This window comes from Muntiacus reevesi, chromosome 1 (assembly GCF_963930625.1).
Source record: "Muntiacus reevesi chromosome 1, mMunRee1.1, whole genome shotgun sequence".
In the NCBI taxonomy this organism is placed as follows: domain Eukaryota; kingdom Metazoa; phylum Chordata; class Mammalia; order Artiodactyla; family Cervidae; genus Muntiacus; species Muntiacus reevesi.
In genome coordinates, this window is record NC_089249.1 from 10495533 (window position 1) to 10639711 (window position 144179).

At 39.6% G+C, this 144179-nt stretch overlaps 2 protein-coding genes across 5 annotated transcripts; both read left to right on the forward strand.

The window, feature by feature from the left end:
- The first annotated feature begins 23416 nt into the window (after positions 1-23416).
- Positions 23417-71791, forward strand: NR1H4 (nuclear receptor subfamily 1 group H member 4). 2 transcript variants are annotated; one of them, XM_065937545.1, is made up of 9 exons: positions 23417-23538; positions 28623-28988; positions 50883-51035; positions 53177-53310; positions 55317-55415; positions 55740-55839; positions 60767-60913; positions 68829-68942; positions 70616-71791. In XM_065937545.1, exons 1-9 carry the CDS (start codon positions 23430-23432, stop codon positions 70852-70854), a joined length of 1461 nt encoding a protein of 486 aa, XP_065793617.1. In that variant the 5' UTR covers positions 23417-23429; the 3' UTR covers positions 70855-71791. The 2 variants fall into 2 exon arrangements, with proteins under 2 accessions (XP_065793617.1, XP_065793627.1); XM_065937555.1 differs by having other exon boundaries at positions 50883-51023.
- Positions 71792-77837: 6046 nt separating this feature from the next.
- On the forward strand, positions 77838-112458 carry GAS2L3 (growth arrest specific 2 like 3). 3 transcript variants are annotated; one of them, XM_065937583.1, is made up of 10 exons: positions 77910-77930; positions 90319-90366; positions 90521-90587; positions 96570-96738; positions 98103-98218; positions 102521-102662; positions 103571-103634; positions 106555-106693; positions 109111-109218; positions 110762-112458. In XM_065937583.1, exons 4-10 carry the CDS (start codon positions 96699-96701, stop codon positions 112076-112078), a joined length of 1926 nt encoding a protein of 641 aa, XP_065793655.1. In that variant the 5' UTR covers positions 77910-77930; positions 90319-90366; positions 90521-90587; positions 96570-96698; the 3' UTR covers positions 112079-112458. The 3 variants fall into 3 exon arrangements, with proteins under 3 accessions (XP_065793646.1, XP_065793639.1, XP_065793655.1); XM_065937574.1 differs by lacking the exon at positions 90521-90587 and having other exon boundaries at positions 77838-77930; positions 90324-90366; XM_065937567.1 differs by lacking the exon at positions 90521-90587 and having other exon boundaries at positions 77839-77930.
- Positions 112459-144179: the final 31721 nt, after the last annotated feature.

Here is a 144179-nt window from a genome sequence, read left to right on the forward strand (position 1 = left end):
TTCCTTCCTAATTCATCTCTATCTTCACATACCTATCATTCACAGCTAAAAACACCGCTTGACACATTCACCTTACTATTTGGAGTTCTCCTTAATCCCAAAGGGAGCCACAGAGGTACTTGGAGGTCAGTGGGGAAAAGGCTCTGCCACTCCTGAAACCAAACTAGACAGAAGCAAACAAAAACCCACAGATTCATTAGGAAACTGTGTATCTTCCAAGTTGAACAGTTTTGCCCCTCTGTGTATGTGTTGGGGAGGTGGGGCGGGGGGTGGCGGGAGAGAGTGCAAAATATGACCTACTCATTTTTCAGCTTCCTATAGTAAGTTCCTCCCCACCCTTCCAGTTTCTACATGTCCTCACTGCCCTTCCAGGTTCTGTCCACCTCCCAATCCCAAAGCCAAAGCCATTTGTTTTAGCCTCTTTTTTTTTTTAAATCATCCCCCTTCTAAGTACAGGTTTCTGTAGCAGTTATTTATTTCTTTGTAACAACTACCCCAAAGTTTAGTGACTTAATTCCCATATTTCTGTGAGTCAGAGGAGCAATTCCTCTGGTAGTTTTGCCTGGGCTCACTCAAGTGATTCTTTCTGATGGACAATCAAATGAAACAGAAAGTCCAAGATGGCCTCACACAGGTCTGGGGTCCTGGTGTGACTGTCAAATGTGACAGTTTGGATAGCTGAGTGCTCTCTCCGTTAGGTTTTGTATCTGGGGCATCTACAAATAATGTGACAGTTTCCCGGCAGCATTCTTAGACTGAGGGGACAGAAGCTGCAGTGCCTTTTAAGGGCAAGCTCAGAAGTCTCACAACATCACTTCCGCCATTCTGCTGATCAAGGAAGTTACCAGACCAGTTCAGGTTCAAGGGCTGCGGAAATAGCCTTCACCTATTGATAGGTAGTGGCAAACCCTCATTGCAAAAGGGCATATGGAATGGGAGAGGCCGTGGTGGCCCCTTTTACAAATAACAAATGATTTATATAAATAATAGGTGAGATGAGGTGGGAAGTGGGAGGAAGGTTCAAGAGAGAGGGGCCATACGTATACCTATGGCTGATTCACATTGAAATATGGCAGACAGAAACCAATATAGTATTGTAAAGCAATTATCCTCTAATTACACATAAATTGACTTAAAAAGTAATAGTCATAAAATTTCAGAAGATCTAATGAATTATTTGAAAAGAAGATAACAAGTCAGTCTTGACCATTTTGACTATAGCAGATAATGGGGAGAAACTTCCCTGACTATTAAGAATGAATGTTAAGTAGAACAAAAACTATTCCTGGTAGCTCTCGAGGAAGAGAAATTAACAAAGGGAGCTTTGGGAGGATTATTAAAACTATTTCCTGGGGTGGTCAGTCCATGTATAAAATGTAGGGGATCACTGCTTAAGAGATTTCCAACAAGAATGGATTTTCGCTTCACTAATTAGGACTCCATTGTGGGGAAGCAGCCTTAGTTGTCAGGTTTTTTTGTGTGACTAAAAAAAAGTGCTTCTTCAGCTCTTGCATGCGTTTTTATCCTACACCTGTATTTGCTCTTGATTCTGTGGCTGAAATAAGACTGATTCTAAAAATGGTTATCTGGTGAGATATATTATTTATTTATTGTTTATGTGTTTAGTTCACTTATTTGTTCATCAGTCAACAAATAATTAATTGTGTATCTAATGTGTACTTGGCCACAGGCTGTGACTGGAGATCCAGGGTGAGCACTCCTGGAGCTGATGGTCTAGTAGGAATGTGTGCGTGCATGTGTGTTAAGTTGCGTAAGTCGTGTCTGACTCTTTGCAACGCTATGGACAGTAGCCTGCCAAGCTCCTCTGTCCGTGGGATTCCCCAGGCAAGAATACTGGAGTGGGTTGCCATGCCCTCCTCCAGGAAGAGGATCTTCCCTACCCAGGGATCAAACCCAAATCTCTTCCGGCTCCTGCATTGGTAGGCAGGTTCTTTACTGCTAGTACCACCTGGGAAGCCCCCAGTGGGGTGACCGACAGCCAAATCACCACAAAAACAAAGGGAGAGTTACAACTGGACACATACTCCAAGAGGTGCCCAGTGCTATGATAGTTTGCTGGAGATCAGCCCTGATCAAGGTTGAAAAGGAGGCCTAGAACTAGAATAAAACAAATGAGATACCTAGGGTGCAAAATGTAAAGAGTCCTGACTCTCGAGTTCGTGGCCCTGGGGGCCTATATTCCAAGTGCTTCTTTTGCAGTTAGTTGAAAATAAAGGTCAGCCACTCTTTGAGCCCTATTGTATAACCCCCAAAGCACAGAAGCTCAAAAGTAGAGGTCTGGTTGACTCAAAAATATTTTTATTGTATAACACCTGAAGGAAGTGTACCTTTACATGGTGACTTTATTTTATATTATTTTAAAAAGTGTTTATTCTTTGTTTGTTTATCTATTTGACTGTGCTGAGTCTTAGTTGTGGCATGCAGGATCTTTAGTTGTGAGGTGCAAATCTTTGTTGCAGCGTGTGGGATCTAGTTTCCTGATCAGGGATTGAACCCAGGCCCTCTTAGCCACTGGATCACCAGGAAATCACTAAATGAAGACCTTAGAAACAGCAAAGAAGTTTGAAAGGAAGCAAAATAATATGACAGGCAAACTTTGTAAAGGCTTACTTAATTGTGCGTATAAACAGCTAGTGTTGAAATGCTCTAGGCAGAACTGACCTTGCAGAAATGCCAGCTCACCCTCACTAAGCACTGGTGAGTAGTTAATGACAGTCTCAGTGGGAGAGTTGCATGAGAAAACATGAATTTAGAGTTAGGTGGTGGGTTTACAGCCCACTCTGGTTCTTACTAGCGGTGTGACCTTGGAATGTTTGCTTAATCTCTCTGACCCTCGGTTTTCTCATTTGTAAATTGTATATATTACCTACTTGGTTTATTACAGATCAAATGAGATAACATAGCATGAAAGCTGCCGCATAGTAAGTACTCATAAAATAGTAGATATTATTTTAATCTATTTTCACAGAAGATGTAAAGGTTACTGTGATAGCAATAAAGGTCATCCAGTTCTTACAGGGCACTACTCTCAGAATAATGTGATCACAATGGCCACACATTGTACTTTAAATCTCAATTTCGGAAAGGATCTATTCTCTTTTCCCTTTTTCCCCCATGAGAACTGTTTTTTTTTTTTGTTTGTTTGTTTTCTTTAAAACTTTTTATTTTGTATTGGAGCATAGTTGATTAACAATGTTGTGATTATTTCAGTTGAACAGTAAAGGGACTCAAACCATACGTCTACAAGTATCCATTCTGCCCTAAATGGAAAGGATCTGCTTTTCTAAATCTATATTTTGGCCCTGGAAAGAATTACTTTGGTTTGATTACTTCTGGGAAAACCAAATCCCCTGTGAGATAAAACCTTTTCTTCTAGAACTCCTTTCTCTTTTCTCTTAGGAACAATTCTTTCAGTCTTGGGCTGAATCCAGGACTTCTGCTGAGCATGAAATGATGATGGTTAGAAAAAGTTTGTTTTTTATTGCCCTTTGTGAATGAAGTACATAGATGTCCCACAAAGTGTATGCTTTACCACCAGCAACTGGGTTTATCTGAGAAAAATGTCACTGAGAAGGGTGACTTTGGGTGTGGAGAGTTCATGGGGAACCAGCACAAGAAACTGTTTTTTTATCTTCATTTTCTGGGAGCTGAGATTCTTCCAAATCAGAGTCAAGGCCGTTTAATTGCAGCAGGGTCTTTCCAAGGTCTCTTCCAAATGGGTTGTGCTAAGTCAGAGAAGCGCCATCCACCGTGAACTCCCTGTGACACACACTATCTAAACAAGTACAGACTGATAGCAGAAAGTAGGAGTCCAAGCTACCAGGCACTCTGTGTCTTATCGCTTTAAAACAAATAGTGCTTACCACTTCTGAAATGATTCCTGGGCCCTTAGGTTAAGGCTTACATTACATCATAGTACAAATAAACATCAAGTAGGATAAACACTTTGTCCCTGCTTTCACCAGTACCCAAGTCTTAAACTTTGTATCATCAGCCTGCTTTCTCTTCTTCCCCCTCCTCTCTGTAAACTGTACTCAAGTCACTTCCTTCCCATCTTTACAGAAACCACCTTGCTTTGCACCTAATCATCTCACTTCCGGAATGAGAATTTCCTGAATTTTCCTTCTCCTTTCACTGCTTACCCTCCTGTCCCGGTTTCTCATTAGAGTAATCTTCTTGAACATAGATTTTATTGTGCCATTAAAATTTCCAGCAGCACCTCGTTGACCACAGTCAAAAGTCCCCAACATTTTATAGCTAGGAATTACTTCCTCCTCAAAGCCTCAAGAATGTGTGTGTGTGTGTGTGTGTGTGTGTGTGTGTGTGTGTGTGTATGTTTAAGAGTGTGTAAGAGAGAATCTCTGTTTGAGTTTACATATCTTTATAAATGAGGAAATTCTTCAGATACATAATTTCATTCATTCTTTTAAATTATGAAATATTTCCAACATGAACAACATTGATTAATATCATCAGCTTTCTTGTATTTAACCCCTAGCTTAAGGGGAGCATTAAAGATGCTTTGAAGTTCCCTATGTATCCACCCAGTCATTCTGACCACGTCCTAAATGTGGATTCAACACTTCCAGGCTTGTCTCTACAGGTTAGTCAGGGATCATGAGCTTTTTCTATAAAGACCAGAGAGTGAATATTTTAGGCTTTGCAGACCACATGCAATTGTGTTGCAACTACTTAACTCTGCCACTGTGGTGTGAAAACAGCCATACAATATGTAAACAGAAAGGCATGTTTGGTTCTGGGCAAGCTAGAATTGGCCTGGGGTTTCTATTTGCTGACCCTCACATTAGGATATCAGGATTAATATGTATCATTGTTTTGCTTATCTTTAAACTTACATACACTATATCAAACCGCATGTATTACTCTGCAGCCTGATTCTTTTCCTCAATATGAAGTTACTCAGTTTATCCAAGTGAATACTTAGTCCAGTTATTTAAATGCTGTGTAGAACTTACAAATATACTTACAGCACTATGCATATGCTATTTCTTTATTGTACTCTTTCATTAATGGACATTTATTAATGTTTCCAGTGGTATTTATTTATTTATTTACCGTTGGAAACAATGCAGTCAAATTTTCGTGCCTGTCACTTTCTCTATGGATATTTATGAAAGATTACCTTATAATTTTGTATCAGTTCTATTATTTAGATTTTTAAACATTCAGCTGAGGGTGTATAACGGGGCAGAATGTTAAGTGCGTAGTTGCAGGTTATGGATGAAGCTGTGAAAGGTCAGCACTGGTTCTCCATTCTAGTCTTCTTCTTTTTCTTTTTTTCAATCGCTGGATCAGGAAGATCCCCTGGTGGAGGAAATGGCAACCCACTCCAGCATTCTTGCCTGAAGAATCCCATGGACAGAGGAGCCTGGTGGGCTACAGGCCACAGGGTCACAAGGAGTCAGACATGACTGAGTGAGCACACACGCACTAGTTGATTTACAGTGTTGTGTTAGTTTCTTCTGTAGAGCAAAGGGACTCAGTTATACACGCATACATATACACATGTTCAATATATTCTTTTTCATATTCTTTTCCATTATGGTTTGTCACAGGATATTGAATACAGTTCCCTGTATTATACAATGAAGTTAAAGTCACTTCAGTCATGTCCAACTCTTTGCAACCCCATGAACTATACAGTCCATGGAGTTCTCCAGGCCAGAATACTGGAGTGGGTAGCCTTTCCCTTCTCCAGAGGATCTTCCCAACCCAGGGATTGAACCCAGGTCTCCTGCATTGCAGGTGGATTCTTTACCAGCTGAGCCACAAGGAAAGCCTGTGTTATACAGTAGGATCTGTTGTTTTTCCCTCCTGTCTATAATAGTTTCTCTCTGCTAATTCCAAATTCCCATTCCTTCCCTCCTCATTCTGATCTTCTCATGTTTCATCCCTCTTGACATCTGTCTTGGGGCACAGATATTATTTCTGTGTATGCATAACTCTGCTAGCTGTGAGAGGGGATACAAAAGGAGCATAGCTATGGTTCCTGCCTGCTGGGAGTTTACAATATAGTGGAGAAGACGACAGATGAACTTAAATCATTAGTGACCGCGTGAGGAGCAGGGAAGATAAATGATAGGGGATGCATTCCTGGAGAAGTTGGGACATACATAAAAGAAAATGTACAAAATTGAGAGTTATAAAAGCATGTTTGAATAAATGAAGCCACAACTTGCCCCTAAAATACTAAACTGAATATTATAAAGATATAAATCTTCCTACCTAAATATATAGGTTTGGTACCATATCAAACTCCCAAAGAAACTTTTCTTAAAGAATGTGATACGAGATGTGATAATTTATCATAGAGAATAAGAAAGTAAGAATATCTTAGAAAAGGTTGAAAACAAATGAACAATAATAGGAAAGATTGATCTTGATGCAGATGTGACTATATGATCAATGGGAAACTAAATTCAGTCTCAATAAAAGAAAAACTATAAATCAATGGAAAAGGAAAAAAGTATTCAGCAAGCAATCTCAGAAAAATCACCCTGTACCAAAAGCTAAAACTAAAAAGCTTTTAAAAATCTAATATATTTAACTATATACAGTGCAAATCTTTTCAAGTAAAGATAATTAAAAGGCAAATGAAAATGTTTGTAATAAGTATACCGGAATGCTAGTACACTCAATATACAAAGAACTCCTCTAAGTGAATAAAAAAAGCAAACTTCCATAGAAAGGTGCAAAGGACATAAAAAATATCTATCACATACAGACAATAAAGATGTAAAATACATTTCTTTTCAACTTCTTCATATTCAAGGAAATATAATTAAATAGAGTGAGATAGAATTTGTCACTGGCACATTAGAAAAGAATGTTTGAAGTGGGAGCAAGTAATGCCAATGAAGGTGTGATGAGTCAGGCACCCAGATCCACTGCTGGGACGGGTGTAAATTGGAGCAAAATTATAGACTGCCACTTGGCATTTTGTAAATAGTTTTCTCTGTTGTTTGAAACTTCAGCAATGACCTCTTTATTTTTAAAATGCTTTCATTTGAAAAATAAATTGCAACAGCTTTTCAGGAAAATAGTGCATGAAGGTAGAGAAGGTATTTTTCTTTATCTGCTGCGATTCCTAAGTTAATGCTTTGTGTGTTGATACATACATGAATTTACCTGAATAAAAAGGATGGCTCTGTTAGCAGGGATTTTATCACTAACTTCAGAGATGCTTAGGTGCTGTCTCTGCAGTTGTTCAAAGTTTGTTATTAGCCAGAACCTTTACCTGTGTTTCTAAGAAGGTGTTCCCCTGGTGTGTGTGCTCGGCCAGTGCTGGCGCTGGCTGTCACCCAACAGTGGCGTCTTCATTCCTCATCTGCACGCTCTTTCCTCCACACCAGGTGGTTGCCTCCATTTGTGCTCTGGAACACAGAGGGTGAGCCACCCTATTTGTAGAGAAAGTCTACTAAGCACCAATATGAATAGCTAGTAATAAACTTACTCCAGAAAAAATTTGTCTAAACATTTAAAATACTGAATTCATTAGAAATTTTTTTAATCCAAATTTGTATACAAAACTTAGTTATAGAAAATATGATAGAATATTCAGTAATAGACATTCAACCATACGTTAGGATAAAATTCTGCAGTGTAGTGGAATGCAATGGGAACTCAAAAAAGGACAGGGATGATTAAATTTTTGTCCCAATATTTAAAGAACATTTCCTTGTATTTCTTAGAATGATGAAGAAGATTATTAAGTTGCTGTGGTATTTAGATTTAATTGAAGAGATTTGAGTGATGTAATAACATGTAAAAATATCAGTTTTTGCAATATATCAGCAATTACAGTTTTTGAACTAGTTTATTTTTTAGTAAAAAACTTTATATGCCAACCCAAAAATGTGTTGAGGGAGCATATCATTTTTTTAAAACTTCATTTTTGGGGGTAGGCAAGCAAAATTCAAAGGTCACTAAGGTAGAGAATATTCATTTTCTTATTCTCAACCTATAAAATGCCTCCTTGTAGGGAAGAGAGAAATCAAGGAGGAAAAAAGACTCCAGAGCTACAATCTTTCTTAGATCTTCCAGGGAGATATTCTCCTATTGTGAAGCAATTCCCCCAAAGAAAGGGAAGAGTATTGGAGAAAGGAAGACACAGATGTGTGGAAACATTTGCTAAAGGCTTCAGACATAGTTTTTGTTGTTCAGTTTCTCAGTTGTGTCCAGCTGTTTGTGACCCCATGGACAGCAGCACACCAGGCTTCCCTGTCCTTCACTATCTCCCAGAGTTTGCTCAAACTCATGTCCATTTAGTTGATGATTCATTCGAAACATCTTATCCTCTGTCACCCCCTTCTCCTCCTGCCCTCAATCTTTCCCAGTATCAGGGTCTTTTCAAATGAGTCAACTCTTTGCATGAGTGGCTGAAGTATTGGAGCTTCAACTGCAGGATCAGTTCTTCCAATAAATATTCAGGGTTAATTTTCTTTAGGATTGGCTCGTTTGATCTTGCTGTGCAAGATCTCAAGAGTCTTCTCCAGCACCACAGTTTGAAAGTATCATTTCTTTGGCACTCAGTCTTCTTTATGGTCCAGCTCTCACATCCATACATGACTACTGGAAAAACCATAGCTTTGACAATATGGACCTTTGTCGTACATGGAAGGTGCTCATTAAATCACAGGATAATTAAGACTAAAGTTGCCAAACCCAGGAAGGATCTGTCAAGAGGCAAAGAAAAGTCTACTATCATGATATGTATAAAATTAAGTGGGGTCAAATCCCTAAGGTACTCATTATAGTTATTCATAGTTTACTATGATATTACTTTGATTTTTAAATTTTTCTTCTATTCTTTATATAAAGCAGGAGGAAACAATCTTTTCCCACAAAGGGGCTAGATAGTAAATTTTGGTTTTGTGGATCATACATACAGTGTGTGTTGCAACTATTCAACTCTGCCATTGCAGGGAAAAAGAAACCATAGATTGTCCAGAAACAAATGAATGTGTCTGTGAGCCAATAAAACTTTGTTGATGAACATTTAAATGTGAATTTTATATAATTTTCATGTCATGAAATTTCTTTCTTCTGATATTTTCCCAACTATATGAAAATGTAAAAACCATTCTTAGTTCACAGGCTTTACAAAAACAGGTGGTAGGCCAGCTCTGGCCTACAGGCAGTAGTTTGCCATACTCCAGTTTAAGGTATGGGGCCCTTTATGCTAAGAGTGGGTACAGTATGAGAAGGATACCCAAGAAACCAGCTCTGGTGGTAAGGGAAAATGGTGACAGAACTCAAGGAAGACTTATTTTTCAGTGTAGTGTTTGAATTGCTTGCCATGTGCTTATGTTACCATTTCAAAAATTAAAGAGTTTCCTTTGTACTAACCCCCTTCAGAAATCATAACCAACAGACCTAATTTGAGCAGACTTAGTCAACTGTCTGGATTCTGGGAGATTTTTGTTGTTAGCTAACCAGGGGCTTCCCAGGTGGCTCAGTGATAATCAACCTACCAAGGATGAGATGCAAGTTCAATCCCTGGATTGGGAAGATCCCCTGGAGAAGGGAAAGGCTACGCACTCCAGTATTCTTGCCTGAGAAATCCTATGGACAGAGGAGACTGGCGGGCTATAGTCCACGGGGTCACAAAGAGTCAGACACAACTGAGCACGCACACACATGGTTAGCATATGAGTATGAATGTGGTCCCATCAGTAGTGACAACTGAACTTTTACTGATTTACTCCTCAGGACTTCTAGTCCCTTATCAAAGCCCTCCTCTCCCTGCAGATGTTTTAGGAATGCCCTGGGATCTCTTTATGTTCGTTCATCATCAAGTCTACTCTGGCCACTGCTTCTGTTACTTTTTGTGTTCATGGGGGAAAGCAGTGCCCAACAAATGGTCACAATTCCTCTGCTGGGCATGTTTCCATGGGTTATGGTGATACCTAGATGGTACCACTGTTTCACAGATGCCCCAGAAAGGCCCAGAGTCCCCTTGGAGTCAAAACTTCTCTGATTATGATATGTTGCAGTTGTTTGAAGGTGGGGATGGAAGTGAGATGAGCTCTCTTCTCCCTGTTTCATCCTTTTGGAAGTTCTATCTTACAATTCAATATTTCCAGACTCATCTTTATTTATACCCCTCTCCCTTCTTACCTCAGAGTGTCAAGAAGACCTCTTGAATCTAATACAGGTTAGTCAAACACTGTGCCACATTGAGGATTACACATTCCTCTAAGGACTGAGGCTTTACTTTGAGGTGAAGATCATGGTTCCTGGTTCCCTCTGACTTTAGGATGAGTTTTCTCCTAACAAGCCCCTTGGCTTATTGGACAGTAGACTTTGGTAGGGCCAGGCCAGTGGTTCACCAGATGGACTCAGCTATGACTGAAGTCCTGCAGTCCCACAGTGGACACAACTTGTATCATTTCTCAAGAGCCACTCTATCCTGTTTCTTCAATCTCTCTGGTGTATTCTAGATGTGACCTGAAATTGCTTGTCTTTATTTTTTTGTTTTTTTAAATTTTTAAAATTAATTATTTATTTTACTTTACAATATTGTATTAGTCTTGCCATACATTGACTTGAATTTGCCATGGGTGTACATGTGTTCCCCATCCTGAACCCCCCTCCCATCTCCCTCCCCATCCCATCCCACTGGTCATCCCAGTGCACCAGCCCCGAGCACCCTGTATCATGCATTGAACCTGAAATGACTGGTGATTCATTTCACATATGATAATATACATGTTTCAATGCCATTCTCCCATATCATCCTGCCCTCGCCCTCTCCCACAGAGTCCAAAAGACTGTTCTATACATCTGTGTCTCTTTTGCCATCTTGCATACAGGGTTATTGTTACCATCTTTCTAAATTCCATATATATGCGTTAGTATACTGTATTGGTGTTTTTCTTTCCGGCTTACTTCTATACTTACTCTGTATAATAGGCTCCAGTTTCATCCACCTCATTAGAACTGATTCAAATGTATTCTTTTTAATGGCTGAGTAATACTCCATTGTGTATATGTACCACAGCTTTCTTAGCCATTCATCTGCTGATGGACATCTAGATTGCTTCCATGTCCTGACTACTATAAACAGTGCTGTGATGAACATTTGGGGTACACTTGTCTCTTCCAATTCTGGTTTCTTCAGTGTGTATGCCCAGCAGTGGGGTTGCTGGGTCATATGGCAGTTCTATTTCATTTTTTAAGGAATCTCCACACTGTTCTCCATAGTGGTTGTACTAGTTTGCATTCCCACCAACAGTGTAAGAGGGTTCCCTTTTCTCCACACCCTCTCCAGCATTTATTGCTTGTAGACTTTTGGATAGCAGCCATTCTGACTGGAGTGAAATGGTACTTCATTGTGATTTTGATTTGCATTTCTCTGATAATGATATTTCTCTGATAATGAGTGATGTTGAGCATCTTTTCATGTGCATGTCTTCTTTGGAGAAATGTCTGCTTAGTTCTTTGGCCCACTTTTTGATTGGGTCGTTTATTTTTCTGGAATTGAGTTGCAGGAGTTGCTTGTATATTTTTGAGATTAATTCTTTGTCCATTGTCCATTGTTTCATTTGCTATTATTTTCTCCCATTCTGAAGGCTATCTTTTCACCTTGCTTATAGTTTCCTTTGTTGGGCAGAAGCTTTTAATTTTAATTAGGTCCCATTTGTTTATTTTTGCTTTTATTTCCAATATTCTGGGAGGTGGGTCATAGAGGATCCTGCTATGGTTTATGTCGGAGAGTGTTTTGCCTATATTTCCTCTAAAAGTTTAATATTTTCTGGTCTTATGTTTAGATCTTTAATCCATTTTGAGTTTATTTTTGTGTATGGTGTTTTGTGTATGGTATTAGAAAATGTTCTAGTTTCATTCTTTTACAAGTGGTTGACAAGTTTTCCCAGCACCACTTGTTAAAGAGATTGTCTTTTCTCCATTGTATATTCTTGCCTCCTTTGTCAAAGATAAGGGGTCCATAGGTGAGTGAATTTATCTCTGGGCTTTCTATTTTGTTCTACTGATCTATATTTCTGTCTTTGTGCCAGTACCATGCTGTCTTGATGACTGTGGTTTTGTAGTAGAGACTGAAGTCTCTACTGGAGGTTGATCCCTCCAGTTCCATTCTTCTTTCTCAAGAATGCTTTGGCTATTCTAGGTTTTCTGTATTTCCATACAAATTGTGAAATTATTTGTTCTAATTCTCTGAAAAATACCGTTGGTAGCTTGATAGGGGTTGCATTGAATCTATAGATTGCTTTGGTTAGTATACTCATTTTCCCTATATTGATTCTTCTGATCCATGAACACGGTATATTTCTCCATCTATTTGTGTCCTCTCTGATTTTTTTTCACCAGTGTTTTATAGTTTTCTATAAATAGGTCTTTTGTTTCTTTAGGTAGATATATTCCTAAGTATTTTATTCTTTTCATTGCAATAGTGAATGGAATTGTTTCCTTAATTTCTCTTTCTGTTTTCTCATTATTGCTTGTCTTTAAAAATTGACCTCAAAATCACACATTTTCCTCCAGCTACTTCCCTATCTTGACTCCTTTTGACACCCCTTTCCCTCCTGACTTCAGGGTGGTGAGAAGGCCTCTTGAATCTAATACAGGCTGGTCCCCACTATAACATCCTCATCTATGCCTTCAGCAGCAGCTTTCAAGACAACATGTAATCTGTGTATTCCTGTGATTGCTTTTTAATGTCTCTATTCCTCATTAAGCTTGATATCAAAGATCTTGGATGATATTTTTACTGTTATTTTATTTTCAAAGATCCAGCACAGAGCTTATTCCAGAATAACTCCTCAATAAATATTTGTTGAAAACATGAATAAATGACTGCATACAACAAATGTAGTCTGGTGGACTACCTTACCAGCAACCAAATATCTGGTTGAACTGTCACTTCTGCTTGATCTGGAACATCTTGCTGAGTGAGGAGGAAACAGAGAGCTGTGAATAGTAAGGAAGTTCTAATGAAATAAATATTTGCCCAACAAACTCCCTGTATTCTCTTTCTGAGTTGTAAATATAAGTGGTTATCTGTAAATGAAATGATTTCTTGGTAAAGACAGGATTAAGAGTTTAAAAACTATCCTCAGAAGATGGCCTTGGAAAAAGTGTTCTGAGAACATGCCTATTCATTATTCAACTTTTTTCATTACTTTTTCAGGGGGTAGAAGACATATTGGAAGGAGGGAAGGAAGAACTAGAAATATAGGTAAAAGTGAACACTGCATCTCTTGGGTTTTTGTATATACTCTGGACATCTTCTCAGGATGAAACTTCAGACATTTGGGTGAGATTTACCACTATTTTTCTTCTTGCCATAGCTTCTTTTACCCTAGATTAAATACATGACAAAGTAGACCATGAGAATGAAAATGTAAGCCCCTTAAATTTCCTCTAAAAGGCAAAAATAAAGATCTTGGGTGAACATCTGAATTTTTTATCTGTTAATACGATGCCTACTCAACCTAAGAAAATTCCAAGGAATTTCCTGGTGGTCCAGTTGATAAGACTATGTGCTTTCACTATTGGGGGTGTGGGTTCAGTCCCTGGTTGATGAACTAAGATCCTATAAGCTGCACAGTACAGCCAAAAAAAGAAAATGAAAAATTCTGGTAGGAAGTGATCTGAAATCATTTTTATGTCTTGCAAAGACCTGTTCATCTTCAGTGTAAAATTTAAGATAAATTATTGATTCACCCCACTTTTAATCAAGGCTTTTATATTTGTTTTTGTTTTTTCTATATATAAAATAGACATATCCAAAATATCATCATATCTTGCCCAAATCTCCAAGTACTGAAACAAATGAAAACATATGGTGTTTTCCCAGATAAATTAGAGAGCATCTATTCTGAAGGCATATATCTTAGACATTTGTAAGTCCAAATGAGTGTAAAAATAATTATCGAGGAAAGACATGTAAAGAAAAGCTACGATAAAATGTCTACAAATGGAGTCTTTTGTGCTTGTTAAAATTAGCTTGCTCTGTCTCTCCCTCTCTTTCTTAATCATCTCCCCACCGTCCCCAACACTCTATGTATTTATTTACATTTCAGGGGATTTTTTTGAAGACCACCATAACGAAGGTAATACATTCTCAAGTAGAAAAGTTTGGATGGGATCAAAAATGAATCTCATTGAACACTCCCACTTACCTGCCACAGATGAATTTTCTCTTTCTGACAATTTATTTGGTAAGTTGTCAAGTTCCTTCAAATATTAGTAAAAAAAAAAAAAAAAAAAAAAACATAACTAACTGCAATTTGGACATACAAAAGGTAGAAAACTTAACTGATAAGTCCAGAGAGAGTCCAGAAAATTTTTTTGTTCTGAGTACTCCATAGACATTAGCTACTCTGCAAGGTTAGAGATAGATCAGACCTTGGATTCACCGAACGTAATAGTCTTTTTTATAGATGAGAACTGCAAGAGTCAGAGAGTTTTGTGACTTGTCCAAGGCCACGAGGCTAGATAATTAACAGAGCTGGGAGTAGAAATACATTCCTGTCTAGGGCTAATTCTAATATTATTATAGGATGTACTAAAGTATGAAATCATGATTCTTACGGTTTAATATTATACCTATTAAAGGCTGAGGTTACTTAGATTATAGCTCTGTGCTACATTTCCTTTCCACCCTTCTTCCGGTACTGGGGGAGATATGGCACACTGTCAGGATTAGTCATTTAAACTGGATTGAGCACAAATTGTACTAAGTTGTTTTCAGTAGATCTGTAACTAGATGATACCATAAAATGATCTATTGCTCCACGTTATGCATTTATTAAAAAAAACGCCTCATTATAAAGAGTTTGAATTGAGAACATCAGCAAAATGTTGGCAGGGGCAGTATTTTGGGTGGGGTAGAGCAGCTTTCTGCCACTCTTAAAATAGGTTCCCTTCTGCTTTGTAACTCTGCTGGGAGGCTTGGATACTCGCAGTTTTTTACACTATATTGAAATATGAACCATGATCGATAATGATAGTGAGAATGCAAACACTTCAAGTTACACAAAATTCAATGTGTTAAGGCACCATCCCCTATTTTGTTGCAGAAATCCCTGGAAGATATTAATCAATAGCTTATACTATTACCTACTAGTCATTAGCGTTAGTGTGAAGTGGTTTATCAGGTCATTTCCAAGAAGGGATCATTATTATCCCTTTACATGACTACCTGCCCCCATTCAGTTTAAGAGCATCTAACGTCAGTGACTATATTTTATTAATCCTAGTATCTACTTAATAAGTAAGACTCATACATTAAATAATAGTAGGGAAGGAGAAAAGAGGTTTAAGGGGAAAAGATGTTTATCAGTAACTTGCAGAGAACTAAAGGCAGCAGTAATTATTTATGAAATGCCAGTTCTCAGACATACTTGCTACATCTTATTCCTTCCAGTTGGCTTTTCTTCATCCTGTGGATACAGTCACGGGCAGTGGGACATAGACCTCCATGTCTGGACTCTTGACCATTTGCTTCCAGCCTACCCTTCTATGGGTCCTTAAAAATATAATGCATAGATATCTTTATAGTATTTTATCTGCTCATCAGAACTCATAGGATGATTAGGACTGTAGGTACAGATCATAGACTAAGGAAAGTTGCACTTGAGATGATTTTTTTCACATATAGACTCCATTTCCTGCTCTGAAATTTTATGACTGCATGTTAAGATCTCCAAATCTAAACTCTGATGTCATCATTGTTAAACAAATCCATCCAGCTTTAATTTGTATATACATCAAGAGGAAACTGTTAAGATTTTTCTTACAAACTAGTCCACTTTAAGCAAGCTCATCAGATTGAAAGCTGACCTCAGTGGTGGTGAGGTGAGAAAGAGGTAAGTAGATAGAGAAAAAGTTGTGAAGGACCTGTCAAGTTAGAAACATCTGAAAATGATTTCTACAGAAGTGTTGTGATTCATGCTTTCTTTCAGTGGTGCTCTTTCCTCATCTCTCCTTTGCAGGACCACATCCTTATCCAGTTTCCTAACACTTTCTGTAATGTTTCTTAGAATACATAGCACAAAATGCATAAGCTGCAATGCATGGCTCTTACTCTTCAATCTTCAGTTCTAGAGCTGGGTCTAAGGTTTTTTTCTCCCACATACTTTTCCCTCAGGGCCTCTGTCTCACTCTGTTCAACATACCTAAGCAAAGTTTGCTGAAGAGGGGGATGAAGAGCATTCTGTTATCTTTCCTGCCCATCTTCTTTCATGTCTTGATGACACTGATGCATTCTCTGGACCTCCCACTCTAAACCTAGGGTACAGTGCACCAGGGAAAAGACTGTGGCTCATGGATGAGTAGCCCACAATACCTAAGTCATCACTTGCAGATCTTGAGATGTGTCCAAAATTCAGAAGTTTAACTTACAGGCTCAACTAACTGGAGAGCTGGACTGTTTTCCTATGGTATAACTGTGTACTGAAAACCAGCCATCGTGTTGTTATAACAAGAGCAACTAAAGTTTATGGTATTGCATATGGATGGCTATAATTTCTTCCATCTAGACATTGAACACTGACCCTATGCTGGATGTTGGAATTAAGCAGGAAATAAGACAGGCAAGATCCTAGTGGAGAATAAACTCTCAAGAAACCGGCAAAGGAATAAATAAATTAAATAATATCAGGTAGTGGTGAGTGCTATGGAAACAACAAAAGAGGGTGATGTCATAGCAACTGGAAGAAGAAGGCTGCTCTAGCTTGTGTGGTCAGGGGAGGCCTCTGAGGAGTTGACAACTGAGCTAAAAAAACAGTCTTAATCTGAAGAAGTATTCTGGGTAAAGGAAATGTAGATGCAAAGGTCCAAAGTCTAGAATGACTTGGAAGGGCTTTGTCTTCTCATTTTTGCTAAGGAAAGTTGAAGAGTCTAGAGAACTGGCTCTGGACCCCATATTTCCATTAACCAACATTGGTAAAAGGAGATTATTAGGCTGGGAATTCTAGGACCCCTAGAATTCAAGTCCACAAACCTCTATAGTCATCGTGTGAGGAAGTGGCAACTTGGACTCGGTGGTACTCACCTGACATATGATGTGACTTTTAAGGTGGTCCTGGGTGTGGTCCCCCTTCCTGCAGGTCACCCAAAAGGCCATAATTAAATCCCAAGACATTGACATTTAATTTAAGACATTGAGAAAGTAACATAAATGTTACTCAACAAATACTGATGAACACTGACTAATGGACTGTGGATACACGAATGACCTCGTGAATGAGGCCTTTCAGCTGCTTCCAGAGAGGACTGTGGGCTCCTCCAGAAGGCTATGCTTAAGGAGAAGGGGAAGCCTTTCCATCTATATAAATGGTTACCCCAAAAAGCAGAGCCTGAAGCAAGGATTCTGTGCAGACTTCATGTGAGAGATGATCCTAGGGAGTAGAAGCCAAGCACTGGGGTGATAAGACAGGGAAGGAGGAAAAACCAAGATGAGGTGAATTATAGAGATCACTGCTGTGGGCAAGGAGAGCTTGATTGCACTGGGAGAAGCAGAGAGAATTGTCCACCGAGGCACCAGGCACTGGAGAAGTTATTAACTGACCTCTGCCTCCCCTTGGTTGAGGGTCACTCTGGGGGCATTAATGTCCCCACACTTCTGAGCTGTGCTTTTGCTACTCCCAGTGCAATCAGGCCGTGTGGTCTCCTGTGGCCTTGGAGAAGCTCTGGGCAAAAGGCAGAGATGTGCAGCCTGCTCTTGAAAGGACAGGTGCCAGTGTGAAGTGAGTCCGAGCTTGTGCATGACCCCCTGCTACAGCTACAGCTGAGATGAGAGGTGGGCCAAGGGTGTGCACCGTCACCAGAGGGGCTGCCACACAGTGCTGATGGGATCCCCCCGCTACCAGATCAGTCGGAATACTCAAAGGAAAGCTAAGATGGGGTGGGGGAATGGTGTGCATTTGTTCTATAGTTCTCTTTTCTTAGGTTGGACCTTGTAGAAAAGAAGGAAAGAAACAGAGTTACAGAGAAGGGTCTGGAATCACCTTGTAAGATCCTTTAACTCATTCTGTGGCCAGGCCTGCCTCACAAATCCACACTGGGATCCAACTCATTGGTAACTCAATCCATACACAGGACTCAGGATGGAAGGGCATGGTGACCTAAAAAAGACAAGTTTCCTTTCCTTTGGGAGATTCCAAAAGCCAGGAAACTTGGTCAAAGATTAATTTGAGTGGGTTAAGAGAGGCTTCTCTGATGAATGAAGAAGGCAGAGTCTTATGCAATTAGTACATAATAAAAGGTAATAATGACAAAGTCCACAGCTTCCCATGGTCTGACATAATGAATAGGGTAGAATGTGACATGTCAATTAAAATCTGTCTTCTTTTAGCAAATTGTGGTTTAAGAACTAAAGAAAAAAATCACAGAGTTTGAAAGACTCAGAAAATAGAAAACCATTCTTATAGCACAGAATAAGCAAGAAAAGGTACAATCTTTTTTATTGGAGTGTAACTGCTTTACAATGTTGTGTTTATTTCTGCAGTACAACAAAGTGAGTCAGCTATATGCATACATATATCCCCTCCCTCTTGGACCTCCTTCTAACCCACTCCCCACCCCAGCCCCTCTAGATCATCACAGACCCCTGAGCTGAGCTCTCTGTGTTATATATACAGCAGATTCCAAAGCAGCTATCTGTTTGCACATGGTAGTATATATATGTCAGTTCTGCTCTCGCAATTCATCCTACCCTGTCCTTCCCCAACCTGTGTCCACGTGTCCATTTTGTATATCTGCCTCTCTATTCCTGCCCTGCAAATAGGTTACTCAGTACAGTTATCCTAGAATTCCATGTATATGTGCTAATATACAAGATTTGTTTTTCTCTTTCTGACTTACTTCACTCTGTATGGCAGAGTCTAGGCTCATCCACATCACTGGAGATCTTATGTTCCCATACCAACTATTTCAAGTATGATGAATCCAGTTTCTTTAGCCCGGTGTTACTGGGAAAAGTTCAATGAGTGTGAGTGGAAATAAGTGATGAAATTGAAAGAAATAAAGTCTCAGAGGCAGTTGAGACTCTGAACTTCAGTTTTCTTCCCTGTAAATTGGGGTTAATAATAACACTTCACTGCTTGTTGGAGGATTGAATGACTGTGTGGGAAAGTGTCCTGTAAATCTGAAGGCATCATAAAGCAGTATAGCTCCTCCAGGGTTTGAAATGTAGTTGTTATTATTTAAACTGTTGGAATGATAAGCACCACTCTACTTATTAAATGGAGGAAATTCTGTTGATCTTAACATTATTGAGTGCTAAGAATTTTCAAGGAGCCAACAGAAACCAACAGTATCAAGCTAAATTTCTGGGTGTTCTAAGGAAAAAAAAAAACATGTTCTATCTCAGGTTGGCATTACAGCATTGTTAACAACAGCTATGGAATCTACATTTTTGTGTTACTTTTATTATTGTTTCTAACAGTGTTTCCAAAGCCCCATTATGAATGAGGTCCAGCAAGTCACAGAAGGTCAGATCCTAAATAATCCTATCCACTTACACTTCATTTCCTTTAGCTACTTCTCATTACGTTATGCTTTTCTCAGCTGTTGATGTTCATATTCTCTGTATAGCTTTATTTTTATTGAAATCTAGTTCTTGCCTATGTCTTTTGCTTAAATTAAAAGAAACTTTCAGATGTTGCAGAACCAGCCAGATGGTTTTAAAGTACAATTAAAGGTCTTGAGATGCAATGTTGTATAATATTTCTGACATTTGATTTCAAGTCTTTTTCCATCTCACTGAGTTTAACACAAGTCAATACAGTTCTGACCTGGTGGCTGAATCAAAGCTGAAAGTTTCCAGAAGATGGAAAGATACCATTGTCTCAGACAAAATGGAGCTTTGCTTTAGCCTTATTTAAATATTTTGTTACTATCTTTTATTACCTGTATCTCTTCCACAGATTGAAGCAGTCTCTAGGATTTTTATTAATTCACTGTGCCTTTGGTTTTTGCTCTCCCAGGATTCTCTGATCTGGTACTGTTGTTATAAGGTTAAGAAATGGGAGAAGGAAAATGAATATCAGTAGAACCTTTCCCTATTACAAAATAAATGACTGCTTCTTTTTTTTTTTTTTTTTTTTAAATAAATGACTGCTTCTTTTAGATAGGGCATGTATCGTTTGGAAGAGGCATGCAGTGAGGTACTGGTTGACCAGCTAGTTGGTGAATCCACTACCATCCAAGGCCTGGCTCTCAATCTTGCAGGCTAAGAAATAGGTCTCAAGGACTCTCAGGATAACCAAACTGAGAAAGGTTGACTATGAGATCAGGCTGCAAATTTATACATTTACAGCAGTTAAAAAAGAAAAATGTGATCATAACCACTGCCGTTTCTTGAGCCATTTCTACATGTCAGGCATCATGTGAAGCACATTTTAGATTGGTTAGTGGATTCTGCATTCAGTCCCATCTATGCCAGTCCCATATCACTGGTATGAGGTCATAGGCAGATTACTTAACTTTGTGCGAGTTACTTATCTCATTTAAAGAATTCTCAGAGGAATGCCTGGCACATTGTAAATACTCTATTTGCTATTAATGTTAATTCTCATAACACTTTTATAGGGTAGATACCATTACTATTCCCCTTTTGATGATGAGAATATAGAGATCTAAGGATGTTAAATAATCTGCTAAGATTCCATAGATAGTGAGTAGACAACCAAAGTATAGTCCAGACCAGGAAATCAGATTTGGATGAATAAGGATTCAGGCTAAGAGAACAGTCCTATTCACCTTCTCAGTGGAGAAGGTCTTTCCAGTGAGACTGTTGGTCAAGTCTTTTCTCAAGAATAGTTCTCAGAAAATCATTGCTAGAGTTTGCTTTGGGGCTTCCCTTTTTATGGCATCATAGCTAATGCCCCCATTTGGCACAACTGGCATATCATTCTCATTGTTCCCAAGTACCATCTGCAACAGTGCTGTCCAGTAGAACTTTCTGTGGTGATAAAAAATGTTGTAGGTTTACTTTGTCTAATGCAGTAACCACTACTGATCACTTAAAATGGGACTAGTTTAACTGAGGGATTCATTATAATTTAATTTGAATTAAATTAATTTAAACTCCAGGACTTGGTGATAGACAGGGAGGCCTAGCGGGGTGCAGTCCATGGGGTCCCAAAGAGTGGGACACGACTAAGCGACTGAACTGAATTTAAATTTAAGTAGCCATATATGGGGAAAAGGCAATGGCACCCCACTCCAGTACTCTTGCCTGGGAAATCCCATGGATGCAGGGGCCTGGTAGGCTGCAGTCCATGGGACCACTAAGAGTCAGACACGACTGAGCGACTTCACTTTCACTTTTCACTTTCATGCATTGGAGAAGGAAATGGCAACCCACTCCAGTGTTCTTGCTTGGAGAATCCCAGGGGCCGGGAAGCCTGGTGGGCTGCTGTCTATGGGGTCGCACAGAGTCGGACATGACGGAAGCGACTTAGCAGCAGCAGCAGCAGCCATATATGGGCAGTGGCTACTGTTTCAAACAGCACAGACCTTCAGGGGGAAAATGTATTTTGAGGATTGAAAACAGCTTTGCAAATGGTGATTCTTGGTTGAGCAATCCAAACTGAAATACACCCAGGAACCATCACTCTTTCCTGGCAGTGAGGGCAGGTGTGCTTTAGCTTTTCCACCGCAAGGCTCTGAGTGAGAAGACCTGCATTAGAGCCTTAGCTTCATCCCTTAATAGCTGGGTAACTTAAGACAAATCACATAAGTTCACTGAATTGATTTTCCAAGTCTGCAAAACAAGGTAAAAGATAGTGGGCGTCAGAAATAATACGTTCCTCAAGGTGTGCAGGTAAGAATCAGGTGAGATAATGGGTGTGTGTGTGTGTGTGTGTGTGCGTGTTTAGTCGCTCAGTCTTTGAGACCCTGTGGACTGTAGCCTGCCACTCACCTGTCTATGGGGATTCTCCAGGCAAGAATGCTGGAGTGGGTTGCCATGCCCTCCTCCAGGGGATCTTCCCAACCCAGAGAGCGAACCCAGGTCTCCCACATTGCAGGCAGATACTTTACCATCTGAGCCACCAGGGAAGCCCAATGCATAGAGAGCCATTTTGTAAACCTGTAAAGGTTGTAGAAATGGCTTAGCAGTGATTATTATGTTTATATAGATCATGTTTGCCTTTTAAAACTGCTTTCATATGTATTATGTCCTTTTATCTTCACAGCAGGTCCACGAGGGAAGCAGGGCAGGAATTATTATCTATGTTTTACCATCTGTTGATCTGTCTGGTTGCATTATCCCTGAGCTGAACCCCAGAACTACTGAGTCCTGTTCTAAAGCCCTCCCTTCCAAAAAATAACCCACAGTCACAAGCTTGGTATCCACAGGTTATGCCACAGAAATTATTCTTACTCAGGAAGCAAACCACCCTACAATGTGAGTCCAAGGCTGAATAATGAAAATATCAATATAATGATGATGGGTAGCCACCCAGTGTGCTAAGCATTTAATAAATATTATTTGATTTAATCCTTATAGTAACTCTCTGATGTTGTGTGGTTATCAGTCCCATTTTGCAGATGAGAAACTTGAGGCAGTAGTTTGTCTATGATCCATAGAGCTAGTGAGTGCCAAGGGAACCTGCATGTATTAGTTGGCTGAGGCCACTGTAATAAAATACCACATATTGGGTGGGTTAGATGACAGATGTATTGTTGTACCAGTTTGGAGGTTAAAAGTTCAAAATCAAGGCTGAGTTGGCTCTTTCCAAAGGCTGAAACGGACAGATCTGTTCTGGCCTCTCTTCTTGGCTTGTAGATGACGTTTCCCTGTGTCTTTTGCATCACCTTTTCTTTGAGCTTCTGTGTCTGAAATACAGATTTCTTGTTTGCATAAAGACACCAGTCATATGGGATTAGGAACCAATCTCATGACCTCATTTTAACTTGGTTAGCTCTGTAAAGACCCGGTTTCCAAACAGTGTTGCATACTGAGGAGCTGGGAGTTAGAGCTTCCACTTGCTAACTATGGGAAGGGGACACAGTTCTACCCATAACACTGGGTATAAACCCAGATTAATTGGCCTCACACCGTTCAATATTATGCTTTCATGTTTCCTGACATTACAAAATTATACCATTCTGTACCCTTTTGAGGGGAACAAATGCCAAAACCTAGAACATGGCACTAGACCCTCAAATCCACTTTTAGAGCCACTGAGCCAAAATCTATCCTCTGAAAATTCCTAAATTGGAATGTGCTCCCCCAAAATGTTTGTCTAAGAGGCTGCTTTCCAGCTTACTAGGCAATTTGGCATCGAGGACTTTTCCCATAAACATTTACAAATATTCTGCTCAGTAATGAAGTTAATCAGTAAACCGCACAACCTCTGGCCCCTGTCACTCCTCACCTAGTCTCATTTTCAGTTGCTGTGAGTAAGCTAAGAATGGTAATGCAGTTTCAGGAGTTAGAAAATCCAGTCCAAATCAGTCCTTGTCACAGCCACATGTCTTCAGGATTCGCCATGGAAGTGATGAGCGTGAAGCCCGCCAAAGGTAAGAGAGTGTTCACAGCTGCTCATGATGGAGCTTCTGCCAATGGACTGAGGAAGTGTGGGGGACTTTTGCTTGAGATTTCAGCAACAGAGCTCCCTCGAAGATGGCTCAGTCAGAACCAGAGACGGGTGAAAAGCTGGCTGGGGTGGTAGGGTTCGAGGTAGGTGAATATCTCATAGAGATTAAATCTAAGTGTGTTTTCCCTACAATTCTTCACTGGATATCGTGTCAAAGTGGCACAGTTCTTCCAAGTTAAACACTAGGCAGCTAAAATATTAATGCCCTCGGACACTTGAAAAGACATTTTAAAGTCCATTGCTGAATGCAATGTTTTTAAAATGGCAAGTCTTAGATCCTAGTGGGTCATGACGTCTATTTTGTGACTTGTGACCAGCATTAAAAATTTAGATTGAATAAGTACAGTAGAAATATCAGAGTGCAGTCAGGGGTAAGGATAAGTGTTATTTCATGGAATTTTGTTTCAGATTATTTATATATATGTATAAGTGTGTATAGGGATCATGATATAAGATTTATTTCAAACTATGGGTTGTTGTGAGAAAAATAAAAAGAGATCCAAAAAGTTTATTGAAATAGTTTTACAACAGGTTTCCCCCAATAGTCATTGGAAAATCAGATGAGTAAAGAGTTCAGCATTAAACCCGGTATGTTTGTTTTCTCTGAACTGTAATACAGATTATAATTAAAATATAGGTAGTATAAATAATATTGTCTGTTTTCATATTTTTTCAAAATAGAATCTTACCTTTTGAATTTCCAGCTAGAGAAACTCATCATTTTTATAATAATTATAATTTTGAACATATTTCTGATTGTAGACTTCACAGCATGTTATTTTGGTTAAATGCATTATTTAAAAATGACTGAGACTGTATTTAGAAATGGAAAGTAGATAGAAAGCCAGAGAAGCAAATTTCCCATCATTTCAATTTAATAAACATTTATTAAAGATTTAAACTGTGTCAGGCACTGTGTAAGGTGCTACAAATGAAGGAAAAAAGGGAATATAATATATAGTAATCTAATGTATTCCCCAAAAGTCCACAGACTAACCACAACAATAGCAAAAAAGTATTGAATGTTTATGCTTAGTCAGGCACTGGGCAGTTCACATTCTTTTTCTTAGGTTATCTTTAACCTTTCACCTAGGTACTGTATTTTGTTTCAATTACTATATTGTCCTAGCCTTTTTAAAATTAATTTTTATTGGCATATAGTTGTTTTACAATGTTGTATTTGTTTCTGCTATATAGCAAAGTGAATCAGCTATATGTATACATTTTTCTCTTCTTTTTTTGGATTTCATTCCCTTTTAGGTCACCACAGAGCGTTGAGTAGAGTTCCCTGTGCTATACAGTAGGTTCTCACTAGTTAATCTATTTTATACATAGTAGTGTATTAGATTATCCCAGCTTTATTAGAAAGGAACAGAAGCTTAAAGAAGTTCAGTGTTTCCCAAGTTCATACATCTAGCATGTTGCAGGTAAACTGAATCCAGATTTGTCTGCATGTCAGGGTGCTTGTAATGTCTATGTCCTACCACCTTAAATGATATAGCATGAAACATGAGCCTGTAAACCAACAGAAGCAACGGTACATGCTTCTGAGTGTGCAGTACCAGTGTGTGCAGAGGGGAGGAGAGATTAATTATACCTAGGGAAACTGGGTCAGGCTTTACAGAGCAGGCGATGGGTTGACAAACTTGGTGGGAAGAGGTACCAACATTACAAAGGCCGGCACCAGGAACGGTGCAAACAATTTCACAAACGAAGTCATATCGTCTACTTGAGGAACCATGGGTTAGGAAACAAAGAAAGGACAAGAAGGCAGTTTTTCTATTCATGAAACATTTACCAGAGTCAGCATTGTGCCAGGGAGAAAAACTGCATATAATATGAACCCTTTATTGGGCTCATCAGCAGTTAACTACAGGTTCAAGAAAAAGCGCCATCCTTCTCACATGAACCTGATTCTTCCATCTGGGTACCCAGTGGTTCTGGCACAAAGTCCTTAGAGCTGTGCTGTTGGATATGGCCATCATTAGCTACACGTGACTATTTTAAGTTTTAATTATTTAAAGTTATAGAAAATGAAAAATTCACTTCCTCATTAGCACTAGCCGTGTTTCAAATGTTCACTATTCCACATGGTTAGCAGCTAACATGTTGAAAGCTGTAGAGGGCTTCCGTCTCAGAAATTTCCCTTTCGTCTACTCCTTTAGAGAAACTGTTAAATGCTACTAAATGACTCTCTACCCAGAAAAATTTTCTTCCTTTTGCAGCGGATCTCAGGCTCTCCTGGAGTCCATTCAAGTGTTCCCATTTAAGAACTCTTCCCTAAACACCCACAGAAAATTTCGTATTATAAAGAAATCCAAATTCTCCTATTTCTTGATAAACTGATTCTTAAGAAATCATTCATAAATTGTACTAAAGCAGAAATAAATTTGCCTTTTCAGAAAATAAACTCTAAAGTTGACCTACCTTGCCGTCTCAACATCTCACGCTGTGTCAGAAAATTCTGTATTCGTTTACTTGGTTTTATCCCAGCCCTTGACATACCTTCAACCCCAAGCACACGAACAAGAGAAAGTCTGGGGCCTCTCCTATCTCTTCTCTGTCTTGTTCACTGTTTTATTCTCAGAACCCAGTTCTGTGTTTAGCAAATTGTAAGATATATATATATACACATGCATACATATATGTACATACACGTATGTGTATATATATGTATATACACACATATATATCTTATTTAAAAGATAGCTAACATATCAAAACAAATTAATGTGTATTAATATTTACTAGTTAACTATCAATTAACTGTCATTAGAATCAAGATTTTGCAGGATTCTTTAGGAAACGAACATGCCTTTTTATGGTGTTTAACTTACCAAAACTTTTTCTCAGAAACTGTATCTTATACTCAAAACTACCTTATGAGATAGGAAGGCTGGTTGTTAGCCTCATTTTACAGGAGAAAACAGAAAAATGCTAGGCAGTTGTTTAAGATCTTATAGTCAGTTCATGGAAGCTCTTCTTGTTCCACTATTTTGGAGCATGGTGTTCATGCTGGATTTTTTTTTTTTTAATTGTAAGTTGCCCGCATATTTATTGTCTCTACTCTGTGGGGATTTGGTGGAAACACTATGAAATACTAGAAGTGGATGTGCTTTGGGAATAAAGGTGTTATTTAATAATACTGTGTGTGCTGCTATCATAATCTCACCCTGTTTATTAATTTCATATAGTAGAATTGATATCTTTATGAAAGCTTTCCATTTTAATTTGAAATGATTCCAGAGATTGATATGATACTGATAACATGATTAGACTTGAGTTGGAACTCCATGGTGTCTCTTGATTTGTAAAAGATTTATTGAAAGAATGCTCAGAGATCTTGGAATTTTGAAGAGAAAACAACTATACATTTCTTTATATTCTAGAGAACCAACATTCTGTCTTTAATTGATTATGTGACTTCAGGCAAGTTGCTTAACCTTACTGGACCTGTAGATGGAGAGAATCTGGGGCTGGGGGTGGGAATGGGGAGTTGAGTAGGGGTAAGATGGGTTGGAGGATAAATCTAGGTGAAACTAATGATTTTAATGCTTTTAACTATTTTCAGTTGTATTCACTCCAGGAATTTTAATCATATTTAACTACTAAATAGATCAAAATGTTGCTTATGTCTTATCTTTTTTCTGTAATTTTTAAAATATTTTTATATTCTTCCATTTTGTGGTCGTAAGACAAAGCACCATTGCCAAAACTGTTTGACTGTCACATATACTGACTCAGCACTAGTTTTATATAGATAAGTTGGGCATGAAAGAAACAAAATTGATTTCACACAGATAATGTATACTTTGTGTTCCATTAATCATTTCCTGGATCAATGCAGAAAGCTTTTTTTTCCTCAACTAATATTTAACATACATATTTTCCACGTTGTCATTGTAGAATGGCTGTTAATTGTAATGCCCGTAAACTGTTGGTCATAAACTTATAGAGGTTTTTGATATAAAGAAGAACTATAATATTATGAAGCATGGAGTCTTCTGTTTACAGATAAGGGAGGCTTAGGCAGGGTAGGTAGGTACATATAACTAGGTTCAGAACCCAGGGTCAAGGAATATGTCCCAAGAGAAGCTATATTTAATGGGAAATTTAAAGATAAGTGGAGAATAGTGAGATGATGCTCTTGGGGGGGTAGCTGTGTGGAGGACAGTTCCAGGCTCAGGAAGCAGCATGTGGGAGAGGTTTTGAGTCTGGAAGTGCAAGGCACATTCATGGAATACAAAGTCAGAACATGGAAAGTGGCTGGGAAAGAAAGAAATAGTAGGATCATTCATAGTCTTGCAGGCCTGGTTATAGGTTACCTGCAAATGGAGGCACTGCAGGGACTAGTAAACTCAAGTATAAAAGAAGGAAGAGAAAATCTTTACCATCATTCTTTAAAGCATCACACATTTGAAATCATCCCAGAGAGGAGCAATTCAGCACTTGGGCTTTGAAGTCAGATTCAAAGTTCAAATCTCAGCTACTTAGGTGTGTAGGAGTAAACTTGCTGAACTCTTCTCGACCTTGGAATACTCAATTGTAAGTGAGGATAATACTATTACCCACTTCATAGGATTTCATGAGACAGAAATGAGAAAAGACAGCATTTGTATGTCTACCTGTTACCTTTTTTACTGTGAATTGTTGAATGTTTTCCAACTTTGCTTTTTGTTTTTCTTTTAAGCATCCTTGTATGTTTTCCTTCTTTCCATGTTGAATATTTTCTTATTGATTTGCAAAAGCTCTTTATATATTAATGACATGAGTGTTTTGTCTGTCCTCTATGTTGCAAATATCTTTCTGAGCTTTTAATTTTGTCATTTAATCTTTTAATAGTTTTTTTTTTACTGTAAAAAAGTTAATTTTTATGTTAAAATTTTAATGTAAATATTTAAATATTTCAGTCTTTCCTTAGAGCCTGTACTCCTCACCATATGCTAAACTGTCTCTTGTTTATAGAATGATGATATCAATTCCAGTTTTGTTGTTACTTTTTTTCAGGTGTACTGACAGAACAAGTGGCAGGTCCTCTGGGACAGAATCTAGAAGTGGAGCCGTACTCACAATACAACAACGTTCAGTTTCCCCAAGTTCAACCACAGATTTCCTCTTCTTCCTATTATTCCAATGTGGGTTTCTATCCCCAGCAGCCTGAAGAGTGGTACTCTCCTGGAATATATGAACTCAGGCGAATGCCTGCTGAGACTCTCTATCAGGGAGAGACTGAGGTGGTGGAGATTCCTGTAACAAAGAAGGCCCGACTGGGAGCCTCAGCAGGGAGAATCAAAGGGGATGAGCTCTGTGTCGTTTGCGGAGACAGGGCTTCTGGATATCACTATAACGCCCTGACCTGTGAGGGATGCAAAGGTAAACATCTTTTGGTTGGCAGTTTTCTCCTTACTAAGGTTTTTTTATATTTGTTGTTGAAATCCCTCAAACTGGATTCTTTCCTTTTCCCAAATAACTTCCCATTTCTCTTCTTCTGCTTCTCCCTCTTCTTATCTCCTCACCTTCGTTGGGATGTCATAGGTTTCTCCTTACTAGAGTATTTAGCTTGGATATAAGTAACCTTTTCCCTATTCCCAACCTCACATATAGTTAGAAGGAATTTATGATTGTGGGTTTTGTTTGTTTTTATTGTCTTTTTAAGAAAGAGACATTGCTGAACTCCTCTGTCTTAAAATTAAGGTCAAGGAGAATAAGACTTTATTCAGTAAATATTTAAAAATACATTTTCATGTACTCTAGTTAATTGAGAAAGAGACAGAGGAAGGCAAACAGAAGGAAACAAAAAGGAATAGCTGATATTCAACAAATATTTCACTTAACAGGGACATAGCAGTGCTATAGGGGAACCAATAAAATTGCAATCCATATAGGATAGATAAAATACAACATATGAAACATGAAAATGACTCAGTATGAGTCCCTATGTGATCATTCTCCTAATGAGGGCACAAATGATAAGTTTGTATAATTTGAGAGGAAGAATGTAGTGGACTAGTAGGTTCACCTATGTATTTTTTAATTTGTTCATTCAGTAAGTATTTATGGGATGTTACCATGTTAGCTTCTAGGTCATTGAAAGCTGATAAAGAACTATCCCTTGAGTAGAATCTGTTGAATGCTATGCCAATTTAGTGTTTCCAGATGCCAGTGATTGCCACAAAAATAAACAGAGGACCCAGCTACAGAAGAATGGTCGAGGACATTTCAAACTTTTGAAAGTTCAGATGATCAGTTTGTCTAAAACTTGGTGTGACTTCATGAGATTTTTTTTCCCCAAAAACAGTATTTATACCCCAAATTAAAAAATTAAGACAGATCTATAAAGAAAATTTTAAAGATTCTTTTATGACCTTCAAAATACTTTTATCCTTTTTGTGGAGAGTCGAGTCCATGTGGATAAAAAGAACATACAAATTCTTTGAGGACATAGATTATGTCTTTTTCAGCTTTGCCACACCTCATAGCATCTAACACAGTGTCTGCTATGTAGTAAATGTGGAGAAAGTGGTTTTTTGAAATGACATAATGAAAATCTGTGCTCATCACTTCCTAGATAGGAAGGGACATAGCCTCAGATCTCCTGCTTCTAAAGCTGACTCCAGAGCCTTTATTACTGCTCTTTGAGCTATTTGTTCAAGCCAACATTGACTAACATGGTGGTCAAAGGAAGAGAATCAAGTGCTCCATTTAGGCATTGAGATATTGGTATTATCCAAGCCAAGGGAATAAAACCCTGAGGTCAGTAACCTGGGCCAGACCGCCCCCTTACAGGTGAACGCTGGCGTGAAATCTGGTTCTCCTCAGAAGAATTCTCAGCTGTGGTGGAGTGAGTAGAGGATCACCAGGGTGCTGTGGACAACCATAAGAAACAGCGACTCCAAAAGCAGACGGCTTGAGAAGCCCACAAAGGATATAGAAGAAAAGTCAGAGCTGGAAGGCTGGTAGGCAAGTGCAGGGTTAGACAAGGGTACAGAAGTCTGGTTTAAGGAGGACTGATTCTCAGGGCAGTTCAGGGAGGACAAGCTGGATCTGAACCTGGATACGTTTTTAAGAGCAGAGAAAGGCAGAGCTTTTCCATTGATTTTGATATGAGACTTTGCCCCCATGATGACAGCAAAAGGACAAGAGTGCAAGACAGGAAATGGGACAGAGCCAGGCAGGGCCCTTGTTCTATATCAGGGGTTGGCAATTTTTTTTCTGTAAAGAGATGAATAGCAAATACGGTAGGCTTTGCACTGTAGCGGTCTTTGTTGCGATTACACAACTCGGCAACTCAGCTACGGAAGAGTGGCTTTACTTGGCCTACAAAAATAGGCAGGAAAATAAAAAACAGGTAGTGGGCTGAATCTGGCTCCTGGGCCTAGCTGTAATTTGCTGACCCCTGTTCTAGAGCAGTAACTCTCCTTGACCTTAATTTTAAAAGATTTGAGTCCAGCATCAGAATTAATTGGGAGTTGTGCAGTGAGAGAGCCCAGTACTCAGGGTATGCATGCAAGAAAAATATTTCTTCTTTTATGTAACTGGGTTTAATCCAATTTTGAGCCCTGGTGGAAATCTCATTTCATTAACTCAGGATGATTCTACTGAATTTTCCTGACGTTTCCTCTGAATTCCAGAATTACATAGCATTGTGGAGGGATTGGGCTTCCCAGGTGGTGCTAGCGGTAAAGAACCTGCCTACCAACGCAGGAGGTGTAAGAGCCACAGGTTCAATTCCTGGATCTGGCAACCCACTCCAGTGTTCTTTCCTGGAGAATCCATGGACAGAGGAACCTGGTAGGCTGCAGTCCACAGGGTCACACAGAGTCAGACACAACTGAAGCCACTCAGCACACGCGCGTGCACATGGAGGGAATGGGCCCAGAGGTGGGACTCAGTCCAGCATTCGTGGGAGAATGTTCTTTCTGGCCTTCAGTCACTAGTGGGAAAGGCCTCTGAGCCCCTGTCCTGGTGTCCTGACCACACCCCTCCTTCCTGGCCAGCCCCACAGGGTCACCTGGAAGGGCTGGTTCTCCAGGGAGACCCCGTAGCTATATCATTTGCTTCTGAGCCTCACTGGGTGCAGGGAACCCCCAGGGCCTCCCCATACTCTCCCCGGGAAAAAGCACAAGAATCCCTCCATTCCAGGATTCCCCAATGATGTGGAGCTCCTATAAGCAAGCTTTCAGTACAGCATCCAGGGCTCGGTCTGAGAATTAGGGGTTGGCAGGGACAGAGGGCAGGACCTTCTCAGATATTCAATGTGTAATTACTCTTTGCTTGTCTGCCTCTTCCAATCTGGGGAAACTTTATTAGTGTCTGGGATCTTAGGCTTAGACTTTAGTGGCTGAAAAGTCAATAATTGACTCCTTCATGCTTTCTTGATGAAAAATCTGTCTGCAATTCTATTTCTGGGTCAGGAAGTTCCCCTGAAGAAGGGAATGGCTACCCACTCCAGTATTCCTGCCTAGAGGATCCCATAGACAGAGGAGTCTGGTGGGTTATATAGTCCATAGGGTTGCAAAGAGTCGGAAACAAGTGAAAATTGTTCTAGCTTAGTGAACGGGGAGGAGGTGCACAGAATAGGGTAGAGTACAAGCCAAAGAACCAGTACCTGCGGGCCTAACAGCTTAGCCAACTTGGTGTCCCCCCCACCCCACCCCCCCCCGCCACACCCCTTGGGTATCTGCATTTACTGCACACAAAAGGAATCTCACTCCATAAAACTCCATCAAAGGGAGTGTGAGCTCTGGGATTTGACAGGCATGCACTGAATCTGTACTTCTCGGCTGACTAAGCAAGTTACTTAACATATTAATTAGCCAATGTTCAACAAAGTAAAGCAGAAACAGAATTTCAAGCAGAGAAGAATCCATACAGGAAAAGTTGGAAGGGCAGAGGAACAGCGTCTGTGCTGTGTTCCAGGAGGATAGTCTAAGTCACATGCAGAACTGGAATGCCAGGGCAGCTGTTGTCCAAGAAGATGGGGGCGGCAGGAAGCTGAAGAACTGTTGACTTCAGGAACACAGCACCATATCTGCCCTTTAGGGATGGGGAGCTGCCTTACTGCAATTACTGGCTCCAGAGCCATGGCGTGCCTGCTAAATCTGTACATATAAAAGATAAAGGCCCTGTGACAACTTTCTTAGTGCCCTGGAAGCTAGCAACTGGAAACCAAGATGCTGCCATAGCAGAACTTTGCAATCCTGCTTGCCAGCACAAACAGCAGAAGCATAGCTTTTGTTTCACTTCCGCTTTTCAAATATCTTACAAGAGGATCTGTTTGGCAGAGGTTAAATCATATCCACATTTAGCAGCAAGGGAGTCTGGGAAAGACTGTGTTCAACTATCCTGCCTTTACAGTAGAGAGTGCATGCATCCAGTTAGCCAGTCCTTAGCTGACAGAATATGTAACTTCTTTGAACCTCCAGTCTGCAAACTAGGGTTAATATCTATTTCACAGAGTTTGTGAGGATTAAGTTAGATTTTTAGATGCAAAGATCCTGGTAACTCTCTTGCCTTAGGACGTCACTCAGATCAGTCACGTGTGTAATACTTTAAACACACAAACACACACTCATACATACCTATGAGAAAATTTTTTAAAACTTAAAAACAAAGGAAAGATTTTAAACTTTGCTAAACTTCCTGATTTCACTGGTCTCTATATCTATTTCTGTTAGAAATATTTTTTCTTAAAGGTTTGATTTGATATAAGCACTTATGGCATCAATAAGATAAATTCTGATTCTTTTTTTAATATGTAATAAGTACAGAGCACAAGCATAAGGCCGCATGACAGTGGCTGTCGTTTGCTCTGCGCGAGATTAAATCAAGACCTGTCCCTCCCTTCAGTTATCAGTGGGGCATATGGAAATATGCTAAGGTCTGGATGAATTTTGATTCAAACCTCAAGCCTCAGCTAACGAAACTGATCTACATCTGACTGGATATTTCAAATGGCTGCATTCAAATAGGTCAATGTCACTGACAACCCATCTTCATGCCAGGAAAGTCTAGCCTATCAGTTACAAAATAGTAGAACTTTTAAAAGGCATTTTATGAGTAAATGAGAGGCTTTTCATCCATTTGAACATATTTTTATATAATGTAGTGAACCCACATTAGACTTAGTTCTGTAGTTTAAGAAAAGATTCCAGAATTATTGAAACAATTGTGGTATATTGGGCAAATATAGTGTTTCCAATAGATCTTTTGTTTATGGTTCAGAGTTGAGATACCCTGACTTACTTATCAGTTCAGTTCAGTCGCTTAATCGTGTCCGACTCTTTGCGACCCCATGAATTGCGCCAGGCCTCCCTGTCCATCACCAACTCCCGGAGCTTACTCAGACTCATGCCCATCGAGTCGGTGATGCCATCCAGCCATCTCATCCTCTGTCATCCCTTTCTCCTCCTGCCCCAATCCCTCCCAGCATCAGGGTCTTTTCCCATGAGTCAACTCTTCACATGAGGTAGCCAAATTATTGGAGTTTCAGCTTCAACATCAGTCCTTCCAATGAACACCCAGGACTGATCTCCTTTAGGATGGACTGGTTGGATCTCCTTGCAGTCCAAGGGACTCTCAAGAGTCTTCTCCAACACCACAGTTCAAAAGCATCAATTCTTCGCCACTCAGCTTTCTTCACAGTCCAGACTTACTGAAATCCTATTTGATTTTGGGGTCTGATTTTATAAAATGCAGTAAGGGTCTCAAAGAACTCTATAGGTCAAATTATTTTAGAGTGTGATTCAAGGGGTAGGGTTTAAAGAATTTCACTGCATGGGATGCCTTTTGTAATAAGTGTTACAAAATCTTGGGAAGAGTAGGACTCAGAAGGCAGATAACCTGGATTCCAGCCAGCTGATTCTCTTCCAAGTTACTTAATGTCTTTGGGCTTCAGAGTCCTTACCTGTAAAATGAGGGATAATAATAAAGATGAGGAGGAGGAGGGTGAGATGATGATGATGGTAATGTGAGGATGAGAGACAGATAAATAACATATATTGAGTGATGATTTTGTGCAGGCTTTATCTGGAGACTTTACATGTACTAACACCTCTCATTTTCAAGAAAGTCCTTTGACATAGATTTAAATAAGGTAATATGTATAAAGCAGTTAACATAGTATAAATGTCCTTCCACTGTTATTATTGTTATCACTGGATTGCCATGAAGAATAAAATGAGACATTGATTTTAAAACATCTAGCTTTGTACCTGGCACATTTGGGTGTTCAAAAATCAAATGCTATTGTTTTGCTGATGAATTCCTGCTATTTTATCATTGTTATTCTTATCTTCATCCAGCCTCCCTAATTTGGATCATTTGTTGTTGTTGTTCAGTCGCTAAGTTGTGTCTGACTCTTTGCGAGCCCATGGACTGCAGCACGCCAGGCTTCCCTGGCTTCCACTGTCTCCCAAAGTTTGCTCAGATTCATCTCCATTGAGCTGGTGGTGCTATCTAACTATCTCATCCTCTGTTGCCCTCTTCTCCTTTTGCCTTCAGTCTTTCCTAGCATCAGGGTCTTTTTTAGTGAGTTGGTTCTTCACGCCATGTGGCCAAAGTATTGGAGCTTCTGCTTCAGCTCAGTCCTTCCAGTGAACACTGAGGGTTAATTTCCTTTAGGATGGACTGGCTTAATCTCCCTGCCGTCCAAGGGACTCTCAAGAGTCTTCTCCAGCATTGCTGGTCCTTTATTGGACCAAAACATGGTGGTCTGGAGTTGATGATGAGAGAGTGAAAGAAGGAAAGAGGCTAATATGCCCTGGGTTATGCAGCCGGCTGTTGCACTCCAGGCAATCAGCCAGAAATAGAGAGAGAGAGAGAGAGAGAGAAAGAAGAAAAGAAAGAAAGACACGGGACCCAAGCTCTGATGGAGCAAAGGTGCTTTATTGAATTCTGTAAGAGTATATATACCAGTAGCTTCTTTAGATAAAGATCAAGAGCCCAGACTTTACAAGTTTACCAAGGAAGCAAGGAGCAATAGAGGCCATAAGGCCAAGAGGTGATCCATAACAAAAGAGGGTCGTAAATAACCCCTTTCACCAAATGGAAAAGATAATGAAGGAAATCCTAGGCAAGCATCCCATCTCTTTGATCTGCATCCTGGGAGAGGCTTGCGTGTTCCTCTTGCCCCTGACAGGGACTGATAAGGAACAGGGGGCTCAAGAGAGACAGGAAACAGCACAGAGGAATCTTACTGTTAAATGCTTCCTGACACAGCATCATAATTCGAAGGTATCATTTCTTCAGTACTCAGCCTTCTTTATGGTCCAACTCTCATATCTGTATATGACTACTAGAAAAACCACAGCTTTGACTAGATGGACCTTTATCAGCAAAATGATGTCTTTGCTTTGATTTTTAATATGCTGTCTAGATTTGTCATAGCTTCCTTCCAAGAAGCAAGCATCTTTTAATTTCAAAGCTGCAGTCACTGCCTGCAGTGATTTTGGAGCCCAAGAAAATAAATCTGTCACTGCTTCCACTTTTTCCCCATCAATTTGCCATGAAGTGATGGGACCAGATGCCATGATCTTAGTTCTCTCTTCGTATTAGTTAACTAATTAAGCCTCTAGCTGCTGGGAGTTTGAATTAATTCAGTTTTTTTTCAGTAAATATTGTTAAATGCCGGCTATACTCCAGGCATTATTCTAAGCATAAGTAAAGTACGTAAAGTCACTCAGTTGTGTCCAACTCTTTGCGACCACATGGACTATAGCCTCCCAGGTTTCTCCGTCCGTGGGATTTTCCAGGCAAGAGTCCTGGAGCGGGTGCCATCTCCTTCTCCGTATTCTAAGCCTAGGAAATGCAATGGTGACAAAACAAACTTCTTCCACTCAGTGTCACCATTTGAAGCAAAGTAGGAAAACAGTTCACACAGCTGAGCTAAAATAAATAAAAGGGAGAAATCAGTAAAACAAACAAAAAAGGTTAAAATTACAGAAGTGATAAAACAGTGTCTAAAAGAATATGCAGAAAAATGAAATGATAGAAGGGTGATTTCCAATGGATAAAAAGTGATATTTTTAATAAGTATAGAGCAGTGATATAAGAGAAACTGAAGACAATAAAAATTAGATTTAAACATGAAAAAACATTTAAATATATAAGCAGTATGTAAATATGAAAGTAGTGACTAAAGGGAGCAGTACAAGCCTCCAACGCCTGGAAATTTGCCTACCTGAGAGTTTAAATGTCTGTTAAAGACCTGCTAGGCAAACTCCTGCAGAGTGACATTATATTTACTCTCATTCTCCCAAAGATACCCAGTAGGGGTGAGTGTCAGTGGTTTTTGCTTTCAATCCCTTTAGGCACTGAGACATTTTATCAAAGCAATGAGCACACGTTTTTCAAAAGTCAAATGGTAGAAAAGCTCCTGCCCAACCATTTCCACCTCAACTCCTGCTTTCCAGAGGCAAACACTGATAACCACTTGTGGTTTCGTTTTTTCTGTGTGTGTTTTGCATTTTGTTTTTTGGTCATTTGGATAGTCTCTATTTTCACAGAACTATCTTCCCTCCTTACAAACACAGGATTAGAGATATAGAGAAGGTGCATGTAATTTTTAAGGTAATATTTCTTTATTATGTTCTTAATATCCATGGGATTAGCAGTAATAGCCCTCTTTTTTTTCCCCTGATAGTAGTAATTTATGTCTTCTCTCTATCTTGATTTACTCAAGAGAGAGGAAGCACATATTTGTATCAAACACTGAAGGTGGTTGAGTCAGGATGAGCAGTGAGAACTGAATCAAGTGGAGGATCCTTTTCAGTTGTGGTGGGGTAAAGTCTAATTGACATGGGTTTAAGAGAAAACGGAGGAGATCAAGTGGAGACAGCCAATGTGGACTACTTGTTAAAGAAGTTTTGTCACAAAGAGGAGCAGAGAAGCAGGGCAATGAATAGAAGGATGGGGGCTAAGGGAGGGTTTTGTTTTAGGGTGGGTTTGGTTTAGAAGAGGACCAGTCCATCTTTAGTAAAAGGAAGGAAGGCAGATTATGTAGTACAAATACAGACAGATTGATGGATTTCGTGGTGGTACACATGGAAATTCTCTTCTGAAAAGTTTAATTTTGTCAGTTAAATAAGAAGCTCAGTCATTAGCTGAGAGTCAGCAGTATGGACTGGTGTTGAGAGATTGAAAAGGAAAGTTTGTAACAAAGTCTAGGAGAGGAGAGGATGCTGGCTAGGGACATGACAGGATTGCCTGCAGGATGGAGGACCCCACTCCAGATGTGTCTTCAGGAATAAATAAAACTATTAAGATGGTTGTGTGCTTCTTCCTGGCACATTGAGGCTACATAAAACTATTAGGATGGCCCTCTCTTTTTCTGATAATAATAATTTATGTCTTCTGTCTCTCTTGATTGACTCAAGAGAGATGAAGCACTTAATTATGCAAAGACAATTCCCAAATGACTAGAAACAAGAGTAATCTCACTGAGTAGACAAGGAGATTCCTTGTCCACTTCTCTAAGGATGCTCTTTGTGTTTCTGTAGCCTGCTTTTCCCTGTCAGGAAGGAGGACAAGATTTGCTGTTAGATGGAATGTTCTGGTCCTTGTCGTCTGAGCATAAGGATTCCCTGTTCCTCCTTGCCTCCCTCACTGACCCGGATGCGTTGCTTGAGACTGCATGCGAGTACTGCTGCTATCCCTGGCTAAGCATGGGGGCTGGCAAACATTTTCTGTATGTAAGGAGGCAGAAAGGTAGTGTTTTAGGCTTTACAGGCATCAAGGTCTCTGTAACAGCTCTTTGAGTCTGCCATTGTAGTGCAGAAGTAGATATGTAAACGAATGATTATGGCTTTGTTCCAATAAAACTTTATTTATGGATGCTGACATTTAAATGTCATGTAATTTTTACATACTACAAATACTCCTCTTTTGATTTCTTTCAACCATTAAAATGTGTAAAAGTCATTCTCAGGTTTGTGGGCCATACAGAAATAGTCAGGAAGCTAAACTGATCCTTTAAGCTGTAGTTAGCCAACCCCTGGCTTAACCCAGTGCTCCTCATCAATGCTTCAGGGCCCTCTCTGCATCTACTTGTATCTGAACTTGGAACTTCTCCATTGCTACTACTCCTGAACTCTTCTGCACCAGTCTTGGGCCATGTTTCTTCATAAATTTACTCTGATTTCTGTCTTTCTGAGGTTCGTAAACATTTTTGATACACTGATGAAGTTGTATTCAAACATTTTTATAGACTATGATATTTTATTGAATTTTTCTCTTATTTCATGGTATTTTTTTTCCCCAGAGGGAGTATAGAAGTATGATGAATGCCCTGTGACTACTTAGTTGTCTGCAGATTTGTCTACTTTAGAGTAACATTAGACAACTTCCAAAGATAATTCAAAGTCAGATCTTTTTAAATTTATTTAAGGTAAAAAGATTATTACAAATTGTAGTGGACTTCCCTGGTGGTTAAGAATCTGCCTGCCAGTGCTGGGGACACGAGTTTGATCCATGGTCAAGGAAGATTCCACATACAGCTGGGCAACTAAGCCCATGTGCCACAACTACTGAGCTTATGTAGGGCGGTTACTGAAAGCCCACATGCTCTGCAGCCCATACTCTGCAACAGGAGAAGCCATGGCAAGGAGAAGTCTGTGCACCACAACTATAGCCCCTGCTTGCAGCAATGAAGACCCAGTGAGCCAATAAGTAGGTTTATTAATTAATTAAAAAGAGAAATGGTAGTGATAAAAGTAAGTGTTGAAAAACCAGGTCAACATATTTTTGTGTCTCCCTAAGAGATAAAGGGGGTGGGGGGCTTAAAATAACATTGTTGTTATTTAGTCACTAAGTCGTGTCTGACTCTCTTGCCACTCCATGGACTGTAGCCCACCAAGCTCCTCTGTCCATGGGATTTCCCATGCAAGAATACTGGAGTGGGTTGCCATTTCCTTCTCCAGGGGATCTTCCCAGCCCAGGTGGCAGGCGGATTCTTTACCATGGAAGCCATTAGCGAGGACTAAATAGTTAAGATTAGTTTTCATCAACTGTAATTCAAGAGTTTGAGAGTTTGCTTTTTCAAAAACAGTGATCTAAAACAGTCACCTGCCAGGTGATTGGGAGTCTGTTGTTGAGTTCTAAAATTTTCAGCAAGCAACTCAAAGAGAAGAATTGAGATCCTGAAGTCTAAGAAAGTATGTGATGGAGATCAAGTTTACCTAGACTAGTATTGGCAGCAATTCTCTCTAGTTTCTGCTCTGTTGCAGCTTTCTACCAGTGAGCAGATGTGGAAGAGACAGCTGAGGTGGGAGAGGGAGAATAGGATATTTCTGAAGAAGTTCTGTTTTTGTTTTTTTTTTGCTTTAAATATCTATCTTTTTATTTATTTAGCTCTGCTGGGTCTTAGTTGCAGCATGCAGGATCTTTAGCTGTGGCGTGCAAACTCTTAGTTGCAGCATGTGGGAGCTAGCTCCCTGACCAGGGATCAAATCCAGGTCCCCTGCATTAGGAGTGGGGAGTGTTAGCCACTGCACCACCAGGGGAATGTCCGTGAAAAAGTTTTGGGGATGGGATGAAACTGTGGAGCATTTCACAGGAATTAAGGATTTCAGGAGATTAATGTCAAAAGATAATTTTTAGGAATGCAATCTTACCAGAAGGAAAGCATGATATAGTGGTTACGTGCGTAGAGTTTGGAACTGAGCCTATCAGGGTTCAAATCTGAGCTCTACTATTCACTATCTATGGGACCTTGAGCAAATTACTTAATTTCTGTATAACTCAGTCCCCTTATCTGTAATACGGAGATAAGAATAAGTCTACTTCATAGGGTTGTTATGAATGTTAAGTGAAACACCATATACAAAGTGTTTTAAAGTGTCTGATACAAAATAAGTCATATATAAGTGAGTGTTAGTCACTCAGTCATGTCTGACTCTTTGCAACCCCATGGTCTGTCCACAGAATTCTCCAGGCAAGAATACTTGAGTGGGTTGCCATTCCCTTATCCAAGGGATCTTCCCAACTAGGGATGGAGCCCAGATCTCCTGCATTGCAGACAGATGCTCAGGGAAGCCCCAAACAAAAAAGCAGGATGTCCAGTGTTCTGCATAATTGAGGGATCCGTTTTGCCATAGCTATTCACCTGCCCCCCCAGGAACCCTCCTAGTGCAACATACTCCTCAGATGGCAATGCCAGCCCTGCCTACTTATCTTTGATTACCAGAGAGCCTCTGTTCCTCAGAGAATTTTCTTTCTATTCATTTTCAAATGACTTTTTTGATATGGGCATTCTTGAATATGCACTAGATAGAGGTATGTGCATGGATGGATTTGCATAAGTATAAATACTGTATATGTAGCCTTATTTAAGTGATATAATGATAGTATTGTGTTACCACCTCAGAGTGAAAGCTAGTTAACTCAGTTATTGAGATGATAATGATTTCCTTCTCAGTACTAATGCAGTATTAACAGAATAAAAACAAACAAACAAGAAAAACGCTGCAGAATTGTCCTAGCACTGTTCCTTTGACTCATCTTGGAATAAGGAATTTTATTTCTGTTAATTATTGAACTATCAGTGTTGATCATGATTTTAGAGGGAATCATCCTTGGGAAGGGCTGAAAATTAGTGGAAATATTACCTCAGGTAGGCTTAAGTGGTCATTGAGTTCAGTCATTTAGTACCAGGAAAAAAAAAATCTTTTTTTTTTTTTTTTTGTCTATAGTTTCTTTTGAAATGCATGATCTGGTATTTGCACTCCCAATATCAACATTGATCTGAAGCACAGTCTTTTTTTAGACTTCATGTGGTTAGACTTGACATTTAGGAAAATGGTAGTATCTTTCCTACTGAGAGTTACATGAGCTGAGAAATTTACAAGCACATTTATGACTTGCTTGACCTTGACGTCGCTAACCTTTTCTTCAGCCTGTTTTCATACTGAGTTAGTTACCCAGGCCTGAGTGTGCCTGTCGCTCCCTCCCTGTATTCCCTGCCTCTAAGTCGGGCATCCATCACCCTCTGGCCACAACAGCCTCTTGTCTCCAGGCTCCCGGTCCCACCTTGATCTTGCTCCAAAGCATCTTCCCAACATACAGATTAGGTTAGATCCTCCCCTGCCAAAACCCTTTAAAGGCATTTTAGCTTCTTTACTTGGAGTTCAAGGTCATTTAACCATATTCTGTCCCACCACATGCCCTCATCCAGTTCCCACTAATTCTCCCCACACTCTACCCTCCCATCAAGATGGATTATCAACCCTCCTTTGAAATTTCCATAACTCCATGCCTTTGCTCATTTCCCAGTCTTTCCTTCCTCCTTCAAAGTCCATGTTTCAAAATTCTACTTATTCTCTGATGTCCAGCTCAAATTCTAACTCCATCGTGAGTTCTGTGACTCCCGCGTGCTTAGTCGCTCAGTCATGACCGACTCTTTGTGACCCAGTGGACAGTAGCCCGCCAGGCTCCTCTGTCCATGGGGATTCTCCAGGAAAGAACACTGGAGTGGGTTGCCATGCCCTCCTCCAGGGGATCTCCCCAAACCCCGCAGGGATCGAACCCAGGACAAGTCTAGTGTCTTGAGGAAAAGATATCATATGGACTCAGAGTAGCCCTGAATAATTCCAAGTGACCTCCCCTACTTAGAATTAATCAGGGTTCCACAGACGGAGGAGCCTGGTAGGCTACAATCCACGGGGTCACAAAGAGTTGGAAACAACTGAGCAACTTAACTTTCACTTACTTTCATTCCCAGACCCTATAATGCCTTTTCTTCAAGACTCTAGATTTCTCAGTGATGGGAAAGTGTCATATACTTATCTTACTAGAACAATTTTTATTGCCTTCTGCTTGGAAATTGTAATAACAAATGTGCAAGTCTCTAAGTCTATGATGGAACTGCTGTCTCCCCTTTAATGTGGCATATCCTTCACAAGAATTTAGAATGGCCATGGAATGATCACTTTTTCATCTACATCACAATAATTTATTACTTAATTAGCTCTCCTAATACTCTCCATTGCATTATGCTGTGATTTTACTTCTTTGTCTTGCCACTCAGTTGGAAGCTCTGAGGACAGGAATGTTTTCTTCATCTTGGTATAGCTCTTGCATTCTTTGATGAAACTTGCAGATAGTAGGGGATTAATATTGAGTGATTCTCTTGTGATGTGAGAGGGGCAATTATAGCCTCGTGGTTAAGAGTATGGGGTTTGGTGCATGACTGCCTGGATTTGAACTTTCTAGTCTATCTATTAACAATGTGCTCATGACCAAAGTACTTAACCTCTATGTACCTTTTTTCTTCATCTGTAATATGGGGACACATAATATTGTCTTCATAATAAAATTGATATAAAGACTAAATAAATAATACAGGTGAAGTGGTTAGAACAAATGCCAGTGGGTGTTTGATAAATGTCAGCTATTATTCCAAATAGGAAGGACACAGCTGTCTTAGTTTTGACAGAGGCATGAAGACAATAGATGCTATAATTTTAAGCAAGCCCATCTTGTGGTGGGTAGTTAAAGACTATTAAATATCGTGCCCACTTTGAAGGTTTGAAGTGAGGAGGAAATTACAGAGGGAGCTTTAAAGGCTTAGGAAATGTCACTAGTGTGCTGGTAATCCCACATCCCCATTGCAAATGGGTGGGGTGCAGCTGTCTGCCCCTGAAGGCCACCACTGGAAGTTCAGTTCAGTTCAATTCAGTTGCTCACTCATGTCTGACTCTTTGCAACCCAATGGACTGCAGCACACCACCAGGCTTCCATGTCCATCACCAACTCCCGGAGCTTATTCAAACTCATGTCCATCGAGTCGGTGATGCCATCCACCATCTCACCCTCTGTTGTCCCCTTCTCTTCCTGCCTTCAATCTTTCCCAGCATCAGGGTCAGTTTTTCGCATCAGGTGGCCAAAGTATTGGAGTTTCAGCTTCAACATCAGTCCTTCCAATGAATATTCAGGACGGATTTCCTTTAGGGTGTACTGGTCAGATATCCTTGCAGCCCAAGGGACTCTCAAGATTCTTCTCTAACACCACAGTTCAAAAGCATCAATTCTTCAGTGCTCAGCTTTCTTTATAGTCCAACTCTCACATCCATACATGACCACTGGAAAAACCATAGCTTTGACTAGATGGACCTTTGTTGGCAAAGTAATATCCTGCATTTCAATATGCTGTCTAAGTTGGTCACAGCTTTTCTTCTAAGGAGCAAACGTCTTTTAATTACATGGCTGCAGTTACCATCTGCAGTGATTTTGGAGCCCAAAAAAACTAGTCTCTCACTGTCTCCACTGTTTCCCCATCTATTTGCCATGAAGTGATGGGACCGGATGCCATGATCTTAGTGTTCTGAATGTTGAGTTTTAAGCCCAATTTTTCACTCTCCTCTTTCACTTTCATCAAGAGGCTCTTTAGGTCTTCTTCACTTTCTTCCATAAGGGTGGTGTCATCTGCATATCTGACGTTATTGGTATTTCTCCTGGCAAACTTGATTCCACCTTGTGCGTCATACAGCCCAGCGTTTCTCATGATGTACTCTGCATATAAGTTAAACAAATCAGGGTGACAATATGCAGCCTTGACGTACTCCTTTCTTGATTTGGAGCCTGTCTGTTGTTCCATGTCCGGTTCTAACTGTTGCTTCTTGACCTACATATAGATTTCTCAGGAGGCAAATCAGGTGGTCTAGTATTCCCATCTCTTTCAGAATTTTCCAGTTTATTGTGATCCACACAGTCTAAGGCTTTGGCATAGTCAATAAAGCAAAGTAGATGATTTTCTGGAGCTCTGTTGCTTTTTTGATGATCCAGTGGATGTTGGCAATATGATCTCTGGTTCCTCTGCCTTTTCTAAATCCAGCTTGAACATCTGGAATTTCACTGTTCATGTACTGTTGAAGTCTGGCTTAGAGAACTTTGAGCATTACTTTGCTAGTGTGTGAGATGAGTGCAATTGTGTGCTAGTTTGAACATCCTTGGCATTGTCTTTCTTTGGGATTGGAATGGAACCTGACCTTTTCCTGTCCTGTGACCACTGCTGCGTTTTCCAAATTTGCTGGCATATTGAGTGCAGCACTTTCACAGCATCATCTTTTAGGATTTGAAATAGTTCAACTGGAATTCCATCACCTCCACTAGCTTTGTTCGTAGTGACGCTTCCTAGGGCCCTTGACTTAGGAAGACTTGACTTCTCATTTCAGAATGTCTGGCTCTAGGTGAGTAATCACACCATCATGATTATCTGAGTTATTAAGATCTTTTTTGTATAGTTCTTCTGTGTATTGTTGCCACTTCTTCTTAATATCTTCTGCTCTTGTTAGGTCCATACCATTTCTGTCCTTTATTGTGTCCATCTTTGCATGAAATGTTCCCTTGGTATCTCTTAATTTTCTTGAAGAGATCTCTAGTCTTTCCCATTCTATTGTTTCCCTCTATTTCTTTGCATTGATTGCTGGGGAAGGCTTTCTTATCTCTCCTTGCTGTTCTTTGAAACTCTGCATTCAAATGGGAATATCTCTCCTTTTCTCCTTTGCCTTTAACTTCTGTTCTTTTCACAGCTATTTGTAAGACCTCCTCAGACAACCATTTTGTGTTTTTGCATTTCTTTTTCTTGGGGTTGGTTTTGATCACTGCCTCCTGTATGATGTCTCAAACCTCCATCCATAGTTCTTCAGGCATTCTGTCTATCAGATCTAATCCCTTGAATCTACTTGTCACTTCCACTGTATAATCATAAGAGATTTGATTTAAGTCATACCTGAATGGTCTAGTGGTTTTCCTACTTTCTTCAATTTAAGTCTGAATTTTGCAATATGGAGTTCATGATTTGAGCCAGTCAGTTCCTGGTCTTGTTTTTGCTGACTGTATAGTGCTTCTCCATCTTTGGCTGCAAAGAATATAATCAATCTGATTTCAGTATTGACCATCTGGTGACGTCCATGTGTAGAGTCTTCTCTTGTGTTGTTGGAAGAGGGTGTTTGCTGTGACCAGTGCGTTCTCTTGGCAAAACTCTGTTAGTCTTTTTCCCAGCTTCATTTTGTACTCCAAGGCCAAATTTGCCTGTTATTCCAGGTATCTCTTGACTCCTTACTTTGCAATCCAGTCACCTACAATGAAAAGGACCTCTTTATTGGGTGTTAGTTCTAGAAGGTCTTGTAGGTCTTTATAGAACCATTCAATTTCAGCTTCTTCAGCATTACTGGTCAGAGCATAGACTTGGATTACTGTAATATGGAAAGGTTTGCATTGGAAATGAATAGAGATCATTCTGTCATTTTTGAGCCTGCATCCAAGTACTGCATTTCAGACTCTTTGTTGACTATGAGGGCTACTCCATTTCTTCTAAGGGATTCTTGCCCACAGTAGTAGATATAATGGTCATCTTAGTTAAATTCACCCATCCCAGTCCATTTTAGTTCACTGATTCCTAAAATGTTGACGTTCACTCTTGCCATCTCCTGTTTGGCCACTTCCAATTTACCTTGATTCACGGACCTAACATTCCAGGTCCCTATGCAATACTGTTCTTTACAGCATCAGACTTTACTTCCATCACCAGTCACATTCACAACTGGGTGTTTTTGCTTTGAGTCCGTCTCTTCATTCTTTCTCAAATTATTTCCCCACTGTTCTCCAGTAGCATATTGGGCACCTACCAACCTGGGGAGTTCATCTTTCAGTGTCCTATCCTTTTGCCTCTTCATACAGTTCATGGGGTTCTCAAGGCAAGAATACTGAACTGGTTTGCCATTTCTTTCTCCAGTAGACCACATTTTGCCAGAACTCTCCACCTCAACTCATCCATCCTGGGTGGCCCTATAAGGCATGGCTCATAGTTTCATTGAGTTAGACAAGGCTGTGGTCCATGTGATCAGTTTGATTAGTTTTCTGTGATTGAGGTTTTCATTCTGTCTGCCCTCTGATGGATAAGGATAAGAGGCTTATGGAAGCTTCTTGATGGGAAAGACTGACTGAGGGGGAAACTGGGTCTTGTTTTGGTGGCTGGGGCCATGCTCAGTAAATTTTTAAATCAATTTTCTATAGATGGGAGGGCTGTGTTCCTCCTCTGTTGTTTGACCTGCGGCCAAACTATCCTTCAAAGGCCAAACTCTTATCCTTCTCCATCAGAGGGCAGAGAGACTGAAAATCACAATCACAGAATACTAACCAGTCTAATCACATGGACCACAGCCTTGTCTAACTCAATGAAACTATGAGCCATGCAGTGTAGGGCCACCCAAGATGGATGTGTCATGGTGGAGAGTTCTGATAAAACGTAGTCCACTGGAGGAGGGAATGACAAACCACTTCAGTATTCTTGCCTTGAGAACCCCCAAAACAGTATGAAAAGGCAAAAAGATAGTGCACTGAAAGATGAACTCCCCAGTTCGGTTAGGTGCTGAACTAGAATCAGTTCATGAACTCCTTATTGCCAAATTCAGACTTAAATTGAAAAAAGTAGGGAAAACGGCTAGACCATTCAGGTATGACCTAAATCAAATCCCTCACAGTTATATAGTGGAAGTGAGAAATAGATTTAAGGGATTAGATCTGATAATCAAAGTGCCTAATGAACTATGGACGAAGGTTCATGACATTTTACAGGAGACAGGGATCAAGACCATCCCCAAGAAAAAGAAATGCAAAAACACAAAATGGCTGTCTGGGCAAGTCTTACAAATAGCTGTGAAAAGAAGAGAAGTTAAAGGCAAAGGAGAAAAGGAAAGATACACCCATTTGAATGCAGAGTTCCAAAGAATAGCAAGGAGAGATAAGAAAGCTTTCCTCAGTGATAAATGCAAAGAAATAGAGGAAAACAGTAGAATGAGAAAGACCAGAGATCTCTTCAAGAAAATTAGAGATACCAAAGGAACTTTTCATGCAAAGATGGGCACAATAAAGGACAGAAATGGATTGGACCTAACAGAAGCAGAAGATATTAAGAAGAGATGGCAACAATACACAGAAGAACTATACCAAAAAAAAAAAAAAAAGAACTATACAAAAAATCTTTATGACCCAGATAATCACGATGGTGTGATCACTCACCTAGAGTCAGACATCCTAGAATGTGAAGTCAAGTGAGCTTTAGGAAGTATCACTACGAACAAAGCTAGTGGAGGTGATGGAATTCCAGTTGAACTATTTCAAATCCTGAAAGATGATGCTGTGAAAGTGCTGCACTCAATATGCCAGGAAATTTGGAAAACACGGCAGTGGGCACAGGACAGGAAAAGGTGTTTTCATTCCAATCCCAAAGACAGGCAATTGCAAAGAATGCTCAAACTACTGTATAATTGCACTCATCTCACATGCTAGTAAAGTAATGCTCAAAATTCTCCAAGCCAGGCTTTAACAATATGTGAACTGTGAACTTCCAGATGTTCAGGTCAGATTTAGAAAAGGTAGAGGAACCGGAGATCATATTTCCAACATCTGTTGGATCATCAAAAAAGCAAGAGTTCCAGAAAAATGTCTATTTCTGCTTTATTGACTATGCCAAAGCCTTTGACAGTGTGGATCAACACAAACTGTGGAAAATTCCTATTCTGAAAGAGATGGGAATACCAGACCACCTGACCTGCCTCTTGAGAAATCTGTATGCAGGTCAGGACGTAACAGTTAGAATTGGACACAGAACAACAGACTGGTTCCAAATAGGAAAAGGAGTATGTCAAGGCTGTGTGTTTGCACCCTGCTTATTTAACTTATATGCAGAGTACATCATGAGAAATGCTGGGCTGGATGAAACACAGGCTGGAATCAAGATTGCTGGGTGAAATATCAGTAACCTCAGATATGCGGATGATACCACCCTTATGGCAGAAAGTGAAGAAGAACTAAAGAGACTCTTGATGAAGGTGAAAGAGGAGAATGAAAAAGTTGGCTTAAAGCTCAACATTCAGAAAACTAAGGTCATGGCATCCAGTCCCATCACTTCATGGCAAGTAGATGGGGAAACAGTGGAAACAGTTGAAGACTTTATGTTTTGGGCTCCAAAGTTACTGCAGATGGTGACTGCAACCATGAAATTAAAAGACTCTTACTCCTTGAAAGAAAAGTTATGACCAACCTAGACAGTATATTAAAAAGCAAAGACACTGCTTTGCCAACAAAGGTCCGTCTAGTCAAAGCTATGGTTTTCCGAGTAGTCATGTATGGATGTGAGAGTTGGACTGTAAAGAAAGCTGAGCATCAAAGAATTGATGCTGTTGAACTGTGATATTGGATAATACTCTTGAGAGTCCCTTGGACTGCAAGGAGATCCAACCAGTCCATCCTAGGGGAAATCTGTCCTGAATATTCATTGGAAGGACTGATGTTGTAGCTGAAACTCCAATCCTTTGGCCACCTGATGTGAAGAACTAACTCATTTGAAAAAACCCTGATACTGGGAAAGATTGAAGGTGGGAGGAGAAGGGGACGACAGAGGATGAGACGGTAGATGGCATCACCAACGCAATGAACATGAGTTTGAGTAAGCTCTGGGGGTTGGTGATGGACAGGGAAGCCTGGCATGCTGCAGCCAATGGGGTTGCAAAGAGTCGGACGTGAGTCAGCAACTGAACTGAACTGAATGGAGATAATGGCGCCCTCCTTCACAAGTTCCCGTGCATGCACTGCTCCACTCAGTGCTTGCACCGCTGCCGCAGGCCACCACTGACCCACGCCTCTGCCAGAGCCTCTGGGACACTCATGGGCAAGCCTGGGTCAGTCTCTTGGGGGGTCACTGCTCCTTTCTCCTGGGCCCTGGTGCACACAAGGTTCTATTTGTGCCCTCGAAGAGTCTGTTTCCCCAGCCCTGTGTAAGTTTTGGTGGCTCTGTGATGGGGTTAATGGTGACCTCCTCCAGGAGGGCTTATGCCACACCCAGGTCTCATGCACCCAGAGTCCCTGCCTAGTGGCATGCCACTGCTGACACATACCTCCACAGGAGACACTCAGACACTCAACCCCAGTGGGAGAAGTATGGGGCTTTTATGAGAATTAGGAAAAGACATCCCTATTCCCCAGATAAGGTCTGTACACTAAGGAGGCCCTGTTGCCCTGCGCCCAATGGAAGGGTTGTCAGTAGGATCACTTGAGGAGACTGACAAATATTCTCTGCAGCTGAGGGACACCAGAGACTGATGTCTGACTTTCACCTGAGAAGTTGAAAGGTCAAGAGGGCAGGCAGCTGACTGCTCATGGATAGGTGGGAGAAACTTTCTCTGAGTTCGTTGGAGAAAACGGCATGGGATTAACTCCATGCTAAGAGCACCACATGGAGGGACCTCAGAAGAAAGAAAATGGAGGTGGATTGCCAAATTCCTAGAAGCAGAGGAAGACACAAGCCATGGGCTAGAAGAGAGACATATTTGCCTCATCAAGGAACTGCATGGGAGAAGGGGGGAGTTCTCAAAATAATCCAACCCATGGGAGAAAGAGTCAACTTCAGAAACTTGCTAGGTAGAAACCAGCTTCTGACAACACCAGGCAAGTAAGCACTTCCCTGTCACTTCCTCCCCTGCCTCCCACAATTCTCTCTTGATTCACCACCGAAGAGTCAGGAGCTAGGGTCATCCAGGTCCATGGGTGGACGAGGAACAGGAGAAGCAGAGAGTGAGTCAGTTAATCCCTTGCCCTACTCCAGACAACTGAACTGAAGCAGCAGTGACTATGGCTACATCCTCTTCAGGGAGATGCTTATTTTTAAAGCAAGGTTTGCATGTTTATTATTATACCAAGTTGGGTATATCAAGTACTGAAATGAAACCTTAAATGTGACCTCTCCCTGTCTGCCTGGTTAACAGTCTCTTGTTTTTTAAGACAGCTCATTTCTCGCTTCTGAGTCTGACCTCTGCATCCAGAACTGACCATTCAGCCAGCCTCTTTGCCCCAGCACAGCCCAGGAACACGGAGTTTCACTGATTTGGTTGTTTGCATCTCTTTGTTCTCAACCAACCCGTAAACTGTAAGAGCACAGGGATGAGTTATTCAACTCTTTACCACTAGCACCTAGAGCTCATTAGTGGTTAATTGTCTCTCAGTAAAGATACACTAATGAAAGTAATCAATCTTTTAAAACCAAGAGTTTTTCTAAGAGAGGCTATCATTCAAGCATGCCTTTATTTTTGAGAGATAAATAATTAAAATAGCAGCCAATCTGGACCATGCAGGGCAACTGAAAGGACATTTGTCACAGGTATGGTCGGGGATGGCCTGGGTGCCCTGCAGGGGTTCATGAGAAGGTGCTCTGCCATCTCTTAAGCCGAGTGTGTTGTTCGGAGCCTCTTACTCCTTTCTGTGTTTCTTCTCCAGGTTTCTTCAGGAGAAGCATTACCAAAAACGCCGTGTACAAGTGTAAAAACGGGGGCAACTGCGTGATGGACATGTACATGCGAAGGAAGTGCCAAGAGTGTCGACTAAGGAAATGCAAAGAAATGGGAATGTTGGCTGAATGTATGTATACAGGTATTTGCATCAAGCAATTAAATTCCACCAAAAATCTCTTAAGGAGGCAGATGTCAGGTAATTCATAGAATGGTAGGTCATAAATTGAGGAAGGGACTTAGTAAGCCATCTAAGTTCTTGAAAAGAATAATGAACCACTGAAATTGTCCAAACTGTCAGCTGCAGAGCACTTCATACACCTGAAAGAAACAGCTGTATTTGGTGTCCATTCTTGTGATGAATTATATGTGAAATGAAGTGGCTTTAACATACAGCCAAAATAGCATGTTTTAATTAGCTACAAAGAAAAAAGTCTAAAAGTTTCCTCCAAATATGATTTAATATCCTGCTTACTTATTGTTTAATTAGCATAAAAATCCACAGCTGTGGGGAAAATTAAGAATGTTTTATAAGGTATAACTGCCTCTGAATTGTCTAGATAGAGTTTTAAACCAAGTCGTTTTATTAAGACTCCTTCTCTTTGTGCAACTTTGAACCAATTTGTATAGGTTTACACAGGAAATTAACTACTCCGAATTTTAATATAATTTGGTCTTTCGATCAGATAAAGAGACACTGTATTAACTGCTGGCTTTGTGAGAAACCGTAATCTTCATCAGAATTTGGAATGCACGCTAGTATGTAACATATTAATTTTTATTCTGAAAATTCTGCAGACCCCTCAGATTCTGAGATACGTCCTCTTCCTTCTCAAAACACAAATAGACAAACAAACGTCACCAAGGAGATGGTAACATTCAGAGAGGGAATGCCACATGAAATAAAAGCCTTTGGAAGGTGACTCCAGTTCTATTGTTCTCCAACCACAGGCAACTGGGATGGACCCAAAGAAATAATGCGTGCAGGAAGGGGAAGAAAATAGGGCAGTGTAAATAATCCAGCTCTGGATGGATGAAAGTTTTATAGTGGCCGATCACAATCTCTTCTTAGCATGTATGAAACAGGAGACTGTGGCAGGGGCTGCGGCTGGAATCCAATCTTACAGTGGAAACACTCACTTCGATCCGAGGGAGTTCATGTTCCTCATCACTTAAATATGAACCTGTTCCAGCTAAGTCCTGAGGACATTCTTCATGATCCTACCTACAAGAGTCTATAATATTATTTATGAAAACACAGACTCATCCAGCAACAGATACAGGAACTTTTGTATGATCCTATAAAATACATGCCCCAGACAAAGAAATTCTTGGAGATTTGTTTCATTAACATTGAGAGAATGAGGAAGTTAAATGGGAACATGGGAGATTGTTCTCTACTATTTTAGATTGTTCCGTTTAAGTGAAAATTCATGATGATATTGTATGATTATTCAAAGTGTGAAAGTGTTAGTTGCTCAGTCATGTCCTACTCTGTGACCCCGTGGACTGTAGCCTCCCAGGATCCTCTGTCCATGGAATTCTCCAGGCAAGAATATTGGAGTGGGTAGCTAGTACCTTCTCCAGTGGATCTTCACTACCCTGGAATCAAACCCAGGTCTCCTGCATTGTAGGCAGATTCTTTAACTTTTGAGCCACCAGGGAAGCCCCATGATTATTCAAAAAAAACTTCAAAGTCCCCTGGAGTTATTTTCATCTATAACTATATTCTCAATAATTTATACAATTCTGAAAATTAACGAGACTTTAAAAATTTTCCCTAAAGGATGTTGACATCATTTTACCCAACACATTTACTTCTGTGTTTAATGTGAAATTGAATATATTTCTTATAGTACATTATATAAACATCAATGAAAAGTAATATTAATACTATGCTTTGAAACATGAGCTTTTGAGGCCCCCTTAGGCCAGGAAGAGTGAGTGTCATCCACCTTCTTTTTTTGACTACCTTACATTTGTACAATGCTTTGTTATTACAGATTCTTTGTTTACTCTTTTTAAAAAGTGACCTAGTTGTATTTAATCCACAAAAAACTCTATAGGGTAAATATCATTTCCATTTTATTAAGGAAAAAACTGAGACTCAGAGGAGATACATTTCTTGCTCAAGATCAAGTCTTAGAGTGTCAGCAGGGCTAGAATCAGCTCAGTGCCAGATGGCAAAGGAGACCTTTAGCGCCGACTACAGCTCAGCCGCCTTGTGACCACAAACAATGGGACTTTCCTTGGATGGTGAAGACTCTCTGCTTATTTTTTCAGGCTTGTTAACTGAAATTCAGTGCAAATCTAAACGACTGAGAAAAAATGTGAAGCAGCACGCAGATCAGGCTGTCCATGAAGACAGTGAAAGTCGTGACCTGCGACAGGTGACCTCGACGACCAAGTCCTGCAGGGTAATGACGGGCCACGGTGTGGTCAGAACCAGCAGCCGCAAGCTTCCAGGATGTCGTGACACGGGCGGGGGTTTTCAGACGAGGGCCACGGCCACAGCCAGGATTTCATTTCAAGTGTGCATCAACTGGATATCTTCTTTGCTTTTTATTTATGTATTTTAAATACTTATATATTTATTTGGCTGCGCCAAGTCTTAGTTGCGGCAAACAAGATCTTGAGTTGCGCCACATGGGATTTAGTTCCCTTACCAGGAGTTGAACCCGGGACTCCTGTGTTGGGGGCACAGAGTCTTAGTCTTCCCTGGCCCACCAGGGAAGTCCCTCTTCTTTGCTTTTTAATCAGAAGAGTAATATATGTTTCCATGTAAAAATGCAAAAGATAGCAAAGAGCCATTCCCTTCTCCAGGGGATCTTCCCAACCCAGAGGTTAGACCTGGGTCTCCTGCTTTTCAGGCAGACTCCTGACCATCTGAGCCACCAGGGAAGCCCACGTAAACACGGGTAAAGTAAAATAAGTACAAGAGTCCCATCTCCTTGACCCCATTCCTCTCCTGCTTCCCTGAGTTCGCCAGTGGGAATGGCTTGGGATATAAAGAGGATTTTTTAAAACCACATTTTGATGACATTTTTTCCTTGTCATTGAGAAGGGAGGCTCAGACTAGAAAGGATGTGGATTCAATAGAGGCTTGTGGATTAGTCCTTCTCAAGGGGTAAGACGGGGTGAATACACATCTGTGGATCAATAGAGAAAGGCCATTCCCACTGAGGTCACAAATTAATCAAGAAATCCTTTCAGCTACTTGGACAAAACAGAGGAACAGCATCTTAGATGCTTGGCCAAACATATGATGATGGTGTAGAGGACTTTTGGGAAAATTTTAACTTTTCATTAGTTGAAAAACCAGTAATCCATGATCAGTCAAGTCATATCTTTCTCATTGTTATACCACTGATGAAAATGTCATCCATGTTTAGTTTTGCAACTATGTTCTGTTGTATTCATTTCAGAAAAAATAATTTTATGTTAAAAGTACAGATGACCCTTAAACAACATGAGGGTGACTAGGGGCACCCACTCTCAGGCAGTTGAAAATCCACATGTCATTTCACATGCTAGCCCTACAGTAACCTCAGTTCTGCATCCATGAATTCAAAATCCAACCACAGATTCTGTAGTGCAGCAGAACATGTTTAACAAAAGAAAGTCATGCATAAGTGGACCCACATAATTCAAACTCTGTGTTGTTCAAGGGTCGGCTGTATTGCTTTGCCATAATGCTTTGTCAAAACGTTGGTAAAGGAAGCAACAAGTTGACATAATTATTCTCATCTCACAAAAGGTGCTAATCAGAGGGAAAGAGGTATTTGGGCTCTGACTTGTCCAGAATGATGACTCACTACTTCAGGGGTTGGTAACATTTCTATAAAGGACCAGATATCTTAGGCCTTGGCCACACAGTCTCTCTGAGAACCATTCAGCTCCTCCATGGTAGTACAAAAGCAGTGTAGACAAGACACTGAAAAGCGAGTGTAGTTCTGTTGAAACACATTTATAAAACCAGGTGGATTTGGTCCATGGGCTACAGTTAGTTGACCCCTGTTCCACATAACTACACTTACCTGGAGTCTCCATTTTATATGTGGGAAGCTGTTCTTAGTTATGATTAAACTTTGAATTTTCAGTAATTTTGTGCATTGTCTTGATAGGCTTCATATGCAGATTATTATTTCTTCATAAGAAATACATGAAAGGAATATTTTGCTATCCCTGTTTTGTAGACAGGAAAATTAGCTACTTGGGACAAATTTAGTGAAATGTGATATAGCTTGCCCAATGGCCCAGAGAAAGCAAGTACACATTATAACAGAGTGCATGCAGTGTTTCTGCCATAATTAGGGCTTTTCTCAACAGTTTCTGCTAGTGGTTTACTCTAGACGAATGCATATATGGGAAACATGCCTTATAACCACCTTCCCTAACACCTTTTATTTTTTTGCCAGTGTAGGAGAAAACTGAACTCACCCCAGATCAACAGAATCTTCTTCATTATATTATGGATTCATATAGCAAGCAGAGGATGCCTCAGGAAATAACAAATAAAATTGTATGTACAATATCTGAGAATTATGTGTTTGAAGTTAATATTTTCTGGAGCTTTGACGACCTTGGAGGTCAAATTTATATATGAATATGTTACTTTAAAATGATTAGGGCTTAGAATTAAAGTTATACTTTAAACTTTTTGCTACATTAAACAAAGAGTAAGTCTCATATTTAGATTCGTAATAGCATTTGTTCTCCAAAGATCTGAAAATATGAGTTGGGTCTTAAATTTTATTATCTAAATATTATTCTGTAGTCTAATAATTTTATGTTGATTTCTCTGATCTACTTATTGTTTGTTTGTTTTTTTTCTCTTAAAATTTAGTTAAAAGAAGAATTCAGTGCGGAAGAAAATTTTCTCATTTTAACTGAAATGGCTACCAGTCATGTACAGATTCTCGTAGAATTCACAAAAAAACTTCCAGGTATCTTTGCACATACTTCTCTACTATACTGTAGAATATTCTTGTGACATTGAAAGGCAGGTGTCTGTTTATCGTCGAATGGAAGTCATCTCACATCTGCTCTAAATTCATGTGTCTACTACAGACATGAAATATTAGAGCCAGATCATGTTCCATTCATCAACAAATCATTTATAATAATTTACCAAACGATAGATTAAAAATTGAAACTTTGCAGAATTGTTGTTCATCCATTTATTCATCCAATAAGCATTTTTGATATCTACTCTAAGTGAAAGTTGCTCAGTCATGTCTGACTCTGTGTCTCAACTGCTGTCTCAGATGGTAAAGAATCTGCTTGCAAGTTGGGAGACCCAGGTTTGATCCCTGGGTTGGGAAGATTCCCTGGAGAAGGGAATGGCTACCCACTCCAGTTTTCTTGCCTAGAGAATTCCATGGATAGAGGAGCCTGGTGGGCTATAGTCCATGGGGTCGCAAAGAGTCAGACACGACTGAGCAACTAAGACATTCCCTTTCACTATACTAAGTACCTAACAATTACCTTCAAGTAGAGTGACTAAAGGCTAAAAAAAAATTTTAACGTATACAAAGCCCTGTTTGAGCAGAGAGAAAGTGGTTCCTAATTGTATCTGAGAAAGACCAGGAGGCTTCAGAAAGAATCTTAGTTGATTTGGGTATAAAACAAAAAAGGGAGTTTTCCTGGTGATATGAAAGAAGGGGCATTCCAAGTTGAGAGATCGCTTGTGAAAATGTAATGAAGCATGAACAAGAATAGGATCATTAGAGATGGGAGAGAAGATTCAGTGTATCTATGGTGGGCTCCTTGGTTTGACATGAGGCAGACTGGTACCAGGGTGATGAGGACATAACCAAAGGATTTAATTCTTATCCCCTGGATGGTAAGGAGTTTTGGTGGCTTTATTTATTTATTTTTGAAGTAGAACACGATGAAATTTATGTTACAGAGATATGACTTCATTGGGTTTGTATAAGATGGATTTGAAAAGGGAAGCATGGCAGGTAGTCAGAATCAGTTAGTATGCCTACTGCACCAATCTAGGTAAAGGGCTTGAAATAAAGCAATAGCAGTGAAAGAGAAGAGGAAATGAAGAGAGGCTCAAAAATTGATAGGGCTTGATGAACAATTGTATGTGGGGGATGAGGGAGAGGGACTTATCCATAGTCATTTAGATTGTGTGTGCATGCTCAATTGTGTCTGACTCTTTGTGACCCCATGGACTGTAGCCCACCAGGCTCCACAGTTCATGGGATTTGCCAGGCAAGAAGTGGATTGCCATTCCCTTCTCCAGCTGATCTTCCCGACCCAGGGATTGAACCTGCGTCTCCTGAGTCTCCTGCATTGGCAGGCAGATTCTTTATCACTGAGCCACCTTGGAAGCCCCATTTAGATGGTGCCAGTGCAGAAACTGGAATTCAAGATTCTTATCTCCCAAAGTTACGCCCCTCCCCACCCCCCATTTTCCAGCCACATTATCAATGCTAAGTCAATAGGTTTAAGTTGTTTCAGTGTTTTTAAAATATGTTAGTACATTAGAAACCCATGGTCTAGTAGAGTATATACCTTGTATAGTAGCACAACTGTAATATTGTTATAGAAGGTAACTTCTGATGTAGGATTTTAATTAGACATTTAATTTTCTTTCTTTTGCCAGCATTGTGCTATTATTTTATTAAATGTGTCATGGATAGACATAAGCTTATGTAAAAGTCATAAAATATGGGGAGAAAGTTCTTGTTATCATTGAAACATTAATATATCTCATTCCTTTATTAACAGTGAAAGAGAAACTTAATTTGTTGTATGCTAATTTAGCTAAAGCAATCTTGATCAAAACCAAGATTGTACATGAGTGGAAACTGTGTGTGGGGGGTAGAACATCATGAGAATATGATGCGCTTGGTTGTTTATGGGAAAAGGTTTTTCAGCTCAAATGATCAGTTGGTATTGAACCAAGAAATAACTGAATCAAAGAAAGAATCTTATTCAAGAAGGTAGCTTATCTGAAAGCAGTGGCAAGAATCTTTTACACCTCTTCATTTCCAGTGCCTAACATAGTTCCTGAGGGAGAGAAACAGTTAAGGCATGTTTACATAACTAATGCATGTTTTATGAGTAAAGTAGAAGGAAAAAAATTCAAATACAGCAGAAAATTAAAGGCAAGAAAATCCTGAGAAACTAAGAACGTTGATTAACAATAACTTTAGAAATGACAACAGTATTATGTATAATAATAACAGTGATACAATGCCAGTATGAAAGGGTGTTTTGTGAAAGACGCAGCGAGTCGTTCCGCATGCTGAGCATAACCTGTGCCAGGCACTGTCCAGGGTGCTGGAGACTCCCCAAGGCTCCGGCCCTCAGAGAGCTCTTAGGGTCTTTAAGGTAGTGACTTTTTAAAAAAAAAGAGGCAGAAAAGACTCAGATTCCTAGAACAAGGGAAGGTTATTCATTACCGATTCTTAGAACAAGGGAAGGTTATTCATTACCAATAGGAGAAGAGATGGTTACAGCAGAGCTGCTACTTAGAGATGTTCTGAGACTCGCCTTGATCAGGCATTTGTGACACTGAGATGAAAATGAGACTTCAGGACTGATTTAAGTTTCTGGGTTGTATTTTAGGAAGAGAAACAAAGGGGCATAGCTTCTAAAAGCGTGGTTCAGAATCTTGGGTAGGAGGTAGACAGGGAATATAGTTTGAAAAACTTATTCTGTACTCTCACAATCTGATTTTATACTTGGGAAAAATACAAATTATGGGAAAGGGCTTAAATGTTTGCTTATCAATGGGGGGATGAATTTAAAAGATTAATGGACTTTGATAAAAAAAAATTCCTACCAGAGACCTTTCCAAACCTCCTTAAAATCATACCTCATAGATCTGGGCCATCTCAGAAGGGAGTCTCGGCAGGCAGGCAAAGAAGGAATCTTTCACCCCATTTTTAAAGTTTTAGATGGAAAAACTCTGAATAAATTGGCATCCATTTTAAGTAATTCAATCAACTGACTCAAACAATGCAGAAATATATGGAGCAGAAAGTTAGGGTTAGAAAGTCCCCTCTTTACCCACCTGTATTATCTTTATTCTAGGCCACCATTAGTAGAAGTCTGGTTTAATTTCTTTCACGTATTTTTATCTCAACATACACATACATAGGTTTTTTAATGTTTAATGAAATCATACAATATATATTTCTTTGAGAGTATTTTTTAAAGCATCTATGATTTTCCCATGTCCATATGTGTAAATCAGCCTCATGATCTTAAGAACTGTATAATATTCTATTGTAATAATAATAGTTAACATTATTTAAGTACTTACTGTATGTCAAACACTGTACTAAGCATTTAATGCAATTGCCTCATTAATACTTCTGCCAGTCCTAAGGGGCAGGCACTTTTGTAATCCCCATGTTGGAGATGAGGAAAGTAAGGCACTAAGATTGTTTCCTAATACCACAAAGATAGCAAGTGTTGGAGACAGAATTTTATTCCAGGCAACCTGATTTTATAGACCTATTTTATACTGTCCTCCATACTGTCATCATATTTTATACTGATTTATCATAATTTATTTAGGTAATCGCCATTAATGGACTCTTGCTATGTTTTCAGTTCTTCAATTCATTCATTTATTCATTGAGCAAGTATTTTTGAATGCCTGTCATCAATGTAGTGACTTTTAATTCTTGACATTACTTTCTTCTCTGAATTCTGTTGCTCTTTAATGCTTTTCCAGGGCATTTAGACTCTGATGGCATTAATTTATTTCTGTCTGTGTTCATGTGTCCATGTGTGTCTGTGTATTAATACATATATGCACACGAGTTTGTGTTTGTTTCCCATTCATTCATTTAGTCATTATAAAATTATTTAACAAATAATTCTTGGATACAAGTTATATGTCAGGCACTTGGAACAAAAATGAATGAAACAGGCAAAGTTTCTGTCTTCAAAGTTTATACTATAGGAGAATGGGAGACAATTAACAAATAAGTCAGTAATCCTATAGTATCATGTCAGACAGTGTTAAGTTCTATGAATGAAAATAAAGAAGGTAGGGACTAGTGAGTGCTGGGAAGTACTATTTTAGGTAGGGTCACCTTGAAGCAGAGACCTGCCTACAGTGAGGGAGTGAGGCGTGGTTATAGTGGAGAGCAAACACCCTGGAGCAAAAGCAGACTTGTGGGCTCACAGCAGAGCCAGGAGTCTGTGTGGCTGGAGCACAATGACTGAAGAGGAGGTGATGAAGGAGAAAGTGAGGTCAAAGAGGCTGCTGGGGACTGTGGCCTGGAGGGCTGCATAAGGACTTTGGATTTTCCGGGCAGCATTCTATTTCTTCAGGTCATCAGTTCTTTCCCGTATTTCTCTTATTTTCCCTACCCTGCATGCGCAGTGCTGAGCTCAGACCAGACACCTCAACATGGCCCTAACTGTGTTTTTGGCCCCTTCTTCACATAGATTAAAGACTCATGAGTTGGTCAAATATTCATTTAAACCTCTGAGCACATGTAAAATGTTTTCTGGCTTGTGGATACTTCCATTCTACAGAGTTAACCTTCTCTGACCCTTTCTGACATGACTAAAATAATGGTTCAAAGACAATATGCTTTGTCTCCAGTATTTCGTCTGAATCAGCCTGTATCTTCTATAGTATACAAGTATATATATTTGGTATAGACTTGATATCCTTTTTTGCCTAACTCATTGAATGAATCCCACTCAATGAACATAAAAGTCAGCTTCTATTTGGGGAGTACAATAGTTACTTATTAACTCGATTTGGCTACTCAGTCTTAAAACAATTACAAAGTCACTTTATGGAAATGTTCTATCAGTGGGGATGAGGAAATATTATTATATAACATTCAACTTTTTGATACTGATTTGATTATCATCTTCATTCAGGATTTCAGACATTGGACCATGAAGATCAGATTGCTTTGCTAAAAGGGTCTGCAGTTGAAGCTATGTTCCTCCGTTCAGCTGAGATTTTCAGTAAGAAACTTCCAGCTGGACATACTGACCTACTGGAAGAAAGAATTCGAAAGAGTGGTAAGTAATTTGGTTAATCGTAAAAAGCATTTGTTCCTGCAAGTAAGAATTTGAATATGCCATGAAGGCAGGCCTCTTGCCTGTCTTAATGCAATTTATGCCCATTGTGACTAGCATGGAAAATGACACAAAAAAGAAAAGATACAATTTAAATAGATGCAAATTTAGTGACTTGGTTCCAAAATTCTTGTTGTAATAGCAAAATACCAAAAATACTCTTTTCACTGCATTAAGATGAAGGACCAAAGGAGAAATTTTTTTAAATACTGGAAAATTAGTCTGATTTTTAAAATAACATAAAGGAGTGGAGATTATTCAGTCTAGAAAAAGATCCATTTATTCAGAAGCTTCAGCTATGAATGACTATGTATCAAGCTATTAATCTATCTCAGTTCAAAGTCAAATAAGAAATAATACCAATAGCAACATTTATACATCACTTATTGGGTTTCAAGCACTGTTCTAAATACTTTATATATTGGTTCCTCAAGCCTCACAAAAATCCTTTAAGTACTATTATTCTTCCCATTTTATAGGTGAAAAAACTAAGACAGTGAGTGGTTAAATAATTTTTTAGACAGGAAGCCTGACTTCAGAAGCCACATGTCCTAACCACCATACTTCACTGCCTCTCAGATAAAATGAAACAATGAATGAATAACACAGTTTAACTTACTGTGGAGGAATCCTGTGATGGGGAGGGTATGGAAATGAGAATGTATGGTCTTTGTCCTTGGGGCACTCACAGACTAGTGGAGAAGTACAGTGTACAAGCAAGTGATTCCAAAGGAGTGTAAGAGAGACTATAAGCAATATGTATGTAAAATGAAGTAGAAGCCTAAAGATGTGCCTCCCTTCTGCCAAATCTTCCTGGTGAGTCAGTAAACGCATATAATCAGTTGAATCATGGAGGATGGTTAGGAACTTGTCAAGCCACAAAAGTCTGAAAAAGGCACTCCAAGAGATATAGCCTTTACCATATAATAATATAGAAATTGCAGGTAATAATATAGAAGTAATATAGAAACTCTCCACAAAGATGTGGAGAAATGAGAGAACATCCATGTATGGGACTGAAAAATACCTTGATATTGCTGCAAGATAATATTTGTGCAGCTGAAAATGCAGTGAATGCTAGATTATTAAGGATGTTGAATGCCACAAAAGTAGCTTTAGTTCTTATGTAATTGGGGTTCTTGGTAGTATCCTGAACAGATACGATATGACCATAAAAGTACTATGGAAAGATCTTTATTGTGAAGAAAGGCTTGGAGGAATTAAGACAAGTAGCAGATCTCTATAAAGAAACCAGTGAATAACTAGGTGAGTAAACATGAGGGTCTTGCAGACTAAAAATATCTAGTGATCAAAAAGAAAAAACCTTACTTGATAACATAAGTTACAGAACTTGTAATACTGCAAATTTCAGAAAAGTTCAAGAATGAAGTTTTCTAGAACAGTCTGTATAAAGAAATATGCATGCCTCCGGCTCATAAGATACTTTACCCAAACATCAGCCACATATTGTGACAATGAAAACCATCCAAATTCATGTGCTGCTTCATATTTTTAATCTATAGTGATGCTTCCATTTATTAATATTTATGAATTTGCTTCCCCCAGTGGATTTTCAGAACATTGCCTTTTCCCCACACCATATAAAAATCTGATCTTGCAAGATGACCTTTCAGAATAACTTTATTTTTATGCAAATGTAACACATTCTTATTTCTATTGTATATTTAATTCAGAATAACATAACATTTCAAAGTTACCCTGTTTAAACCTACAGAGCTGTTTAAAGAATACAGTGTGAAATTTCTTTTTCTGTTCTTCAAATTCATACTCTTTTGTTTGCTATTATTAAATCCCATTACATTCACCAAGATACTGTCTGCTGAGATACATTTACTTAGTGAGGATTACAGTGTTTATTTATGTTAATTGAGGCTTCAGAATATATTTCTGACACAACCTGTGGCTGAGTTGTTTTTTCATAATTCTAGTGCATCAGTTTTTTACTCCTAATGTGGTATTATGTAAAATTCATTTATAACCTGGAATTTTTAATAACAATAGGAATAATCATATGATACCATAAAATATGATAGAACTGAAAAGGGCTGGCTGACACTAATTAGTTTACATTTTTACATTAGGGAAATTAGCAATAACTTCTCACAGATTTAACAACTTGTTCTGTTATGTTCACTTCAAATAGAAATAACCTCTGAAAACTACAATGAGTTTTGGCCCTTTTTGATTACCTGCAATAGACATAAGTGAAATATTCAATTCAGTAAGTGTTTATCAAGATGACAATATACCTTGTGATTTTGCAATGGTTTGCTTTTACAAGCATTATCTTCTTAGTATTTCCAATGACCTCTAAAGTTGAGGGCTATGTTCCTATTTTATAATCAGGGAAATAGGCTTACATGGGCTGGGTGACCTGCCCAAGGTCATACAGTTAACCAGTAGACTATCAGGAGATGAACACAGGTGTTCTACTCAAAGCCCAGCACTGTTTCTATACATTGTACCTGCCACTTGCTAAGACCTAACATTTGCCCAGCTACTAGCTGGTGGGGAATATAAAGACCCAGTAAGACATGGTTCTTCCCCTTTGGCTGAGTAAGAAGGCACAAGCAGCAGCTATCAATCTGAAATTGCATTTAAGCAAATAATAGAATGAGTGGAGACAATGAGGTCAGAGGAAAAAGAGATGCTTACTAGAGTGATGAAGTTGTTGTAGCATAGTAAAGCATACCATACATAGTATATTTTTTCTACTTTTTAAATATATATGATTTTGCTGCTTTAACTTTGGTAACTCACACAAAATGAAAATTGTTATAAAAGCTAAATTCTCTAATGAAGCAGATTTAAACTGTCAGTTCATAGACTGTCTTTGAAAGAAAGGTTGGAAATGTACAGAGACAAACGACAGAATATTTATAAGAAAGTTTTAATTCTTAAACTTTAGAAATCTTACAACTTCTCATGTTGCTCTTCAAAGTGGTCACATGATAACTTTGGCATGGGACAAATTTGGGGGTAAAATTATAGGGAAGAAACCCCTTCAAAATAAGAGATGGTATTAAAGTAACACGAGTGTCAATATTTCCATTGTCCCTCAGCACTAATCCCCAAGCCTGTTTTACTTGTCCAGTTTGGGACATTATGTATTTATTTATGCATTTGTCTCCTCCATCAATCTGTGAACTTCTTGAGCACTGTTCCCGGCACTAACACAGTGCCTGGCACAGACAAAGTGCACAAAAATTGGTGAATTTGGTTGAGATGGATCTGAAATTTGACAGTCCAAACCCTGGCAACTCCTAAGCACCATTATCCTAAGATAAATTTTAGCCACTCAGACTACTGGAAAGTATTAAACATCTTAAATATTTTAATCAAGGCCAACAGTATGGCAAAAATGACTCACTGAGTGGAGGGTAGCAGCTGAAACAGAGGCCAAGGTCCAATCTCAGCACCACAGGAATATTTCCATTGTCTGAATGGCCTCCTTTCTCCTAGTACATCTCACAGCTATGTAACCTTCATTGCTAGGAACAAACAAAACATAGTATTGTGTAATTTAACAAGCATTTATTAATCTCCTACTGTGTCTCCAGTAGATGCTAGTTACTAAGGACACAGATATGAATAAGAACCATCTTTATTGGTCAGGCAGTGTGGCAAGCACTGGGGACAGAGCAGTTGACTCCTGTTCTTATAAAATATAGATGGTATTTCACACTCTAATGGGAGGAAGAGATATGAATTGTGAGAGGTGCAGTAGAATTGAACATAGAGGAGGGAACAACTAATTCTGCTTCAACATGACAGGAAAAGCTCCACAGAAAAAGCAAAATTTGAACTTGACCTTGAAATATGAGTAGGGTGTCCTAGCCAAATGAGGATGCCTTGTATATGTGCATTTGTGTTTGATACACACACACATACCTCTGCTTTATTTTTGCCCCCAATTAAAACTAGGAAGTTAATTGGGAAATAAAGACATTTACATTTAAAGTAACTTTAAAGAGCATAGCGTTAATTCTATCACATGGTTATTCTCTCAGAGAATATTTATCACTGGAAAATTAATTTATCAATCACAGACTTTTTTAAGGAAACAAAAAACAAAGAAGCAGAAACAGTGATGTTTTTTTTCCCAACTAACATTTTCATAGTAGGCTTTGTGATTAAATTAGAAAATAGCCCCCTCTTGTGACCAAAAATCAACTAATTGGACTTAGAACAAGTTTCTGGAGGAGGAGGAAGCAGGAAAACAGGAAAAGACTGCCCCTTCAGGATGATGCTCTTGTTATGTTGCTTATGTTAGAAATTGCTGGCTCATAAAACTTAAAGCATCTCTTTTTGTTTATGCTGGCATGATTAATTCTGATTATCCACTCTAATTCCAAAAGCAACTTTATATTTATCTATCCTGTAGGAAAATAATTTTTTAAACTCTTATTATTTATTTTCTACATTTTTCCTATGTTCACTGTTGGTCTTTAAAATGAACATTTACAAGATGAACATTTTTAATAAACATTTTAACCTGTTTTTTTCCCCCAAAATTACCAGTTGCAATTAGATAGCTAATGGTATCATCTTTGGTAGGTGAAAGGAATTTAGGAAAACAAAATAAGAAATTAGGTAGTCAAAGATGATTTCATAAATATTTTCAAATCAATTGCCTGCTTCCTTGGTAGCTCAGTTGGTAAAGAATCTGCCTACAGTGCAGGAGATGGCGGTTCAGTCCCTGGGTTGGGAAAATCTCCTGGAAAAGGAAATGGCAATCCACTCAGTATTCTTGCCTGGAGAATCCCATGGACCAAGGAGCCTGGCAGGCTATAGTCCATGGGATCACAAGAGTCGGACATGACTTAGCGACTAAACCACCACCAACCTTATCTCCAAACCTTTATGTATTATTTAAAATAATGACAGTTGTGAATTATTTTAGCTAACCACAACTGATGAGTGTAGAACTCAAATATAGAAGACTGCCATTTCTCAAAAGTGAAAAAGAGTGGCCTTATTAACAAATACAGATCTTAGCTTAGCTTTCATACCTAGAAAAGTACTGAGGCAAATCACTGATCAACCAGTTTGTATTCACCTCTAGCAAACTGCAGAATGCCAAAACAAAACAAAAAGCAAAAATACAGCTTTGTAAATACAAATGTACATGAGCTTAATCAAACATTAAGATGGAATGAATGTATTGACCCAATTTCCTGAATAATGACAATAATAGTTCTTATTATGATTATTTGCTCTAACATTTATGAGAGTTTAACATTTACTGAGAGTTTACCATGAGCCAGGCAGGATGCTCCATCTGAGCTGGTGGCTCAGTCCATGGGGCTGCAAGGAGTCAGACACAACTGAACAACTAACATTTTCACTTTGACTATACTAAGTGAAAAAGAAAGTGAAAGTGAAGTTGCTCAGTTGTGTCTGACTCTTTGCGACCTCATGGACTGTAGCCTACCAGGCTCTTTCATCCATGGGGTTTTCCAGGCAAGAATACTGGAGTGGGTTGCCATTTGACTATACTAAGTACCTAACAATTACTTTCAAGTAAAGTGACTAAAGGCTAGCCATGGTGTTAAGAACTCTACATATTTTGTCTCATACAATACTATTGTTACAATTCACATTTCACAGATGAGGAAACTGCGGCTGAAAGAATTTAAGTAATGTGCCCAAGATCAAGTCATAGGTCAGCTTTTAGGCTCAGACTTACTACCTCTTTAACTACTATGTCTGTTGGCAACCAGGACTAGTAGTTCCAGCCTACATACTCCAGCCATCTGAATTTTAAGTTGTATCCAGCCTGATCATGGGCATTCACTTCAATCTGTAACAGCTGGATAGAGGGCAATCTTCCACATAATGTCATCCCCAAGTCGTTCAACAAAGACACTATTGTTAAGAGAGCCCACTGGGGTCGATTAAGCATTGAAGGGGAGAAAAGTGCTGTTTTGATTAAAAGAGAGAAAGGCCAGGGATTCTGTTTGAGAAGATTCTTCAGATTCATCTAAAGATGAGGATTCAGACTTTCTGATCTTGTGAAATGTACTATTAGATGATAATCAGACTCTTTTAGCATTTAGAATCCAATTTTACTTTGGTATGTGTCAACCTAAGCTCTAAGGCTTTAGGTCTAGTTTGGGATGGAATAGAGTTGTCTATTGTAAACCAATTCTGGGAAACTCAGTCTCATCTTAATTCATCCATAAGTCACAACACAACCTTTCTTTTTTTTTCTTTCTTGCACAATTCCCTAATCAAAGCTTTTCTGGAGTGGGGCCAAGCACAGAACAGGCGCCAAACTAATAGCTCTTGAATAACTGGAGGAAGTGGCACAAAGGAATCCTAAATTATGAAGAGGAGTAAGTTATAAAGGAGGAGGATATTGCAAGCAGAGAAAGTAACATGTACAAAACTGAGCAATAAGACTTGTCTAGGGAACTCCAAGGGCCTGAACACAGCTGGAGTAACGGTTGTGTGATAGAAAGATGGTACCCCTTAATCACAACTAAGAGCCAGGATTCTGGGGCCTCCTAGCTTTGGTTTGAATCCTGGTTCCACTTTTCACCAGCCGTGTGTCTTTGGTCAAGTTATGTAACCTCTCTGTGCCCATCTTATGGGGTGTTAGAAAGATTAAATGAGTCCCAGTGCAAGAAGTGCTTAGAACTGCACCTAGTACATAGGGAGTACTCAAATGTTCACTCCTGTTGTTATCATTTGGGTGAGTAGTCGGTGGTGGGAAAGGCAGGGGTCAGGGCCTAGAGTTTCCTGTGTAAAAAGGAAGGCATTTATGCCAAAACCATGGAGAGGTTTTTGAAGGTTTGAAAGAACCGGGGAGACACGAGGTGGTTTGAATTTTAGAAGGGTGATTCTGGGATGGATTGAAAGGGACCACACTGAAGACGGGAAGACCAGTGAGGAGGCAGGTGGAGTAATCCAGATGAAAACAGTTAAAAACTTAAACTAGGTCAACCAGGAGCCAGTGAGAGTTAGCTGGTCAAATTCAGAGGACTCAGTGCTGGACTGAGTTGGAGGGAGGCTGAATCTTGGTTACCAGGTGGAGACAGTTGGGTGGGTGAGGACACCAGTCACTAAGAATGGGAACATCAGGAAAGAAGTGGATTTGGAGGGATGGGGAATTTAGTTCTGTACATGGTGTCTTTGATTTTAGACCTGCTGAGTTTGAAGAGAAAAGCTAAGTACCATTGCCTGGTAGGCAGTGGATAAACAGTTTCGTACTTCAGAGAGAGATCAGAACTCTGTTAAGAACTCTAGCTAATGTATTAAGTAGAGTTTATACTTCTGGACTAAAGAACAATAATTTTTTGTTGGTTAAGATGCTGTCTATGTCTTGATTATAGATAGTGATATTTAAAAAATTAACTAAGCCCCATCTAGAACATGGTGAAGTTCAGAGATTCTTTTGATAATTCAAGAATATTATCATTTATTGTCACACAGTTGTGACTAAAACAAAGGCACAGTCAAGATCAAAGATTGATTAGTTTATATTTTAAGGATTTTGTTAACTGGTCTTTTTTGCAGTGCCTCACCTTTAACTGGGATATTTATATATTTTATATAATCATTATTTAAATGTATGCTGCTGCTGCTGCTAAGTCGCTTCAGTCGTGTCCGACTCGTGCCACCCCACAGACGGCAGCCCACCAGGCTCCCCCATCCCTGGGATTCTCCAGGCAAGAACACTGGAGTGGGTTGCCATTACCTCCTTCTCCGATTTAAATGTATACATATGGGTATAAATATTGTCTGTGTGTGTATAATGTGTTTGTAGTTTTACACTTTTCAGTCATTCAAAAATTTTATTATGCCTCTGCAATTTTTCAACTTTCCCCCATAGGTATCTCTGATGAATATATAACGCCTATGTTTAGCTTTTATAAAAGTGTTGCAGAATTGAAAATGACTCAAGAAGAGTATGCTCTGCTTACAGCAATTGTTATCCTCTCTCCAGGTAATTTCAATGTTATGTATTTATTTTTATTCCATTTTTCGGTTTTCCTCTCAAGGATAGTATGAATATTAAGGAAAATCTTGGATAAAAAACATGAAGAGAAAGTAAAATGGCCTATAATTCCATCACTCAAATTGAACCATTGTTAACATTTCAGTGTAGTTCTTCTCAGTGTTTTTCTGAACATCATGCTCATTCATTTAATAATTGCATTTTGAACACGTTTATACACTCAACATGTTTCCAGACATTGTGTGATATAGCAGCAAAGAAATAGGCAGGCAGAGTGAGAAAGACAATGAATAAAGAAACAAACAAAAAGAATTTTCAGGGAGTGATAATACTACAAAAAAATTAAGATGTCGTATAAGGAAAGAAAGTGGCAGCAAAATGCTGTTATAATCAATAGTCAGGGAAGGCTTATCTAAAGGGTTGAAATTTGAGCAGGACATAAATGAAACTATATACTTTTTTTTAACATAATAAAGAATATACTGTCTTTATACTTTCTCCATGTCATTAAAAATCATACTGGTAGAAGTTTGTTGCAATATGTACATCATGTTGTATGATGTATAATCATTTACTCAGTTGTTACCATGTTTGGATATTCAAGATGTTTCCAGATTTATCATTGCTGTTGTTTTAAACAATTTTGAAATGAATCCCTGTACATAAAATTTGTCTATATTTTTTGATTAGTTATTTGGGAATAAGTAATGTCATGTTCCTGATTTCGAAAGCTTAATTACAGTGTTAGCCTTAAACCATTTTAATATATGATACTGTGGCAGAAGCTATTAATAGTTGTTGCTTTGTTTTACTATGAGAAATTATAATTTTAGAAAGAATGACCCAGAAATTCTACTCCGCAGAATATACTCACCACAAATGACACTTATGTCTATTCTTGGGGTTACCTTTTGGGTGCATTTGTTACCAAGTCCAAGCTTGTACTGCTTCCCACATGGTGGTCTGAAAAATCAAGAGATGAGTTGTTAGGACAAGGAATAGCAACTTTATCTGGAAAGCCAGCAGACTAGGATGGTGGACTAGTGTTGCAGAGAACCATCTCACCCAGGTTTGAATTCAGGCTTCTTTGATAATAAAATTGGAGGGGGTGTGGGTGGTCGCGCAAACCTCTCGGTTCTGGAACCCTTTGTTCTCGCAGCTGTCCAGGTAGGTCTGGTTGTAATGTTCCTATAAACCTCCAACAAGACAAATATTATTCTCTGCTCTGCAACATTTTATCTCTAAATGAATGGAAAAGTGTCCTACCTTTAAAGGTCAGAGCCTTGAGAATGGGTTATTCTGTGTATTTCAGGCTCCAGGCAACATTCTATTACAAAATGCAGAGTCAAAATGACTAAGCACAACTAACAGAGCACACAGTTTAAAACCGGAGGAGTACTGTCAGTCTTTCCTGAACACATTGACTGGAAGGAGAACTTAGGCAGGCCTCTGGGGGGCAGTAAAGGCTTTATAGCTTGATCTAGTTGTGATTACAGGAGTGTAAAATACATGTGTGTAAAAATTCATCAATGTGAACACTGCCCGTTTTAAGTGTACAGTATTTGTAAGTTACAGTTCAAAGAAAGTTAACCTTGCTGTAATTATGCCAGATTTTTACTTTTCCACCTTCTTTATCCTTTTATTTTGAACTTGAAAAACAGACAGACAATACATCAAGGACAGAGAGGCAGTAGAGAAGCTTCAGGAACCTCTGCTTGATGTGCTACAAAAGTTATGTAAGATTCACCAGCCTGAGAATCCTCAACATTTTGCCTGTCTTCTGGGTCGCCTGACTGAGTTGAGGACATTCAACCATCACCACGCAGACATGCTTATGTCATGGAGAGTGAATGACCACAAGTTTACGCCACTTCTCTGTGAAATCTGGGATGTGCAGTGATGAGCACTGCAGAGGCAGGGTCCAGCTCTTCATTTTCCTGATATAAATCTGATACATAACTTTCTTTTCTTGCATTTGTACCTGGCTTCATGCCAGAATTTTCCTCTGTATTTATGTGGTAGTTATATAACCCTAACAATTGTAAATATGGGACTAGGTTGAAATACTGTCTCTACATTGTATTTTACAAAGCTTAAGGGAATTTTTCATTCAAATTGGCATGCCCTGTTTGCCAAATTAATCATTACTGTAAATCTGTTGAAATAGGGGAAACTCTCATTTTGTTCTTCATTTCACCTTATTGCATATATTTTATTAAAGAGTTGTGTTCAATTTGGGCAATAAACCGAACATAATGGCGACAGGCTTTTCTTTGGGAACAAAATTTGAAAAATATACAAACTTATTTCTTTAAATGATGAATGGCATCCTATTGAGTCTGAGGGGTAATTTCCAAAAAGATAAACTCTTAGAACATAAATAGTGCTTTTCTCATCCCCGGAAGTCCTGGTGAATATTCATTCATTTGTGATAGCCCTTTGATAATTTCTTATTCTTCAAAGTTCACAGAGCATAGCATACACAAGAGTTAACGATTCTCACATAAAATATTCCCTCTGGCAGTTTATTTCCCTTCTCAGGGTCCTGAGGTGGCATTGACAAATTCAGAGTATGCAGATAACTCCAGTGATGGGACATTCCCTTTTCTCTCACAAAAGTGCTCTCTACTGGCTTCAGTGCATGTAATTACTCGTTTTTCATTTATTTGTTTGTTTTGCTTTTGGAAAACACTCCTTCAGCTGGGTGCACAGCTGTGTATACTTCCCCTGAAGCAGGAATTAGTTCATTTCCTTCCTTCATTGTTATATTGTTGCATTCTTCTCCCCACCATCCTTCAGTAAATATAATAAAACACCTTCTGCAAGTAACTGTTTACATGTCCCTTACTCCTGAAATCAGCCAAATTGGAACTTGCTTAGCAGCAAAGTTTTCATTTTAAAATGTTAAGGCAATCCTGAAGTTCTAACAAAGGCTAGTCAGTAGAAAAAGGAGTGAACTGGGGCTAACATTAGTTGAATTCCACTTGTTTCAACAAGAAAAAAGACTTGAGTCCCCACTAAGTAAAATCTTTATGCTAATCTCCATGGGAAATATAAAGATGACTAAGACCCAGTAACTGCCTGGAGGGGCTTAAAAGAAGAGTAGAGGAGAGTGCTGTGGGCTTACCTGGGAAGGTCTCATGGAGGAGGTGACATTTGCCCTGGGCTTGGAAGAATAGTCAGAACTTCATGGGTTGAGGTAACAAAGGGGAGGATTCAAGGTGAACATGGTGGCAAGAGTAAAAGAAGGGGAGGTGGGGGAGGTGGACAGATGTTTAAGGACCACAAGTAACATGGGGCGGGGCGGGAGGTTGTGCAGTACCTTTGTAAGCCTCAGTTTCACCTCTGCAAAATAAAGATCTCAGTTCAGTTCAGTCGCTCAGTCGTGTCCAACTCTTTGCGACCCCATGAATTGCAGCACGCCAGGCCTCCCTGTCCATCACCAACTCCCGGAGTTTACTCAAACTCATGTCCATCGAGTCGGTGATGCCACCCAGCCATCTCATCCTCTGTTGTCCCCTTCTCCTCCTGCCCCCAAGCCCTACCAGCATCAGGGTCTTTTCCAATGAATCAACTCTTCACATGAGGTGGCCAAAGTACTGAAGTTTCAGCTTCAGCGTCAGTCCTTCCAATGAACACCCAGGACTGATTTCCTTTAGGATGGACTGGTTGGATCTCCTTGAGGTCCAAGGGACTCTCAAGAGTCTTCTCCAACACCACAGTTCAAAAGTGTCAATTTTTCGGTGCTCAGCTTTCTTCACAGTCCAACTCTCACATCCATCCATGACCAGTGGAAAAACCATAGCCTTGACCAGATGGACCTTTGTTGGCACAGATCTCAGTAACCACCATCAAAAGGGATTGAGCTGATGAATGAAGAGTAAATGGGAAGTTGCAGATTCACCAGGGAAGTGGGTGTTGTGGAAAGAACAATTAAAACAGAGAAGTAAATTTCTGAATGCCTGAAGGAGAAGGGTCAGTTTGGGGAACTAAGCGGTTTGGTGTTTCCAGATCCTAAGGCATCTGGGGGAAAGCAAGTGGTGGGAAATGAGCTGGAACTGAGGGTGTCCTGTAGATGGAGATAGAAGTTAATCTCTTAGGTCTGGATTTATTCAAGTTGTTAAGACCTTATGATAGCAAGTAATAATGCTTCTCATGTGGAAAATGAATTGTAACATAATGAGAAATGCTTATTTGGTCTTTGTCCCTAGTTCTTGACATAGAAATTCTAAAACTCTTGGCATTTCCTGAGTGATAGGAGGATCTTTATTATTCATAACAAGATCCTTTCATCCATACCTGAGTTAATGCTAATAAGGTGACTCTGGTGGGCCTCTAGATGCTTCAGGGTGGAGGACTGTTGCCAGAAGAGCCAATCACGTGATTAGAGGGTTAGAATTCAGTCCCATTCCTCAAACTCTGGGGAGAGGAGAGGAACATTGAGGTCGATGTCAGTTGTTAATGGCCAATGATTTAATCATTCATGCCTATATAACGGAAATTCCAATTAAAAAAAAACACTGAATGATAGTATTTGAGAGCTTCTGGGCTGGTGAACACATCGAGGTGCCAGGAGGGTGATGTGCCAGAGAGTGTGGAAGCCCACACCCTCCTCCGTTTACTCTTTGTCTCTCTCGTTTGACTGTTCCTGAGATGTAGCCTTTATAGTACACTGGTAATAGGAGTGAACTGCTTTCCTGAGTTCTGTGAGCCAAACCAGCAAATTAACAAACCTAAAGAGGGAATCACCTATACATATCTTATTTCCACATAAGGGCACATTTTGAGGTTCCTAGACAGCATATTAAAAAGCAGAGACATCACTTTGCCACCAAAGATTTGATGCTTTCAAATTGTGGCACTGGAGAAAACCCTTGAGAATCCCTTGGACAACAAAGAGATTAAACCAGTCAATCCTAAAGGAAATCAGCCCTGAATATTTATTGGAAGGACTGATGCCAAAGCTGAAGCTCCAATACTTTGGCCACCTGATGCGAAGAGCTGACTCATTGGAAAAGACCCTGATGTTGGGAAAGATTGAAAGCAGGAGAAGAAGGGGATGACAGAGGATGAGATGGTTGGATGGCATCACTGACTCAATGGACATGAGTTTGAGCAAACTCTGGGAGATAGTGAAGGACAGGGAAGCCTGGCGTGCTGAAGTCCATGGGGTCACAAAGAGTCAGACACGACTGAGTGACTCAACAACAACTAAGGTTCCACGTGGATATGAATTTTGGAGGGGAGGCTATTCGACTCACTATATAAATAAAACATTTTAGTATTGATCATAACTGTTATGAAATTTTATATTATTGAATTACATACAGATAATATTTGTTAATGTAAATCAATAACATCCCTTTAGGACTGACCTTAGTCTTGTTTTTAATGTTGGCTCTCAATAGATCATCTGCTGAATGAGTAGTTTAATTAACTGAGTGAATCAAGATCTCTGTAGCCCCCAAATTTCATCCAGTAGTTCACACAAGGCAGAATCCATGGATTGATAGCTAATGTCAAAGCATTAAAAACAAAATGCAGAACAAAACAACTAATAAATCAATCAAAGGAAAAAAATCTCCGACAATGACAATAAACTTTAAGCAATAAAGGAGCATTCTTTCAGGGTTGTGGAAAACACCAAAATCACATTTCTGTATTCAAGGATGATGAGATTATGGGTGACGCTTCTGTGTTCTGTAGAGATGTGTAGTCAGGTGAATGGATATTCCTAATGTAATAACTTGAAAAATTTAGATCTCCAAACATGATGCTTTCATCACAATCTGGAGAAAGTCAGACCCATTAAATAAAATACTTTGTCATCTGATGGGAGCAAACTGGTAAGGCTTGCTTTGCATGTTCCGACCATGCCAATTTCAAGTGAGAACACCTAAAACATTACTATTAACCTAACCACCAATTAGAAAATCTACACATGAAAGTAAATTGCAGCTCACTTGTTGAAACCCTCAATTACTAATTGCAGTGTTAAAATCAAGGTAGGTAAGATGGTGAATGTACTTAGGGGGTGGGTTACTAACTGAAAATTCTTGTAAAAGTGAGGTTGAGAGAGCAACATGGGGGACTTTTTTTATTCATAAGGGAAAAGCAATAAGAATCAAAGAATCTAGAAGGGAACTCCTCACCCATTCCCCACCTTTAACCAATGAGGAAGACGGGCTTAGATTTCCTGACTCTGGATTCACTTTTCACCACATTGTCCTTTATAAGCTAGAGGAATTACCAAGACAAACCAAATAGACAATGAAAATAAAAAGAAACCAATCATGGAAATACCCTGCTGCCAAAATTTCAGCAAATGGCTTAGAGAAATATTAAGTGGTGTGTGTGAGTGTATTTGAGAGAGAATGTATACATACTTCACATAACAGTTTCAATTTTTAATAAATAGTATTCAAATGTTTAGGTACATAGCATGCATGTAAGAAAAAATAGAACTGTTACCTATTGACTCCTCAAACAAAATCTGTGTGACACAATTTACTTATTCTTAAGGTCTGGAGAGCAGTGTACATATTTTTATATTTGGGCTCAACAAATCCAATGTAAAATCAGAACTCCACTCGAAATTTGGCTGAATGAAATGGTATGACAAATTTCCCCTTTAGTTTTAAATAGAAACACTATAAAACTGGTTCCCAACCTTTTGATACCAGGGACCAGTTACATGGAAGACCAGTTACATGGACCAGAGTGTGTGTGTCTGTGGGGGGGGCCGGGGGGGGGGGCTGGTTTCGGGATGATTCAAGTGCATTACATTTATTATGCACCTTATTTCAATTATTATTACATCAGTTCTACCTCAGTTAATCAGGCATTAGGTTCCAGAATTTGGGGACCCTTGCTATAAAACACAGGTTGATCTGAACACCAGGTCCTGTGAAAATGGATCTACTGCGGTCATGGACAACAAAGGGTTCTGGTAAAGACACCAGTAAAAAACGAGCAACCATTCTTGGGTATCAGATTCCATGATCACTTAAATGTCAACGTTTTGATGACCATCTTTACCGGGCTAGCCCAGAAGGCAAGCTCTGCAAGAGCAGGACTCCACTGCTTAGGGTGGAGTCTGGTACAGAACAAGCGCTTAAATGTGTTTGTTAAATTAACTTCTCAAATCTCTGTCTCTTGCACAAACCAGTTTAACCAGCTTCAGACCTAATTTTCCAACCATATCTTCTGAACACCTCAACGTGCACATTCCTCTCACATTTCAAAGTGAACACGACCTCACACCAAAATGCATTATTCTTCCCCAAGTGTTGTTTTCTTTGTGTTCCTTAGATTGGCATCACTATCATATGATACTAAGTCCAGATAAATCAGCCTCTTAAGTATCTCCAGACATCTCTTTCTCACTATCCCTTCTGAGCTAGTTTAAGTAATTATAATCTTTTAATTTTTAGAATTGCTGCCAATCTTACTCCTGTCTCCAATACCCTCAAAAATATTTTTTCCCCTAAAACACAAATCAATCACAATTGCTTGCAAGAAAGAATCTAAATTCCATAGTATCTACAAAGGTTTCCTTTGTGCTTACTCCTCTAGCCTGATTTATCCATACCTCCAAATCCCTAAACTTGTCATTCAGAACTACAATTCCCAGAGCATTCCAGATGCTCTCACATCCTTGGAAGCTTATTCTCTCTGCCTAGAAAGCACTCCTCGCTCCTAATTATCTTCTCCTTTGGCAGATCCCTATTTGTCCTTCAAAATTCAAGTCCTTTCAAACCTCTGACCATCACCCTTGGACACTGTAGGAGTTTCCTCTTTCACAGATTCTCTGATTTCTATTGAATCTTTACCACGTTGCTGAGCACTTTCAAGGTAAAGACTTTTCTCTTTTTAGTCTTTCAGCAAGCAACAGTACCTCTTCATTGTTTTTTTGTTAAGTGAATGAAGGAATAAATGCTAAAGAGCATCTGTTGCTGCTGCTGCTAAGTCGCTTCAGTCGTGTCCGACTCTGCGACCCCACAGATGGCAGCCCACCAGGCTCCTCTGTCCACAGGATTCTCCAGGCAAGAACACTGGAGTGGGTTTGCCATTTCCCTCTCCAGCTAAAGAGCATCATTCCTGGTCAATTCCACTCTTTACAGATGGGAAACTGAGACCCAGACAGGCGACATAATTTGACAAAATAAAGCTGAGAGAAAGGGCCCGGGCTTCCAGGCTTTCGGCTCTGACTTTATCCCCATATTAACAAGCCCCGTTTAGTGATCAGAGATCTATCTTTGATTTCATTCAAGACCAGTCTCCACTTAACCTCAACCCTCATTGTGTTGCGGTCAAATCCTTCTCCCTCCCCTCCCCCACGCCCTCCTCTGGAGTTTCCCGAAGGAACAGCCAACATCCTCTTTCTGCTTTCAGCTGTGGCCTGGAACTGCAGGGTTTCTCTCCCTCTCCCCACGCCCCTCACAAGGCCGACAGTTTGTATCCGGAAACAGCAGCGCCCTCAATACAGTGAAATCTCGGTTGGATTTAGGATGGGGAGGGGCTCTTAACAGATCAGGATAAAACTCGGGGCAACTCTGAGCAACACTCCAGGATGCTTCGAGAAGAGACTGATTCACCTCTCCTGCTAATCTGGACAAATAGGGTTAATTGTTGTCGCTGAGGGGCCAGACGAAAGGACGTGCCCTGTGACCAAGCCATTTTCTGTGAGAAGAGCGACTTGGCCGCCAGACTTGTGTGACCCCAGGCGGAGGAGGGAGACCAGTCCACGCAGGTCTCGTGCTCCCGGAGGCCTGGAGGCGGGGCGGGGCCTCAAGCCACGCCCCCTCCCCGCCTCCTCCGAAACAGGCCGCGCCGATTGGTTCCTTCGAAACGGGCCGCGGCGAACCCTGAGCCCGAGGCAGCCGCGGCGGCGGTTGGGCAGGGGCGTGCCGGCCCGGCACAGATTGAGCGCGATGTTGCCCAGCAGGGAGAAGTGACCCTCCTGCGCCTGTGCGGGTGAGTACTTCTTTGTTTGCCGTTCTCTTTTCCTGGCGAACTCTTGCTCGCCTTCTTGGGGCTGCGGCGCCTCAGCTGGCACTGGAAGAGGCCCCGCGCTCAGCCCACCCGAAGGGTTGGTTCAGTAGGGGCTTCGAGCTGCGGGATTCAAGTTGATGTGCGATTGGTCCGCTGCGGGAGTCGCGGGCGCTGATTGGTCCCTGGGGCCGTCAAGATGAAGCAAGCCCCTGCCTTCTCCTGCCCTCCCAGGTTTGGTGCGGGGGCCACAGGTGTGCTGGGGCGGCAGGTGTGCTAGGCGGGGGATGAGGTAGTCACTCGCTGCCGCTCTGCTTTAGAATCCAGGAAGAGATCAGAGTCAGAAATTTAGCCTCTTCAGAGGCACCTTTGTTTCCAAGCACCTAGCTCATATAGGGTCACTTGATTCCTCGGTGTCTCCCCTGGGAAGAACTGATGTAGTCACTGACCTTGGAAGGGAAATTGCAGATAGTTATTTTGCCACCTGGCAGGGGGAAAAGTTTGTTCTCTGTTCCCTCCAGTCCACGCAAGGCTCATGTCGCCGAGATGAACGGAAAGAGGGGACGTACCTCAAGGCTGTGAGCGCTGCTTTTCCCACCCGCACGTTTCGCTTTGAAGGGCTGCGTTGCGGGGAGGTTTGTAGATTGCCTTGGAAGTCGAAGGAAAATTTTGGAGCCTGTGCTTGCCATTCAGTTGCTCCTGGTTCCTAACTAATCTCTGCGAACCGCAGGATTGAGTCTTACTGATTTAGAGTGCTTCGTGGAACGTCTGTTAGAGAAGTTGGTCAGTCCTTATTAAGTGAAAAGATGTTTCTTTCCCGGCCCAGTCTCGGTCAGTTTAGCTTCGTTTGTGTGAAGAGTGTTAATACCTACTCTCTCAGAAGATAAGCATGTTGTGAACTGCTGTTTGATCTCCTCAGTTGGCACTTAAATAATCAGGAACTGGCCTTCTCGCCACCTCAGATTCCCTTTAGGAGGAGATTGGAATGGGTTTGAATGAAGAAGTGAAAACTGGTAGTAGTCGTCTGGTGTAGATCCTTATACGTGTCTGTCTGACTCTTCTCTTTCAAAACCTCATTAAAAACCAACGGACTTTGCGTGGTAGGTGTGTCCGCTATTTCCACATTAATGAATTATAAGTAATGTTTCTTTTTATGTGTTTCTAAGTGTGGGGGCTCTGAAGTCACACTTTACTATGTGTGTGACCTTAGGCAAGTTATTTAATCTTTCTAAGTCTATATTTCCTACTGTGTAAACAGAGATTAATAATAAATAGTTGCTACCTTATTGCTTTGATGGTTGTGAAGATCAAATGAAATAATCCATGTAACTAGTTTAGTACATTGCCTGACACATAACTAGCATTATTTCTGTGCTGCTGGGCAGAAAGGAGCAAAAGGTGAAGACTGTACCAGAGGTAGTGGTATTAATATTTATCATTCATTGATTAAGTTTGTACATATAAAGTACTCATTACTGTTTATCAGTATGAGATGGTTGGATGGCATCACTGACTCAATGGACATGAGTTTGCCCAAACTTAGGGAGGCAGTGAAGGATGGGGAAGCCTGGCTGTCTGCAGTCCATGCGGTCTCAAAGAGATGGACATGACTGAGGGACTGAACAACAACGGCAAGAACTGTTTCTCAAACGAATTATTACCTAGCATGTACCAGGTCCTGTTCTAGATGCTTTACTTATATATTGTTAAGCCTGCTAGTAATCCTGCAGTGTCATAGATGAGGAAACTGAAGCTCAGAGAAAGAAATTAAGCTACTGAGGCTCACCCAGAATTCAGTCTAGACTGTCTCACTCCAATGTCCAGCCTCTTTTTTTAATCACACTACTCTTGCATTTATATATCCAGAATTAAGCTTCTTTGCACAAAGTTGTTTGTATGGCCCAGGTTCATTTTCCCGTTGAAAAAACTGCTTGACTTTGTTCAGGAATTTTTTTCTCTTACCCTCACACAGTTTAGAAAGCACTGTGGCCAGAGTCACGTAATTAAATGCTGTCCTGCAGGTCGCCTTTGGATGTGTGATGTACGATGGGCATCTTTTCACAGCAATACACACAGTGCTTATTCTTTCAAGTGCCGAATGAGTCCACTCTGTGAATGTCCTGTATGTTATTTTAGAGGTTTCCTGTTCATAGACATTTAATGTTGTTTTTACATTTCTTTATGTTAGTGTATATATGTATGTTTTCCATTGTATATGTATGTTTTCCATTGTATATGTATGCTTTCCATTAGGGATTCCCTGGTGACTCAGATGGTAAAGAGTCTGCCTGCAGTGTGGGAGACCTGGGTTTGATCCCTGGGTCAGGAAGATCCCCTGGGGAAGGAGATGGCAACCCACTCCAGTATTCTTGCCTGGAGAATCCCATGGGCGGAGGGGTCTGGCAGGTTACAGTCCATGGGATTGCAAAGGGTCAGACACGACTGAGCGACTTCATTTTTCACTTTCACGTTTTATATTGATTCTTTTAGTCTATCATATATATATATATCTATCATATATATATCTATACATAATATATACTTACATATCTATACATAATATATATTTATACATATATCTATCATATCATATATAAAGGCAAACTGATTTTAAGTTGTTGTTTTTCTTTAAACATTTCTTGGCTCCTTCCTGTTGAGGCCAGCAGTGCGACCATCTCTCTCCACCTGTCTTCTCACATCCCCTTCTCTGGCTCTGACCTTTCTGCCTCCCACTGATAAGGATTTTTGTTATTACAATGGGCTCACCGGATAACCTCCCATTTTCTTAGGCCCTTGATTTACTCAATCAGCAGGGTCCATTTTGCTGTCATGAAATATACTGTCATGAGAACAGTATATTCACAGGTTTGGGGGTTATTACATAGACGTCTTTGGGGTTCATTATCCTGTCTACTGCAAATGGAGTTTATTTAAAAGATGTAATAGAAATGTACTTACCCAGTAGGACAGCTGTATGAATTCCTGAGTAGTATATTGACCCCGGAGTCCTTGCCTGTTGGCACAGCTCTTCTGTCTTGTTCATTTGGATCCTCTGCTAAATGTACACCAGATTTAGTCTTTTTTTTTTTTTTTCCCAGTGATTTTTATATCAGGTAGCTCACTTGACCTGCTGGTACCTTGACTAGTAACTGCTTCACATATTTCACCTTGGACATGTGTGATGGGAGGCAAGATTATTTATCAATTCAGGTCCCATAATAAAAATGAAAAATAATAAATAATACCCCCCAAAGTTTCCTGTTATATACTTGTTTGCTATGTGTCAGCTTCCAAGAATGTACCACATTTTACCTATCTGATTTTTCGTAGGGATGTTCACACATCCATCTTCTACCACAAGTGTTTCCCTAAACTTTCAGCTTGAACACCTCTCTCACACTACTCCCAATAGCAATCTTGTAACAGACTTGCTTCCTGGTGGCTCACAGGGCAGAGAATCTGCCTACAGTGCAGGAGACCCAGGTTCAATCCCCAGGGCTCTGGGAGATCCCCTGGAGAAGGAAGTGGCTACCAACTCCAGTTCTTGCCTGCAGAATTCCATGGACAGAATTCAGTCCATAGGGTCACAACTTGGTCAAGCAATGTACAGAAATAATGAAGAAATAGTATAAAGCACTGTATAAATAAGGAATTGGGAGAAATGCTAGGTGAATTGAAGAGCTACAGATATAAGCAGAATTAATTTAGGCCAATCAGGAAGGGCTCCTGGGAGAAGGTAAATCAGAAGAGTTGTAAACCTGGAATAATCTAGATGAGGATGCTGTCCCTCTTGTCGACTGTTTTTCTCCTGTCTAAGTATTGGATTTTCTCAGGACTTGTTCTAGACCCTAATCACTGCTTTCTCCATTTCTTTCTCCAGGAAGGTCTCATTCTTTCTAGCGGCTTTATCTCCCAAGGATTGCTGACAATTTCTGTCTCCTCTCAAACTTTCTTCTTAGGTCTAGATTTCCAACTGCCGAAATGACATTCTGGCTTGAATGTCTTTAAAGGCTTCTCAAATTAAATGTGACCAAAACACAGCACCTTTGCCATCTCTGCTGGCTTACCTGCTTCAGTCTGTTCAGATGCCCATCATCCTCATCTCACTAAACGCTGCCATCATCTATTTGCCTAGTGGCTTAAACCAGAAAACCTGGAGTCGTTCCTGACAGTTCACTCTTCGCTGATCCTTCGCCTTCACCCGCCATCTCTAACCATTATCAAGTCTTGATTCTTAACTCCAAAATAAGTGTCAGATGCATCCCCTTCTCTCTGGTTGAGACATTGTCAGCATCCCTGCTCAGTCACCATCACTTGTCGCTGAACTGCTGCAGTGGGCCCACTCCTCTTCCCCTTCCAGGCTGCTCTCCGTCTCGCCTCCTACGTGCTCACTTTCCTTTGCTCTCCCTGTTTCCACTCCTCTCTGCTTCTCCTCCTCTCACTGTAGCCTCTGGTTCTTTCCCCACCTGTCCTTCTGTTTCCTACCCCCTTTTCTCTGTTAAACCCCTCACTATTGTTCTCCCATGTCTCCCGCCCTGCTACAGGAGATCTGTTAAAACTATGAATTGCATTATGTCTTTCCTTTGGTTGAAACTCTTCCATGGCTTCCTACCGCACTTAGAATAAAATCTAATTTCCTCAACTTGGCTTTGTGTGGTGGGGTTACTGCCTAACTTTGCAGCCCTATCCTAAAGCACACGTGCTCCACGCGTCAGTCATACTGGCTTCTTCCGGTCCTCAGAATGCACCAAATGCTCTCTGTTCAGAGTCTTTGTAAAAGGTATTCTCTATGCATAGAACTCTTCCTCTTCTCTCTCTCCCTGGCTGATTCCCCCATTCTTCAAGTTCATGTTTTTCCTCTGGCAAAACCATTCGCATATCACTCAGTCTAAGTCTTTAAAGTAGGCCCCTGCTGTTCTCTCTCTGGTCTTTCCTCCAAAGCGGTTACCGTGATTTAACTGTATGTTCATCTGTGTATTCACTAACGTACACAAGCGAATGTAGTGGCTCCTTGAGAGCATCACGTCTGCCATGCTCATCATGCCTCTCTTGCCTGGGGTGCCTAGTTTAATAAAGGCTGTGAGGAAATACTTGTCAGATGAATGAAGGAATGGACACTGCTTGGATGAGCAGTGATAGAGCCACAGAAATGAGCAGGACTGGCAGAGAGGATGCTGAGGAGGCAGCTTGAGTGGAGCCAAGAGCCTCTGTGTGACACGCCGGAAGACTTCTTCTAGCAATGGACTTGTATGTCACAGACCCACATTGGAGTATACCCCAATTAGGTTGTTGGTATTTTAGAGTTTTTAATGTTCGTTTATGGGCTTCCCTTGTGGCTCAGCTGGTAAAGAATCTGCCTGTAATGCGGGAGACCTGGGTTCGATCCCTGGGTTGGGACGATCCCCTGGAGAAGGGAAAGGCTACCCACTCCAGTATTCTGGCCTGGAGAATTCCATAGACTATATAGTCCATGGGGTCACAAAGAGTCATTCATTTATAACCATATTACAGTGTGTTATAAATTTTTTATGTTAGAAAAAAGAAGCTTTCCAAATTACATTTAATGATTTCTCAGTATTAGTTTTGTTATCTCTTTTTAATTTGATGAATTATGTTAAGTGCACTGTAATTATGTTTCATCATGGTATCATCACAACAACTCACTTGCTAAGTGCTAGGTATGTGTCAGCTACTTTATTTGTATCACCTCATTTAATCTTTACCTGAGGCAGGGAGGTGGTGGTATCCCATTTACAAATGAGAACATGGATTCAGAGAAGTTAACTATCCCAAAGTGAAAAAGAAAGTGAAGTCACTCAGTCGTGTCCGACTCTTTGTGACCTCACGAACGGTAGGCTACTAGGCTCCTCCGTCCTTGGGATTTTCCAGGCAAGAGTACTGGAGTGGGTTGCCATTTCCTTCTCCAGGGGATCTTCCCAACCCAGGGACTGAACCCAGGTCTCCCGCATTGCAGGCAGCCGCTTTACTGTCTGAGCCCCAGGGAAGCTAACCAACTATTCCAAGACCATCTGAAATGCAAACCAGATAGGTCTGCTACTTTCTACTACCCCAATGGTGCCTTTATGGTGACTTATTTTATACATTAAAAAACATGAAATCTGTTTTGTATGGATTTGTTGTTCAGTCGCCAAGTCCCGTCTAACTCAGTGTGACCCCGTGGACTGCAGAATGCAAGGCTCCGCTGTCCTCTGCTATCTTGGAGTTTGCTCAGATTCATGTCCATTGAGTTAGTGGTGCTCTCTAACCATCTCATCCTCTGCCTTCTCCAAAAGGATCCCTTCTCCTTTTGCCGTCAGCCTTCCACAGGATCAGGGTCTTTTCCAATGTGTTCACTCTTCGCATCAGGTGGTCAAAGTATTGGAGCTTCAGCTTCAGCATTAGTCCTTCCAATGAATATTCAGGGTTAATTTCCTTTAGGATTGACAGGTTTGATTCTGCAGTCCAAGGGACTCTCAAAATGTTCTCCAGTGCCACAATTAGAAACCATCAATTCTTCGGCGTTCAGCCTTCTTTTTGGTCCAGCTCTCACATCCATACATGACTACTGGAAAAACTGTAACTTTGACTATATGGACCTTTGTTGGCAAAGTGATGTCTCTGCTTTTTAATATGCTGTCTAGGTTTGTCATGATTTTCCTTCCAAGGATCAAGTGTCTTTTAATTTCATGGCTGCAGTCTCCATCTACAGTGATTTTGGAGCCCAAGAAAATAAAATCTGTCACTGTTTCCACTTTTCCCCCTATTTGCCATGAAGCAATGCAACCAGATGCCATGACCTTAGTTTTTTTTAGTGTTGTTTCAAGTCAACTTTTTCACTCTCCTCCTTTACCCTCATCAAGAGGTTCTTTAGTTCCTCCTCACTTTCTGCTGTTAGAGGAGTATCATCTGTGTTTCTGAGGTTGTTGATATTCCACCCAGCAATCTTGATTCCAACTTGTGGTTTATCCAGCCTGGCATTTCACATGATGTACTCTGCATATAGATTAAGTAAGCAGGGTGACAATATACAGCCTTGTTGTACTCCTGTCCCAATTTTGAGCTAGTCAGTTGTTCCATGTCCAATTCTAACTGTTGCTTCTTGACCTGTTTCTCAGGAGACAGGTAAGGTAGTTTGGTACTCCCATCTCTTGTTGTGCACCGTCAAAGGCTTTAGTGTAGTTAACGAAGCAGAAATAGATGTTTTTCTGGAATTCCTTTGCTTTTCCCATGATTCAGAAAAATGTTGGCAATTTGTTTTCTGGTTCCTCTGCCTTTGGAATCCAGCTTGTACATCTCCAAGTTCTCAGTTCACCTACTGCTGAAGCCTCTAGCTTGAGGGTTTTGAGCATAACCTTGCTAGCATGTGAAATAAGCACAATTATAGTTGGAACATTCTTTGGCATTGTCCTTCTTTGGGATTGGAATGAAAACTGACCTTTTCCAATCCTATGGCCACTGCTGTTTTCAAAATTTTACTGGCATATTGAATATAGCTCTTTAACAGCATTATCTTGTAGGATTTGAAATAGCTCAGCTGGAATTTTCACCTCCACTAACTTTGTTCATAGTAATGCTTCCTAAGGCCCACTTGACTTCACATTCCAGGATGTCTGGCTCTAGGTGAGTGACCACACCATCATGGTTATTTGGGCATTAAGATCTTTTTTGTATAGTTCTTCTGTGTATTCTTGCCACCTCTTCTTAATCTCTTCTTCTTCTGTTAGATCCTTAGTTTCTGCCCTTTCCTCTATTTCTTTTCATTGTTGATTTATGTAGGCTTTTTTTTTTTTTTAATGTTTCCTTGCTGTTCTCTAGAACTTTGCCTTCAGCTGGATTTATCTTTCCCTTTTCCCCTTGCCTTTAGTTTCTCTCCTTTCCTCAGTTATTTGTAAAGCCTCCTCAGACAACCACTTTGCCTCCTTGCATTTCTTTTTCTTGGGGATGGTTTTGGTCTCCACTTTCTGTACAATGTAATGAACCCCTATCCATAGGTCTTCAGGCACTCTGTCTACCAGACTTAATCCCTTGAATCTGTTTATCACTTTGCCTGTGTAATCATTAGGGATTTAATTTAAGTCATACCTGATCTAGTGGTTTTCCCTACTTTGTTCAGTTTAAGCCTGAATTTTGCAATAAGAATCTCATGTTCTGAGCCACAGTCCACTCCAGGTCTTTTTCTTTTTTTTTTTTTTGCTGATTGTATAGAACATCTCCATCCTCAGCTGCAAAAAATAAAATCAATCTGATTTTGGTAGTATTGACCATCTGGTGATGTCCATGTGTAGAGTCTTCTCTTGTGTTGTTGGAAAAGGGTGTTTGCTGTGACCAATGTGTTCTCTTGACAAAACTGTTAGCCTTTGTCTTGCTTCATTTTGTACTCTAGAAAATCAAAATTTGCCTGTTATTCTGTGTATCTCTTGATGTCCTACTTTTGCATTCCAATCCCCTGTGATGAAAAGGTCATCTTTTTTTGGTGTTATTTCTAGAAGGTTTTTATAGTCTTCATAGAACCAATCAACTTTAGCTTCTTCAGCATCAGTGGTTGAAGTATAGACTTGGATTACTATGATGTTGAATGGTTTGCCTTGAAAATGAACTGAGATCATTCTGTTATTTTTGAGGTTGCACCCAAGTACTGCATTTTGGACTCTTTTATTGACTATGAAGGCTACTCCATTTCTTCTAAGGGGTTCTTGCCCACAATAGTAGATATAATGGTCATCTGAGTTAAATTTGCCCGTTCCTGTCTATGTTAGTTCACTGATTTCTGAGATGTAAATGTTTAGTCTTGCCATCTCGTATTTGACCACATCCAGTGTACCTTGATTCATGGACCTGACTGTCCACGATCCCATGCAGTATTGTTCTTTACAATATCAGACTTTACTTTCACCACCAGGCATAGCCACTGAGCATATAATGCATATAAACTGAGCTTTGCTTCCACTTTGGCCCAACCACTTCATTCTTTCTGGAGCTATTAGTAATTGCCCTCTGGTCTTCCCCAGTAGTATATTGGACACCTTCCACTGGAGGCCTCATCTTCTGGTGTCCTATCTTTTTGTCTTTTTATACTGTTTGTGAGGTTCTCATGGCAAGAATACTGAAGTGGGTTTCCATTTCCTCCTTCAGAGTACCACGATTTGTCAGAACTCTGCACTATGACCCGTCTGTCTTGGGTGGCCTTGCACAGCATGGCTCATAGTTTCATTGAGTTACGCAAGCCCCTTCACCATGGCAAGGCTGTGATCCATGAAGGGGATGGTATGAATGCAGCATTTCTATTTTCTCTTCTAGGCAGCTGAGAAATATTTAACTCAGAATTTTAAAACTGAGAAAATAGGATTTTTTTAATTCCCCTGAACAAATCAGGGTATCTTCTTCAACTATTTCTCTAAATGAAGCATTAAAAATGATGAGATGTGTTTGACCCACAGAAGGGAGCACAGAGTAATGTGAGAACACTTGTGTTCTCACCACTTCTCTTGAATGAGAATCCTGTTGGCACAGCTGCCTCTGTGCATCCTGAGCTCCCCTTCCTTCCCTCCTCAGTGGTGACCGCTGTGCCAGCCTGGGCACTTATCATGTCCCGGCAGCTTTGTGTTGGCACTCATCTGTCAGCTGGGTGCTATCACTGTGTCGCAGTGGCAGTTAATGTTATTTTTCTGAGGAATCTTACTTTATTTCTTTACTTTTTGGCCATTATTTTACAAATCGGCCCCTGATTTGTTCCAGGACAGAGCCATGCCACTTGCGCTCTCCCCACCGTATTTTATTAATATAATGTGAGTGAGGAATATATGTACTCAGTTTCAGAGCCTACGGTTGTGGAAAAAAGGAGCCACTCCACAGGCTGGCTTTTTTTTTATTCCCATCATGATCTGAAGTCAAATTGGTATAAAGAGCCTTACCATAAATAATCTTAAGGATCTCACGCCTGAAACTATTTTTGAGTGTTGTTCTTCAGTCAGTAAGTCATGTCCAACACTTTTGCAACCCCATGGGCGAAGTGGACTAGGCCCAAGTTCTGTTCAAGTTTCAGGTAGATGAGCTTATTATGTGCTTCTAACATTTTCTCCAGATTTAAAAAATTGAGCCTGGTATTCCTCACTTGTGGTTTGTCTTGTTGAAGGTTCCCATTAGCAAATAGTCTGGCCTTGGTCACATGAGAGCTTCCGACCGCCACCACCGGCCGTCCCCACCACCCCCCCCCCCCAAATATAAAGGAAAAGACTTCCTCAAGATGGCACAGAATTAAAGTAGTCTTCTCCAAAAAGACAGACAAAAAACAGAAACCAAAAAGGCCAGTAAGTTGCTAATTAAGATGCAGCTCCAAAATGAAGAGTTGCTGATTCAGTGTAATTAGTTTATGTGGAAAAAAAATTGCAGAGACTAAGACTTTTAGGGAAAGATAGATAAGAGGAAAGTAGGTAATAAGCTGAGTAAGAAGCAAGAATTGCAGTTGCGATGCAGGTTAGGTACTGGGCTAACAGTAGACAAGAAGCTGCTTTTGGGATTATATGCTTGAGACAAAAATGGCTTAGAAAGAGAGTATTGAATGGCTCGAAAATATCGATCACTGACTCTTAGCATCTGGAACACAGGGAATACTCTGGAGTTAATTGATGAATTACTGATAGAGTCTCATCAACTAATAAAAGTTTTCCAGTAAGAGCATATATTTGTGTACATGATAGTTTTCCACATATGAAGATATGTTATAACTTATCTGAGTAACATTTATTAAGTAACTACTTTTAAAAGGTAATCAAGATGGTTATCCTTTTTTCATCTTTAAAGTAGTTCTATTAGATAAGAATGATGTGGAAAATATATATATGTATGTGTATATATATTATATTTAAATAGACTCTGCTAAAGTTCAGTGACTGAAGATTGTGCACAAATTCTTCATTTCTTTCATAAAACTAATTTTGTTGAATTTTCCATAAAAAGTGCAACTGCTAAACATTCTTGTGATAGCTTCTTTGTGACTGTGTCACTGTTCTTGATTTGCACACGCCTTATAATTTAAGCCTTCTTTTGTTTGGGGTTGGCAGTTCCAACTGTTCAGGCTCTTGTCTGATTATGTGGGACTCCTTATTTTAATGGGAGCAGCTTCTCTGCTGCATTTTTAAAAAATGGTCTCGGAAGCTTCTTACTGTGGATCTTTGTTAGGGACAAAGGATTATTTATGCTAAAGGAAAATGTATTCCCCACTGAATTAGCTCGTGGGAAGCATAACAAGCTCATTAGTAATGCTCAATTGTACTTTGGCCTTTTGCTAGGGTAGAGAGAAGGAAAAATGATATCAAGAACATTCTGCTGTTCTTTGCCTTCTTACAAAGCCAATGTGATGTGTAACAGCAGACTTTTCAGTTAGGTTTAGTTCCATTTCAGCTTTGGTACCAGAAGTATTCCTGAGAGGAAAGTGGAATGTGTAGTGGTTACCGTGCCTGAGGTATGTTTGGTATGACTTAGGGAAGAAAGTCACTTTTCCTGGGAAATGGATAGCATTATAGCCTTATAAGCCATTTTCTGTTTTTTCTCAGAATGTTTTAATGGTGGTTTACAATTAAAAAATAGACCAGTGTATTACGCTGCTCTCAGCAATCTAAAAGTTCTAGGTTTTATATAGTCTATATTATTCTGAATGTTTTCAAACTCTTTTTTTCTCTGAAAATATATTAAAGAATTGTTTTAATCTAACTTAATTAAAGTTGTATTTTTTTTCTTGTAGGTTTCAAGAGTAGTACTTTAGAGTTTGAATTCCTGTTCCTCTTGGGTTTTTGACTTTAACACCTTGTGGAGAAAATAACTTATGAAAAATTATTATAGAAAGGCATTGAGTATTGTTTCATAGTTAAAATTGATATATTTTTTTTTTTACCTTATTGTCTGGTAGAAGAGGCTTATGGTTTAGCTTGTGAATTTATGCGAAGCTTAGATGAACTTATATGATCTCTTTGTAAAGATCAGATGAAAGATACTTTCAGTATCAGCTGTTGTGATGTTTGTATTACATTATACTTACAATGTCTTCACAGGGAGAAATTCTGGGGCATTTTTCATATAAAACTAAGTTTTATTGTTAATTTTATTTTGCTAGTCAAATGCTTCAAGAGTTTCTTTGATATTAGTACCAGAAACAACATATTAAAGTGTTTCAGATTTTCCTCTTTCAAATGAGGAGTACTTTTATGAAGAAGCTAGGAGTATGATTGAATTCTCCTATTGTCAATTAAATCCAAATAGAAGAACAAGTATTAGGTTTTCCGTCAAATAGAATAAAGCAGGTTCCTTATAAGTTGAGGGTTTGGGGGAATGGAAAAGCTACCATTGTGTGAATATTAATGTTTTGTTTTATTTTCAGAACAGCAGTGTAATTTCAGGGTAGATGACCATGCTGCCTGCAATTCAAGTAAGTGGTTTTCTTGGGGAAATATGTATTTAAATTAATGAGATCAATTTAACAAGATTACAATAGTTAGGAGAGTTATCACAAATTTTTTTTATTGTACTAATTTTTTAAGCATCAAATTTAATAACAGAAATACTCTGTTTTTACTTTCTAGTTCTAAAAAGACTTTAAGCATTCATTTATACTGCATATTTGTAAGAATCAAAAATACCTTAGGATTGGTGAGTTCATCTTAATTATTTTGCCCCAGGAAAAGAATTAGAATATTTTGTGATTTTCTTCTCATTAGAATTTAGGATGTGTTTGTAGTTAAAAGAGATTTCAATGAAAACAAATGAAAAAGTTTAATTTTAGATAATTGTACATGTGTCCTTTAATGCCTGTAAATAACATGGTATTAAAACTTAAAATTTAAAGTGTGAACTTTTTTGGTTAGTTTTTTGGTGAGGAGAAGCAAGATGGAAATAATGAGACAAACCAGAATAATCTTACATTTGAATTTGAATGATTTCCAGAGTTAGTTCAGTTCAGTTCAGTTCAGTCGCTCGGTGGTGTCCGACTCTTTGCAACACCGTGAATCGCAGCACGCCAGGCCTCTCTGTCCATCACCAACTCCCGGAGTTTACTCAAACTCATGTCCATCGAGTCGGTGATGCCATCCAGCCATCTCATCATCTGTTGTCCCCTTCTCCTCCTGCCCCCAATCCCTCCCAGCATCAGGGTCTTTTCCAATGAGTCAACACTTCGCATGAGGTGGCCAAAGTACTGGAGTTTCAGCTTCAGTATCAGTCCTTCCAATGAACACCCAGGACTGATCTCCTTTAGGATGGACTGGTTGGATCTCCTTGCAGTCCAAGGGACTCTCAAGAGTCTTCTCCAACACCAGAGTTAGTACTTATTCTTATATCCTTTAAAGTTTTCTTTCTTTTGATATACATAGAACATGACTGAATTTAACTTAAAAACTGCCTGAAAGGTCTACTTAGAAAGATGCAAGCAACTGATAATAAAGTTTGCCTTGGAAAGTAAGAATTGTAGAGTCAATCAGATTTCATGTCTGATATTAGTTCTGCCACTCTGTGAGGTCCTGGCAAGTTATTTTACCTCTCTGAGTTTCCGCTTCCTTGCCTCTAAGGTGAGGATAATAGCACTTATTTTTTAGGTAGTTGTGAGGAGTCAGTGAGATAACATGAGCAAGATGTGTCCTGGAATGTGTTACATAGTGGACACTTAGGAAGTTTGGTTGTATCACTGGTACAACAAAATTACCCAGGTGTAAAACTGGAGATTATCATGAGAGTCTTTTTCTTTTTTATTAAGAAAGAAGACATCAAGATAACAGTGGGTGACAGTCTAGAGAAGATAATTTATCACATGGTTAAGAGCAACTCTGGCTGCGACGCTGCTTTCTCTGCTTCTGAGCTGTGCAGCTTTGCTAGGAAACTCTCTCATCGTGTTTTCCTTCTGGGCTACCCTTGTGGCTCAGCTGGTAAAGAATCTGTCTGCAATGCGGGAGATTCTTGGGTTGGGAAGATCCCCTGGAGAAGGGAAGGGCTACCCACTCCAGTATTCTGGCCTGGAGAATTCCATGGAATGTATAGTTCATGGGGTCACAGAGTCAGACACGAATGAGCAACTTACACTTCACTTTGGGACTTGGCAGTTCATGGCAGTCTCCCAGAAGGTCTTATTTTACCTATTTGGGTCCTCTCTAATCCACGCTGAGTATGCTCAGAACTTGTTATTTCTAAAAACCATTTTTATCTGAGTATGTACATCTATCTCTTTTTATCCAGGTCTTTGTGTGTCGTCAATTTCATGTTGATTATGTTTTCTTCCTTATTGAGTGCTTTTTATCATTGCACCTTGACCATATTTTTCTCATTTCCATCCTACTGGCCACTAATACTTTCTTGATGAAATTTCTTTTTTCACAGTGTTTTCTTATAGTTCCATGAACCTTTCTCTCATCTAGATTACACAGATCCACCTCTAGTGATTCTTTTTCAAGAGTACTTTTGACATCCCTCATGGAAGTTTTTGCTTCTTTCCCTGGTAAATGTGAGAACTTCCTAGGATTTTCACCTCTTTGCTAATTAGACTTCATTATTCCTAAATGCCTTGCAGAGAAGAGTCACCCAGTAGACAGCTGTTTTCAATTTGTTTCTTATTCACTTAATTCATGAAGGTCTTCCTTGCTCCTTTTTATGTCCATGGTTCTGATTAGTAAGTAAACTTACAGTCTAAAAATCAGTGAACTGTAGCTCCTAATCTCTTTTGGGTCCTAATCCTTTTTGAAAACCTGACAGAAACTATGAACTCTCTCTCTCTGAGGAAAGAACTATTTGTACACAGGCCTAAATTTTTGCCTAAATGTCAGTTAGGTTAAATCAGTAAGTTGTGCACTGATTCAAGTTCTTCTGTAGACTGCCTATTGTTAGGAATGTTTGCAATATGACAGTTTTCAGCATGGTTGAGAATAATCTTTATACATGCAGACTTTGTTATTAACATCTAACTTTTAACAACATTAATGTGCTAATTGCTTTACAATGTTGTGTTGGTTTTTGCTATACAACAGTGTGAATCAGTCATAATTACATATATGCCCTCTGCAGTCTCCCTCCCCTCCCCACCAGTCCCACCCCCTAGGTCATCACAGAGCACTGAGGCTGGCCTTCCTGTGTTATGTAACAACTTCCCACCATCTGTTTCACACATGACGGCCTACATACGTCAGTGCTACTTTCTCAGCTCGTCCCACCCTCACTCACCTTCTCTGGCTGTGTCCACAAGAACGTTCTCTACTAGGTTCATCAGTACTATCTGTTTTTCCTAGATTTCACGTATATGCATTGATGTATGATACTTGTTTTTCTCTGACTTACTTCGTCTGTGTAAGAGGCTCTAGGTTTACCCACCTCACTGCAACTGACTCAAATTCATTCCTTTTTATCACCCCAGGTTTTTATAGTTTTCTGTTTGCAATAATAGTAATATCCAAGTACTCTTCTCCCTAATATGGCAAGAAATTTAGAATTATTAGTTTTAATTTCTCCATTTTCGCACAAAATTTTTTTGAGACCACCTTCCTAGCTAATACACATTTTTCCTTGACAAACATTCACCTCTTCTCTGACTTTTGTTAGCTCAGTTAAACGACAAATAACATTGTGTTGACTATAAAATACCATTGATTGTAAGATGCATCTTGATTTTGATGGTGCAAAAAGTCGTTTGCTGGTATCTATTCCTCAATTTTTCAGCTAATATTTTTGGTTGCATATCATGTGCCGAGATCATAAACAGAAACAAGATGTGCTTATGAAGGGAAGATTTAGATATTAAATTGCTGCTATACTCCCTTTGAAATAATTCTAAGAGAATTTGGGGAAATAAACAAAATCTTTTTCCTAAAACTTTACAGGATCCTCATGTATTTAAGACTTCATTATCCAGTCTCTATCCTCAGTTCCTGAACCACTGCCGCTCAAATAATTTTGTTTCTCTTTGTCTTTGGGTACTTCTAAGTTTTGCTACTCCTGCTTGCCTCTGGTGGTATATATTCCTTGTCTTTCTTTGCTTAGGGATTTTTTAAAAATGTGTTTATTTCTTACCACAGGAGATTGGAATTGGCTCTTTATTTTCTTTTTTTTGCATTGTATGCATGTCTTTTTATTTTTATTTTTTTAGTTTATTATTTTTTTATTTTTTATTTTATTTTTTATTTTTTGTTTTTTCCATTTATTTTTATTAGTTGGAGGCTAATTACTTTACAATATTATAGTGGTTTTTGCCATACATTGACATGAGTCAGCCATGGATTTACATGTATCCCCCATCCCGATGGGGCTCTTTATTTTCCTCCAAGTTTGTCTGGACTAACAATGGTGTTGATATGACTTTTAATTTGATATAGTTAAGACTTGCCTCAAATAAACTTCAGTGAGTTTAATATATTTTAGGGAGGAAATTATCTGCTTTTAAAAATCAAGAGAGAACTAAATTCACTTGATATTACCTATCTTTATGCCTCTTTTTAAAAAAACTTAAAAATTTTTTCACTTAAAAGCAATCACAAACCTACAACTAATTGTTAAGTGTAGAACAGAAGTTTTATTTGCTGAATCATTTGAAAATAGGTTGCAGATCTTGTGCCCCTTACTTCCAAGCTTCAGTAGTGTATTTCTCATGTGCAAGGACTTCCTGCTCTAAAACCGCCATTAAACCACCAGAGTCAGGATACTGATGCTGGTGCAGTACTGCCGTCTGATATTCAGACCGCTTTCAAATATTGCCAGTTGCCCCAGTAGTGTCCAGTTCAGAATCACATGTTGCGTTTAGTTGTCGTGTCCCTTATTCTCTATCAGTCCAGAGCAGTATCTCAGTGTTTGCTTTCTTTAGTGACCTTGACATTTTTGAATATTATAAACCAATTATTTTGTGGAATGTCCCTCAATTTAGATTTACCTGATATTCTCATGATTAGATTGAGGTTATGCGTCTTGGCAGGAATATCAGAGGGATGCTGTTTCATCTCACTACATCCCATTAAGTGGCATATGATTTTGATTTGTCCCATTATTGATCATATTCACTTGTGCCACTCAGTTAAGTTGCTGCCTGATAAGTTTCTCAACTGTGAAATTACTCTTTCTTTCTTTGTAATAAGTATTTCTGTGGAAGTACTTTGAAACTGTATGAAAATCTCACCCCTCATCAGAATTCCAGTTTATTCATTTATTTGTATCTGCGTGAACTCAGAGTTGTCCATTTTATTCAGTGGGTTATAATTCCCTTGCATCATTATTTTGATGCTCAAATGGTTGTTACTTTAGCCAGCAGAAGTCCCTTCAAGTTGACTTTTGGGTCTCTTTGCATGTCTCCATCATTCTTTAAGTACTTCTTTGCTTTCTGGTAATAATACTCCATTCCTATACCATAGAGTTCATTCTGACTTTCTCTCAGTCCATAGTTACACCTCTCTTCTTTGGCAGGAAGAAACCTGGCTCCAACTTGTTAAATCCTCATGTCTCCCGTTGTTACTGCCAGCTCTCCTAAGTTGATGCCCTTCTCAGCTCAGTTGGGTTCTGACACCCTCACTGGGACGTTCCCCCATTGTCCCCAGTGGACACCCTCCTTATCTTGCCTCAGGTCTGACACTGTGCCTGGGGCTGTACCCATGTGTAGTAGATGCCTGTCACCTCACTCAAACTCTGATCCTCTGTTTCTCTCCTCCTGTGAGAACCCCTTCACCACTTGGGCTCTGATGCCCTTCCCTCAATTGAAATTTAGCACAGTCTTTTTTCTCTCAATAATTCTATATTAAAAGTACATCAAATTGTGTTTCAAAATTTGCAAGTGTTGGTTTGATAGCATGTTTATGTCAGTTTTTATTTTAAACCAGGGATTGACCAGTTAGTAAATATTTTTGACTTTGTGAGTTGGTAGACAAAATTGAAGCTATTATGTATGTGCTTATATAACTACCATTTTAAAATGTGAAAATCATTTTTTTGCTTGTGGGCCTTGCAATAGCAGGTGATGGACCAGATTATATAGATTTTTTAGATAACACTGTTGTTAGGATTTAAAGTTTGTAAAATGCTATCTGTGCATTCATTCATTTATTTGTCCATTATTCAACAAATATTGTTAGGCCCAGTGCTACATTCTACAGGTGTGTTAGTCACTCAGTCATGTCCAATTCTTTACGACCCCATGGACTGTAGTCTGTCAGCTTCCTTTGTCCAAAGAATTCTCCAGGCAAGACTACTGGAGTGGGTAGCTCTTCCCTTCTCCAGGGGATCTTCCCAACCCAGGGATCAAACTCAGGTCTTCTACATTCTACAAAGATGTATTATTAACTCATTTTACAACCAAGACGCTGAGACTCTGGTCAAGTAACTTGTTAAACTTACTGAGCTAACAAGTGAAAGAAAGATAATTATGTGTTGACTTTTATCCCCTTGACTTGACAGTAGAATCCTTTAGTTAGCGATTCACTTGTACTTCTCACAGGATTGAATATGGGAAGTAAGGCAAGAATCTAGGCCAGTCGTTTGCTTCTGGTGTATTAGCTTTCTGTGAGCTGCTGCAGCTCTGAGCGTGTGTCTTAAATATGGTCTACGATGCACTGTTTAAATAAACGCTGGAATCCTGACTTTTAACAAGCTGTGCCCGTTGGTTGATGCTTTCTCTAGGTGTGGTTTGGAGAAGACCTGCCTCTGAGTCCTCGGAGCCCTCTGACCCCCAGACATGGGCCAGGTTTGGCTGATGTTTGTCAGTATGATGAGTGGATAGCCGTGAGGCATGAGGCCACCCTGTTGCCCATGCAAGAAGACCTGTCAATCTGGTTGTCTGGTTTATTAGGTAAGGCTGGCAAAGATATTCAGAATTGTACTCTCTTACCCAGAAAATGTTTATTGAGAATCTTACTCTTTGTCAAGCAATCATTGTTCCAGAAGTTGGGGATCCTCTAGTGAAGGAAACATTTGATGTCCTTATTTTCACCAAACTTACATTCTATCTTACAGAAGATATTCAGGTTCACTCTGACCTCCAGGGCTTGAATAATAAGCAAGTTTGAGGCTTAATGGTAGAGGTCAAGTACTGGTCAAATAGTAAAAGCTGTGAATAATCAATGATTTCATTGTTAATATTAAAAAAAAATTTAAGTATGTCGGTCTAATTTGGGAGTCTATATTTGATTTTTTTTTTTCCCCCTTAAACTTGTGTAAAGCGTGAGATTCTGGTTGGAATCTATGCTGTAATTAAAATGATCTCTGTTTCCCTGGTGGCTCAGCTGGTAAAGAATCCAGCTGCAATGTGGGATACCTGAGTTTAATCCCTGGGCTGGGAAGATCCCCTGAAGAAGGGAACGGCTACCCACGGCAGTGTTCTGGCCTGGAGAATTCCATGGACTGTACCATCCATGGGGTTGCAAAGAGTGGGACACAACTGAACAACCTTCACTTCACTTCTGTTTCTGAAGCTCTGAGGGCACAGGCATATGAAACCCAGGAGGAAGTGTTAGGATGGGGAATACATGGCATCTTACTTCTTTACTCAGAGGGTGTGAGTGCTGTGAACTTTCCCCCCGGGGTCAGGGGGTGGGGGAAACCTCTTTTAAATAACAGAATTTTGTGTAGCCTTCCAAAGTTTTCATGAAAAGATATACATACATTTCATCTATGGTCTTTCAAGATAATTGAAAACATCGTAAACACTCACTCTAAAGATCTCATATCAGTTTGAAGATTTGGATAATTTTTTTGAAGTTTATTATGTAATAATGCTTCCAAAAAGAAGATTTTAGAGGTGAAAAGCTGGTATTTCCTGAATGCTTGTTATATTGCTCTTTCATTTTTAAATTGCAACAAAGTTCATCTTATAGAGAATCTTTCTTGTGCATACAGCTGTAATGTGCAGTGAATCAAAACTGAATAGTGAATATTGAAATATAAAACACTTTGGTGTTTTTAAATGAAATAAAGTAGATGTCACTTTATTTTTTCTGTGCTTCTATACCACAGATATTTTTGCTTCATTTGACTTTCACTTAATTTGACATTATCTGCTGTTTTAACTGTAATATCTAAGAGTGAATACTTGGGGTCTGATCTCGTGTTTGTCTAGTGTTTCAGCTATAATCTGATTACTTTTAATTAAATTTTAGCCATATTGTTTGAATTTACCGTTTCTGGAAGAATCTTAGCTTTGAAATATGTTCTTAGGTATTGAAGTTAAGGCTGAAAGGCTATTGGAAGAACTTGATAATGGAGTGCTGTTATGCCAGCTGATTGATGTTCTTCAAAACATGGTGAAAACATACAACTCTGAAGAACCTGTGGTAAGAAGATGTTTGACAGTAGTGATTTTGTATTTTGGTACATGTTGATTTGTTTATGGACATTTTTTATTTCTACAAGGTTATAAACTTCCACCTCAACTGTATGTAAATCTTGGATAATTTACTTAATCTTTTTGAGCATCTGAAAAAAAATTCTCACTTGTAAAATGGAGATATTAACATTTACCTTATAGAATATAGATTTGAGGAGTCAGCAAAATTAAATGAGATAATATAGAAACAGTGGTTAGCTTCGTGCCTGGTCAATAGTAAATATGTAACAGCTAGCTCTGCCTGAGAATAATAGTCCCTTCCTTATAGGGTTACTGTAAGAGTTTAAATGAAAAAAGAGGTTATGATGGTTCCTGGCACACAGTTAAGAGCTATCGTCATCATCATCTTTGTATTCTTTATATACTATCTTGGTGGTAAATTCTATAAGCATTGTTTGAATGAATAATACTTTTCTTAGACAGTTTTCCTCCATTGATCATGAGGGTTTGATTTGAGGTAGATAAGGTTTCCTCTCTTTATCAAATATGGATATTTTCATTCATGGGATCTGAGGTTTGTGAGTGTGGGTTCTAAGCATAAGCATAGCGCTGGTAGAAATATAAAGTAGTACCATTTTTCTGGGAGAGAATAGGTAATATATATCACATTGAAAATAAAGCATATTGTTTGATATGTAAGATAATTCTAAGTCCAGAAATTTATTCTAAAAAAATAACCACAAATTCACAAGAATTATCGTGCAAAAAAAATTTAAGAACAACCTAAATGCTTATCAGTAAAGAAGTTGTTTAAAATTAATTATGGTACCTAAATAGTGGAATATTATCTGTTCATTAGAAATGACTATTTTATTTACCCTAAAGGATGCCTGCAACCTGTCATTAAGTGTGCATATGCACTTACACAATCAGCCTACAGAAGAGTGTGTTTGTGCAGCAGTATGTAGGGACACATATGCTTGTGTACAGAGATGTCTCACTGAAATGTGGATGAGATTTCAGTTACTACCAACCAGCTTTACATTTGGCAGTGTTGGTTGATTTTTTTTTCCTACATACAATTAGAAAAACTCAGAAAGCTATTTTAATTCTGGAATATAATAGCAACAGGAAGGAAATATAAGGAACTAGTAATAGTGGTTATCGCCCGGGAGTGGAAGGAGCTGAGGGGTAGAGGTGGAAGAAAGACATAGCCTGCTCTGCCTGTTGCATCTTAAAAATCACATACACGAATTTCTTATTTCAAGTAAAAATTCAAGACAAAACTGAAAACTGCTCAGCCTCAGCAGGATTATTTGGTCCAGATAGTAAAACTAAAAACATAGGATTCTGTAAAACTTAGATCATCGATTTTCAAAGATCTTGAATTAAGAATGGGCTACTATTTTGTTAGTGAGGTTCTCCTCAAGAAACTCAGAACCATATTTGTAAATCTGCAAATAAGGAAGTAAGCAAAAAGTTGTCTGTCTGTAAACCTTTAACAGCAATAATTTTGTATTTGTATTTATGTTTGGAGAGAGGTACTATAAAGATGTGCTTTGGAATTCTCATGCCATTCTTAAAACCTTCTAGAACTAACACCCCAAAAGCTATCCTTTTCATTATAGGAGACTGGAATGCAAAAGTAGAAAGTCAAGAAACACCTGGAGTAACAGGCAAATTTGGCCTTGGAACACAGAATGAAGCAGGGCAAAGGCTCATAAAGTTTGCCAAGAGAACGCACTCACTGGTCGTAGCAAACACCCTCTTCCAACAACACAAGAGAAGACTACACATGGACGTCACCAGGTGGTCAACACCGAAATCAGATTGATTATATTCTTTGCAGCCAGAGATGGAGAAGCTCTATACAGTCAGTAAAAGCAAGACCGGGAGCTGACTGTGGCTCAGATCATGAACTCCTTATTGCCAAATTCAAACTTAAATTGAAGAAAGTAGGGAAAACCACTAGATCATTAAAGTATGACCTGAATTAAACCCCTTACGATTATACAGTGGAAGTGACAAATAGATTCAGGGGATTAGATCTGATAGATAGAGTGCCTGAAGAACTATGAACAGAGGTTCATGACATTGTTCAAGAGGCAGTGATCAAGATCATCCCCAAGAAAAAGAAATGCAGAAAGGCAAAATGGTTGTCTAAGGAGGTCTTACAAACAGCTATGAGAAGAAGAGAAGTGAAAAGCAAAGGAGCAAAGGAAAGATATACCCATTTGAATGCAGAGTTCCAAAGAATAGCAAAGAGAGATAAGAAAGCCTTCCTCAGTGATCAGTGCAAAGAAGTAGAGGAAAACAACAGAATGGGAAAGACTAGAGATCTCTCCAAGAAAATTAGAGATCCCAAGGGAACTTTTCATGCAAAGATGGGTTCGGTAAAGGACAGAAATGGTATGGACCTAACAGAAGCAGAAGATATTAAGAAGAGGTGGCAAGAATATACAGAAGAACTATACAAAAGATATCTTCATGACCCAGATAATCACAGTGGTGTGATCACTCACCTAGAGCCAGACATCCTGGAATGTGAAGTCAAGTGGCCCTTAGAAAGCATCACTACGAACAAAGCTAGTGGAGGTGATGGAATTCCAGTTGAGCTATTTCAAATCCTAAATGATGATGCTGTGAAATTGCTGCACTCAATATGCCAGCAAATTTGGAAAACTCAGCAGTGGCTACAGGACAGAAAAGGTCAGCTTTTCATTCCAATCCCAATGAAAGGCAATGCCAAAGAATGTTCAAACTCCCGCACAATTGCACTCATCTCACACACTGGCAAAGTAATGCTCAAAATTCTCCAAGCCAGGCTTCAACAGTACATGAATCATGAACTTCCAGTTGTTCAAGCTGGATTTAGAAAAAGCATAGTAACCAGAGATCAAATTGCCAACATCCACTGGATCATCGAAAAAGCAAGAGGGTTCCAGAAAAACATCTACATTTGGTTTATTGACTATGCCCACACTACTGGCTGTGTGGATCACAACAAACTGTGGAAAATTCTGAAAGAGATGGGAATACCAGACCACCTGACCTGCCTCCTGAGAAATCTCTATGCAGGCCAGGAAGCAACAGTTAGAACTGGACATGTAACAACGGACTGGTTCCAAATAGAGAAAGGAGTACATCTAGGCTGTTTATTGTCACCCTGCTTATTTAACTTATATGCAGAGTACATCATGAGAAATCCTGGGCTGGATGAAGCACAGGCTGGAATCAAGATTGCTGGGAGAAATATCAATAACCTCAGATACGCAGATAACACCACCCTCATGGCAGAGAGTGAAGAGGAACTAAAGAGCCTCTTGATGCAAGTGAAAGAGGAGAGTGAAAAAGTTGGCTTAAAACTCAACATTCAGAAAACTAAGATCATGGCTTCTGGTCCCATCACTTCATGGCAAATAGATGGGGAAACAGTGGAAACAGTATCAGACTTTATTTTTGGGGGCTACAAAATCACTGTAGATGGTGACTGCAGTCATGAAATTAAAAAGCAGAGACATTACTTTATCAACAAAGGTCCCTCTAGTCAAAGCTATGGTTTTTCCAGTGGTCATGTATGGATGTGAGAGTTGGACTATACAGAAAGCTGAGTGCTGAAGCATTGATGCTTTTGAACTGTGGTGTTGGAGAAGACTCTTGAGAGTCCCTTGGACTGCAAGGAGATCCAACCAGTCCATCCTAAAGGACATCAGGCCTGAGTGTTCATTGGAAGGACTGATGCTGAAGCTGAAACTCCAGTACTTTGGCCACCTGATGTGAAAACTGGCTCATTGCAAAAGACCCTGATGCTGGGAAAGATTGAAGGTGGGAGGAGAAGGGGGAGACAGAGGATGTGATGGTTGGTTGGCATCACCAACTCAATGGAGATGAGTTTGAGTAAACTCCGGGATTTGGTGATGGACAAGGTGCCTGGCACGCTATAGTTCATGGGGTTGCAACGAGTCATACATCACTGAATGACTGAACTGACTTGAACTGCTAATTTTGACCAGACTGTTTTCCTAGAAATGACTTTCTGGAATATATTGGGTTGGCCAAAAGGTTTGTTTGGGTTTTCCCATAAGATGGTACAGAAAAACTCAAATGAACTTTTTGGCCAACCCAATACTTATTCAAAAAAGCAAAATAATTTTTGAAGATGCATTTCTTCTCCCTGGTGCTGTGTAGTCTTTAGCTACCTTCAAGGGACTAAACATTTATTAATGCCCATTTTAATGCCATGTTAAAATGGATATCTAATGAAAATATTCTTGATACTTGTTTGAAATTATTCTTTTGTCTTTTCCAGAATTTTCCAATGAGAAAAGTGCCCTGTAAGAAAGACGCTGCATCTGGTTCATTCTTTGCTAGAGACAATACTGCGAACTTCCTTCACTGGTGCAGGCGCATTGGGGTTGATGAGACTTACCTCTTTGAATCTGAAGGTTTAGGTAAGTGTTGTAGTCGTATTTAATGTTTATTAGGATATTTTTGTATGCCTCACTTCTAGTTTTTCTTTCCAAATAAGAACTCAAATGCCACGTCTCATTTTCCTAGAAAAATTTATGTTCTAAATAGATGTGAAACAATTAGAGAATCAGATTCCAAATCAAATACATGATTAAACTTTTTGTTTGTAGTTATAAATCCTATATATCTAGAATGGCTTAGACAGACTTTACTTCCTAAATGAACTGGCTATGGGAAAATTCTGGACTAATGCTTATTAGCTAATTAATGTTTTAATTAAGAATTAGGAAATCCATGGCTAATTCATGTCAGTGTATGACAAAAACCACTACAATATTGTAAAGAAATTAGCCTCCAACTAATAAAAATTAATGGGAAAAAAAAAAAAAAAGAATTAGGGGATTCCCTAGTGGTCCAGTGGTTAAGACTCTGAGCTCCCAATGGAAGGAGCATGGGTTCGATCCCTGATTGGGGAACTAAGATCCCACATTCTGTGAGTCCAATAAATAAAACAATTTTTAAAAAATCAAGAATTACTCAACGAAGTTTAAATTACTGGTCATCTCTCTTTGACCATATGATTACAGAAATAACCGAAGGTCAAATGATGTATACTCATGATGTTTAGATTTACCTCATAAACAGAAGCTGCCAACTTGGTTATCTAAATGGGTTAATGTTTTTGACAGTTCATTTAAAAAAATCATGCTCTACTGGAGAATTATTGATTCTCATTTCATTTAATTCAGCAGAAGCATCTGTGCAGTGACCAAACTGAAAGCTATCTAAGTTTTTACTTGACTGCCTGTATATTCCCTCAAAGTATTTATATATGTATAATTGCCTGTTTAATTTGCCCCTTAAAATTTGTGGTCTTATTTTTTCACAGTTTTGCACAAAGATCCAAGACAGGTATATCTTTGTCTTCTTGAAATTGGTCGAATTGTCTCAAGGTATGTATTCCACAATATTTCAGGCTTGCGCAAAGTCATAAAGATGTTTCAGGCTACTTTATTTTGTCTAGAATACTATTTTCTATAAGTGAAAATAATTTTTAATTGGAATAAAGTAACTTAATTTACTATCTTTTCTTTCTTTTTCTTCCTTTAGTAACTTTGTTCACGTGAGCTGTGTCAACATTTGCTTGTTCATATAACTTGCCTTTATTTAATATTAAACTATAAAAGTGGGCACTTAGATTTTTAGGTTAAGAGTAGAATAAGAGCATGCAAGCTTTAAGCAGTTCACATTGATGCAAGTCCTTTGAACACAAAGAGGGTTTGATAAGACAGCCAAGGTGTGGTATTCTCCATACCTAGTTCAATTCTATCTTCACTCATGAGTTGATTTTTTTTTTTTTTTTTTTGCTTTTCTTTCTTTTTTTTTTTTTTTTAAATTTTTCAGTGGGTTTTGTCATACATTGATATGAATCAGCCATAGAGTTACAAGTATTCCCCATCCCGATCCCCCCTCCCACCTCCCTCTCCACCCGATTCCTCTGGGTCTTCCAAGCCCACCAGGCCTGAGCACTTGACTCATGCATCCAACCTGGGCTGGTGGTCTGTTTCACCATAGATAATATACATGCTGTTCTTTCGAAACATCCCACCCTCACCTTCTCCCACAGAGTTCAAAAGTCTGTTCTGTACATCTGTGTCTCTTTTTCTGTTTTGCATATAGGGTTATCATTACCATCTTTCTAAATTCCATATATATGTATTAGTATACTGTAATGTTCTTTATCTTTCTGGCTTACTTCACTCTGTATAATGGGCTCCAGTTTCATCCATCTCATTAGAACTGATTCAAATGAATTCTTTTTAATGGCTGAGTAATATTCCATGGTGTATATGTACCACAGCTTCCTTATCCATTCATCTGCTGATGGGCATCTAGGTTGCTTCCATGTCCTGGCTATTATAAACAGTGCTGCGATGAACATTGGGGTGCACGTGTCTCTTTCAGATCTGGTATCCTCAGTGTGTATGCCCAGGAGTGGGATTGCTTGGTCATATGGCAGTTCTATTTCCAGTTTTTTAAGAAATCTCCACACTGTTTTCCTTAGTGGCTGTACTAGTTTGCATTCCCACCAGCAGTGTAAGAGGGTTCCCTTTTCTCCACACCCTCTCCAACATTTATTGCTTGTAACTTTTGGATAGCAGCCATCCTGACTGGCGTGTAATGGTACCTCATTGTGGTTTTGATTTGCATTTCTCTGATAATGAGTGATGTTGAGCATCTTTTCATGTGTTTGTTAGCCATCTGTATGTTTTCTTTGGAGAAATGTCTGTTTAGTTCTTTGGCCCATTTTTTGATTGGGTCATTTATTTTTCTGGAATTGAGCTTCAGGAGTTGCTTGTATATTTTTGAGATTAATCCTTTGTCTGTTTCCTCATTTGCTATTATTTTCTCCCAATCTGAGGGCTGTCTTTTCACCTTACTTATAGTTTCCTTTGTAGTGCAGAAGCTTTTAAGTTTCATTAGGTCCCATTTGTTTATTTTTGCTTTTATTTCCAATATTCTGGGAGGTGAGTCATAGAAGATCTTGCTGTGATTTATGTCAGAGAGTGTTTTGCCTATGTTCTCCTCTAGGAGTTTTATAGTTTCTGGTCTTATATTTAGATCTTTAATCCATTTTGAGTTTATTTTTGTGTATGGTGTTAGAAAGTGTTCGAGTTTCATTCTACAAGTGGTTGACCAGTTTTCCCAGCACCACTTGTTAAAGAGATTGTCTTTTTTCCATTGTATATCCTTGCCTCCTTTGTCAAAGATAAGGTGTCCATAGGTTCATGGATTTATCTCTGGGCTTTCTATTCTGTTCCATTGATCTATATTTCTGTCTTTGTGCCAGTACCATACTGTGTTGATGACTGTGGCTTTGTAGTAGAGTCTGAAGTCAAGCAGGTTGATTCCTCCAATTCCATTCTTCTTTCTCAAGATTACTTTAGCTATTCGAGGTTTTTTGTATTTCCATACAAATTGTGAAATTATTTGTTCTAGTTCTGTGAAAAATACCGTTGGTAGCTTGATAGGGATTGCATTGAATCTATAGATTGCTTTGGGTAGAATAGCCATTTTGACAATATTGATTCTTCCAATCCATGAACACGGTATGTTTCTCCATCTGTTTGTGTCCTCTTTGATTTCTTTCATCAGTGTTTTATAGTTTTCTATGTATAGGTTTTTCATTTCTTTAGGTAGATATACTCCTAAGTATTTATAGGTTTTTCATTTCTTTAGGTAGATATACTCCTAAGTATTTTATTCTTTTTGTTGCGATGGTGAATGGTATTGTTTCCTTAATTTCTCTTTCTGTTTTTTCATTGTTAGTATATAGGAATGCAAGGGATTTCTGTGTGTTAATTTTATATCCTGCAACTTTACTATATTCATTGATTAGCTCTAGTAATTTTCTGGAAGAGTCTTTAGGGTTTTCTATGTAGAGGATCATGTCATCTGCAAACAGTGAGAGTTTCACTTCTTCTTTTCCTATCTGGATTCCTTTTACGTCTTTTTCTGCTCTGATTGCTGTGGCCAAAACTTCCAACACTATGTTGAATAGTAGTGGTGAGAGTGGGCATCCTTGTCTTGTTCCTGATATGAGTTGATTTTTAAAGGTACCTTTAGGATCCCAGATGGAATATTGGGAGCATTCAGTAACCCAAATATATATGCTATGGTGTAAAGGTGATATTCTGAATTTGGGCAGTCTAAGTGACATTAAAAAGCGTTTTCAGATGTTCTGATGAAACAACTGGTAGAAGAGAGTCATACAGACTTTATTTAAATTTAAAAGATAACCTATTGTGATATACATGGAAGTACTTGCCTCATACTTCACTTGATTGATGAGATCTCATAATTGATTTTCAGATATGGGGTTGAGCCACCAGTATTAGTAAAACTTGAGAAAGAAATTGAACTAGAAGAGACTTTACTTAATACTTCTGGGCCTGAAGATTCCATCAGCATTCCAAAATCGTGTTGTCAGCATGAAGAGCTGCATGAAGCTGTAAGTAACTGTCACGCTCTCTTCCAGCTGTGACGCGCCAGAGTCTCATAGTTTGCCACAAGTGTTCCTCTTTCATTTTTATTGTCATTGAAAAGGGGAAAAGAATGTAGCGCTAATGTAAGTGTTTATTGCACTGTTATTTGTAAGGGTGAAAAATTGGAAGCAATGTAAATACTCTCAAATTGAACATTGGTTAGGTAAACTAGGATTCATTATCTGTACAGAATAATCATTTATGTGATCATTATGAAGACCGTATAGCAATAAGAAAAATGTTTATTTTGTATAAAGTATGTATCAGAACTAGATTTAGATTCACCACATTATTTATATTGTGGGTTAGTGCTAATTTGTACTGCTGAATATAAGTGGTGTTTGGTATTTTGAACAAAGAAAATAAGTGACTTTTAGTCTTGTTATGAAAACTAAAAGAAAGAAAACACATTTCCTGAAACCTGCATGTGCTGTATGAATATATTCAATGTCTACCCCTACATACGTGATCTGCCAGATCTTAGGGTCATGTCTGAAACAGGGAGCAATTATTATCTGGTTCATGTTTCTGAGTGCTGTGAAGAAGTATAGAACTGCAGCTCTGTGCACCTCAGAAACTTTAATGGATAGAAAATAATGACTGAAATAATCACCTCCTTTCATATTACTTTTTTACCTGATTTATAAATGGTTTAAATAATTATAAATTCTTTCCCCAAGTTCAGATTATTTTTAGCCATCCTTTGAATGTGGTATGTATGTGTGTGTATGAATGTGTGTACATATATATGCACATATACCCAGGCTATGAACAAGATAAACTTGATTGAATGACTTATGAAAATCAGTTCTATTTATAATCATGCTATTTAGTTAAATGAGTGGTGTTGTGAGATAAATCCAGACACTTCTGATTGGGCCCCAGAAGAATCCATAAGTATTGTCTTGGGTAGATAATTAAGACAGTCATAAATTTCTGTTAGTGCTCAGCTACACTGAGTATATCTGAAGACTTTCTTTAATATCATGTCTGTATTCAGTTAACTGAATTTGTTTAGATATACTCTGTATGACAAGTAGTTGAGAAAAATAAACATGGTCTTGATTTTTCAAAAGTGTCATTTTAGGAGAACAAAATATTTTCCACAGTGGCTGATATGTGACTTTTTTTCAAGTCATACATATCTCAGGAAATATTTTCATTGGGTCAATTCATTTTAATTTCCATGGTTTGAATATAGAATTCCTAAATTTTTATTTTTATTTCCGTTTTTACCATTTTTAAGATATTTACTGTAGTTAAAAATTCTCTAAACCCCTTACGGAGTAGAGGTAGTTTAACCCTCATCTCCATAGCAGACTATTTGAAACAAAGCAAATATTTTTAGAAAAATGTCTCTTGAGTTGAAATTTTTAGAATTTACCCTGTCTTAGGTGAATAGGTATAAATATGTCTATGCGTAACTTTGGAACATATCTGAATATTCCCCCATAGTATTACTGTAGCATAGCATTAGGGGACAAGTGAAAATTCTAGGTTAAACTTTATCTGACGTAATTTTTAATTCTTTATTCTGTTGGCTTTCTTGGCTTTACATTGTGTTGTTGTTTAGTCACTCAGTTGAGTCTGGCTCTTTGCGACCCCATGGACTGCAGCCCACAGTCTCCTCTGTCCATGGGATCTCCCAGGCAGGAATACTGCAGTGGGCTGCCATTTGCTTCTCCCTGACCTGACATATATTAATTCAGGTCTTAAACAGTTCAAGCTTAGTAGTGAACTCATACGTTTCTTATGATCTAATGAATGTGTTTTGAATTGACTTCACTGTGTGCACATTCACAGACCTTTTCTGGTGATCGGTGAGTACACGATGAGTCTGACTGCACTTGGGCAGAGAGTGAGAGAGCGACTCAATACTTCATCACTGCTAACTTTTGTTAGATTAGTGAATGTCTAAGTCTCAGATGGTAAAGAATCTGCCTGCAATGTGGGAGACCCAGGTTCCATCCCTGGGTTGGGAAGATCCCCTGGAGAAGGAAATGGCAACCCACTCCAGTATTCATGCCTGGAGAATTCCATGGACAGAAGAGCCTGGAAGGCCACAGTCCATGGGGTAGCAAAGAGTCAGACATGACTGAGCTACTAACACACTCAGAAGATTAGAAATAATAGTTGAACTGTCTTTAAATTTTTATCTTTGAGTTTGATTTTTCCCAGCTATCAGATAACCTTGCATTTTATTTATTTATTTATTTTTTAAATTTTTAAAAAAATTTTTAATTAGTTGAAGGCTATTTACTTCACAACATTTCAGTGGGTTTTGTCATACATTGATATGAATCAGCCATACAGTTACACATATTTTAATGTTAAAGTAGTTTTGACATAAGTCCTAAATCTTTTTATTTATTTTTAATCTTAGGTTAAACACATTGCTGAAGACCCTCCGTGTAGTTGTTCTCATCGGTTTTCTATTGAGTACTTATCTGAAGGACGATATCGACTAGGAGATAAAATACTTTTTATAAGAGTAAGTCCACCATTTACATCCTATTACATTCAGATCTTTTTTTTAAATTAAATTTCGTTCAAGTATAGTTGATTTACAATGTTGTGTTAGTTTCACAGCCAAGTAAATCAGTTATATGCACACATATATCCACTCTTTTTTTAGATTCTGTTCCCATATAGGACATTATAGAGCATGGGGTAGAGTTCCCTGTGCTATGTGGTAGGTTCTTATTAATCTATTTTTATATACAGTCGCCTATATATATGTCAGTTCCAATATCCCAATTTATACCTCCACCCCTCCCCACGTTCAGATCTTGTTTTGAGCAACTAGCCATAAGGATAGCTAAGACTATTTAGACTTTGGATATAATTGGGGGGAAAAATATCTTTGAACACCTCAGGTAACTTATTTCATTTCCAGACTTCCTAAGAAGGAATAGTTTTCTATCATAAGAAGAAAGAAGCAAAATCAGAACATCTAATAAGATTAAGTGTCAGTAAGAAGAAAAATAAATAGAAATATTGTAGTTGATAATAACATAAGACTTTGAGTTTTAAGTATGAAGCCTTTTTTTTTGCTGACACAGCGTCTATACTAATATGCTAATATACATGCTCGTTTTGTTCCTTTATCCTTTCTGTATCTGTTATTGATTAATTGTCCCCGTTACTGATAAGGAGATTCAAGTTTTACCTGTTCAGAATTCTGTCCACTTCTGATACAAGAGCTGTTTTATTCCCAAGTTAGGAATGTAATATAAAAGTATGTAAAAAAATCCAGTTTCACTACCCACATTTTCTTTGATTTCATATATTATCATTAGATCCCCATACCCTACTCAACTCACCCAGAAACAGGTACATGTGCTTTCTGTCTTTTAATTAGCTTTCTTTTCTTAAGCAGTATGATACAGTGACAGTGTACAGAGCGTGAGATTTGGAGTTAAAATTTGTAGAGCAGTCTCATACAACTGTGCTGATTTGCCTGTTGAATGAATAGGGTAGGGGCCTGAGGTCCAGTTTAGGCTACCTTGGCAGACCCAGGATGTCCCGTTTCTGCATGAAGGCACCATTTGGGACCTGGTAAATGTGAGTTCAGGCCAAGTTGGTGATTTGGGACGGTTTCCTTAATCTCTCAGAGCCATTAGTTCCTCATCTGCAGAGAAGAACTAGAAATAGATTATATCAAAGTTTTGGAAAGATTAAATTGATATTATTAATGTGAATGTAATTTATTAAATTCTAAGGTATAAAATTTGTTCATTTTTATTGTTCTACTGAGTAGTGTTCTCCTTGTAGTTTTGCACTCAGTAATTTGGATTTTTAGGTTGTAAGCTGTGTGTAAATATCTTCCTTACAAACTGGAAGACTCTATTGTTAGTGGCATGATTCAGTATGAATTAAATTTTAATAAGAAAGAGACTGTCAATTTATAGTGAAGCTGTTGGCAAATACACTGCGTTTCATAGTCACAGACACCACAGACTGTGACTGCTAATAAATTATGGCTACACCTTACAGTTTTACAGCTTTATTTTTTGCTTTCTTTTGGGGGAAAGATGCTTCATGGAAAACATGTCATGGTCCGTGTTGGTGGAGGCTGGGATACTCTTCAAGGATTTTTGCTTAAATATGACCCGTGTCGAATATTACAGTTTGCTACGCTAGAACAGAAAATTCTAGCATTTCAAAAAGGAATTTCCAATGAAAGTGTGCCTGATTTGCCCGCCAAAACACCTCAGCCTCCTGAAATGAATCCTTTGTCAGCAGTTAGCATGTTTCAGAAACAAAACTCGAAACCTGGCACACCAGTTGGTGTCCCAAAGGGCAAAGAGAAGCAAGTCCATCTGCCAGCTGCGTTGCCATCATCGTCTTCCCTGAAAGGAGGGAATCTGGCCCCAGGATCAGTCCGTTCTAAACTGGCAACTTCTCCAGCAGCATCTTCTCGTCTCAAACTCACGTCTTCAAAGGGCATAACAAAGAAACCACAGGCTCCTTCTAACAATGCGTCATCTTCACATGCTTCCTTAAATCCAGTGGGTAAAAGCACTTTTTCACCAGCTTTATCAAGAGCAGCACCTTGTGTATCTGAGTCGTTGAGAAAATGTATCTCATCACCCAGTACTCCTAAGACCAAGCGTGTTCCGGCCCAGAAGTCAAGAGATGTGCCTGAGTCTACACTTCTGCCAAGTAAGTGTTCTGGAAAAACTGAACCAAAGCATTTGAAACACAATCATGTACCTTCCAGGGATCACGCAGTCTCTCCCTCAGCTTCACATTTAAGTTCATCATCAAAGTGTCCAAAGCCACCTAAGGCACATCTGCATGTGAGGCCTGACCCTTCTTCCTTCCAGTCCCCTGCAAAAGTGACAACAACGAGTTCCAAAACTGTCACCAGGGGTCTGGAAACACGGGCTCAGCCCCATGGTAGAGCTCCACAAGCCCAGAAACCTAAGTCGGCCCTGAATTTCACCCAGCCACTTTCTGTATCCTCAGTTGCTCCTGCAAAAGCTGCACAGAAATCGAAAGATAAGACTATGGTTTCAGTTGCCAAAAAGCAACCTCAGAATAAAAGCGCGGCCCAGAAGACAGGACCCAGCTCCTCCAGGTCCCCGGGCCGTACCCCACTGTCCATCGTGAGCCTTCCCCAGTCTTCTGCCAAAGCACAGCCTGAACCAAGGTCGGCGCAGGCTGCCGCCAAGAGCCAGTGCTCAGCCACTGGGCCTCCCCAAAGGGGCAAAGCCCCAGCTTCAGCCAGGAAGCCACCCTCACCTGGCGAGGAGACGGTTAGTGCAGATAAAAAGCCGTCTGCTAAAAAAAAGGAAGGCGATGACCATTATTTCGTTATGACGGGAAGCAAGAAACCTAGAAAATAAATATGATGTGTCACTCTAAGAAAACAAGAGAAGAGAAAGAGAGTGAATGGGTTAACTTCTCATCCTAAAAGGTTTCTCCTGTTTGTGTTTATCCAAATAGGTTCAGACATTAAGTATAATAATAAGAAGGGGTATAGGCTGGGCCCAGGGGAAGTCTCAGAATTCACATACCTGAATTCACCAGAAGGTAACTGTTTGCGGCAGACAGTGGTCAAATCACCAGGAGGTTCTTATTAGTTATAGACATTTATATCATTTTCCATCCGTGACATTTTTGTTAATGTCTACCCACTAAGGGAATCATAAAGTCAAATAACACTACTAGGACTGTAACCATAGTTGCTATATTTTGAGTATGCATTAAAATATGGTGGTTATTACCTGCTGATAGCCATAGAGGTGCTCTTGTTATGTTATTGCAGTATAGTTTAAAAGCAACGGTTTGGCACTTGTCTTGGCACCTAGTTTAGGCTCCTGATCAGGATTGTTGAGAGGAACAATACCGCGTACTGATGGCTCCTGCGCCTTTGCTTGCTGTTACACTGGGTGTGGGAGAATGGTTACTACTTAAACACTTTTTAAGCTTTCCAAATCAGAAAAAACTGATTTTTTAACTGACTTATATTAACATCGGTAATATTTTGTTACCAGTGTTCTTGGTAAAAAAACAAATTAAGATATAAAAATATAAATTGAAATTTGGAAAAAAAGTTCATGTATTATTTATAAAAACTTATATTTTTGATGGACATTGTGCAATGTGAAAGGGGAAACACCTTGGTAGTTTTAGCACAGTAGAAATATTCTTTAATAATGCGATTTTCTATGAGTGCAGATGGCAGTTTTTACGTTAAAATAATGTTACCATCAAAATTATATTTTTACAATCTCAAAATTAAGGTGATAGTGAAGAAAAAGTGGTGCTGCATAAAAATTCTATGTGATTGTTAATTTTCTTTATAGTAATACCCATTTTAATTAGTTTTCCAGTTACGTTTTCTTCAATCAAGTCATGCTGCCTTCAGTTTTCCAATGTCAAACAGTCAGTATGTACCATTTTCTGTTCTGTAGGCAGATTCTCGAAAGAACTTACCCAGATAATATAATGACTACATAGACTCCATCAATCTAACATATTTGTAAATAATATGTTTTTAAAAGATTGTGCCTATTTAAAAATTTATTAATGTACTTTCAGAAGTTTTAGGGATGTGTTTAATAACTTTACAGTATTATCAGTTATTCCATATTGAGGTTTGTGTTTCCCTATTTTAAACTGAAATGTGTTTTCTAAAGAAAAATAATGGTTCACACAAATATGCAAACATAGAATAGCCATCTTAAGCTGACTACTAATGTTTATAGATTATAAAGCATGAAACTTTTGTATAAAACTAAGTGATCTTTTGTCTGAGGAATAAAGACAAAAGTTATATGCAAGCTAGTTTTTTAAATAATTGATGCTTCTCGTAAAAGAGATGGTCACCAGAATAGTTTAGTTTCACTGTCGGTCTGGGCATTGAGGGAGATAATATTTACATCTTTGGAAAGTGAAGTCAGGATTCAAGAAGTACTGGAAACTTTACATTTCTAGTAATAAGAAATATTTACTGTATCTTTCAAAAAGGAAGAATTTTACCTTCAGGAAGGTGTTTATTCCTTTGTAAGACCAAACAGTGCTTCTGTATCAGTAACATCAGGAATAAAATTGTCATGTGGCACAAATTCCAAGAACTAGTTTTTATTTTTTTCAATTGGAAGTTAATTCATAAATAGTCCTATTTTTATCAGGCCACTGATAGTAGGAATTTCTAATTCCTATAATTCTGTTTTAATTTCACACTTTGATGCAATGAGAATATTCTTGAAATACTCATTTTATCCAATATTCATGGCTAGAAAATTTCTCCAATTATATCCACATTGGATTAATTTTTATTTATAGATAGCTTACTCTTCCAAAATAAAGCTATTTTTTTTTAAGTAAGCAATGGCTGAAAGATAATTCTTTCAAATGTATTTTGATATGCTCTTAAAAGACCTAGTATTTCTAATTGTTTTCACAGTTTTAAAAGCACATTGTTGAAGTTGGGAAGAAATTTTCATTTCTTAATAATAGTGCATGATTTTTAAAGTTCCTTTTTGTCTAATATTTAATAAAGTGAATATTAAGCTTAAAGTACTAAAGTACCTGGAAGAAGAAATGAAGTGTACTTCCAAGAAAGAATGGAATGTTTTTCCATTGCTATAATTTGTTGTTGTGAATAACATATCAAATTAACCTTCAGGGGAAAATGAAATGCTGGCTGTTTTTGCATTGTTTGAGTCTTACAGTAGGTGTTTAAAACTTAAATCTTCAAAATGTTTTGATAAATTAGATGAGCTCTAACTTTCTTCTTCACACTAAATTTACAATGCTTAAAGGATAAGGGAAATTTTTTGAGAAAAAGATTGCCATAACTTCTGTGATGTATAGCTGATATAAAAATCTACTACTTTTTTAAAAGCCTTCAGTAACAATTGTCAAGATACAGTCTTGTTATCCAGGTTTGCATACAGACTCCATTTGAATCCAAATTTATGTATATTTTCTTGGACTGGCAATGTTTGTATCAGATTTTAACTTAAATATAATTTCTCAAGTATTAAAATTTAACGTATATACCAAGTCCTCAATTTACTTTTTTATGTGTTCTGAGTATATTCTGATCACTTGGTTCATGTGAGAAATTGCATATATGATGCAACTAAGACCCGATGCAGCCAAATGAATAAATAAATGTTAAAAAAAAATATTGGTATTGATTTATCTTAAAAGAAGTGTGTATGGTGATGAAGTGATTTAAGAGATTGCAATGATAAAACATTAATATATAATACTTAATTGTCTGCATTCTGCCAGGCACAATATTTATTGCATGGTGTTGGCATGTAGTGTTATCTGTTATAATTAACCTCTTGTGGCTAGTCTTGTATGGTTTCATATAATACATTTTATCTATTTTGACCAACTTTCTTAAATTACTTTTGATAAATTATTTCACAAATTATAATGAATGGATTTAGTAGAATGGATTAATGTTGGGTGTGATTGTTGAGGACCTCTAGTGGTCAAATTGTGGCATTGTCGAAACACTTTTGTCAACTTAAATCACTGTTTTCTACAACCTCTCTGGAGTTATGGGAGATAGAGGAATAGGATAGTCATCACATTCAAGAACCTTGGGTTTATAGAGCACTATGAAACTCATGAAGCACTTTCAATTACATTAACATCCAGTCTTCTGAACAGTTCCATGAGATAGTATTATCTTCTCTAGAATATAAACACCATAAAGATAGAAATTGCATCTGTTTTGTTTACCAATGTTTTCCAAAGCCTAAACCAATGCTTGGCACATATAGACATTAAGTAAATATTTGTTAGTAAAAAATGAATGAACTCTTTTTTTGTAAATGAGGAAACTAGGGCTCAAGATAATTGACAGTAGTAAATATAAAAAATACCCTAGTAGGATTGCTTAATTGAATTTTAAAGGATAATTTTACTTTTACCTCTTTAGAACTTTACACAAATTTGATTTGTTCTTTGTGTTAATTTGATAAAATAGGAATTTAGTGGCATCTTTTTTTTTAAATGGCGTCTTTTAAAAAAAATCTGTTGGAATATCACATCCTCTGTTTTCTTTATTTCTTCCTTTGTTTAATTGGTTTTGATTTACTCTTTTTTATTTGTATCATTTCTTTTTAGATTCTGCATATAAGGGATGTCACAGGATATTTCTTCCTCTGTCTGACTCTACTCACTGTGACTGTCTCTTAAGGAATTACCCTTTATTTTAAATATTCTAAACTTGAATAAATTTATAGAGATTGGTGTATTCTTATGTTTTTAATTTAATATTTATAAAGCACTTAACCTGTATTCAAAGTAAGTTCTAGGAATGATGAATGTTTGCACTCAGTCCTCAGGACAATGTCATGAAGTTGAGGTGCTCTGTAAATATTTGCTGGATAAATGAATGAAAAAAATAAGTTAAAGCTAGCACAAAATACTTATATTGGCAATTAAAATAAATTCCCTGCTAGTGCAGTGGAAATAGATTTTGGTGAAAGGTACTACTTGCAGGTGGCCCAAGAATCTCCAGGTTTAAAAACATTAAAAAAAAAAAAAAAAGATTGCCCTTTGAGTGAACAGAAAAAATAAAAATAAATTTTCTTCTTCTTCCAGGAGGAATAAATAAATTTAAATTTCTCTCACATAGCCCGGACAAGGTAATACAAAGTTGTGTCATGTAATTTCAGTAATTACTTAAGTAATTCACTGCACCATGCTAGGTGCTCAGGAACCCAATAATCAGCTGTGGAAGAAGATGCCAGACTGTGGTGTATGTGTACTGGAAGAGGAGTGGCACGTGACGTTTCTTATTTCATTCCCAAGCCCCGAGGTAACATGATACAAGTGCCTTTAAACAACGATTTGTGGTAGTTTCCATCTATGTTAAGCATCAGTGAAAATAATTTTTGAAGTTCAAGAAGGCCCAGGTGTCCTTAAAGATTGGGGGAAAAAAAATTCACCAGTGAGAATGACAGCCCTTGAAATCAGTGAAGCCCAAAGGGGAAGCGAAGAGGCCAGGATGGTCTTCAGAGGCTACTGTAGCAGGAACTGAGAGTTCTGACTTTACCCACTGCTCCCCCCCCAGCCCTTCACCTGCCTCACCATTACCCTCCATGTCACTGCTTAAACATCACTTACTCAGAAGCTTCCAGGCCCTCCGAGCCTTGGCTGGATGCTTCCGTGTACCTTCTTCACACCTTACACTTGTCCTGTCACTGCATTGCCCCCTAACAGTACTCTCCCACTGACTTACTCAGTTCCTCACCAATTCCTCCCTTGTTGACAGTTGCAGCTCCTGGGCTTAATGTCTGCGTTTAATGCCTAAATGTCTGTGGAGGGAAGGAAGTAGTCTTTTACTGATGGAAATAAGCATCCGTATGTATAAAGTGACCCTCTAATTGAATATTGTTGGCCCACCTGCTGTTAAAATGATTTTTTTTTTCCTGGGGAAATGTCATGGCAGAGTTTGGAAAAAAGCTCCATAGAGGACCTACTTATTTCTGAAGGGGAATGGAGAGGAGAAGGGGGAGGGCAGTCATCAGAGAGGCCTTGAAGTTATGGATTTCTTCTGTTACATTCAGTTCACTTCAGTCGCTCAGTCCGACTCTCCACGACCCCATGGACCTCAGCACGCCAGGCCTCCCTGTCCATCACCAACTCCCGGAGTTTACTCAAACTCATGTCCATTGAGTCGGTGATGCCATCCAACCATCTCATCCTCTGTCGTCCCCTTCTCCTCCTGCCTTCACTCTTTCCCAGCATCAGGGTCTTTTCAAATGAGTCAGCTCTTTGCATCAGGTGACCAAAGTATTGGAATTTCAGCTTCAACATCAGTCCTTCTAATGAACACTCAGGACTGATTTCCTTTAGGATGGACTGGTTGGATCTCCTTGCAGTTCAAGGGACTCTCAAGAGTCTGCTCCAACACCACAGTTCAAAAGCATCAATTCTTCGGTGATCAGCTTTCTTTTATAGTCCAACTCTCACATCCATACATGACCACTGGAAAAACCATTGCCTTGACTAGACGGACCTTTGTTGACAAAGTAATGTCTCTGCTTTTTAATATGCTATCTAGGTTGGTCATCACTTTTCTTCCAAGGAGCAAGCTTCTTTTAATTTCATGGCTGCAATAACCATCTGCAGTGATTTTGGAGCCCAGAAAAAGAAAGTCAGCCACTGTTTCCCCATCTATTTGCCATGAAGTGATGGGACCGGATGCCATGATCTTAGTTTTCTTAATGTTGAGCTTTAAGCCAACTTTGTCACTCTCCTCTTTCACTTTCATCAAGAGGCTCTTTAATTCTTCTTCACTTTCTGCCATAAGGGTGGTGTCATCTGCAAACCTGAGGTTATTGATGTTTCTCCCTGCAATCTTGATTCCAGCTTGTGTTTCATCCAGCCCAGTGTTTCTCATGAGGTACTCTGCATATAAGTTACATTAGCTCTGGAGAATGCTGCATTTTTATAGAAGAAAAATGTTAGAAACTTCTCAACTGTCTACAGGTTTTTGTTTTAAAACATTTATTTTCAAAAACAAAACAAAACAAAAGGAACATTTATTTTTGGGGTTGTGAGAATTTACTCAGAGCATCATATATAGACTGGGGTTAGCAAGAGTCCTACTACTACCTAATTCTGTTCTCACACTGAACAGATGAGGAAACTCGGGCCCCAGGGAGTTTGTCAGTATAGCCCATTAGTTACCAAATTCACACCACCTGGGAGCAACAGAGTGAATGTTGGGCAGTGGTCCCAGGGGGCTGTGTGAGTCACCCTGATCGCTGGTCCCTTCAATGTATCTTAAATGCCCTGAGTCCAGCCCAGCAGACTCCTTGTATTACCTGTGTGGGTGATTGGTTCCAGAGCAATCTACTGGACCACAAGGCAGTGAAACTTCATTAATTAGCAAACAGTTCTGAGTGCCTCCTTCATGACAGTCACCAAGTTTAGTGCTCGGGATACCATGGTAAGATCAGTCCCTGCTCTCCAGGATGTGACAGTCTTTGTTCAGGTGACTAACAACTACAAAGTATGATCTTTTTGACTGTAGCCCACTCAGTTCTTTCTGGGGTAAGATACTTTGGTGAGAATAGTCTGTCTTTTCTCATATTGCTTCAGATCGGAAGCCCATAGAAAAAAACAAACCAAAAAAAAAAAAAAACCCTGTTATTTGTATCTGAGCCTCAAGAACAAGAGTCATTCATCACCAATTGTTACTCAGAAAATGGAGCAGAGAGGATCAAATCTTAAACAAGGGATTGGAAACAGAAATCTGAGCTTTCTCTGCATAAGCCATTATGTAGAAATTAAGAAGCACACATCTCTAATACAAAGATGCTCTTCTAACTCCATAGGATGTTTCCTATGACAGTGGGATTGATTCCCACCCTTCCCCCTCCAGAGACTCCACCTTGACCTTAACAAGTCACCCTGCCGCGGACAGAGGCAGGATCTCAAACTAGCTGCCTATATAGGAAGGCTGGTCTCTCTCCAGCCACCTCAGTTATGTCGGAGGAACAGAGCTTTGAGCAGACACTCTCAGCTATTTGACATCTCAGTGCCACCTCCCACTGCCCCAGCAGATGACAGGAAAGTTGTCCTGTAAAGTGGATGGCTATGACTCAGAACAGCACCTTCTGGGCCTCTGCAGCATCTTCTTAGCTGTCCTGCAGCCCAAACGGACCCATAGGTGTCCCAAGGAGACTTGCTGTGTTAGGTCAGCACTTTTGTCTGCAAGAAACAGATTGACTTTGGTTTTCTTTAGTACTGGGCTTTGTGGATACACTGGGCTTTAAGAGGACAATAGGAATCTGGCAGCAACCCAGAAGTATCTGTGCAGTGAGCCTCACAGAAATTGGAACTGGAGTCTCCCAGAAGCACAAGGAGCCAAGGAGCTCTAGAGTCAGGTAACCTCATCTCCGTTCTGTAGCCCGAGTTTCCTCTCTTCACTCTGGTGCTCTGCCAGGAATATACTCTAGCCAGCCTCCAGGTTTCTGCACCTCTTTGGGTGTTTTCTTGCATCTTCTCCAAAATTATCCAGCCAACCAAACAACTGCCTGAAACCATTTACCAGTTCAGAGTCTCAGTGAGAATCTGATTGTCTTAGATAATTACCATTGTTTTTGTGCAGATTTTTTGCTCCAGGCCACTGCACAGGTCAACCAATGAACTTTCTGTCCTCCATACACCCATTCCCCCTTGATCAGCCAACCTGGTGCACAGATAGGTCACGTGGTCTAGAGCCTGGCTACCTTGATGTACGGACAGCTTGGTCCACTTGTCTTAGAGCCAGTTTTCCTTAAAAGACTGGGCCTGACTGATTTGTCCAGTCCTCTTGGTAAACAAGCCCAGAGTTAGGTTGGATTTGGTATAAGGTCCCAAGGAGGTCTTTTTGCATCAGGGAGCCTTCAATTTCTAGCACTGACCCTTTCTTTCAAGATCATTGAGTCCAATATGGTGGTAGATGTAGTCCCCCCAAATCTAAATCCATACTTGATGGCTAGAAATATACAGATATAGATATGTTACTGAGGATGGGTGTAAGTAATGTTCAAATCAGCATGTTTTATTTACCCCTGATTTGAACAGTGGGCCAATTCAGGAAACCTGGTATGTGTCCAGCCCACTGTGGGGGTCTTCCAAAGCCCTTTTCTGAGAGGGAGAGAGAATGTTCTAGACCCTTGCTTCCCAACTTCTAGAGAAAACACTCCAACTCTTACAATACAGCATCAAAACAAGCAATTGATTTAATCAGTTTGTTTAAAAAGAAAAAAACAGGCACACCAGTGCTTGGGAATCGTGTAAAAACAACCAAGATTGGTTGACTTTTTGTTTTGGTGGTTTTGGTGTTTTATAGACACCGTTTGAGATGCCCAGAATGCATTTTATCAGCCAGAATCATTTCTGATTCTGAAATGAATCAGAATCAGAATCCCTGAAATTCTGTCCCCAAGTGACTTTCAGTGACTCCTTGAAAGTGTTCAAGGGCTTTTACCTGCACCGAGTCTTTGATTGTTTTTGCTAAGAAGTTCCTGTTAGATGAAATGGCACTACTGTATAAGATAAATTAAGATTGATTTTTATTTAATAACACTGGTTTTGAAGCTAGCAGATATTAACTGCTGTCTATTTGCCTCCTTGGAGAGCAGAACTTTGCTGTTCCTTACAATTCTTCCTTGTTGTTCAAGTGATTACAGGAGGAACAAAAAGAAGCTATTACTAGATTTCACCACCATATTTAGAGCTTTATCCTAAAACCTGAAGAGGTTCTGAAATCACACTTATATAGAATTCACTTTGTGCCAGATACTGTTCTAAATATATATATATATATATATATTTAAATAAAATAAATTTAATAAATAAATGAATTTAAGTAAAATAAATATATTTGTATAAACAAATTTAAATATATTTAAATATGTATAAATTTAAATATATATATATATAAATAAATGCTTTCCATGTAGTAACTTACTTAATGTTTACAACTCTATAAGATAGATTCTATGACTACCCCTACTTTATAGACGAGAAAACTGAGGTACTGAGATATTTCTTCCATTCCTCTGTTGAGGCCTGACACTTCATCATCTCAGACAAATACTCGGTTTTCAGCTCTTCAGCTTTCCCCAGAAGTGGTTCGCTGGGCAGAGAAGCACGGGCCGGTCACACACTGTCACGGGAGTCTCCTCTCTAGGGGCCTGGCCACGTGCTCACGTGTCAGACCCGTGGTGTGCGGGTGTGCGCAGGAGTCACAGCCCTCAGCCTCCCTCAGAGCCACGGCTAGCCAAGTGTGGCCTCTCTCACAGCCAGTTTCTCTTGCATCCCCAGCACGTCCCCGCTAATCCTACAGACAGGTCAAGTCTGACCACACTTTCCTCTTTTTCTCCCTCATCCCCAAGTGGCCACCACGTGTTGGTCAGGATGGGCTAGGCTTTGCTGTGGGTAGCACTCTTCACGGCTTGTAGCAACAGAAGGTTACTTCTCAGTCATGCCGGATGTCCATCAGGGCCTTCGGGGGCTCTGCTCATCTTAGAGGCTTGGGGACCCAGGCTGATGGAAGCTCCATCCTTACAACACGTCAGCACTTACCCTGGAAGGGGGAAGGGGTGTGGGAGTGGCCGGCCCCTGCTTTTTGAAACTCCTGCTTGGATCTTGCTGATGCGACTGACTTTCCTCACGTTCTCTGACCCTTCACTCTTGTGTTCTGACTTGTGCTCCCGTGCTGCCCTTCCCACGTAGCTGCCCCCTGAGGACCATTCCTTGGCCCTTTTCTAGCAAAAAAACATTTCCTTCCTTCCATTTCTGTGTGAATGACTTCAGATCTTTATTTTTCAGCCCAGTTTCCCTGAGTCCCACTTCCACTGTCAGTAGTCATCAGCCTTCTCCCATTACTACCTCAGAATCTCTTACCTCAAAAGAAAATTTCCACCTCTACCAAATCGACTCTTCCTCCAACTCCCATGTTCCTGCTGACACCCCTTCCTCTTCTCATGTTGAAACTTTCAAACAGTTTCAGAGTGCGCCTCAAATCCATCCCCTTGCCTGTGCTGCTGCCGGAGCTCACAGCCTTCTCACCTCTCCTGGCGGACAAGAGCCTCCCATCACACTTTCCGCCTCTCTGCCTGGCTCAAGGCTGCTCATGGTACAGCTCAGGAGCACCATTCATGGTGTGTTCTAGGTCAATGGCACCCCCTGGAGCTGTGCAGAGGCACTGCAGGCCTGCACTGAGCCTATAGTCATCTGCCCATAGCTCCGCTTGAATCCTGACACCCGATTGCTCAAAATCCTTCCTGGGCTTCCGTTCCAATCTGAGTGAAGGCCAACTATCCTGGCTGTACCCCCCACAGGTCCTGATGGGGGTCATCCTCTCTTCTGTCTTCTACATCAAATGGCATTATAGTGATTTAAGAACAGTGTTTCCTTTACCTACTCTATGCGTGAGGAAGTAAATTAATTGAGAGATTAAATTAATGAAGACTATTTGTTGCTAAAATGGTGGAAAACTTCAAGTCAAAATGGCTTGAGTTTTAAAAGAGAGTGTATTGGGTCACATAAATGAGAACTGCAGAGGGCATGTCTTACTGCTTTAGGAGTAACAGGATGAGGGGCTCAGCAGAGATCCTCGGGACTCCTTGCCTCTCTTTCCACCCCAGGAAGCTAAAACCACAGCAAGCCTGTCTGGCGGGAGCTAAAGCCAAGGAGGAGACGCAGCTGCCACCAGAGATGCTGCAGGAGAGGAGGAGGAATGTTCTGACGCCCCCTCCCCCGTCCTCTGGTGGCCCACCGCTGCTGCCTCCCGCTGGCTCACCCCAGAGTCCGGGGACGCAGGCAGGAGGAGAAGGGGAAGAGGCGGGTCTGAGCAAACAGGTGGACGGCCAGCACGAGCAGCTCATTGGGAGTCACACAGCAGTCAGTGTGGAGCCCGTCTCACGCCATAGCCGAAGCTCTGAATCCGTGCTGCACCAGCGAAAAGTGTTCCAGCTGGAGGCGTCTCTGCGAGCGAAAGTAGCACATTCTGGAACATGTGTGGGAACAGCAGAGGGTCCCCTCGGCTGCAGTGGGAGGTGCTTGCAGAGGAACAGCAGGAAAGGGTCCACGCTACATAGAGTCTGAGGCCTGGTTCAGAAATTTGGTCTTCGTTCAGGAAGCACAAGGAAAATTACCAAAGGAAAAGTAAGAGATAAGGTAATTAATTTATAGCTATAAAGATGTCAGAGAGAGGAAGGAAATGCTTGGACTCTCTTCAAACAAAATCAAAATACAAAGTGAAATAATTCTCAAGAATGAAAGTTACAAGCGTAATAGAGAGTTGCCTTTTTTTTTCCTACTAATTTTTGTATAGTTGCCATCTTTGGTACTGATAACAGAAATCAGGAAATCAAAAGCAAAAATAAACAAGTGGGACAACATCAAACTGAAAACTGCATAGCAAAGGAAGCCATTAAAACGAAAAGGCGGTCTATTGAATAGGAGGAAATATTTGCAAATCATGTGTTTGATAAAGGGTTAACAGTCAAAATACATGAAGAACTCATACAACTCAGCAGCAAAAACCAAACAATCCAACATGCAGATAGCCAGCAGACACACGAGAAGATGCTCAACATCACTAATATCAGCAAAATGCAAATCAAGATCACAAGATATCACCTCATACCTGTTAGAATGGCTTTTATCAAAAAGACAAGAAATAAGCGTTGGCCAGGAAGTGGAGAAAAGGGGACCCTTGTACATGGTTGGTGGGAATGTAAACTGGTGTAGCCACTATGGAAAACAGTTTGGGAGTTGCTCAAAAAATTGAAAATAGAGTTACCATAGGATCCAACAATTCTGTGTCTAGGTATATAACTAAAGAAAATGAAAGCACTGATTTGAAACTATATATGCAAAACAGTTCTCATGGCAGCATTATCTGTAACAGCCAAAATATGGAAGCAACCTAAGTGCCCATCAGTGGGTGAATGTATAAAGAAAGTGGCATATGTGTGTGCGCCTATGTGTGTGTGTGTATATATATATGTGTGTATATATATGTTTAACTGGAATTATTCAGCCATAAAATGCTTGGAAATCTTGCCATTTGCAACAACATGGATGGACCTTGAGGACATCATGATAAGTGAAAGAAGGCAGGCGAGTGCAATCTGATCTCACATATGGAATCTAAAAAAAGAAAAAAAAAAAGCCTTTACTCTTTGCAGTTACCTAACAAAGTACTTAGTACCTAACAGATGCTCAATAAATATTTATGGAAAATATGAATTTTAAAAAGTGTGGTAATGGTAGATTAATGAAATGGAACAGAGAATTTAGAAATAAATCTACACAAATACACTCCATAAATCTGTGACAAAAGTGCTAAAGAAATTCACTGGAGGAGAGACGGGTAACTTTTTAACAAGTGGATTAATAAACTGGTGTTTTCTTAAAATCACACAGTACAACAAGAATAACTACTGCTACACACAACAACATAATGAATCTTACAGATACAATGATCGTCAAAAGCAGCCATGTATGAGAGCATAACAACAAAAAATAGGAATGAACATTCATTCACTCATTCATTCAGGTGAGGACCTACCATGAGCTGGGCTCTGAGTCAGGGCTTTAGATCAGACCAACATGAATCGTTTGTTGGGCTCTTCTAACATTTCCATTCCCTTTTGAAGTTGCAGGAGAACACCCCACGTAATGACCTGTGATCTGAAAGGAGGTCTGTGGTTTCCAGAAAGTACACTAAATGAGTGTTCACTTTGTACTCATTTTGTGGTTTTACATCTCAAGGTTATATGCTTGAGCTGGCTTTATTTGAAGTTAAATGGCTTGACCTCGCTTGCAAATGATATTGATGGAATGTACACAAAAGAGAGATGTTCGCTAAGAAGGAAAATGACTCTGGGTGAGGGCAGTAAACTAGGAAATTTTGCATCTTTTGTGGGGAGAGACTGAGTTAGTGATTAAGCCCCTTGATACTTTTTCTTTAATCACAAACTGAAGATACTTGTTATTTAATAATAAGTATATCATCTTCAACAACACAGATGCTCCAACTAAAGGTCTGGCTGTGAACCATACATTAGGCACATCACACAGGGGACACTAAATATTATATAAACTGGGCTCCTACAGGTGGTTAGTTTTACAAATTTTAATCAACAGGCAGTGAGTCAAAAAAATATGAATCCCTAGGTGGTAGAAAATTCAGTTCAACTTCAACCCCCCTGCCATGACCTTACACTTGAAACCCATTCGTTCACTCATTCAGCATGTATTAGGTACTTTCTAGCTTCCATGATTTCAGCAAGATTTATTTATTGCCCATAGGTGCTCAACTTTGAGTAATGGTGAATAAAATAGATACGATTTGATCCTAAGGGAAGTACTGTTTACACCCATGGTTTAATACAGACTGTGCTGTCAAAAAGCTCTCTCTTTAGCAGGAAGACAAATTGGTGAGCAGACCTGCAGACAGGATGTGATGCGACTATGAAGGTGCTCATTGGGAATGAGTGGTGAGCTCTCCAAGTGTCCAGAGAAGGCTTGTCTAAGAGCTAACGCAGTGGCTGGACCTTGAGGGAAGCACAGGAGTTCCCAGACTTTCAGGGAAACACATTATGAGTAGAAGAAGTGGTAGGATGCTGAGGTATGGGAATGTGAAACATCATTCACAGTTTGGAATTTAGGGCTCTGAAGGCGTGGGAACAGGCGCGCAAAGCCAAACCACATGAAGGTGTGAACCATGTTTCAGAATTCAGGTTTCACTGTGAGGCACGTGGAGGCAGCTGATGGATGTGAGACAAAGAAGTGACATGATCAGGTGTGTCTTTTAGGAAAACCATCCACCAACATTGTGAGTCCTGGAGCCACTACAGAGAAAAGATTGATGCAACTTGGCCACTCACTGGAACCCTGGGTGTGGGCCTATGGGTGTGTGTGATGGAAGCAGGAAGGGGGGCGTCTAGGAGACTCCCAGGCTTCTGGGTTTTGCAGCAGCCTCCGTACAACCCTCAGGCTTCAGACACACTAAAAAAGTTGTGCAGACGACAACCAGACCTCTCCTCCTTGAACAGATCTTTTGTCATGTTGCTTCCTTGTTAAAAACTTTTAGTGTGTTTTACTCTGAAAATGTGAATTTCTGAGCTTCCTTCCAAAGTCCTTTGTTGGGCCTACTCTCTGGTTCCTACGCTAAATCCTCACCTGAGCACTCCTTTTTCACTGCTACCCAAACACCCCTTTCTCTTCCATCTAAGTGCCCTTGCATCTTCTGTCTGAATACCTGAGGTGCACCATCCTCAAGGCTGGCCTGGTCCAATCTCCCTCATGCGGCCTTCTCTGAGCACTTCATGCCTCACTGATCTGCTGTGTCTTCGTCTCCTGTAGTCTGGAGCGAGTACATTAGACAAGAACGTGAGCCTCACTACGCCAGGGATTTTGTCTATTTCACTGCTATATTTGCACCCTTGGAAGAGTGCCTGAAACATGACAGTTACCTGATCATGAATGAATGAATGAATAATAATGAATGAATGAATGAATGAATGACCATTCGGTCCTCCATAAATATTTAAGAAAGAAAACATTTTCAAGAAATAGAACACTTGATGGATTTGATCATTCATTAAGTCAAGAGGCATATACTGAGTGATTGCTCTGTGACGTGTCCTGATGGTTTCTGTATATTCAAAAAGTCATTACAGTTGGAGTCCACAGTGAGGACAAAATCATTATCAGAATCAAAATCTGATGAATATTTACAGACTTCTATTAAAAAAAGAAACCAGAATTTCATATCCCTTAGATTTCAGCATTTTTGATGTCTGATAATACCAAGCTTTGGTAAAGGTGAATGACTATTTCATTTTTTTCAAAGCAGCAAAAGCCATCCTCAAACACAGCTTAATTGAGGGGGAAATTAGTTCAGTTGTGTTGGAGGGCACTTTTCCTGTTATCTAGTAAAAGTGAAGATGGGTGTGCAAGATAGTCCAGTAAATCTATTCCTACACAGAAAATTCTCAGACATACGCCTGGGGACAGGAACAATAGCTAATGGCAGTACAGTTTGAAATGAACAGCTGGAAACAACCAAAACGTCTCATCAGCAGCAGAATGAGTAAATTAATTATGGTTGTATCCCAGTGGTGGAATCTTCTGGAGGTGTGATATGAGTGAACTTGAACTCTTAATATAATTACATATATGACTCAATCTCTACAAATGTTATATTGAGTGAAAAAAAGCAAGGTGTAGAATAATAGTGCATAAGGATCCTCTTTGCATGAAGTTTAAACATAGACTATAATACAATTTGTGAATCGATATAAATGTAGTAAAAGTATAAAATATACCTGACAGGGGGACTAGCCATCTCTGTTTGCCTAGAACCGTTTTATCACCGAAAGTTCTATACCCTGGAAGCCCTCCATTTCCAGGCACAGCAAAACAGTTGGTTGTCTTACCTGAAGAGGAGAAACATCAGGCTCCGAGTGAGGGTTACAGGCACGTTCCTGGCAGTCCAGTGGCTAAGCTGCGCTCCAAACGCAGGGGGCCCAGGTTCTGCCTGGTCCGGGAGCTAGATCTCTCATTCCACAATGAGAAACCCAACTAAGGCCTGGCACAGCCAAATAAATAAATAAATATTAAAAAAGACATCGGGGGTGACTTCAGGAAGGTAAGGAAATGAAATTGGGTAAGGTGCACTGGGTATAGTTTAGCTGAATTTGTAACATTCTGTTTTGTAAGCTGGTGTATGGGTATGTGGTTATATGTTGCTTTATTCTCCATCCGTATATCAGAAATATTTCATAATTAAGAAGCAAAACAAGAAAGCTCCTATAATGAATGCTGTGGCATGGCAGCCAGTGCATCTCCAGCTTTCAGGACTGAAGCACTCACTCCTTCAGCGACCTGGAGTGCTGGCAGGTTCATCACCTTCCTCTCACCTGAGTCTTGAACTTCCTCGTTCCCTAATTGCCTTTGTTTGAATGGATCCACTCCATTTCTAGGGCAGCCTGCAGTCAGTGACTGCTTGATACATGGATGTAAAGGCTCATTTTCTTGTTCCTCAGCTCAGGACCCTTATAAAGGGCCATCCAGGCTCCAGAGCTCCCCGCAGGGTCAGCTGAGGTGTCTGTCGTGATAGCATCACAGGCCACCTTCTTGTGCCCAGTCTTCCCTCCTTCCCTTCCCTTCCAGGTGTTGACCTGAGGACGCTCCCTGGTAGACGGATGCAAGCACATCTCCATGTCAGTCTTTCTCCAGGGGAACTTGACCTGTGACCCTGTCCTTTCAAGAAAAAGAGAGAGAGGCAGAGAGAGTGAGATCACAAATTATAAAAATAGTTCCCCTGCCTCTATATATTTTTTTAGGCCCTACGCACCCTTCCTTGTATCTCAGTTGATTTCTAAACCTCAAGTCTATATACTACACACAATTCTAGGTCTGGATGTGAAAAAGAAACACTCATTATATTTTAATGAACAATAACAAAATGATACATTTTTTTCTCCCACAGAGGGGTTTTGTGGGTCAGAGAATATTCTCGCTCCTGATTTTGTTTTTACCTCCAAAAGAGTCATTCAGAGGAGTCAGGTGATTCTATTTGAGCCAAGTTGTGTGACTCTGGAAAAACAGAAACAGAGTCTAAAACAGTACCTAACAAACCACTGACTTGTGTGGTGCAGATAGAAAACACTTGTGGAACAGAGAGAAAGGAAAGTCAGTTGGATACAGCAATGGGATCAGGCTCAGAACACAGACACAGAATAAAAATAAATGAGAGGAAGAAGGAGCATCTCAAAGTAGTCATCTCTCCACAAGCCTAACAGATCTTGGAGAAATGTCAGTCATTTGATCTTGGACCATAACCTAAAAACTGCCAAGACCACTCAGTATGATCCCCTCTCTGTCCTGATCCCCGTAACCTTGCACCCTTGAGCTTGCACCAGGATAACGTGCAAACTCCAAGACTGCAGAGCTCCTTCCCCAGAAAGACACACACACACCCCGCCAACATTCCTACTGTGGTTCCTAAGTGCTAGTTGCTCAGTTATGTCTGACTCTTTGCGACCCCATGGACTGCAGCCTGCCAGGCTCCTCTGTCCATGGGATCTCTAGGCAAGAATACTGGTGTGGGTTGCCATTTCCTTCTCCAGGGGATCTTCCCAAACCAGGGATCAAACCCAGGTCTCCTGCATTGCAGGCAGATTCTTTACCAGCTGAGCCACCAGGGAAGCCCCTGATAATGTCTCCTGTCTCCCTTACCGAGTTCCTTGATGAGTGCTGACTCTTTAGCACTGCTTTCTAAATTCCACTGCAGCAAAACGCTCTTGAAATTGTCTAGATTTAAATCCCAGGTCCACGGCTCACTGGCTGTGTGACCTTGGTCAAGTAACCACACCTCACTGTCCTCAACTATAAATCAAGAATAACACTCCTAACATAGACAGGAGGTCTAAGCAAGAAAATGTTTCCAAAGCATGAAGTGAAATGCTTGAAAAATCTGTGTAGGGCTTAATAAATGATTGATTAGTTGAATATTTTTAAATGTAAAAATGATTCTAAGAAGATGTAGGAAAAATAACACATTAATATTTCAATACTATGCAAATTTTTAAAAACTTGACTGTGATGTAGGATTAAAATAAATCTAGTGAGGAAAGAAGGGAGGACTAAACTTCACGTTCCTACCAAACCATCTGTAGAAATGATAAAATTAGAACACTCTTGTGACAGAGAATTGCCATGTTTGTTGAACTGAATTGCGAGGAGAAAAAAAATGGTCAGGTTCTGTTTAATGTTATAATTCCTATGAGAGTAATTAAAATCTGAAGTTTCTGCTTCTTTTTTTAGAAATAATGTCTGCTTGAAATGAGCTCTAATTGTCCCTATTTACACACTGGCTGTGAAAGCCCATCCCAGGCAGGCAGACAACTCTGTAATTAGCTCCCTTCAAGAACAAAGCAATGACCATCTTTCAGCTGCTTTCTGGCTTTTGAGCTTAGGAGGCAAAGGAGAGTTTTTGGCTCGTTTGCAAAATGGAATTTAAATCTGCCACAAGCAGTCAGTTGCAAGAATGATAATTGCACAGTTTGTTACAATTGATTTATACAGGCCCCAGGAAAGAATGAAGAGCTTCTGGTTGAAATTGTCAAAAGAATAATCAGTGATGTGTGAAATTTTCTCTCTCTGAGATTTTAATGGCTGCATTTAGAATAAAATGGTGACGTTGACCTATTTCTCATACAGTGAATAAACCAGCTGATATTTTGGGTTGTCTCTTAACCATTCTCATTGATACCACCCTTTTCAATATCTACTATGACCTGCTTTTTATTAGTATTTTGCACATTTCAGATGAAGAAATTTTAATGAAAAAAATTTAGTATTTATTTATTTATATGGCTGTGTTGGGTCTTAGTTGTGACATGTGGGACCTAGTTCCCCAATCAGGGAGCGAACCTGAGCCCCATGCACTGGGAGTGCAGAGTGCTAGCCATCGGACCAGCACAGAATTCCCCCCCAAATTTTTAATTAATTGAATTATACCTTGTGAAAGAATGCATGCAAAAGTAAAAATTGTGCTACTGAGCCCAACAAAAACTTGTGTGTGCCACCAGAATCTTTTGCCAAGAGCATATAAACTGAATTTCCCCCTTCACCACCACCACCTATACAATACAGATGCACACATATACACACTTTGGCCCAGAAGAAATGGGATGATTCCACTTTGGCGTGTCACATGAAAATACCTTATTTTGCTGGTTTCATTCAATCTAGAAGTCGCTTTATGATGTGAATTTAATCTGGCTACATTTATTGTGATTACTGATATAATTTGGACTATCTCTGCTACTTTACATTGAGTTTCTACCTTCATACTTTCTGTTTTTTCCCCTTCTTTCCTGACTTCTGCTCCATTCCCCAATGCTACCTTCTTTTCACCAATTTTCAAATATTCTACTTCTATTCTTTTAAGGATTACATTAAATAAGAGATTTAACACACATGTAAAATACATCTCTCAAAGAAAACAAGGAACTTAGCATGTTTATCTTCCCTCTTAAACTCACTCATCACCATCTTTTATGTTATTATCTAGAATTTTAGGTCTATGTTGTCTCTAAATAAGAAAAATTAATTATTTCTATTTTTGTAGACCATCATTATTTCTATTTTATAGTCAATAATTGCACCCTTCACCTTCCTCATAGATTTCTTTTTCTTCTTCCTGTAGTAGTTTTTTCAGGGAAGATTTCTGGATAACACATTATTTTAGTCTTTGCCTGAAAATATCTATTTCATTCTCTCTCTTGCTTTCTTTTAAAATTATACTCAATTGGGGGAATAAGGAACACTTTCACATGATACAAAATTCAATTAAGTTATATGTTATTTTAGTTGGGTATAGAATTCCAGATTCAGTGTTGCTTTTCCTTGGCACTGTGGAGATATAACTTCATTTATTCTGGTGTCATTTTGCAAATTAGAAATTTTGCATCTGTCTGATTGTCATTCTTTTTAGTTTCTCTCTGCTAGCTTTCGAGAAGTTTCTCTTGCTGTTCTACAGTTTTGCTTCTACAAGTTAAAGAGTGGATTTTTTAAAAAGTTGTCCTGCTTGATATACCTTTTAATGTACCGTTGATATACTTTTTTATTCTGAAAAATTACATCAGAGCATTAAATCTGTCTTTTGTATCTCAGTTTCATTTTCACATTTTTTTCTCATTTCATCTCTGTGCTTTATTTTGGATCAAGTCCTCCCTTTCAATCACTGATTCTTTAACTAAATCTAGTCAACAGTTAATATCTTTCTCATGTCAATGATTACTTTCTTATTTTCCATAATTTTTAATTGGTAGTTTTTCAAAATTCTTTGTTTTTGATTAGAACTTCCATCCTTTATCTCCTTTAAGATTTTAAATGTAAATAAAAGTCCTTTGGGATTGTTATATTTCTATTTCTTTGACTATAAATTTTCCTATTTGTTTGGAAGACTTTTAATAAACAAGTATAACATTAGCCATCTTCAGCTTAACAACTGAAAGAAAAAACCAAAAACCATCCACTAAGAGATCAAGCTCTTGATCCTATCATTTTCTATTAGGACTTTGTGTAAGTTATCTGCCAATGTCATATCCTTATGCTTAAGAGTTTTTTATATTGTATTAATTTGTGTCATCTTGTAAAATCTTTGGAGGGTAAGAAGAACAGATATTATCTCCATTCTACAGATGAGAAAGATGAGACTCAGGGAGATCCTATTACTGAAGTTTTTATGGCTAGAAAATATGGCAAAATCAAGGTGAATGCCAAATATTTTTATTTCCACTTCCTTGCTCTTCCCATTTCTTATTATTGCCTCTCAATATGCACCTCACTAGTGGGGAACACTTTTTCTCATCTCCTGATGTTTCCTTCCCATGAAGGACACTCCATCAGTTTAACTCCTGACCTCTTTCCCTTCCCTCTCTTCATCCCTGGGAGGTAGTAATTTACTTGATTAGTAGATTGAGGAAAAATTCTTCCCTAATTCTCTTCGTGAAGGAGCTTGCTTTCCCAGAGAAAAGATCTACTCTGCTCTGCAATTCTAGGAGGTATGTGGGAGGTGGGTGGGCAGGTGGAAGTTAGGAAGGTTTTCTGGTTGATTTCTGCCTGAAATTTAGTACTTAAATTTGCCTAATCCAGTCAACAAGTCCATTTGGTTAATACTCTGAACTGGGCCCTCCAATCTAGTTCCTATTATGAATCACACTGATATTCTGGCTTCTATCCTTACTCGTTATTTTATTTCTCAACTTGCTCAGAGCCTGATCAAAGAATAGAGGTTACTACTTCTTGGGCATTTCCCTGGAAATCTCCCATTTAATCTGCAACACTCTAGGGAGTTTAGAAATAAGAATGAGGTATGGGAGCAAACAATCATGACAAAATCCTGCAATAACCACAGGAATATTGCATGACTCAGAAAATGTATTAGGGACTTCCCTGGAGATCCAGTGGTTAAGACTCCCTACTTCTGCTGCAGAGGGCACGGGTTTGATCCCTGCTGGGGAAGTAAGATTCCCCCTCATCTGTTGTGTGGTGTGGCCAAAAAATTATATTAAAGAAAGAAAGTATATTAGACATGAAAAGAAGTTAGCTGGGGGGATCCATTTAAGTATTAGTAGCAATTGATAGTCAGAAATGATGAAAATGAAACTCATTCTCTTAGGAGAAAAATCAATGGACCAGATAACAAATTAACCTCTATTCACTGCTTAAATCTCTAGGAGCAAAAATAAAATCAATATATACCAAGTATGCAGTGGTTCAAAGAAGCAGCATCAGAAATGAACACTAAGGTGAAGAATTAAGCTTATGGCAAAAATCTACTTTATAAAATAGCCTTACACATGAGCTTCTTTCCTTAAAGAACATCTTGATAGTCACCTCTTTCAACGCAGCCTGCCCAGATTAACATGCAGCCAGCTTTGTTTTCAAGTGCCTACTATATAGTGGAGAAAGAAATGGCAACTCACTCCAGTATTCTTGCCTGGAAAATTCCATGGACATGGAAGCCGGGTGGGCTACAGTCCATCGAGTCACAAAGAATCAGACACAGCTGAGTGACTAAACGTGAGCACACAGTGTATACTAGACACCTTTTTATACGTAAAATGTACACAAATATGTGGGTAAAAGCTCCTTACCAAAGAAAGAAGCTTAGCAAGCTTCCGAGTAGGGAATGAAGAAAAGTTTACCATGAGACGCCCTTCCACTCTGGGCCAGACCTGGCAAGGCTGTGAATGTGTATCTGTAGATCCTGGTTCTCGTGGACTGTGGATTCATGTGTCAGAACACCAAATGCATCCCTGCTCAGGTCAGAATAGATACCACCCAGCGAATTTCAGAGGGGAAGGGGCAGTTCCGCATCATCCCTGGCATCTCCTGGAGCTGTCAGGGTGTGTGGTCCATGTGTGTGTGGTGGCCTTCTGTTCCCCACTTCTGAGCATCTAACAAGAGTCACCTCAGGATGCTTATTGCTACTGAGTTTGTTGCTCTTTCATTTACCAATGAAGTAACATGAGACCAGTACTGTATATCATTTTAGAAATTGATGCTGAAGATGGTGTGATGTGCGTGCAGTACATATCTCAAAATAGAAGTGTTGTAAAGCATTTGGTGGCTTCTCATAGTGATTTTTTTCTTTTCTATTTTGGAATTTTTTCCTGGATGCTTCTAAAATGACATACACTAGTCTGCCAGCCTCCAAACTTCCTGAGTGGGCACAAATTGAGTCTCATGAATAGAATGGGAAAGACTAAAGATCTCTTCAAGAAAATTAGAGATACCAAGGGAATATTTCATGCCAAGATGAGCACAATAAAGGACAGAAATGGTATGGACCTAACAGAAGCAGAAGATATTAAGAAGAGGTAGCAAGAATACACAGACAAACCATACAAAAAAGATGCTCATGACCCTGATAACCACGATGGTGTGATCACTCACCTAGAGCCAGACATCCTGGAATGCGAAGTCAAGTGGGCCTTAGGAAGCATCACTATGAACAAAGCTAGTGGAGGTGATGGAACTCCAGTTGAGCTCTTTGAAATCCTAAATGATGATGTTATGAAAGTGCTGCACTCAATATGCCAGCAAATTTGGAAAACTCAGCAGTGGCCACAGGACTGGAAAAGGTCAGTTTTCATTCCAATGCCAAAGAAAGGCAATGCCAAAGAATGCTCAAACTACCGCACAATTGCACTCATCTCACATGCTAGCAAAGTAATGCTCAAAATTCTCCAAGCCAGGCTTCAACAGTACATGACCCATGAACTTCCAGACATTCAAGCTGGATTTAGAAAAGGCAGAGGAACCAGAGATCAAATTGCCAGCATCTGCTGGACCATCGAAAATGCAAGAGAGTTCCAGAAAAACATCTGTGTCTGCTTTATTGACTATGCCAAAGCCGTTGACTGTGTGGATCGCAACAAACTCTGGAAATTTCTGGGAGAGATGGGAATACCAGACCACCTGACCTGCCTCTTGAGAAATCTGTATGCAGGTCGAGAAGCAACAGTTTGAACTGAATATGGAACAACAGACTGGTTCCAAATCGGGAAAGGAGTACATCGAGGTTGTATATTGTCATCCTGCTTATTTAACTTCTATGCAGAGTACATCATGCGAAATGCTGGGCTGGATGGAGCACAAGCTGGAATCAAGATTGCTGGGAGAAATATCAATAACCTCAGATATACAGATGACACCACCCTTATGGCAGAAAGCAAAGAAGAACTAAAGAGTCACTTGATGAAAGTGAAAGAGAAGAGTGAAAAATTTGGCTTAAAACTCAACATTCAGAAAACTAAGATCATGGCATCCAGTCCCATCACTTCATGATAAATAGATGGGGAAACAATGGAAACAATGAGGGACTTTATTTTGGGGGGCTCCAAAATCACTGCAGATGGTGACTGCAGTCATGAAATTAAAAGACACTTGCTCCTTGGAAGAAAAGCTATGACCAACTTAGCAGCATGTTAAAAAGTAGAGACATTACTTTACCAACAAAGGTCCATCTAGTCAAAGCTGTGGTTTTTCCAGTGGTCATGTATGGATGTGAGAGTTGGACTATAGGGAAAGCTAAGCGCAGAAGAATGGATGCTTTTGAACTGTGGTGTTGGAGAAGACGCTTGAGAGTCCCTTGGACTGCAAGGAGATCCAACCAGTCCATCCTAAAGGAAATCAGTCCTGAATATTCATTGGAAGGACTGATGCTGAAGCTGAAGCTCCAACACTTTGGCCACCTGATGCAAAGAGCTGACTCCTTGGAAAAGACCCTGATGCTGGGAAAGATTGATGGTGGGAGGAGAAGGGGACGACAGCAGATGAGACAGTTGAATGGCATCAGCGATGTGATGGGCTTGAGTTTGAGTAAACTTTGGAAGTTGGTGATGGGCAGGGAAGCCTGGTGAGCTGCAGTCCATGGGGTCTCGAATAGTCGCACACAATTGCGCGACTGAACTGAACTGAATCTATGTCCCCCCAGTGTGTGGATACAGATTGTGCTCAAAAAATACTTGCTAGATGAAAGACTGGTCACAGTATCAAGGGAAGAAATAACTCTAAGCTACCCTGAGACTCATTAGTTACTCTAACTTGGCATCAGACTCCGGATACTCTGCAAATGTATTCATAATGGAGAGCAGAGATGTCAAGCTATAGAGATGCATAGTTCCAGCAGTGAGAATTTTTTTCTTGAAATGTAAAATGTTTGTACATCAACTTTAATTATGTGCTAGTGGCTTCAAACAAGAGAGTTCTTTAGTGCAAGTACTCTAAAAATATTTTGATCTGTCCAAAATAAGGTTAATTTTATTAGGATTACTGGTCAATGTTTACACATGTTTTTATAGTTCTTGATAAATATCACCAACTGCTTTTCCAACAAGTTGTTTTTTGGTTTCTAACACCACTAGAGGGATCAGAGCATACCTTCCACACCGCTAGTCTCCCTCCCCCAACTCTGGGTAGTAATCGTTCTGTTTGTGTTTTTTCCCCTAAAATTTTATTCACTTAATGAAAAACGATGTGCATGCTCAGTTGTGTCTGACTCTTTGTGGCCCCATAGACTATAGCCCTCCAGGCTCCTCTTTGCATGGAATTCTCCAGGCAAGAATGCTGGAGTGAGTTGCCATTTCCTTCTCCAAGGGATTGTCCCAACCCAGGGATCAAATCCACATCTCTTAACATCTTCTGCCTTGGCAGTGGGCTCTTTACCACTGGCGCCACCAAATACTGGTTCATTTTTCAGTTGTTGTTCGTATTTCTTTGGTTACCACTGATTCCGAACAATTTATCCCATTAATGTCCTTGGCTCATTTTTTTATCCCCAGCGGTCATAGTGGTCTTCTTGCTAATGTGAATAAATGCTATTACAAAATGGTAAAAAAAAAAAAAAAAAAAAAAAAAATTAACCTCAGTCCATGTCCTTGTTGCCTGGAGGAGGAAATGGCAAGAACTTCAGTGTTCTTGCCTGGAGAGTCCCAGGGACAGAGGAGCCTGGTAGGCTACAGTCCATGGAGTCACAAAGAGTCAGACACGACTGAGCGACTAAGCATATATCCTTGTTGTGTATAGTTTTTTCAGTCAACCTATCTTTTGCTTGCTTATATTTTTGTGTGAAGAAGTTTCAAAATTGTGTGCAGTGAAATTTCAGTCTTGTGATGTCTTTAACCGCTCCCAAGTTTGGAAGGTTGCACTGCCCCCAGAAGTTTGGTAGATATTTATTTTCCTTTACTTTTTTAAAAAAACGACCTGAGTTTTGTATATAGAGATTTAATCCATTTGAAATATATTGGGATATATGTGTGAGATAAAGATCTAAATAACTAGTTTCTGCCAAATTGACAGACAATTATCTTAGTACCATCACATTCTCTCCTCTGCTATTTGGTGATGGTTTTGTGAAAAATCATTTAAATTCTTCTGTGGAATAGTATCTACATCTTTTGTGCTTATTCTAGTCCAATGATCTGTCTGTTATTCAAAGATTACCACAGTATTTCAAATTATCATGTAAGACTCTTTTTTAATATTACTGCTGCTTTTTGAAAATTATTCTATATTTACCCCGACTCTCTGTGACCCCATGGTTTGTAGCCTGCCTGGCTCCTCTGCCCAATGGAATTCTCCAGGCAAGAATACTGGAGCGGGTTGCCATTCCCTTCTCCAGGGGATCTTCCCAAACCAGGGATAGAACCTGGGTCTCCCGCATTGCAGGCAGATTCTTTACTGTTTGAGCTACCAGGGAAGTCCTTAAAATATATTCTTTTTCTTCCCATGAAAATGATTCTGTTGGAATTTTGTTTGGGTGTCTTTCACCTAAAAATGAAATCTACAAGGAACCGACATTCTATTTCATTTTCCAATATGGTAATCCTTTCTATTAACCAAGTATTTGAGCTCTTTAAATAAGTTTTGAATTTTCTTTAGAGAGGTCATACACATTTCTCATAGAAATTACTCCCAAGTATATATATATTTTTTAAACTTGTAACTGGGACTGGAATCTTTCTCATTATATTTCTTAACTTCTCAGTTGTTTGCAGGCATTTATTGATTTCCACAAATTCATTTAGCTCTTATTCAGCCTTTTTAAAACCATGGGTCCTGTCTTCTGCAAAGGAGTATTAGGACAAGTATTCATGAGAAGAACATTTCTGTGCCACTTACACAAAATACAGAGTCACCATGTGATTCAAATGTCTTTTATATAAAAGATGAACATAGCTTTCTTTTATGGGGTGAAGAGATATATCCATCTCCTCTGTATCCCTGGTCTTCAAATCACTGCTTACCCTCCCAGTCCAGAGGAGCATTCCCAGGAATGCTGCTCTTCCCTTGTCCCATTGGTGTTCCCGCCCCTGCTCTGGGCCTCTGGCCCGGGCAGCCCATTCAGAGTGCTCGGTGGCCTGCGAGCAGGGACCTCACCACGCCCTCACGATGCTGCTCCTCTGGTTTTGGTGTCAGCAGCTGCTACTGCCGAGTGACTCTGTCTCCGTTTGTCCTGGCCACCTGGAAGCCCTTCCAGCCCGACTAGGCCCTGGTGTGAGGCCGGAAGCAGCAGCGCATCTTATTTCCTTTCTGTCCCCAAGAAATCCAGAGCGAAACTTGGACAATTCAACTTACTCCACGCTCTTTTCTTCTTTCGATGGTTTTTCAAGCTTCTAAATATTTTTTTCACTGACTTGTTTTATACGTGATTTAGCTAAACACACCACATCAAGTCTTCTCTAAAAATAGGCAAGATATAAATCTTAGCAAAATGTGTTTTACGGATAAGATTTTGATTAAATAAACCATATCATGTATGCTTTTCGATTAATAGCATTAAAAAAACAGAATGAAGCAGTGGAGAAAGAGTACATATAAGTGTTACAAGCTATAATACCTCCTGGGTGTCTATATATGTATATATGTGTGTGTGTGTGGCTCCTGTGTCCATGGAATTTCACAGGTAAGAATACTGGAGTGGGTTGCCATTCCCTTCTCCAGAGGATCTTCCTGATCCAGGAATCAAACCTGGGTCTCCCACATTGCAAGCAGATTCTTTACCATCTGAGCCACCAAGGAAGTCCCAAAATGTACATTCGTAGGTTTTTCAAAACATACAGGGTGCACATAGATGATATTAAAAATAGTTTAAAAGAATGGTCACCTAAATTCACATGTAAATAAAATGTAAAATTACATGCCCTTTTATTCTCTAATAAAACTGCTTTAAAAGATGTAAATCATAGTGAAATGAGGCATCAAATAATTTCTAAATTGTTTGTTGATTTTTAGAAATTGCTGGTATGACTTTGCTGTCACTGGCTAAATGATGCCTGCTCTGAGCCAGGAGCTGTGTGAAACTCTTCCAGCCTCTTCCCTAGTGCATGGATGGGCATTAGGTTCCCAGAATCAGGGACTTCGTTGCAGGCAGAGAGCAACTAAGCCTGTTCGCTATCACAGCCAGGCAGCCTCTGGATGCCAGCACTTCCCACAAGGACTGGACACAGATTGCCTTTCCCTCAACCCCTGCCCACAATGTAGTCTCCTCTTTTCCTGAATTCTCCTGGCCACTCCTGAATCAAGTCAAGGAAATGGATGCCACCTGGAAACGGATAACTTTCAAACTGTGTTGTTGAAGAATCTTGAGAGTCCCTTGGACTGCAAGGAGATCAAACCAGTCCATTCTAAAGGAAATCAGTCCTGAATATTTATTAGAAGGACTGATGCTGAAGCTGAAACTCCAATACTTTGGCCACCTGATGCAAAGAGCTGAATCCTTGGAAAAGACCGTGATGCTGGGAAAGATTGAGGGCAGGAGAAGGGGATGAGATGGTTGGATGGCATCATTGACTCGATGGACATGAGTTTGAGCAAGCTCCGGGATTTGGTGATGGAGAGGGAAGCCTGGCGTGTTGCAGTTCATGGGGTCTCAAAGAGTCGGACGTGACTGAGCGACTGAACTGAAAGGAATGGAAATTCCTGGAATCACTGATCAGACTCCGAACAGTCATCGTTCTCATTTAAGCCGAAGCAGACAACTGCCACCAGGTGGCGCCAACCTCTGCAGCGAGGACGTGAACCGGTTTGGGCCTTGCAGCTCTGGCTGGTAAAACTCAGCGGTTTCACTAATCTGGCAGTAAAGGCCTGGTACTTACATGGATAGTTTTTTGACTCCACTTTCTGCATTACGAGTGTAAGGGTTAGATTTTATATCGCTATGAGGTTGTACCTCAATTTTTCTCCCTTCCCAACAATATTTGATTTTGAAAAATTTGAAACTTGGAAAGAAATTGTAAGAATAATACAATATATATATAATGACACCCATATACCTTTCATCTAGATTCACCAGTTTTTACCATTTGGCCACATGCTCAAGCTCTCACATTCTCTCATGTCTCTCTAATCTCTCCCTGTCTAAGTATACATTTTTCTTCCTGAATTATTTGAAAATTAGCTGCATCAAACTGACTCCTCATCCCTAAATACGTCACCATATTCTCCTAAGAACAAGGACATTCTTCTACACAATCACAATTGCTTTCAGAAAATGCAGTATTGATAATGATATCATTATCTAATATATAGATCTTAGTATTGAGTTTTCTAAATTGTCCAGATTATGCCATTTATAATTTTTTAAAATTCAGGATCTAATAAAAAAATCTCACACCATATTTGTCATAACCTGGAGTCACCTTAACCCGATATGGATCCTCACCTTTTTGAGCATGCACACACAGACACATATGTGTGTCTGTGTGTGGCCGGTCTTTTATGAAACTGATATTTTTGGAGAGTCCAAGCCAGTTTTTTGCATTTGTCTGATTCTTCTTTCATGATTAAATTTGGGTTAAACATTTTTGGCATGAACACCACAAGGTGATGCTGCATTTTCTTAAAACAGTTTTTAGAAGATTCCAGTGATTCTGTTTTCACAACATACTTTTTGTTCTCAAAAGAAAATCACTAATCACTGACTCAAATTAATTTTAACACACACACACACACACACACACACACACAAACCTTCTTAGACCTTCCACCTTTGTCGTTCTGATCCCATTTTCATGATTATACCACAGATAATGGACAAAAGGAAATTACACAATGAAAACCAGCAGATTCAAGTTCATAAGGGATTATGTCGAAGTAAAGGCCCTAGTAGTGCTGTTGATACGTGGGTTGTTTGTGCAGCAACCTTTCTTTCAAAGAGTCGCCAAACTTCCCTCTCTGTGTGGCCTTGGCTGTCAATCATGGGACTCAACCTCTTGACCCGTGGTGATGGTTCAAGGGTAAGCAGGATGTGACCTGAACAGAGCCCACCTCTTCTCTGAGAGATTACACATGGATTCTGAAGAAGTCTCTCTCTTCCTCTGGGATTGTAAGGTAAATAATTATGTTTCCTGGAAGCATTTATGGTCCTCTTCCTTATTTTATGGAGGAATATTCTGCAGAAGAAAGTCCACACACACAAAATGAAGCAGTGGCAAGTGGAGACAGAAAAATCAATAGAAAGAGACAGAGTTAGTCCATTGGACACACGTTAGTCCCTGGATCTAGCCATGCCTGATGTCGAGCCAGCTATAAATTCCTGTTTTATCCCCTTAAGCTAGTTTGAGTTGAGTTTCTGCTTCTTGCAGCTGAGTTTTGAGTAATGCGATCATGATCTTGGTCAGAATCACAAGAATCTTTTTCTTTGCATTGGCAAAGCCTTGGCAATCACCAAAGAGACCCAGGTACCTGGGCTATAATAGGAATGATATTAATAATACACACTTCAGGATACCTGTTGTGCAGATTAAGAGGGGAACTGGGTAAGCCCTTGACAGTGTCCGGCTCATATTAGGAAATCCATGTACCACACACAGAAGTCTTGGGCATCTTTCTAGGCTTCTCCTGTTTGCTCTGTGCCCTTGAATTTTCCCTTCACTGGGCTTCCCTAGTGGCTCAGATGTTAAAGAATGTTCCTGCAATGCAGGAGACCTGGGTTTGATACCAGGGTTGGGAAGATTCCCCTGGAGAAGGGCATGGCAACCCACTCCAGAATTCTTGCCTGGAGAATCCCATGGACAGAGAAGCCTGGTGGGCTACAGTCCATGAGGTCGCAGAGTCGGACACAGCTGAGCTACTAACACTTTCACTTCACTGCCCAGACTAAAGCCAGACTTGGCTGAGAACAGTGCTTGCTTGGGTAATGCTCATTGCTCACTGTCAATGTCTTGGTCATATTCTCTCCATTTGTCCTATAAGCTCAGCAACATGAACAGAGTGTTGAATATGTCTTGAGGGTATTCTGTGTTTATCAGGTTATTATTTTTCCAGGCGAGAAAGAAGCCAAGGGTGAGGCTAACAGAACGGAACTGCGCTGACAGTTTTGGCAGCAGGCACTCTCTGCATGAGCTGGAGCTGAAGCTCGGGGGTCAGGAAATTAGGGACACTGGAATTGGTAAGTTTGGGGGCTACCATGTGTATTTGTTTTGGCCTTACTTATCCTTTTTCTGCAACCTTTTCCAGGAGGAAGTTTGTCCTTTCAGAGGCCACTGTTTTGTTGCTGTCAAAGGGGCCAGTTGCAAAGAGTCTTCAGAAAAGCAGAATTCCCAGGGAAGGACTCGTGAGGTTTATGTAAGTACCTATACAACGCAGGCATATCTCAGGGGTTATGGAATTGCAAAGACTCTCACAATTGCTACATTTTTCTGGACTCCTCCTCTAAGTACCTTAGCATCTACTAAGAAGGGCTACCTCAGGCAGGTGCTAACCAATGTCCCGGTTGACTTCAGGTCTGGAAGACTGTTGGAGTTGACAGTTTGGCTGTCTCTGGTAGGAGTTTGTGGCCAGCGTGGACTTTCCACCCAGCCCCCGGTGTGTTTGGAGCGGGGATAAGGGCAGAGAGGTGACTTCTCATGCCTGAAAATTCGGCCTCAAGTGGAAAGAATACGCTGGGCTTTGTGGAAGTCAGCCAACCCAGTTTCCCAAGTTCTTGTATGTTTTGGAATTGAGTGCTGGTAACCCCAGGGCTGGAAGCAGCTGATCTGAGCTCACTTTTCACTGCTTGGGAAAGCCCGGTGGGTGGGCCTGGCAGGGTCCTGTTTGTGTGGGGAGCCACTAGATCCTCCTGAGGAAGAACTGGTGCTAAGGACAGAGATGCTGGCACATAAATTCAGCCGGAGAACAACATCCTAGTGGCTGAGACAGAAGTGGTTTGAGAATAGGGAGGCCTCCTCCCAGTGCTCCCATCAGAGCCCTGGCGGAGAAGTCACTCTAAAACCCTGAGAGCTGCTCTCGAGGACTCTGGGCGTCTGGAACAACAGTTGGCCCTGCTCCAGGCCATGCTTTGGTGACAGTAGAAAAGGCACAGAAAGAGCACATCCTCCTTCTAGCAGAGCAGCTGTGGCATCACAGTGAGAACCAAGGGTCAGGAAGAGAGCATGAAGGGGTGGCAGCTGGGGCGCCGCAGGGAGAGGCCTGGGTGCAGCTCTTGTGGTCCTCAGTGCCTCGGGGGCGAAGGCGGACAGCGGTGTGATGGGAGACAGTGATCAATGCACAGAAATAGAGGAAAATAATAGAATGGGAAAGACTAGAGATTTCTTCAAGAAAATTGGAACTATCAAAAGAACATTTCATGCAAAGATGGGCACAGTAAAGGACAGAAATTATAAGAACCTAACAGAAGCAGAAGATATTAAGAAGAGGTGGCAAGAATTCACAGAACTATACAAAAAAAGATCTTAATGACCTAGATAACCACGATGGTGTGATCATTCACCTAGACTCAGACATCCTGAAGTGTGAAGTCAAGTGGGCCTTAGGAAGCATTACTACGAATAAAGCTGGTGGAGGTGATTGAATTCCATCTGAGCTATTTCAAATCCTAAAAGATGATGCTGTGAAAGCGCTGCACTCAATATGTAAGCAAATTTGGAAAAC

Bases quoted from the DNA above. Each gene is read 5' to 3' on its own strand.
- NR1H4 (XM_065937545.1), top strand. From the start codon at position 23,430: ATGGTAATGCAGTTTCAGGAGTTAGAAAATCCAGTCCAAATCAGTCCT. The intron at 23,539-28,622 runs GTAAGAGAGTGT...ACTTTTTTTCAG, and splicing joins GAGCGTGAAGCCCGCCAAAG to GTGTACTGACAGAACAAGTG. The intron at 60,914-68,828 runs GTAAGTAATTTG...TTTCCCCCATAG, and splicing joins AGAAAGAATTCGAAAGAGTG to GTATCTCTGATGAATATATA.
- GAS2L3 (XM_065937574.1), top strand. From the start codon at position 90,343: ATGACCATGCTGCCTGCAATTCAA. The intron at 96,739-98,102 runs GTAAGGCTGGCA...ATATGTTCTTAG, and splicing joins CTGGTTGTCTGGTTTATTAG to GTATTGAAGTTAAGGCTGAA. The intron at 106,694-109,110 runs GTAAGTAACTGT...TTTTAATCTTAG, and splicing joins ATGAAGAGCTGCATGAAGCT to GTTAAACACATTGCTGAAGA.